The 144,179-nt window shown below is 35.7% G+C and overlaps 5 protein-coding genes and 1 long non-coding RNA gene across 9 annotated transcripts; 2 read left to right on the plus strand and 4 right to left on the minus strand.

The window, feature by feature from the left end:
• Positions 1-18,441: 18,441 nt before the first annotated feature.
• LOC117322192 lies at positions 18,442-20,134 on the minus strand. The gene is made up of 2 exons (XM_033876962.1): positions 19,923-20,134; positions 18,442-19,572 (listed from the first exon to the last, which is right to left on the minus strand). Exons 1-2 carry the CDS (start codon positions 19,926-19,928, stop codon positions 19,036-19,038), a joined length of 543 nt encoding a protein of 180 aa, XP_033732853.1. The 5' UTR covers positions 19,929-20,134; the 3' UTR covers positions 18,442-19,035.
• Positions 20,135-35,951: 15,817 nt separating this feature from the next.
• LOC117322193 lies at positions 35,952-48,328 on the minus strand. The gene is made up of 3 exons (XM_033876964.1): positions 48,028-48,328; positions 37,926-37,997; positions 35,952-36,547 (listed from the first exon to the last, which is right to left on the minus strand). The coding sequence occupies exons 1-3, from the start codon at positions 48,121-48,123 to the stop codon at positions 36,308-36,310; spliced, it is 408 nt and encodes a 135-aa protein (XP_033732855.1). The 5' UTR covers positions 48,124-48,328; the 3' UTR covers positions 35,952-36,307.
• Positions 48,329-50,263: 1,935 nt separating this feature from the next.
• Positions 50,264-75,921, minus strand: LOC117322195 (E3 ubiquitin-protein ligase CCNB1IP1-like). Its single transcript, XM_033876968.1, has 12 exons — positions 75,861-75,921; positions 73,400-73,479; positions 72,824-72,839; positions 72,199-72,258; positions 71,971-72,041; positions 71,255-71,329; positions 70,939-71,053; positions 54,335-54,355; positions 52,794-52,885; positions 52,327-52,471; positions 51,614-51,682; positions 50,264-50,440 (listed from the first exon to the last, which is right to left on the minus strand). Exons 2-12 carry the CDS (start codon positions 73,460-73,462, stop codon positions 50,334-50,336), a joined length of 834 nt encoding a protein of 277 aa, XP_033732859.1. The 5' UTR covers positions 73,463-73,479; positions 75,861-75,921; the 3' UTR covers positions 50,264-50,333.
• On the plus strand, positions 62,207-96,697 carry LOC117322194 (RAB6-interacting golgin-like). Of its 4 annotated transcripts, XR_004531487.1 has the most exons (8): positions 62,207-62,683; positions 63,364-64,424; positions 78,576-78,719; positions 82,254-82,419; positions 83,962-84,063; positions 85,663-85,803; positions 90,884-93,723; positions 94,102-96,697. XR_004531487.1 is itself a non-coding variant. In XM_033876965.1 (7 exons), exons 2-7 carry the CDS (start codon positions 63,410-63,412, stop codon positions 91,671-91,673), a joined length of 2,358 nt encoding a protein of 785 aa, XP_033732856.1. In that variant the 5' UTR covers positions 62,207-62,683; positions 63,364-63,409; the 3' UTR covers positions 91,674-96,697. The 4 variants fall into 4 exon arrangements, 3 of the variants coding, with proteins under 3 accessions (XP_033732856.1, XP_033732857.1, XP_033732858.1); XM_033876965.1 differs by having other exon boundaries at positions 90,884-96,697; XM_033876966.1 differs by lacking the exons at positions 62,207-62,683; positions 63,364-64,424 and adding an exon at positions 69,556-70,555 and having other exon boundaries at positions 90,884-96,697.
• Positions 96,698-100,799: 4,102 nt separating this feature from the next.
• LOC117322196 (calcium load-activated calcium channel-like) lies at positions 100,800-120,333 on the minus strand. Its single transcript, XM_033876969.1, has 7 exons — positions 120,107-120,333; positions 110,972-111,049; positions 109,645-109,701; positions 109,048-109,094; positions 108,199-108,266; positions 107,631-107,775; positions 100,800-101,816 (listed from the first exon to the last, which is right to left on the minus strand). Exons 1-7 carry the CDS (start codon positions 120,204-120,206, stop codon positions 101,724-101,726), a joined length of 588 nt encoding a protein of 195 aa, XP_033732860.1. The 5' UTR covers positions 120,207-120,333; the 3' UTR covers positions 100,800-101,723.
• Positions 120,334-140,444: 20,111 nt separating this feature from the next.
• LOC117322197 lies at positions 140,445-143,365 on the plus strand. The gene is made up of 2 exons (XR_004531488.1): positions 140,445-140,941; positions 143,241-143,365. It is a non-coding gene; the product is annotated as an uncharacterized LOC117322197 (long non-coding RNA).
• Positions 143,366-144,179: the final 814 nt, after the last annotated feature.

Raw genomic sequence — 144,179 nt, forward strand, 5'->3', positions numbered from 1 at the left:
ATCACTTTAAATGAATTAAAATGAGTCCAACCTATCTGTTATGAACACATCGATGGGAGACAGCATCGAGAAAATTGTTCTCGACACTTAACCTGCATCGATTTTTTTCAAACGTTTTAGTATGCACTTTCATCCTGGTAGAGAAAATCTTAATGTGATTCCTGCACACCGTGTCTAATCCGAAGAGGGCTGGTACGTGCACATGTACAGTTGTGATTGTTATTAGTAGTACAATTGTACATGTTTCACGATCACTCTTGGTCATAACAAAGGGAGCACAGTAGGCATATATGCATGGTTAGCTGCGATCGCAAATAGACGGTTTCTGAAAGATGGTTGTCGTCGGAGAGTAGACAGGTTATGAATATTCGTTCTAGTCAATGGTATACAAGAAGATACAGACACACATATATTCACACCACAATCAAGATATCACCGAAAATAAAACACTTAAAATATAGCTATATAAATAACGTTTTTATTGTCTCTATCATACACCATCTATGTTATTTACACCAAATATGCTACACATGTATTTCAGATCTGGATGGAATATGGTAAATACCACGTTTAAACCTGTTAGTTGTGTTTCAGTGTTTTTGACACTTTTGATTTTCCATTTTTTATTAACATTAAGTTCTTCTGAACATCAATCTACATGTACATTTTGTACCAATATGTCAGCAAGAATTTGTTGTGTTGTTGGCTGTACCAACGGGGTACCAAAGTTAAAGAAATGGAAGGCAGAACACTGTGAACTTCATGGGTGCAAGTTTGGTACAGGATGTTGTGTGTGTGAACCACCTTTGGTGCTGTTCCCATTTCCTACAGTGTTGAAAGACAACCATGCTAGGAACATATGGACAAAAAATGTCAACAGAGGTAGGCTAGGTACCCAAGATGCAATATGGACACCAAAAGCAGACACACGGATATGCTCCAACCATTTTGTTGATGGAATGCCAACGCCAGTACATCCATACCCTACTCTAAGGGAAGGATGCCACCCAAGGAAAGGTCCTTTATAATTAGATCAACAGTATTCACCCCCCAGAAACGCAGGAAAACCGATTGGGAAAAAGAAACAAATGATCAATACCACCATGATACAGATAGAGACCATGACTATTTCAATCATTGTGACAGCTGTATGAACAAAGAAGAAGAAAATTCAGCCCTTAAGGAAAAGATAAAAAAAATGACAGCTGAACTCAAATCATGTAAAGAGAAACTTGCAAGTTCACATAAAAGTAAAAGAGTGAGAGTGAGTGATTTGTGTACAGATGACAAGAAAGTAAAACGTTATACTGGTAGTCCTAGCAAAAGCTGTTGGATGGTGCGTTTGATACTATATAACCATATCTAAAAGATCTTAGGTACTGGAAAGGTCCATCATATCATTGTTCTATTTTACACCTTAAGAAATTTGCTAAAAAAAAGAACAACACGAAAACTAACTGCAAAGGAAGAAATGTTGATGACGTGCATGAAATTAAGATTGGGCCGTTTGGATGAAGATCGTGCAGACAGGTTTGGGGTATCAACATACTATATTTCAAGAATTTTTACAACTTGGGTCAAACTTTTACGGAAAATCACAGGTACTCTAATTGTGAATCATAGCAAAGAGGGAGTTAGAGAGAGCCTCCCTCCTTCTTTCAGGAATGGTAAATATTCAGATGTAAGGCATATCATTGATTGCTCAGAGATTTTCATTGAAAAACCACATAGCATTGCTGCGCAGAATGGTTGCTGGAGTGACTATTGTGACGCTTACAAATGGGTTCGTCACTACCTCTAAGAGATCCTGGTTAGTGACTAGTCTACAGATGCAAATATATACAAATATTACTACTATTTGGTAGCCTTTAACATTTTACGAGAACATACAACAAATAAAATATAAGCTATATATATACAGTGGTCTGTCTGACCGCTGACAACTAATCTTTATACTATATTAGCACTGTTTGCTTACATCTAAAACTAGTACTTGACTATGACTCGGCCCGTACCACTCACAACGGCTAGTTACTGGTCGCCGGTCTGTGTGTGACCGCTGACTATACGGGGAGTCAGTGACTAGCAATATGTTTAATCGAACATGATATGACGCTCTGATTGTTCCTATTTATAATCATCGGCCACCTAACCCCTGGTGTTTGCTGCTGACCACCAACACTACTTATAGTATGGTAGCTGACATGCCCGCCGACTACCTTGTAGTCGCTGACTTGACCGTCGACTACATGCTTGTAGTCGCCAACTACTTTGTAGTCGCTAACCTATCAGCCTCTGCCAAACACTCTGTGTTAAAATGACTAGTTGATGGATCAAGGAGAAGACCGTGGTCACATCTATCTTTCCATAACTATCTACCTTTCTTAGGGTCTCTCCGCTGCTGTCTGCACAGTTTGGATGCCAAAATCAGAGTGTTGTGTTCTGTCAGAGCCGGCTTTTATACCCTCCGATATAGACCATCTGAGTCATTCAAGTGTTTTACATGTAAGGGTAGAATTACATAATCAAGCGTGCGGGAGAATGCACGAGAATAGCTCATGACCCGGATGAACACATGTTAACAATACACAACGATGCCTGATCGGTATGTGTTATCTATTTTCATTACACTATAAACATCACCACACAGCCAAATATCTGGTAAGTATCAATCCATCCATCTGGTACCATCAACTTCCTTTCTGAATGTTGGGGGGGGGGGGGGGGGGGGGGGGAGAGTAAGTGACAAACACATAACTCTACACAGTGGGTTCATGGATGTAGTAGAGCCATATCATGTTATCCTTGCTTATGTAACCCTCGCTAGCTCGGTGATACAACTCGACACGAGTTTATGGTTACTATTTTTTTTATTATCTATATATATGAACCTGCAATAAAAGATACGAAACTATCACTTAATATATATATGTACAGGTGTAGTTTCGGTTTCTATTTATAGCATGGTGTATTTAAAATACATTTATACGGGGCTACTGTTATACAGTTATATGAGTAATATACAGGTACTTACCAGCGACCGGAGAGGAAGGCAATACTGTGAACATATATCTATGCAGGAGCTCCGTCCTGCTTCGCAGCTAAGTGCTAAGTGAATGGGACATACAGGGTAGACAGGGTGGTGATGTGTGCAGGTGGAATCACGTGCAACTCGCTCACGACACACGATATACCCGTGGTGGCACGGGTACATCCAAAACAGCACAAACAAGTGTGACTTAGTGCAATGAGTACACCCAGTTACACTTACAAGGGAACAACCAACCAATTGAAAAAATATATTTTTGAAACAGCCCCTGTGTATAGAACGTTGAGCCAAGGATAAAATGTCTGGCAGCCACTGATTGGCCAGTATGTTATGAAGTGAGAAAATAGATATGTAGCCTGATAGGTAACTATCAATAAGAAATGTTAATATAAATTTCTTAAGTCCGATTGTTTTTTTTCCCGAAAGTTCACGTAATAATAGTAAACAGGTAAACATTTAAGATTTTTGAGAATTTTTACTGCGAAAATCACCTATTTTCAAAATGGCTACCCTGGAGAAAATTTGCGCTGAAGGACCCAATTTTTTTTTTTTGATTAGGTGTTATATCAGACCCTAAACTTTTGTTATAAACCATAATCGTCATATTCAATTCAAGAATTTGAATGAAATAATCCAAAACGTTAACACTAAGGTCTATGGGAAAACAATTGGTTGGTTGGTCTCTACAAGGGTTTCAGTAACTTGCAAGCAGACTTCACTCTAAGAAGAGTTTTCTACAAACTCCACCTGGGAAACTTGGAGTAAGTCAGATGCCAGCAAGTGATGTAATCAAAACCAAAGAAATTGCAAACAGACGCATCTTTGTTGAGCAGGCGATACGCCGAATGAAATATTTCAGAATATTGAAATATGAAGTCTCTGTTACCCTTTGTCAGCATCTAGATGACATCATTGTAACCATTGGAGGGATATGGAATCCATTCCCAAAGTACTGAGTATACATAATGGAAGTCATTTGCTGATTAAGTTTGCACTCAAGATCACTCCATGACAAGTCAATACAGTGGACCCTCGATAATCCGAACACCTCAAATGACCCAATTTTGAAATATATACATGTATTTCAATTCATTATAAAATTATGTAACTGATATAACATTAAGCATCATGGCTAATTGGTTCAAAGTATATATACATACATTATAAACAGTTACATGAACTCTAAACTAAAATCAATACCCACCAGATACACCAATGATGTACATTAGAATTTTCATGTGATATAAAATCAGTGTCATGTGATCACTTTTTTTCCACAATCAATGGTGGAAGTCATTTTTGTCCCCCAGGACAAAAGTGTTAAGATACCTGGCCAGCAACTTATAACTGACATGGACTGGGCAATTTAAAAATCTATTGGATGTATTAGATTTTTATTACCACTTAGGAAATCAACTGGCTGATGATAGGAGTGCTACCTACAAACTCTACAATACTGTTCTGGAAGAAAACTGTTTTGTTACACATGCAATTGATTTTTGATACAAATTCTGCATCAGTTTTAAGTGGCAGAACATGAACTTTGATTTTATTTAAGACAAACAATGTTCGAAATTTGAATCACAATAGTCATAATAAATTCTCACTATTTCATTACACAGTGTGTACACTCTAATGTATGTAGACCAGTTACTTATTAAAGGTATTGTACATAGTAGAAACTGTTGGTCTTGCACCAGAATTCTGATAATTTTTGCAATGTCCACATTTAGGCTATAAAGTATAAAAATTATGTGCACTTGCTGCATTTCCAAAAGCTTGTAGATTTGACAAGAGAATTTGTCATCGAAACACAACGGAAATGATACCACAAGTTACAAACATCACAGGCAATACTCCTGTCTTTCAGAATTTCTACATCCTCTTTTATCTGTTGATTGCAAGTTGGGCAAAAGAAGACTGTATCTAAACTTCCATAGTTGTCAACTTTCATGGGCTCTTTTTCTTCCAGGGTATGGACCTCATCCTGTATTGCCCGTGTTTGAATTTTTGGTTTTATGAAGTTGACAAAGAAATATACCATATTTACAAGTAATTCATTGTAATAAACAGCATCAAAGATTTTTTTTTCATGGAATGATCCATTACATGTGTATACAAAAAAATCACACTATGGTCTATTTGTTAATGCCATTTGACATTGTACCTGAGCATAGTAGCCCTGTTTTTTCAAAGTTGGGGCATTGGTATTTGGTAAGAAAACTAGGTAAACAACATGTACAAAATGAACTACAAATTCCACACTTTTTCACCATGGGACACTTGATCTCCAGCAACCCATCTCCACAAAAAGAGCATGATATTAGTAAATCTGGACTGGCTCCAAGGATGGCATTTGTCTACAAAAATCCCACATTCTGAAGAAGTTACATTTTTATGATGTTTACAGTACAATTTCAAGAAATCTTCCTCGGCAACAGGTTCCATTTGTCTGCCATATTTCAGTGGTTTAATATTAGGATTAGCTGAAGTATACCCCCATGATATTCTTAAGAAGAGGCTCAACATTACAATAAGATTTTGTTTGTGTGAAATAACTTTTTTATGCACTGCATAGAAGTTTGACGCTGTTATTCTGCCTGTCCTCATCTCGGCCCAGTGATGGTTGTCTGACTGACCAACAGTAGCCTCCTGAATTGCCTGAACTTCATTGGATGCCAGCTCCTCTGTTGATGTAGAAATCAATACCTCCATCTTAAATCTACTGATGTCTATCTTTGTTTTTTCTGACACCTTCATGACTCCTTGCTCCTTTTTGGCTGTTGACTTGCCTTTAAAAAGAAAAAAAATGACATTGATCCTAAGTCAAGATAATGGTCACTGTGACCTGATCATAGTATACATCTTTAGATAAAGAATTATCATCAAAATATCTTAAACTTTTCAAGAATTATGCCCAAGATTTTTTTAATTCAAGCAACTTTAGGCTTTGTCAGAAATTGCAGGACTATGTCAGTTGTATATCGTCCTGTATTTATCTCTTGATACAAATTGATTGAATTTATTTGAAAGACTTTTGTATTATATAGTTCATTCATGATTCACAGTTAAATATGTTGTTTATAGTGCTTAGTCAACCAGGTATGACAGACATATTGAGAGTTTAATCTATTAAACCTGACAAGGTTATTTAATTAACCATGTAATTTTAAGTTCAATTATTGTAATATCTTTAATGAATTCATATCCAAATTGATCAAACAGATTTATTTCAAATTATACGTGTGCAATCTAATGACTGTTTTCAATACCAGTATAAAATCTTACAATATGAAACATGACGCATGTATAATTACCAATACATTGTACTTGGTGTATATCTAAAATCATAATTCCTTGTCACTAGATTTTAAGATTATCATGGATACTGGCATGCTGTATCCTGAGGGTCTATCAGTTTTACTTTCCTTTACCCTCTGGATTGAATGTGCCACCTTTTTAAACTTAAATTACCTTGTACCAAGATTCAAGTTGCCAAGAGGCTGATTATAACTTGATATTAGGCACAATCTCCTCCTATAAAATATCAATGTTATATATATTGTATGTATGGTACCTGTGAGGTGATTTGTTATGTATTTACTTTTTGTATCAGATGCTTACAGATAACAATTACAAGTCCTTATATTCAATGTATGCAACATGTACCTTTCAATACACAAGCACTTGGTTAAACCTCTGTAAGCTTTGCCATCATGCTCTGCTGAATGTTTGATGTACTTGCATCACAAGGAATCACATAAAATGATGCCTTCAGATTTCCAACCAGTGGTCTAGAAGCTATGATATTGAAAACATTTTTGACTATCATGTTCTGTAAAGAAGATTTACATTCGACACAAATATTATGTATTATGTATTTGAAAAGCATTCCAAATGAAAAATTATTCAATCAAAAACAAATTTTTCATGGAAATTGATAAGGCCTCTCTAAAATCCATAGATCAACAATGTTGCTTTTAGCTTATGTATAGGTAAAAGTTGAGGAAAGGGCCTGTTTCCAAAATGGCCCCTTCTCTGATTCAAATTTCCTGTTGGTGGTGCATTGCCAATGCCGCTGTGGTCACAAATCTATAAAGTATAAAGATTTAGGTCACTTGGTTTGTTTTTTATGGCTCCTCAAAGTTTTGGAAATATTTATCAAAAGAAATTTATACTATGTTGCGAATTACAATTTCGAGATAACCTTCTTTTATTTACGACCTTATGTCTTTGATGCTCAAAATGACAACTTTATAAAGATACTTTTTCACTGGCATTATGAAATCTGGGTGTCGGAAAGGTGTAAAAGGAAGCACACTTATTTCAAGTCCTGGCACACAATGTACAGCCATTGCACTATTTGCACTCGCATTTTTTTTTTTTTTTTTGCATCAGAATTATTGTCCTCTTATATTGATACTTTTCATATAGATAATATCTCATTTGGTGGAAATAATTTTGTATGAAGATGTTATTGCTGATTTAGGATATTGTCCTAATACTTATCTAGCTCATGACGAACTGCCAGGATATGTACAGGTTGATGATGAAAGATTAGAAACTACTGTCTATCATGATATACTTTTTGGTGTAGTTGGGCAAAATGGTTATGAAGAAGGAGTTGGTGCAGTGTCTGTTTTAGAGGCATTGGATAGTGGATTTCAAATTTCAGACTACTTACTAGCTACTTTTGGACATTTGACCATCGCGTTGGTGCATCAAGGTGATACTTATTTTGTATTTGATTCACACAGTCGTAACTGTATTGATGAAGCCGATGCATTTGGAAGTTCTATTGTGATGCAATTTTCTGATATAGTATCATTAGTTAGTTATATCAATATTGAATATAGAAGAAATGTGTACAATATTTCTCCAGTTGTCATTTACAGATCTACGGACTATGTCAGTGAAAACTAGAACTGTCGACAGGATGGCTGACTAATACCCCCGCAATCTGCACGAGTCAATGGTGAATTGGAACTGTTAATTAGAGGCTAACTAAGATAACCCAGTAATATTGCGACCAGTTGCAATAGCAACCATAATTTTGAAAAAAAGAAAGTGGCATGCACATCTACACATGGTCCTCTATATTTGTGTGAAGTTTCATTGAAATCAGCCCTTCGGTTTAAGAGGAGTTGTCCGGACAAACTTTAAGTTATGGTTCTTATCGGAAAACCTGTTTATAGTGACCAGTTGCCATAGCAACCATAATTTTGTGAAAAATAATGTGGCACCCACATCTACACATGGTCCTCTATATTTTTGTGAAGTTTCATTGAAATCGGCCCTTCGGTTTAGGAGGAGGTGGCCGGACAAACTTAAAGATATGGTTCTTATCAGAACACCTGTTTATAGTGACCAGTTGCCATGGCAACCATAATTTTGAAAAAAAAAGTGGCAGGCACATCTACATATGGTCCTCTATATTTGTGTGAAGCTTAATTGAAATTGGCTTTTCGGTTTAGGAGGAGTTGTCCGGACAAACTTAAAGTAATGGTTCTTATCAGAAAACATGTTTATAGTGACCAGTTGCCATGGCAACCATCATTTTGAAAAAAATTAAGTGGCATGCACATCTACACATGATTATTAATATTTGTGTGAAGTTTCATCGGAATTGGCCCATCTGTTTAGGAGGAGTTGTCCGGACAAAATGTGTCTACAGACGGACGGACGGACGGACGGACGGACGGACAACCTGATTCCAGTATACCCCCCCCCCCCCCCCCCCTAACTTCGTTGCGGGGGTATAATGATAAAGATAAAAAAATATGAACAAATAATTTGTAGAACAGGTAATAGCGATAATTCTACAGATACACATGGAACAGAAAACAAATTATCTTATATAAATGGGATAGAACACAATTTATTTGCATAATGTTCAAATAATATTATGATGGACAGTCCTTTGGTTCAACAATATTTTCAAAATGAAGAAGCATGACATTGTTTAGTAAATAATGTTGAAACCAACACACACATTGACCTTGAAAAAATGTTGCATATGACTCATATAATAAATCATATCTGTATGAACATAGCTACTCTGCCTCCCAGTCGTTTGCAAAAAGAAAAGGGAACTGTGCGAACACACCGAGTAGTAAAAGGACTCATTTTGATATAAATTATTTGCACAACGAACATCATGGAAACATCACCAACAATTTCTTAAGGAATTATCCTTACCATTGTCAAAAATACAGCCCTATCTACAAATATTTCAAATACGTCTTTAATATCCGAAACATTTTTCATAGATATAAAAAAAAATCCAGCATTTGTATGTATGAGCTGTGATCGTTTTTTGTATGAAAACCAAGTATATAGAACTAAAAATAACTTCAGTATATCTGAAGACCTATAAATTACTTTGCAGTAGTATTGTTTGTTCCTTTTGCTGTACCTATATAAAGAAAAATCAGTTACCTCCCACAAACACCATTGGAAACCAGCTTGACCCAGGAAAAATACCTGTTTACATGGCTTGTCAATGATGGAGAAAAGACTAATTTGTAAAATTCAGGTAGTTCTGACTGTTATAGTGCTTCCTGGTGGACAGTTAGCTGAGGAAGGTTTAGCTATTGATTTCCCAATAAACTTTCAAGATCAGATATCCACTCTCCCTCACAGTTTTAAAAATTGTAATGTTATTACCAATGATTACGATAATCAGATTAAACCAACACATGTCGTACGTAAAGACAAAATAGTGCAAGCTTTACTTTGGTTGAAAGCAAACAATTAAGTGTACAAATATATTAACCTTAATTTTGAATCAGTATTTAACAATGTGGATATTGAACAACAGGTCATTGAAGAAGTAGAAGATGATTTTGAAGAATATGGAACAATTCCTATTGACCATGCTACACCTGCCATTGATCTGTCGAAACTTTTGAATAGTGATACACCACATTTAACACTAAAACGCTGTACATCGTCTCATGTTAATGCATATGATGAAGACAGTGGGGAGGAATCTGCATTTCCTCACATTTTTCCTCATGGTATAAATGGATTTAAGGAGTCAAGGAAGCAAATTTTATCAAATCCTAAATATTTCCAACATAAGTTATATTATAAAAATGGGAGGTTCAGAACTGAGATATCCTATGTTCTCCATTCAGTTAATTACTATGAAATATCTCGGCTGTTGAATTCTATTAACATACATATGAGGATGCGAAATAATAAGAAAAATCTTACTCCTGCAGACATTTCTAACATGGATGGAAATCCAGATTTGGTACAGAACTCATACATGTTCATGAATAATATGAAAGGAACAGCAGCTTACTGGGAAAACAACTTACTGAACCTTTTATCAATCTTTAAATCAATTGGCCCTCAAAGTTTATTTGTAACATTGTCATCTAATGACATGCATTTGCCAGATTTAATCATGACGCTGTCTGGATGCAGTTACGATTCTGCATGCAAGATGTCGAATGCCTTGAAATTAGTTAAAAGAGACCCTATATTGACAGCTGTTCATTTCCATATGAGGTTTAAGTCCCTATTAAAACATGTAATATATGGATCTTTACAACCATTTGGTAAAGTGGTTGATTATTTTGGTCGTATAGAATTTCAAAACAGAGGAAGCCCCCATATCCATTTGTTTTTCTGGGGTCGAAAATTTTGCCACTATTTGCAATGAAAACAACTAAATTGATTAGTTACATAGATTAAGTTATTAGCACCGATGCTGGAAACCACCCCTATGAAAAAAAGTTTCAAAAACATCATCATTCAAACTATTGTCTCAGGAAGTCAGGCAGGTGTAGATTTGGTTTCCCACACAGAATGTGAAGAAACCAGATTATTGAGCAATGTTGATTTAGTATCAAATGCTATTAAGGGAAAGTTCTATGAAATTAAGAGGCGAAAAGAAGATTGCTACATTAATGCCTTTAGTCCAACAGTTCTTGAACACTGGCAAGCAAATATGGATATTCAGATAATAGGAAATAGTGAAGCAGCTGCTTACTATGTATGTTCATATCTTTGCAAAGCTGAACCAGATGATTTAAGATTTGCTTTGTCTAGATTAATAAGCAGCATGGACAGTACTGTGCACCAAAGAGATAGAATGATGCGCATTTGAAATTGTGTGTTAAAAACCAGTAAACTTAGTGCACATGAAGCTGCCTTTAGACTATTGTCTGATTTGAATTTCATTTTCAGTTCTAGATCAGTTGTATCATTGTGTACTGAGCCACAGGAAAAACGATACCGTGTGTTAAAGCCTAAAAAAGAGCGTGACGAACTTCATAAAAACAATACAAATATATCTCAAAACAATGTTGTGGATTATTACAAAGCTAGACCAGATTCAATATCGGATATGTGTCTTTATAATTTTACAACATGGTATATTAAATGTAAAGCCGAACAAAGTAGCCAATATGTTTCTGTTACAAGGCAACCTCGTATTAGACTCTCTGTACCATTTGAGAATATTTGCATGCGAAAAAGAACAAAAGCAGTCATTGTAAGGCTTCCTAAGATATCTATTTCATCAAATGATTATTTTTATAGCTTATTGACTAAAGGTGAAATGGAGTCAAAAATGCAAGCATTAACGAATAGTCAAAAGAGGGTTATGAATACAGTGATGGATCACTTTAATTCTAACCAGCCATCACAGTCATTGCACTTATTCATATCTGGTGGAGCTGGCGTAGGAAAAACTTATTTAACAAAATTACTCATAAATTGGTTAAATTGTTGCACTGCATGAAATTCTGGCATATCACCTGTAATTGTTTGTGCACCTACTCGAACAGCAGCTAAAAACATTTTGGGTATCACATTTACACAGCTCTTCATCTTCCTGTCCAACATGGGAAAGGACTATATTTTTTTTTGTCTGGCAAAGTTTTAAAGAGACTTAGATCATCATATTCAACTGTTCATATGCTGATAATTGATGAAATTTCAATGGTTAGTTGTAAAATTCTGGAATATATTCATAGGAGACTTATAACGTTTAAAGATAACCAGAATGTTTTTGGTGGATTAAATGTTTAAATGTTATTGTAGTTGGGGACTTCTTACAACTTAGACCAGTGAATGGCTTGTACGCATTTGAACATCAATACCTTTGGTCATACTTCAAACCAAAGTTTCTTCAAATTGGCTGGTAGCTCTATGCATCTTTATAAAACAGAGCAAGAGTTGGTCAACTTAGTAAGGAAGATATTTCTATATTACAGAGCAGATTAATTCATCCCATACCACACGACATGCATTCGATTATCTAATTTATATGCAACAATTTTTTTTTTAAAGTCGAGAAAAACAATAAAAATATGCAGGAAATGTTATGTAAAAATAGTGTTATAATACCAGCAATGCATTATTTTTCACCAGATGACTTGCAAAAGAAAGATCATGAAGTTGGTATTGATTTAATACCAAAAGATGATAGAGATGCTGGTGGTTTGCCGATGATGTTAACAGTTTCTATTGGAACCCGAATGATGCTGATACGAAACATTTATACTGCAAAGGGTTTAGTGAATGGTGCAATGGGATTCATTGAAAACATTGAGAAGTTTGACGAAAAAGATGAAGTTAAGATGATTTATGATGATCCTGATATTGGAGGCATTTTGAAAAATTGTTCACAAAATGATGAAATAGGTATAGAACCTGTATGCCAGGCGTTTCATTATTGTGGGCGAATAATTATACGTGAGCAATTTCCATTGGTACCAGCTTGGGCTGGTACTGTTTACAAAATGCAAGGAGCTTCTCTAAATATTGCTGCTATTTCTATTGGCAATGATGTTTTTGAAAATGGCATGGCATATGTAGCCCCGAGTCGTGTAAAAACTCTTTCGGTGTTGTTTTTATTGTCATTTAATCATGAAAAAATATGCCCACCACTAAAAGCCCTAAAAGAATATTCACGATTACATTCTTTATGTTAGCATACAAATAAGTTATTTGTGAATAAATTGTTATAATAACATGCTAGTTACATTAGAAAATTTTGGACCAAATGTCGCAGAAACAAAATCACATGTTTTGCAAATTGTTATAATAACATGCTAGTTACATTAGAAAATTTGGGCCAAATTTCACAGAAAAAAATCACATTTGCCGTTTGGTACACAATGTTATGCTATTTCCAAAGAATGTATTCAAATTTCTTTTACATTGTCAAAACAGCATAAGTTTACAAGATGACCAATTGATTTGCAATGTTTGTTAGAAATGTGCGAAATGAAAAAGATGTAGAAGATGTATGCAATATATATGCAATGTGTGTGCAATATGTTTACAGATGTTAACGATAGATGAAGTGAAGCATTTGGACATTGAAAAAGCACCATCAAACCAGTCTGTGAAAGGAGTTGTCCTTCGCCTGAGTGAAATTGAATTGCCAGAAAATGAAAAATTCAAGTCCAAGTTCTATGCAATTATTGCTGACCACACAGGAGCAATATCTGTAACTGTCTATGATGTCAAGCAAAGAGAGAAGTTCATAAAAGGAATGGCAGTAGTTCTTATGAACATACTTCTGAAAGAAAATTACATAGCAGTGACCAGCAAAAGTGATGTTGCTATTGCCAAGGGGTACGACATACCTGATGATATAAAGAAAGCAGCTCCAAAGATGCCAAGTAAAGCTTTAGCATCCCCAGTGAAGACAATAGTTTCCGTAAAGGGCAAAGTGGTTAATGTGAGTATCACTTTCAATTATACCTGTTTATCATGTAACATGTCACATCCATGCTATTCAAACTATATGAGATATTTGATTGCTCTTCCAGCCACCAAATATACTGGTACTAGTCTATATACAATGATTATTGGGAGAACAATATAAAAAAAACAATTGAATATGTAAACTGAGTATCATGATACAAATACAGTAAGTTAATCCTGAAAATTATATATGTGTATGGCTATGTATTCATCTCCTGATTTCCTAGCAATCGTAGCTGAAATAGAAATTAAATGACTAATTCCACATATTCATACATTTCAGCTTTCACCAGCTACAACAAAGTCAGTAGATGGAAATATGGTGGCCTTTCAAGAAATGATCCTCAAGAACAAGGATGACAAAACAACTGTGGCAATATGGGAAGACATGGTAAACACCATAGAAAAGGGCCAAATTTTGCAGTTAACCAAGTGTAAAGTTCGATTGTTTAATGACGAGAAGCGCCTGACTACTACTCGGGGATCACTTGTGAGGTAAAGAATACAAACGCAATAGGTCCCTTTTTTCAACTGGTATGAAATATATTTATTCTGTTTATGTACTTGCAGATATTAATACATAAATTGCCCTGTCTATAAAATTAAATAACAATCAGTTGCGCCATAAATTGATATAAATACCAATAAAGATGGAAGATAACATATAAAACACACAAAGCATGCATAAATGTAATGTTATCCTTTTCTCCACAGAAATACAGCCATGATGGAACCCTGCAGAATAGCTCATCCGAAGATGAATATGGTGATGAGAATCTGAGCAGTTCTGGTGGCAAATTGCAAAACGAATCCCTCTGTGCTGTGTACGATATTGATCCTTATCTTTCTTACCCCTAACCAGGGTGCAACAAGAAGAAACTATCCACTGTAAAATGTGATGACCAATGCAAAATGTTCTGTTGCTCAGGCAAAGTTACATACACAGCCAGTAGCTGCAATCATTATTTACGAGTAACCATGCAGTTTGAATCAGTCCAAGGAGCATCATCTTTCCCAACTGCAACGAAAATCACATTATTCAAACCTGAACTGGACAAGATTGCCAATGGCATTACAATCCAACCAAATTATGAAAAAAAGTGTTGATGGAAACAATTGTTAACATTTTACCAATTGAAATTCGCTGCACCATTATGAACAACACAGTCAAATACATTGTGTGCAAAAGGGTCATTTCCGAATGAATCCACCTAGTTTGGAGATTCATGCATCATCACATATTCAAAATACAAACTCTTTCCTTCTGGGCATTTGATTTAGTGTTGAAGTTAATTCTTCATTAGGTGCCTTAGATTTGTACTTGATGTGAAATATTATAAAAATTACTTATTCATTTAGTTTAGTTTTGTTGAAGTTCATATTTCAGTAGGTTCCTTAGATTAGTACTTGAGATATGTTTTCATATTATAGAAATTACTTAATCATTTATTTAGTTTAGTATTGTATGATTTAGTTTAGTATTGTTGAAGTTTATATCTCAGTAGGTTCCTTAGATTTGTACTTGATGTGAAATGTTTTCATTTATAGAAATAACATTTGTACTTAATCATTCATTTAGTTTAGTATTGTTGAAGTTTATACTTCAGTAGGTTCCTGAGATTTGTAATGGCTGTGAAATGTTTTCATATTACATGTGTAGCGAAACTGGACGGGGTCGATCATCGGCGACCAGGTAGCTCAATCGGTAGAGCATCCGGCTAGTGTTCGGAGGTCCCGGGTTCGAACCCCGGTCTGGCCGTGCATTTTCCCACTCCTATTACATTTGGTGCCTGTGACCAAACCTTGTTTCAAGTGAGGTGAATACTTGACAAGGGGATACCCGAACCTGACATGTGAAGTCTTCGGGGTCGAAGACTTAGAAAAAGGAGGGAGGAGTGTAGCGGAACTGGACCGGGTCGATCATCGGCGACCAGGTAGCACAATCGGTAGAGCATCCGGCTAGTGTTCGGAGGTCCCGGGTTCGAACCCCGGTCTGGCCGTGGATTTTTCCACTCCTATTACACATGTAGAGAAATTACTTAATCATTCTTTTAGTTTAGTATTGCTGAAGTTTATATTTCAGTAGGTTCCTTAGATTTCTACTTGATGTGAAATGTTTTCATATTATAGAAATTACATTTGTACTTAATCATTCATTTAGTTTAGTATTGTTGAAGTTTTTACTTCAGTAGGTTCCTTAGATTTGTACTTGATGGGGAATGTTTTCATATTATAGAAATTACTTAATCATTCATTTAGTTTAGTATTGTTCAAGTTTGTACTTCAACTGGTGTTATAGCTTTGTATCTGATGTAAAATGTTTTCCTCTAGATGCTCAGTATTATACATTTAATATTGTTAAAGAAGTTTTCAATTCAGTTGTAGTCTCTTCTTATTCACTTTATACACATTTGTAGGAATTGTAAAACAACATCAGCTTAAGTGTCATAAATTATACTACCTTTGATAACTCTACTAAAGAAAGACTATAAAATTCATCCTTGGTCTGTGTAGAAATCGGAAGGAGTAGCTAAGCGATGATAAAATTTTCATCTGAAACCAAGGATGTGGAAAACCTATAATTGTCTGCATCAAGTCTTTTAAAGTCTACTGGCAGACTGAACATTTAATTGTATTTTGTACAATAAAGCCCTATGCAATTTCTTTGTTTTTAACGTTGGAAGTAGTGATTGTCTTAACTCGCAAATACATTCTATAACATGTAGTTTTGTTAGAATGGTGACATTACATGTTCTGAATGTCACTTACATCATAACATTTCATACAGCACTGGTAAAACGGGGTAAGAAAAATAAAGTAGCTTTATTATACATCAATGATTTCAGAAAATGTATAATATCTTTTAAGATATAAAGCCAAATTTAAACATCTATCTATTAAACTTTATGAACATCATGCTATCAATATAACTACCTTCATGTATGAAATAACCAATAAACATGTATCTTTTGTATTCAGACAGTGTTATTTATGTATTCCTTCATCTAACAACACTTAGTAAAGAATTATTTTGTACATCATAACAAATTCACTATAATGAAGCTATGCAAAATTTGCCAGTCCACGTATTGTTATCCTTTCTTGAAGGACAGAAACTTGTTATGTTTACATCATCTCATTTTCATCCTGTGTATTGTGAGAGTGACGAAGTACAAATTTTGAATTAATTAGTTTTAAGGCCATATTGTTTTATCTGAAAACAAACCAAACAAGTACAGCTCCAGTATCCTGGCTGGTATGTATCTGTCAACGCTGGGGCCGAGTAAGGGGAGAGTTTAGGTCACTAGAGGTCAATTTAAACAGCCCTGGTGTGATTAAGACCCAGCGTAATCTGGCAGTTGATTAAGTAAATTTTAGATTAATAGGTTTTTAGGTGGCTTGAGAGTGGGAGACAATGATGTTTTGGTGAGCTGGTGTTTCTATTTAAGGTGTACAGAGTCTCTGATTTGGTGACCATATAGTACGAAATTTTGTATGTTTTGATGTTCTGATGTTTTGATTAGGACTTGTTGATGTGCGCACTCCGGTGAATGTGGATATGTACTAAATGTCTGTAAATAGTGTATTAACACTTGTTTGTGGTTTGAACCGGTCACAATACTTTGATGCAAACCTTCATATTTTATATGTTGCCATTTACTAACCATGAATATCTGGTTTCGACAGATTATACGTTACATTCTTGCATGATATCTGTTAATTTGCACATTTAACTGATATTTCCCTTGACAACAATATTGGAGTTAAATAACAATTAAAGATGTACATCTCCTGTTATATTTCACTCACAACTTGTAGTAAACACGTATTATAATACAAATACTGTATACAAATTATACTATGTTATGCTCTAAGTGGGTACAATTATTCTGATACAAATTATATGGAATATTCGTAGTATGGAATTAAATAATGTAATATGTGTTACTGATTATATGTGAACCACATACAGTAAAGGAGTAGGTGCAGTAAGGGCCATTTTTGGCCCCATCTCAGATTTTCATTATTTTGGTACCATGTTTGTACCAACAAATGGGATTAGTAAAAAACATGGTTTAAAATTATTCCTTCTACTGGTTACCTAGCAACAGGCCTTAGCAACCTACTTACCATATCCCTGCTATTCGGCCATTGAAGAGATCTTAATAATTAATCCCTCCAAGGAAAACAAATCCACGGGTCTACTTATTATTTCCTTCAAATATACAAATTGAATATAAAAGTTTCCGTGTTGTATTTTGAGAATAAACTAGTTGCTGTGTTGTAGCAACTGGTTTTTCTCCATAGCAACCGTTCTAGGATTTTTTCAAAGGTAATGATACAGGTCGACTATGCACTGCAAAATGTGATCACTGGTGTAGTTTTCTGAAACATGTCTGCTAAAATGAAAATTATTCGTATCAATCATTTTACCTTAGCAACGGATGTTTCTGTCCTAACTAAAGATGTGTCTCCATAGCAACAGTAATAGTAAGTTCAGTATGAACAATTTTCTCCAACTCCTTTATTCATTTATTACACGATTTTCTAAGGATGCAATTGTATGCCAAAATCAGTCTATTGAATGATAAGCTGAATAATGTTTTCTTTAATTATTTAGTTATTGGTAAGGAATTTGTAAAAAATGACAAAAGTCTGAATTTCATGAATTTCTCATACAATATATTAAATCCAAACAAGCATAATAAAATCAACATGATGAGTAACATTGCCATGCAGCATTATCATTTATCATAACAATTTCATAATTGGGCAACAATATATTCAACAAGAGGAAAAATACATTTGTATATACATTTGTATGCAGATCATACTGCTGGAGCAAAGTACATCAATCCACTGATGGACATTATAGATCATCAAAGTATGCTATTAGCTAACCAATATTTCAATATTAAACCAAAATAATTATGTTCTGAGATTGGCATTTTGTACACTGAACACAATTAACTCTGGACTATGTCCTGTAAACACAGTAATCCTAAACACATCTTGGTGTGACAGGTGATTAAATCAAATCAGCTTATTATACAAAACAATTTGTTACCGATGTGAATTATTTACAGTTTAAATTCAGACCTTCAATAAATCATTAGATGAGACAATTACACTGTACGTCCAATTACTTGTATTTGATGATATAATGGATACATCAAGTTACAATGTTTATGCAATAAATTGGTAACCATCTAAATGAAGGAGAGGTTGGCATATACAGTATATATAATCCACAATTACTCTTTCGGATCACTATCACCCTCGCTAGACACATCCACAATAATTGGAACATTTGCTGCATCCTCCAAATACTCAGACAAATTCCGGACTCCCCTAACCGTACCAACATGGCGGGCATATCCAATATACCATATCACTGCAGCAACATGGGCACAGGTGCCAACAACTCTGGCACCAGCCTTACACTGGCAATACCAGCCATTGATGACTGCGGGGCTATAGTCGATCCACAATAGGTAGGTCTTCGAACTTGTGTGCCGACTTTGGATCCTTGCCCTGAGTAATCCAGCTGTACCGTCATTTACCATGATGACATATTCCCCATCCTCAGCAAGGTGTTCATGTGTGTATGAGCGAGCAAGTTTTAGCTGGTAAACACCAATAGTCAGGTTTCGAAGCTCCTCCTCTGACATTGAAGGGAAGTCGGTTAATTCAATGGAATTCGATGAAAGGGATTTCCATGCAACAGTCCTTCGTTCCAAATTCTCCTCTTTAACTCTTTCCTGGAGAGCATTTCCTTTCAAAGAAAGAACCTGTAAAATATGAGGAATGTTAAAATGTTTTTTGTTAGTGATATTAATAGTGTACTGACAATTAGTATCTCATCTGAATACGGTATGTACAATTATTGTAGTACATCAAGATATACCGGGTAGTATACAAAATGTGTATCAGTAACACACTATATCAATGACTCACCTCATCAAGCATATTTAAGATAGCTAGGTAACTAATTCAACGTTTGTTTCCTTGTACACAATAAAACCATCTCCTAGTATCACTTTGTAGCACTAGTGTGCTTTCTTATAATTTGTTTTGTCATCAAAAGCAAGGAGTGTTAAAAAGGACATACCATAGCAACATTGCTTAATAAATGTATTACCTTCATCTTTGCTGCAACAACTTGGTCGGTATCAATGGTACCACTGCTCAGTGGAGTTAGATATCGGTTACACAGTGCTGCAATGAGACGCACATAATCTCCAATAACAGGTATCTGGCTGTTTGGGATGATGTTCTGTAAGTATTTCCACTGTTTCAGTCTCCCGTTCGCAGATTCCACAACCCAACGTATTTTTTGTTACGAGTCTAGAGGAATTAGCCTGAAACAAAATGCCAACCATTTTTTATTTATAGATTATCACAATAATAATTATTAATGTAACCCAGGGTAATTGTTGTACGTTGTATGTGTCAGGTCCCTGTGCAATATACTCGTGATCTGTACTTATTGTACCTGTGAATCGTATTGTGGTGTTATATCCGTACTTGTTACCTGTTATGAGTTGTACTCATGTATTGTATTGTGATGTTAACTCTGACCTCGGACATGCACGCTTCATCTGACAGATGAGCGTGGACACGACACTCGACGAGCGGCACGACTTTCTCTCTTTACTTTCACTGCGCCTGCGCACTGAGCTTTCTTGCTAAATCTCTTACCTATACTGGTCATTCTATAACTGCTATCCGTGAGGATCAGTTGTAACACCCTGATGGTCAGCAACATTAGAAACATATATATATACCATCCAGCTGAGGGGATCGGGAAGCCTGGTAAGCATAGTGTTGGTGCGAATGGGAGTGAGGGTGTGCTCGATTTGGTGTATATTTGTGTATAGGTACGAAGTAGGAGAGTGTGTGTACGTCAGTTTATATTTGTTAGTAACATGTTTGTTTTGTCTTACAGGTCTTTGTCTCGAATGTTAAATAAAACTATTGAAGGAAGAACTCCCGAGTCTATTATATTTGATCCCCGGATGATAATGGCGCCCAACGTTAATGTGAAGAAAGATACATGTATGAAGACCAGGCCAGCACCGGACCGGTTCCCCGTACGTACGTACATCAGTTAAGGAGGCCTACAAAGGGTATTCACACTTTCCGACGACGGACATGGACAATGGACCATTCCCTGGGGAAGAAGACGAAAAGATCTAGCATGTGATGTCATGACTTTGTTTGTTTGACTTTTCGCGTATTTGTAATTTGTTCATTTGTGTTATTTGTGTGAAAAAGAGTCGGATGGAGGCAGTGGAGCACGCATAAGTAATGTAAGTATGTTAGAGTAAAAAGTGTGCACTTGTTTACCAGGCTTCTATATAGGGCTTTTCTTTAAAAATTTCCGGTAGTGTTATATCATAAAATTTGATTTGAGTAGTATTTCTTCTCAGTTGTATTTCTTCTCAGTTGAATTTCTTCTCAGTTGTATTTTTGTTTCTCATTTGTATTTTCAGTGTATTTTCTAATTCCTTTAAGGATTGTTTTTTCTATATGTGCCAGTTCAATTCTGAAAAACCAGTAATACTGACAATGACAGTTTGACAAGTTTTATGTTGAATTGACTGTATGTTATATATGTTTATATGTTATATGTAGATTGTATGTTTTATATATATGTGTGAATTTGATTTTGAGCTGTATACATTTTCTATTTATCTGCATGTATAGTAAATTAGAAAAATTTGTTGACAAGTCAGTTGAGTGGAATGGAAAGATTACAAGGAAGCCGATAGTGCTTACCAGCAGCAAGGGTTTTTCTTTATTGAAAAATATCGATATTTCAAAATCTATAGGAGTTAATCCTGAATTCATTTGTAAAGCGGGTGCACGTTTTGCAGATTTTTGGCCTTGGGTTTTGGCTAATCTCAAGGTAAAAGTTCAAATATTTGACAAGGTCACATTATATATTTGGCTAGGTACATGTGACTTAACTGTAAAGTCTGGTAAATTTATATCTCTCCGCCACCACTCAAATGGATTTGCCAATGAATATTTGGTTGGTTTTATTGATAGATATGTGAAATTTGTTAACCAGTTCCCTTCGGTAAAGTTGGTGTTTGTTGAGGTTCCACCATATTCTATAGTGACCTGGAATAGGGTGAAGGGACACAGGGATCCCGAGTCATTCACAGAACAAGATAAGGTGTTAAGGGAAAGATTACTGAATCTGAATGACTACATACACCAAGTTAATTCAGTGTTGACGGTTCGATCTCCTTGTCTTAGGGTAGATTTGGTCCGTTATAGGAAGAAAAAGGGACAATCTTTCCGAGTGTCTGTAGATTTCGGATTGTACAAAGATGGTATTCATCCGTCTCACCTGTTGGCGAGGTGTTGGATGAAAAAGTTCACACTTTCTTTCATTGAACATTGTGTATAAAGTTAATATTTAGTGTATATTTCTATTGGTTAGTGTAGCGAAACAGGACCGGGTCAATCAGCGGTAGATCACTCGGCTAGTGTTCAGAGGTCAGGGGTTTGAACTCCGGTTTCGCTGTGCATTTTTTTTCCACTTCTATTATAAGTTATGTTTGTAGTTGGTAGCGGTACATGTGTGCCTTGTGCTTTGTAGGAAGGGGAGGCCCAATCACCTAGCACATTGGATACATTGTATTTGCAAACCACATCTCTGTATATTTATAGTTAGTTTTGTTGAGTTATATTTAGTTTGTATAAAATATTTTGGTAAATTAAGGCAATATGGATGAGTTACTGTCAGAAAATGAGAGGGATATACTGCGTAGATTATCAGAGTCTGGTAGATATGTAGTGATACCGGCGTCAGAGTATCCGGTTGTAGACCAATTGATGACAAACCCAGGTAAGTATAGTAGGGACCCATGGATAGGAGGTAACTACCCAGGGACGCGGCAAGTACCACAATGTAATGTTGGGGCAAGTGTTAGTATAGAGCCGGGAAGTAGAGGGTTTGACACTGTCAATACAGATGGAATGACACAGGCAGCTGCTATGCCAGAAATAGGAGTAGATGATGAGGTATTTCATCAACCCCCAGTAATCCACGGGAGTCAGAGTGTTTCTGGTTTACCGCTAGAGACTCAGTATGGGAACCAGGCAGTGCCAGCCATTGGTAACTTCCATGTGGTTGCTCCTAACCCTAATCAGTACGGTAGATCCCCCATGGAAAATTTTACTCCCCAGTGTCCAAGACAGGTTAGCACTCCAGTAGGTATGCCATATGAAAGAGAGGGTCGAGTAGTTCGATTGTCAGATCCTCCAAAGATTTCCCAGTTTTCTGGTGATGATCCTCCTCAGAAAGGTGATGTTTCATATCGTGAATGGCGTAGTGATGTGGGGGCTATTCAGGGAGATCCTACATATTCGTCCCATTCTTTAGTGTTAGGCATTAGGAAATCATTGAGGGGTACAGCCAGAAAAATTATGACTACCTTAGGCGATAAGGCTAGTGCAAATGAAATCCTAAGGAAATTTGATACATTGTTTGGGGATGTTTCCAATAATGGAATGATTATGCAGGAGTTCTTTAATGCCACTCAGCAGGAGAATGAGTCGGTCACCTCATTTGGGTGTCGATTAGAAGGTATACTACAGGTAGCCATAGAGAATGGGTATTTGGAAGCTAGCGCTAAAAATGAGTTGTTAAGGCACAAATTCTGGACATCTTTGTCATCAGACCGACTTAAGTCTCAAACGAGGCATAAGTATGACTCGCTTAGAAATTATGACGAACTCTTGAGAGAGTTAAGGAGGGTAGAAAAGGAAATCAACATTTCTAGTTCTGTTAAGGAGTCTAAAGGGGTCAGTGATAGTAGTAAGAAGGGACATCAGAAGTCACTTACCACAGATGTAAACGCGTCAGTTGAGCAAAGAATAGATAAGCTAGAACAAAAATTTCAGAGTCAAATGGATAAGATTTTGAATATGCTAAAGAACTCTGGTGACAGTAACAATCAAGGCTCCAAAGGTCAGAACTCCTATGACAATCAAGGTCATAAAGGCAATGGAGGTCAAAGAGGTAGAGGGAATTACCGAGGTCAGGGTTACCGTGGTAATGGTCAAAGTCATGGTCAAAGTCATGGTCAAAGTCATGCTAATGGTCAAGGTCAAACTAAAGGTCAAGGTCAGGGTAAAAAGCAAGGTCAGTACCCAAACTAGACGCGGTCCCCGCTGTTGGTCAAGTAGGGACCGTTGCCTCGAAAGATGACCAAGGTTTATTGGATAGAATGGTTGGCGAGGTGAACGAGAGTAGTGTCATTATACACGATACTGAATTGAAAGCCTTGATTGACAGTGGTTCAATGGTAACTACTATAGCAGAGTCTGCGTGTAGGAATTTGAAGTTTCCTCCAAATATAAAAGGTTTAGAGAACCTAGGGTTAGAGATACATACAGCAGATGGATCTTGTATGACTTATAAAGGATACATAGAGTGTTTGATAAGAGTACCAGTTTTATCTGAGGTTGAGTTACCAGTACCTGTGTTAGTGGTACCAGATACCCCATACAACAAGCAATGTCCAGTGTTAGTAGGGACGAATGTCATTCGGTATTACCGAAACTTAGTTGAGGGTAGTTGTGTGTCAGTTGATATGCCTAGGGAATGGCTTACAGCTTTTGAGGGTATGCAGTGTAGCAAATATCCAGTCAAGTCACTTAGCAAGAAAACAGTTGTAGTTAAGCCGTATGAAATGACAGTTGTTAGTGGTCTTATCAGGAATTTTGACCCTATTATAAGTGAGGTGGTAACAGAAAACTTGGATGACGCAAATTTGACTATAGCTGTTTGCCCTAGAGTAGTGAAGACTCAAGGGGGGTCTAGTGTGGTACGAGTACCAGTTAAAATATGTAATTTGACAGCCAAACCTGTATTAATTGGCCCAAAGGCATGTTTTGGTCAAGTACAGGAAGTAAAGATCGTAGATAACTTGGCATCGGAAATGGGTAAAGCTGTTTTCTACCACAATACCCTGTGTTATTCAACTCTCAGACCATCAGTTAATCATTACAGCCGTTGATTAACAATATGTTTATACCACACGTGGTATAAACTCTGTACGCATTTCGATTGGCCAACACGGTGAACTTTGACCCAAGCTGCAATTGTTATTGACGTCATCAATAATCTAATGACGTCACATCACCGGGTCCCGGACGTCACCGGTACACTTTATTTGCATACGCAAAATTATACTTGGCCACGTTTCCCTTTGATTCAAGCCGATATTATTGTGGTAGAAACAGGTCACACGACTCGAAATTGTTGGATATGGAATTTATTTCACACTCGTAAGTTATTTTTTAAAAGTTGCAAAAAACACTCGCTAAAGCTCGTGTCTTTTGTAACTTTTAAAAAATAACTTACTCGTGTGAAATAAATTCCATATCCAACAACCACTCGTTGTGTAACCTCTATTTATCTCATCCTGAGGAACTAGGTGTTAAGATAGGTAAGGATAATCTGACAAACGAACAGTATGACCAGGTAAAAGGGTTGTTAGGAAGTTGGTCACATATTATCTCTCAAAATCCAACTGACTTAGGGAAAACTTCACTTATCAAACATAAGATTGAACTGTCGGATGACACTCCATTTAAACAAGCATATAGACGTGTACCACCAGCAATGTTCGAGGAAGTACGCCAGCATGTCAAGTCCATGTTGGATGAGGGTGTAATTAGGGAGAGCCAGAGTCCTTTCTCTTCCAATATATGCTTGGTAAGAAAAAAAGACGGTACCCTCCGGTTTTGTATAGACTATAGGCAGTTAAACTCTCGAACCAAGAAGGATGCATATATGCTTCCGAGGTTTGACGATGTAATAAATACCTTAGAGGGGGCAAGATATTTTTCCAAGCTAGACCTCCGATCAGGGTATTGGCAAGTCGAGATGGAAGAGGATGACAAACAGAAGACAGCATTTTCTGTCGGCAATGTAGGTTTTTTCGAGTGTTATCGCATGGGGTTTGGGTTGACGAATGCCCCAGCCACGTTTCAGCGTCTGATGGAAAAGTGTATGGGCGATTTGCTTTTGCGCGAGTGCCTAGTCTTTATTGACGACATATTAATTTTTTCCAAGACGTTTGACGAACATTTGCGACGGCTACAGTCGGTGTTCGAGAAACTTGAGATGCATGGTCTTAAGTTAAAGCCGTCAAAGTGCGAGCTATTTAACACCTCTGTGACGTATCTAGGTCATGTGGTGTCAGAGGATGGTATAAGTACCGATCCTCAAAAAACAGCTGCTGTTACAGACTGGCCAGCCCCTAAAAATATCAAGGACTTAAGACGATTTTTAGGGTTTGTAGGTTATTATAGGCGGTTTGTGGAAAACTATTCCAAAATAGTTGAGCCCCTAAATAGGTTATTGAAAGGTCACGGTGTCAATAACAAAGTAACAAAAACGGAAATAAGTCCCAAGCCCAAAACAGCTCCTGCCAAATGGATTTGGGGAGAAGAACAACAGTTAGCCTTTGATACAATCAAAGAGAAACTTGTTGAACCACCAGTTTTAAGTTATGCTAACTACTCCCTCCCATTTGAGTTACACACTGATGCATCGGGGACAGGCCTTGGCGCAGTGTTGTATCAGGAACATCAGGGTCATAAACGTGTCATAGCTTACGCTAGTCGTGGTCTTCGGACTAGTGAGAAAAACTACCCAGCGCATAAGTTGGAGTTTTTGGCGTTAAAATGGGCAGTGACGGATAAGTTTCATGACTACTTATATGGGTCAACGTTTGCGGTTGTCACAGATAATAACCCTTTGACCTATATACTGTCCAAAGCCAAATTGGATGCCACAAGCCATCGCTGGGTGGCCGCATTAGCAAACTATGACTTTACCATCTCATACCGACCAGGTAAGATGAATAATGATGCAGATGGACTATCCCGTATGTTCTCTGATACAGTGAAGGCCATATGTCATGCGGGCCACGGCGTCAGTGCCATTAGTAGATTCTGTCACGGCAGATGTTCCGCTTTCGGCCGGAGATGGGACAGAAGTCGGTGGTAGATTTAGTACTATAAACTGGGCAGAGGAACAGGGTAAAGATCCAATAATTGCTAGGCTAAGAAAGATCTACAGTAGCGACCTTTTTCCGCGGGGGAAAGAGGTTCAGATCGAGCAACCTGAGGTACGTAAGTATCTAAGAGAGAATAAAAACGCATCCGCTTTGAGGATGGCATTCTCTATAGGGTAGCTACGGTAGATGGTTATGAAGTCAAGCAATTACTGCTCCCAGAGACTTACAGAGTCCATGCACTGAATGGTATTCATGATGACGTCGGCCATCAGGGCAAAGAAAAGACCTTATGGCTAGCAAGACAGAGGTTTTATTGGCCAGGTTTAGAGAAAGACGTTGAATACAAGGTAGAACATTGTGACAGGTGTATCAGGAGGAAGACTCCAGTCAAACCTGCAGCAGGTATGGTACCTATTGAGACCTCTAGGCCGATGCAGTTAGTGTGTATTGACTTTTTAAGCTTGGAAAAGTCAAAAGGTAATTACGAAAACATTCTTGTAATTACAGACCACTTTACACGCTTTGCACATGCGGTTCCCTGTCGAAATCAAACGGCTTATACCACGGCTAAAGCTTTGTATGAACATTTTATTGTTCATTACAGTTTTCCGGAACAGCTACATAGCGATCAAGGCCGAAATTTTGAGAGTGGGGTCATTAGGGATCTATGCAAAATTGCTGGGGTAAGGAAAACTCGAACGACCCCATATCATCCACAAGGTAATGGGTCGGTCGAGAGGTTTAACTAAACCCTCCTGAAAATGTTAGCGACTCTAGACAATGACCAGAAATCAGACTGGAAATCATATGTGTCCCCTATGGTACAAGCGTATAACGCTACTCGGAGTGACGCCACAGGCTATTCCCCACATTTTCTAATGTTTGGGTGGCACCCAAGGTTGTCCGTAGATGCCTTCCTGGGAATTGATCCAGGGAAAGGAAAGACCAACCATGGTGCCTATGTTGAACATTTAAGGAAAACCCTACAATACGCATACCAAGCTGCGGGCAATGAAGCCAGCAAGAGTGCCGAGAAAAACAAGGCCAGGTATGACGGGAAAGTGCGGGAAGCCCGGTTGGAGGTAAAAGATAGGGTTTTAGTACGCAAGGTCGGTTTCCAAGTGAAACATAAACTTGCTGACAAGTGGGATAAAGAACCTTACAGGGTCAAAGATGTACCTGATCCCGACATGCCAGTATACATGGTTGAACGGGAGGATGGTATAGGACCGGTGCGCACGCTACATAGAAATATGTTGTTGCCATTCCATGTCCTACCTGTTGAGGAAACGGTTAAGGCGAGCCGCAAAGCTCTCCCAAAACGACCGACTACCCGTATCTCTCGGGAACCTCGGCAGGTTAATGACAGCTGTACTTCCTCGTATTCAGAGAGTGACAGTAGTTCTGATACTAATCCAACGACTAGGTATGTTGTCCCACAGCGCCGGAGGGTATCTTTCCTCGCTCCAGGTAAACGACCCCCGGTACCGCAATCTTCAGATAGCAAAGTCAGCAAACGTCCATGTACTGTACATCCTCCATCCAATATAGATCAAAGCCCGAGTCTTGTATCTTCTTCAGAGACTGAGTCTGAGGGAAAGTTGGACAATAACTCGGACACGATTTCGGAAAAAACCGTAAGTTTACCAGACAAACACGGACCACGACGGTCTGAGAGGTCCAGGGCCACAGTTAAACGTTATGGGGATTGGTTTTACAATCTCTTGCAGAGAACCCAACCCCCTAAGAAAAGTGAAGTAATCAATGTGTAAATACATGTGCCAGTTTTAGAGAAATATCCTAGATTAGTGGTATTTGATGTTATCATTATTTCCATGGTGACGATATTAAGGTTTATTATACATGTTGGACATAGTTTTAGTTGACATAGTTTTAGGTGTGTCTGGGTGGTTAAAACAAAGCTCTGTACAAGTTGTGAAACAGTACGTGAAACAGCTACTTAATGATCATTAAGTAATTTATAATTTCACCAAACTATGAATGAAACCATCCAAATACTTTGTGTTTCAGGAGCAGAAATTACCTAAGATTTGTTGTAGTGTCAGCTTGTGTAAATATTGATAATGTTGCTTTGTTTCTACATTGTAGCTAGCAGATGATGCAGTAGTGAACGGTCTGCCTGGATTTTATACATTTATATGTATTATGATTATATACTCGTTATTATAAGATGAATTATGTTATTTTGTGTGTCCTAAATTAGTTGGAACTATGATTATTACACACTTCATTCGAAACTGAAATGTGGGACACATTTCTCCTCAAGGGGGGGGAATGTGTAACCCAGGGTAATTGTTGTACGTTGTATGTGTCAGGTCCCTGTGCAATATACTCGTTATCTGTACTTGTTGTACCTGTGAATCGTATTGTGGTGTTATATCCGTACTTGTTACCTGTTATGAGTTGTACTCATGTATTGTATTGTGATGTTAACTCTGACCTCGGACATGCACGCTTCATCTGACAGATGAGCGTGGACACGACACTCGACGAGCGGCACGACTTTCTCTCTTTACTTTCACTGCGCCTGCGCACTGAGCTTTCTTGCTAAATCTCTTACCCTATACTGGTCATTCTATAACTGCTATCCGTGAGGATCAGTTGTAACACCCTGATGGTCAGCAACATTAGCAACATATATATATACCATCCAGCTGAGGGGATCGGGAAGCCTGGTAAGCATAGTGTTGGTGCGAATGGGAGTGAGGGTGTGCTCGATTTGGTGTATATTTGTGTATAGGTACGAAGTCGGAGAGTGTGTGTACGTCAGTTTATATTTGAGTAACATGTTTGTTTTGTCTTACAGGTCTTTGTCTCGAATGTTAAATGAAACTATTGAAGGAAGAACTCCCGAGTCTATTATATTTGATCCCCGGATGACATTAATATAAGAATAGAGATTGCAGGAAAGAGTCCATCTCCATCTGAGCACGACTACATTCAACTGAAATGGAGACACATATCCCACCTAAACTGTAATTTAATGGGATCAAGTATTATTCTTTGTAAATACCTGGCTAGACTGTGACAACTACCTATCTTAACAATGCATTGATTATTGTTATAAACAAATAAAAAGAGCATTTGTATTGAAATAAAGTATGTACACTGTAGTGCATTAAAATTGGAGTCCTCTAAAAAACATACCACATTTATAAGCTGGATAGCAACAGATAAATATCATTTTTTCATTTTTGTTCACCCCTAATTTTACAGCTGTAATATTTACCTCTTCTGTGGTATGCTGCTTTTGACCCTTGTCAAGGTATGCTGGCATTTTTCTCTTTATTCCTAGGCTGTCAAGGAAGTCCAGTGAGTCCCTAAATCCACGATCTACGACAAGGATGTCGTCTTCCTCCAGCCATTCTTTCATACGTTCCATGTTGGACTTTAAGCTGTGCTTTAAGATGTTGGCATCGTTGGTCTTTGCATTGGCATGATACGGTCGTTGTTACAATAACCATCGGCTTCACAAGAGGACGGCTTTTATGCATACTAAATGATTGTCTTTGGAATCTGAAATTGTTGCTTTTTTGTATATAAATATACGTACCATCCACAACTAATATTGCTGCCTTCTCACATATACTGCCAAAAAGTTCCTGTGCCAGTGGCCTGGTATGTTTCTGTATGACATCCTCACGAGTAACATGTTGAAAACCAATATATTTTGGAGTAAAGTTAATTGTAAGGAAATGTCTAGCTGTCACAATTGACCTTCTAATGCTGCTCTTTCCTATATTGAAAATAGTTGACAATAGTCTATTTGACATGCCAGTTCGTAACTTAACAAGGAGGAGAGCAATACAATCGGTTTTTGGTACACCGTATACCAGTATTTGTTACGTGAGAACAAACATCCTCGAAGTTGTCCTTCGTAAGGCCAGTCAGTGTTTGATAATCCAAATCATTTAAAGCATTGTTATTGTCAAAATCAATTCTATATTTTTCATTACGAAGAGCAATAGATCTAACATTGTTAATCAGCGATATAATTTCTGTTCTGTTGAAGTAGGTTGTTTCCTTCAAAAGGTCATCCTTTATCATAGACAAGGCACCATCTTTGAAATATTTGTCTGCGTTGAGATGATTGCAGCAACACCTAGATCCTGACAACAGCAGGTGACCTTTCTCAACAAATAGCCTATACCTACTCTCAGCTGAAACGCTTAAAAGTTTTGGACCTCTTCTCTTACATATACAACACGTTGAGTGACTATTACCAGATGAAATAATTGGTAATAGTATAGTTTGAGGACTCTTCAATTTCGCTTCAGGTCTCAGTTTTTTGGCACATGGAGGAACATAATCTGTATCAGTTTGTGTACACCTACTGGAACTAGAAGTAACTACAACCTTGGGTTCAGATTTCTCTGTTTTCCTTTTATATTTCAAAAAACACTTTTGGCATGTTACATCATTTTCTCCAAAACTATCAAGTCCAAGGTATTTTCCGTAATCCTTGTAACTATCACAATGAACAAATCGTCTTTCTTGGGGGCTTGTCCGTTTACCACAGGCAATGCAATTGTATTGCTTTGGCCCTATTCCAGGCATCCTGCAAAGAAAGATTATCCATATCACATAAAAAAGACCTTGTAAGTTTGAGAAAATGAAAAGTTTAAAAAAAAAAAAAAAAAAAGTATCAAAAAAGTTACAATAATTTAGTAGGTTTATGCAATCATCAAAGTTAATTTTTCAAATGATGTTATTTTTTAAATGTAACCAAGATTTTTTACAAACCTGAAATTCAAACTTGCATGCATATATATATGTAAAACGTATACTTTGTTTGAAAAAATAAACAGACCAATATATATTTTATTCAAATTTATAGAGTGTATTATTTAAAAATGTGCCGTACATATTTAAAAAAAAAATCATATTCTATCTACATTTTTTAATAGTGTCAATCTGTTGGATGATTCTTCTCATTAGATATCATTTCTGTACATGTATTTTGAAATCAAAACCGCACATGGATTTCTCAAAGACCACAGAAATATTTGAAATAATGCCAGCGTAAGAAAAAATTATGATTCAAGATATTAGCCTACATAAGATAATCTGAGAAATTTCGATTAAGTTAAGTTTCAACATTAAAAAAATATTTTATTGATAATGGGCTACCGTTGAATGGTTATTTAAGTTAAAAGCTAAGAATATTGTTGAAATCATATCGATGTACTTTTCACACCTTTTTTATTTAAATATATTCTTAATATATAATGATATATCTGTAACATGTACAGTAGGGTACCCAATGACTGAGTGGGCGAATGGGTTGATTATTAGAGTCGCCTCCCTTGGTTAATATGAAAGTCACTGATTTTTTGCTTTATCTTAAACTTGTCACTGCTTCAAAGTTCTAGAATCAAACCAAAATGTTAGATTTAGACTAAATTTAATAATAATACTAACACTTAGCATATGGAGCGGTGACATTTAAGATAAAACCACCAATTTCGTGTATCACAGGCCATAATGCACCTAGGTTTAATTTTGTCAGTCGGCTCTCGCCAAGTGCTTGTAAAGGTCGGTTGATGTAAATCATTCTAAAACTCAAATATACGTACTGTACATCAAAATATTAAGCTTCACTTGAAAAATATGATATGGGACTACTTGGACATTGGAAACATTTAGTTTAAGCCATAATACATTAGGTGTGGATAGGCTGATATTTTCGGGGAGGGTGCTGGGTTTTGTCGTCTGCCCGGGTGCCGGCAGGATTCGTGTGATTATGCTTCACAACTTCAACACACAATCTCTTTTTACCTGTTGAATATTTTGCATGTCCAGTTCTTATATTGGCGATGTCCAGCAAGGAAAGAGGATGATCATTGTTGTCTATCAGGAGTGAAAGGTGCCGATGTGATTTGTTTACATTTCCGCGATCGCTTGACATGACACTGAATATTTCAGTACGATAACTCGGTTAACGGTCAAATGTTTTTCCGGATTAACAATATTCGATTGTAAATTAATTCAATAAAAAATACATATGTACAATAAAATCACACTGACCAATTTTGTATGATTACGATATCATAGCTTTACTACAGCGCCAGGAGTAACGAGTGTAGAATTGTCTTATCGTAGTCTTTCCGGATAGTTTGTCCCAACACTCGTTTTGAGTATTGCTTCTCCGTAAGTACGTGATGTGGGTATCACTATTTTAACATCGATATTTTCATTTTTTCGACTTGGCCGCATGGATGTTACAAAACGATATTTACACATTAGATATACAATTTTGATGTGTCTTTATGATTGAAAAATGGTTTTGTAACATACGTGCGGCCACCGTCAAAACTTCAGTTTTCTATCTGAAATTACCAAGAAATGGCAAAAATAAGCACACCACGGCGTTTTAGGAGCCGATATTTTTAACCATAACACATCCTTTTAACAAAACAATTGTTATATCTTTAAAATATGGCTCTTCAACTCACTGAAACTATTAACATTTCTGCTGAATGTTAAACATTAGTTTTTGTCATTTCCTGGGGCCGATTATGGCCCTTACCGGACCTACTCCTTTACTATTTAAAACTTCATGTCACATAAATTACAAATTTGCTATATATAACTTTATGTCACATACATTATATAAATTTGCTATATATAACTTTATGTATTTTATTTTCATCAATTCTTCAATAACATCTTTTGATGATATAAAGCAATGCAATTGTATGTACCAAGACAGAGGTATTTGTCCACAAACACATTCAGGACTTGTCCCTTCACTACACTGTAGACCACAGACACACGTGTGTGTTTCCCCTTTAGTGTAAACTACACCTTAGGGAGCAGTGGTTGAAGCCCTGCCTGGACAAAATTAATTGATACTGTCAATAGTCCAGATAACACCAACATACCCAAATTGCACTGAATCTCGGCCCAACGATGCCGCCTAGTGGGAGGTATAGCTCGTATTTCACCGTTGTTACCAAAATTGACATTCAAACTTATTTTTTCTTAAATTAAAAGAATTCCATTTGATATCGAATATTGTGATTGCTATCAACACAGCAACTACATAATACCTATAATCTGGCATCACAACATACAGCCATGAATGCACAGTTAGGCTTAAAATCTGTTTACAAGGTGCAAAGCAGCTAATTTTTCGACCGCTGGCTATAGTTCTAGGGGCTATAAATAGCCCAGAGAACTTAAAAGGATGCTGTTCATATGTCTGTTCAACACAAATTAGAAATGTAGTGAATGCGAATCGATGTTGCATATTGGCCTACACATGTTAATATGACTTCTTGTTTTTAAGTCTACCACAATTTGCTTTTTTAGAGAACAGTTTGTTTAATGGGATATGAAACACTCATAAAAAGGTTTCCAATCGAAGGTCTGACACAAGTATTTTTCCAATATAATTAGGTCGAAACATGTACCAAGTGAAGATTATCTTTCCATCTCGTGACAATTCATCCGGTAAAAAAAGACTTTGAAATTTTTACTACAAATTGCGTGGTAACACTGCTCTCATTTAGGAAAAAGGATTTACAGAATCGCGGATAATCGGGCGACGATTTACAAGAACGACAGGAATTAAGATAGAAAAGGACCGTTATTAGGATAGTTTCCAAGAAATGTTTTGTTTTCACTTAATAAACTGTATAACGACATACTCAAAGGTAAGTTAGGGTTTCTCTTTTTTTCAAGTAATCATCGAATAAGATATAAGTTATATGGACCATTTATTTTCAAACTTATTGTACTCCATCTTATTTCTAAATATTACTTCTTCTATTTTCAGGTAAATATCTTATTCGTTTTTAAAACCATTTATATAAGGAAGACAATTTCTAAGTCTTTGTTTGTAGATATGAAACTTTGCTAATATAAGTAAAGTGTTGAGATATTTTAACTCGTGTTCCTTGGGTAACTTACCCAATATTACATCAACATTTTGTAGTTGTATAGTTGTAGTTGTCTTATTGTATAGCCATACTTTAAATTCGTCCCAGAAGTTTTCAACTATTCTGCATTCCCAAAACATGTGCGTAATTGTTTCAATATGACGGTTGCAGAAAGTGCAGAGAGGTGAGTCTTTTATGTTGATCATATGTAAAAATGTATTTGTACTAATTATTCTATGTATTATTCTGTATTGGAACCATTTAAGTTTACAGTATATGGGGCGTGCAATAAGTTTGAAAATAAATGGTCCATATAACATAGATTTTGTTCTCCAACTGAAAATACACCACTTATTTGTATATATATATGCATTCAACTAATGTGTGAAAGTGAGTGTGAAAGCTGTATTAAATGTTATAAACAATAAGGACAAAAATCCTTTATTTTTTTATTACTCTATTCATTACTTGCCATATATATGTACATGCCATAAATTCAATAACTAACAATAGCTACTTTCAATAGCCTTTTTATATTATATGCAGCTCCAGATAAAGCTATTAATTAAAGGGAGATAATATAAGTCTCAAACAATAATACTCGGGTAGCTTGCATTTCTGTAGTTTCTTAAAAACCAATATTCTATACTATACAATCATGCAACATCGCCAGTTTATGCAAGTGATGGTCAACTATGCATATATGTCATAACTCTTTTTTAACAATTTTATTATATCGTGGTTATTTACTGAAAGTTTTCCCCTGATGCATACTGTTGTATATGGTCACTTGATCTCAGCGAATCAACGAACGTATCTTGATACGTAATTAAAGAATTACTTAATGTTTTTTAAAAAAATAACACACCTTGGCTACTAAGGAGGACACGGCCACTCGATAAAGTGTTAAAGTGTTATTGTACATGTAAAGATATTGATGTAAAACTTAAAATATCACAATTTGGGGTTCATCTTCTAATTATATACGCGACCTGATAGGTACTATAAAGCCTGGCGTAAAAATCATAAATACGATAAATTTGTTTGATCAGGTGTCACATATTGATTTCTAGAGATGGAATAGATATCGTAGACAAAACTAAAGTAGTATCCAACTGACCACAAAAAGGTCTTATTCTGAGCTAGATATTTTGTCCTGCTCTGTATGTGGAGGACAATTGTGCTCTTGCTTAACGAATACACAAAAACACAAGAAAGCAAATTACGATTTTCAGAGTTTATTTACAAAAACAATAATATTATAAACGAGTATAATTAAAACCAATAACAATAGAAGAGATGACACCATGTCACAGGGACGCAGCAGTGCTTTCTATAGAATCATTTCTAATCGTTCTATTTCTAGATTTTCTTTACTTTTCAAGCGATACGTTAATATAATCATATGTTTGATAACATATTAGTATGCGCTTTTTAATTGGCCAGTAGTTTATTTAGCCCATTTTCTCTTCGACATACAATGCATTTCCATGTCTCTGATTTAGTCGACACACCATGAATACATTCAACAAAACAAAACATGATCACAGAATTTAGCCATTAATAATCTCTTTTCATAAGACTGTCGGGATTAAATTCAGAAAATGCAGCAGACGAACAGAAGCGAGAGCAATGAGTACAGCTTTGATGTTTCCAATAACTCTTGGAATTGCGTAGACTTCCCGGAATCTTCCTTCTGGCGTGAGGTCGGCTTGGACAGCATCCATAGTAAATATCACAGATATCCAAGCAATAGTCATAACGAACCACAGAATTAGAAGCAGGCTTGCCCATAACTTCATTTTCCCTGTTGGCTGATAATAGAAAATAGACTAATCTGAACTGTAATAAGAAAGTTAATCATATCATGTGTTACTTAAGAAATAATTAACGATGATTCGTGTATTGTTGCAGGATATACAACGAGGACGAGGATATTTTGCAATTTTAATTAATAACTCAGGCCGTAATTTATTTCTTGAGTATTGCATTATTTTGTTGATAAAATATACATTTCTTTACAGGCTTACAATCAAGAACATCTATCATATGGCATTGATTTTGAAAATTTAAAAAAAAGGATGAAAAAAGCGGCATACGTAGGATTCAACCTCGCGTCGTGATAGTAAGCCGAGTCGACACTATCCCATTTTTTTCATTTTTTTCATATTCAATTATTTAATCGGAAACATTAGTTAATGAATATACCATGCTATTATTAATTCCTAAATATAAACAAAAACTTCAATAATCCATCAGATGATATAGTATTGTATTATAGCTCCTCTGAAACGTTATTTCAATTAACATGAAAAAAACTTCGTCGGTCGACTCATGTATTTTACGTATATAATATCAAATGATATTACATGTCGTATTTGTCATTGCTTAGCCTAGTTAGCCCGTTTAGATGTTGAGACTCGCATATGTGTAAGTTATTTTTATATACATGCAGATTTACTAACGTAAGCGTAATACGCCATGCAAACGCATTTGCTTATACATGAAAAATTCTTACCCATTAGCCCATTCGGCTACAGTAATCGTGTTATCAACGGGGGAATATTAGATACATAACATTGTAACAGCCGTGACTTACGAGCGTGTATTATTGACACGAGAGTGTATTACTGGCAAATAATACACGGTTTTAAACCAATCAATACTGGCGTTGCATAGCAAACGTGGTAGAATTTAAATTCGGATACGAGTCAAGTGTCTGACATCTCATTTCTGTATATATGTCACACTTGATTGTAATTTCGCTGTATTGATCAAATTGTATGAAATAACATTAAATAAACGGTTTTATTTCCAGTGATATATCAAAATATATTCAATCTCTAAACGTGATATTTTCACTAGTGAAAAATATCATTTTTCTGACTGATTTGACTAATCACATCACTGCTTACAAACAACGTAAAATAAAAGGCTTATCCGGTTTGTTTTGCCATAAAAATGTAATATAAATAGAATATCTAACAGTATCTTCAGTTATAGCCACAAGAGTGAAGTACATTTGGTATTACTAAAGACACTGTTATGTATCCTTTATATTTAATATGGCATTGGTGTTTATTGGTAGGACCTACATGTATGTAGATATTTTGACAATCATCTCATCCTCTTAGAAGTGTCTATCTATACGTAAGTGCAAGTGTTGCTTTCTGGAGGCTATATTGAACTTACTTCTGGTAACAGTAGTGGAATATGTTGTCCATATGACGACCGATGTATATAGTTTAACCATAAGCGCCAGCCCTGAAAGAAAAGAGTATTTGCATGTTACCACAAAGATATATGATGGCAAAAGCTTTAACAGCAAAATAAGATGAAATGACTGGTATTTCAATGTTTCGACGTGTTTTGATTTTATTCAGCATTGGAATAAGCGTTATACTAATAATAATGAATTTTAGAAATAGTTTGACAACATATAACAAATGATGTTAATTAATTTTCGGATACCTACAGCGATGACATATATCTTTCTATTTATGGAATACAATATGTGTACTGTGTATTGAAATATATGCATGGTTAAGGTATATCTAGTAATGTCTCCTGCAAGTTTGTTTTTGTTTTTTTGTTGTTTTTTTTTCTTTCTTTCTTACTACAAATTATATATATACTATCCGTGAAATAGACTTGCGGAATTTGGAAATAAGATCCTTATTTATATATATATCTGTAAATGTGTATTCTTTATATTTCAATATTAAGTGTGATAATGTGCATATCAGTTTTTGTAAATGTAATTTATGTATGTGTATTTGACATATTTCTGCTTACATGTTTCTTTGTTCCTGTTGTGTGTGAAGATGAAGGCACGTTGAAAAAAATACATGGTAATTTCCCTTTTTTTGTCTAAGATCGTTAATTTTTAACTTTCAATACAGGTTTTATTAACAACAACTCTAAAAAAAGTAAACTCTAAGTTTTTTTTAAATTATGTCGTAAAACATTAAAATAGCATCTGCAAACTGTAGAGGATTGCTACAAAAAGAGAAAAGGGCTGATTTTTTTAATTTTTTTTAATCATTATAGTGATTATAATATTATCTGTCTACAGGACACCCATTTTATAAAAGACCAAGAAAAAGAAATTACAGAACAATGGGGTTATAAATGTTATTTTAACTCATTTAGAAACAACTTGAGAGGAGTATGTATTCTTTTTAACAATAACTTTGAATTTGAAATTTATAGTTTATGGAGTGATACACAAGGTAATGTAATATTGCTAGATATTAGCATTGAGAAAAATAGATTCACATTAGTTAATATGTTTGGTCCAAATAGAGATGATTCTGATTTTTATGAAAAAGTTTATGAACAAATTAATAGTTGCAGTAATACTAGTTATATTATATGTGGGGAATTCAATTTAGTTATAGACCCTGATATAGATACTAATAATTATTTACATATAAATGATCCTAATGCACGTATACGCCTATTGAAAATGATAGAAGAAAATAATTTGATTGATCCTTTTAGACATTTCTATCCCAGCCACAAGCGATACACATGGAGAAAAAAGAACCCTATTAAACAAGCAAGATTAGATGTCTTCCTCACCACAGAAAACCTATTAAACATTATTGATAAGACTAATATTAATGTCGGCTACAGATCAGACCATTCCATTATATCATTAGAACTTAGATTAAATAACTTTGTAAAAGGCAAAGGCCTATGGAAATTAAACAATAGTCTTCTCTGTGACCATGAATATATTCAAAAAGTTAAAGATACAATACTCAGGATAAAACAACAATATGCTTCACCAGTTTATGATAAAGATATCTCTAATATACCTGATTTAGAGCTTTTATTATGTATTGATGATCAACTTTTTTGGAAACACTGTTAATGGAGATCAGGGGAACAACATTATCACATGCATCATTTAAAAAAAGGGAAAGGAATAATAAAGTTAATATCTGATATAGAAATGCTTGAAAAAAGTAATTCCTGGGTATCTAATTTGGAAACTTATTAGGAGAAAAAGAACGAGCTAGAAGACCTCAGAAAGATTCAGATGAAGGGTCATATGATCAGAGCAGAAGTTATTTGGCTAGAAGAAGGAGAAAACCGTCAAAATATTTTTGTAATTTAGAAACATATAATTACAATTATTGAAATGTATATTTAATATAACTATTACTAAAAAAGAGAAAGATAGTGGTGAAGTAATAACTGGTCAGAAAGAAATTCTAAAGGAAGTACATTTTTTTACCAATCTCTATATGCTGATCACTCTGATTCTATTGAGGACAAACATTTGGTAGATCTTTTAAGTGGTTTTGACTATGCTAAACTAAGTGATATTCAGAAAGCAAAACTAAAGGGGGAATCAGAACTTTTTTATGCGTTAAAAAACATGAAAAATTCCAAGTCTCCTGGTTCAGATGGTTTTACAAGGGAATTTTTTATATTTTTTGGGGGGATAAATTTGAAATTATATTATTGAATTTATTATAAGATCCCTTAATTTTGGCTACATAAAGGGGGAATTATCTATTACACAAAGACAAGGTATCATCACTTGTATACCAAAGGGAGATAAATCTAGACATTTACTAAAAAATTGGAGACCTATAACTTTATTAAATGTTGTATACAAATTAGCATCAGCTTGTATAGCAAATAGACTAAAAACTGTTTTTGATAATATTATTTCTGAAACACAAACAGGTTTTTTTAGCTGGAAGATATATATTGGTGAAAATACAAGACTAATCTATGACATCATGAATTATGCTGATTTGAATAACATACCAGGGCTTTTAATTTTTTTAGACTTTGAAAAAGCCTTCGACTCAGTCTCATGTGAATTTCTAAATAAGGTAATTGACTTTTTAATTTTGGAGATATGTGGAAGTCTCGTATAGATCGATGTGCGTATGTGTGTGGATAGGCCTGTCGACTGGTGTAAGGTGTATGCGAGAACTATGCAATTGTCACTCGATTGTTGTATCTACTGTGGATGTGTATATATGTATATGTAAATACCTTTATTGTTTACGGTCGCTGGGAAGTCTGTAGTCCGTCATGTTGTATGTACGCGAATGTTTCCGTCGAGTGTTAGTTATCGTGTGATTGGTTGGGTGTATCTGAGTTTGTATGTTGTTGGTTCGGCGCCACTGATTGGCCGTTGTAGGGTATTTATATCGGGTGCACGTGTGTTTCGTTAGTCCGTCGGTAGCCGCCAACGTGTTGTCTGGGTGGGGGCTGTAAGGTACGTGTCTGTGTATTATATTATATATTCATTGTCGGGGAAAAGCCGGGAGCTGGCCCCATGTTATATGTCACCATGTAAGTTTGTCCGTAGTATGTGCGTGTTTGTCCCAGCGACTTGTATATTGTTATATTTACTCAGTATATTACTAGAGAATAAACTTTAGAGAAATGTTTATGTGAATTTCGTTATTCTTGAACTGCCGAAAGCCCAAGCCAGAACCTGGGTTAGGTGTGCAATAGGCGATACGCCTACAGATAGCGCCAAAAGATGGATAAAAACTTTATATAAAAATACATTTTCTGCTATAACTCAAAATTGTATTCTGTCAGATTTCTTTAACATACAGAGGGGCTGCCGACAAGGGGACCCGGTCTCTCCATATCTATTCTTGCTTTTCGCTGAAATATTAGCAATTCTTATTAAGAATAATAAAAAATATCAGTGGTATTCAAATAGGACAAAAAGCTCATAAACTGTCAAAGTTTGCAGATGACACATCAATAATATTAGATGGATCTAGAAACTCATTCAATGAAACTTTAAATGTATTAAATTGTTTTGGAAAAATATCTGGTTTAAAAGTCAATTTACTCGGTCTTGACTTTTCTGTTAACTTAGAAGAAATTGTTATGATGAATTATTCTAAAGCTATGAAAAATATAAAGACCAGTATAAGTCAGTGGTCACGTAGAATTCTAACACCTCTTGGTAGGATAGTAGTATTGAAATCAATCATTATACCAAAACTAAACCATTTGTTTATATCTATTCCAACCCCTGACAACACCATTATACAACAATTGGATAATACTTTCTTTAATTTCATTTGGCAATCACCAGTTGACAAAATTAAAAGAGGTACTATATATGTTCAAAATTATGTAAATGGAGGCCTTAAAATGATTGATATATCAAAATTCATTTGCAGTCTAAAGTCTACATGGTTGCAAAGATTACTTAAGAACAGTAACAAATGTTGGATAAATAAAAAAAAAAATTCTTCCCTACAGCAAATATATCAGACCTGGGTACGGACTTTGTTAAACATTTTAGAACTGATAATGATTTTTGGAAAAATGTTTCCAGGCATGGATTAAAATTTCAGAAGTAGCACAAGTACAAACTTCACAAGAATTCTTAAGTCTTCCGATTTGGTATAATCCAAATTTCTGTATTGGCAACAATTCTTTTTTTAACAGGGACTGGTTTAACAAAGGCGTAAGAAATGTTTGCGATTTATTAGATCAAGATAATAAGTTTCTATCTTTCATAAACTTTAAACAGAAATTTGATATAGAATCAGAAAACGTCTTGCTTTATCAGAGTATATGTCAGTCCATCAAACAAAGATGTAAGGATCTGGATCTATTCTTAATGGCAGAAAATATAATAGAAAGACCACTGGTACCAAGTCATATTTACATTTTATTAAAGAATAATAAAGGATGTAAGGACATTTATATACGTTTGATTGAAAAAGATAGATGTTTAATAACAGCTGAACAAAAATGGAAACAGCATGATGCCTTTAAAAATATGGACTGGAAAAAAATATACAATATCCCCTTTCAAACTACCAAAGATACAACCATACAATGGTTTCAATACCGTCTACAACACCGCATTCTTCCTTTAAATAACTATTTAAAAACTATTAAAGTCTCTGAAATTAACATCTGTAATATCTGTAATACAGAAATTGAAACCATAGAACATCTTTTTTGGGGAACGTCCGCAATCCTTTCAACTTTGGCAAAATTTTAAAATGGGAATATTTGATAAAACTAGTAAAGTAACTGATTTTAGATTGGAAACAGTCCTTTTTGTGTCGCCTTTGAAAAAGGAGACATATAGGTATTACTTTTCGGCGTCGGTGTCGGCGTCGGCGTCGTCCGGAAAATGGTTTTCGTGCGATAACTTTAGTAGTTTAGAACGGATTAATTCGAAACTTAATGGGAAGGTTCATTACCATGATAGCTCGGACAAGTTCGATAACCAAAATTATTCGCACCTTTTTAAAAGAGTTATAGCCCTTTAATTTTTTGCGAAAATGGTTTCCACTCAATAACTTGAATAATTATTACAGGATTAATTTGAAACTGCATGGGAAGGTTCGTTACCATAATACTGTGGACAAGTTCGTTAACCAAATTTATTCGGACCTTTTTAAAAGAGTTATAGCCCTTTAATTTTTTTTGCGAAAATAGAATGTTCGTTACCGTAATACTGTCGACAAGTTTGTTATTGTTTTTTTTCATTCAAGTCCTAGTTTTAAAGAGTTATGACCCTTTAATTACTGGAATTAATTCAAAATTTCATGGGAAGTCTTTCGCAAGTTTTTAAAAGAGTTATAACCATTTATTTTTTTCCGAAAACGGTTTCTATATTTTAATGGATTAATTCGAAACTTCATGCTGAGCTAGTATTGCTTGTTTTTTTTTATTCAAGTCCTAATTTTAAAGAGTTATGACCCTTTAATTATTCGCATACACAGGCGACACCTCCACTTCCGTGGAATTCTTGTTTGAGATACCAGCTGCTTTTCATTACCTTTAAATTTCCTTATACTATATGTGAAATTTTACATACACTCTGTGTCAAGAAAGAAACAAAGGCTTAGTCTTGAAGGTTTAAATGAGTTTTTGGCATTCAAATATGAAATAGAAAAAAATGTTGTCAAAAAAAAAAATGTATGTATTGAAAGATTTGATAGAATATGGATCGAATGGAAAGATATGTTCGAAAATTAGGGGTTTATTTTGCTGCGGTTGTAGTGTACAAATGGATAAATAAGTACTGGTAGATGAAATTGTAATAACCGACCTGTATTTTATAATCTAAACAACAATGATCCTCACTGTATGTTAAAATGAATGAGAAACTTGATTTATTCCCAACCTTACCTACATAAGTGGTAGTACTTATCCAATTGACAACATATATAACTTTAATTCTTAATATATTTGATCAAATTTATATATACATTTGAAAAAAAAACCCATTTACTCTGGGGATTTATAAGCTTATTCTCACGTTCATTGGACATATATGCCAACTGGTGTTCATTTGATTTATATACATGAGTCAGCAGTTGTAAAGCTAGTATGTCAATCTTCATGTGATGTATACCTGTTTGTGTGGCTATGGTTGTGATTTGATGTACTATGTTTATATAGTTTTGAGTCCTTGGTGTGAATGTATAATGTGTATAATGTGGTGTTCCTTTGCTGTTTCTGTTCTGTTTCTGTATTAGAATATGTTATTCTCCCTATCATATGCATCTATACTGAACAAGTAGAGTCACATATAAATCCATATATGTACAGTATATACTATACTATTTGATACTTAAAATTTTCTTCTTATGCACCTAAACATTTCGGACTATACCTTCTGAACTTATCTTTTTGAAACTTGATAGACTTTCATGAAAAGAACATCTTGCCAAAAGTTACCTTCCCTTCTACATAATGTCTTCCCTTCTACATAGTTTTAGAACTAAGTTGTGTGCAGTGAGCAAGTCCTCCTGCGTGATGACACAATAGTGTTCAGGGGGTTGATCCCAGGGCTCCCCAACCCTGGCAATCCCTATTAATTATGTATATATATATATATAACAATGACATAGCTTAAGTATATATATACATATATATATATACAGTCAAACCTCGATGATTCGAACTTCGTTGATTCGAATTTCTCGCTGTATCGAACTTTTTGCTTGGTCCCGAATTTCCTCACTATATAACGCTACTAACGAACCTATGTATGATTCAAATTTTTATAAATCGAAGTTTTCGATGTATCGAACTTTTTTCGTGGCCCTTTAGCTATGATAGTATAGGTCATTGACATCTCATGATTCGAACAAAAAGTTTACCTGTACTGACCACAGGACAGGTGTTTGTCGTGACCCCCGCGGCAAGAGTTCACACCCCTCCTACAACTGCCCTGACTGACAATTGGGATAACGATAGCGTGTGTTGTCACTCCCGATCATGGGGTAATTAATAATCAGACTAAATTGATAGATAAATGGTATATTTAGAAGCCATGGCATTCAATAACTCCGGTAAACCATACCGGTAGTCGTCTCTGATAATCTCCGCCGCCATTGAAATCATCGGTTGGCGAGTAAATTTTACGGAACAGTAAAAAAAAAAGCGGATCAATTTTAAACACAAACAATTAGCGATGCCTTCACTCAAGACATCATATTCAAAGTGTCAGGTTTCAAACTTATACATAAATAACCATATAAATCGGTTATTGGTCATTCAAGCATTTATTCTCCAACTGATCGGTATTCCGTATTTTATATCCACATAACGTAAACACATGTGCCTTTAACACTGTTAGCAGAAAAAACGTTAACGTAAGTGTGAATTGTACTTTTGTTTTATCTATAAGCCGGGATATAAGTGCTTTGTAACATATACATAGTTCGTGTAATTAAAAAATGCTAAGGTATAATTGATGAAGAGTATTTTTATTTTGTTGTGTTTGAGGTATAAATTAACTAAACTTTTCGATGTGAGCCTGACAGGCGACGATCAACACGAAGACACCGAGGACATATTACGTTAACAGATATGGCCATTATCAAGAAAACATCGATCTATTGTCAACCATGAATAATTAGAAGTCCCGCTGTTTCGAAGTTTTTCTGTTAGTCCCTTGAACTTCGAAACATCGAAGTTTGACTGTATATATATATATATATATATATATTAATAATGCTGGGGGAATAAAATATTTGAAACTGAAAATAAAAATCCTATTTATTATTTGGTTGGACACACGAAAACTAATATTTTGCATGCCAGATTAAGATGTAGATGGAGTACTCTGAATGAGTTATTTCATGCTCCAACCTTGTCAATGTGGACACTATATAGAAAATGCTTACATTTCTTCTTTAATTTTGACAAGTATGTATATCAGAGAGCAAAATGATATCACGAGTTAATTGAGTTCATTTCTTTTGACCTGCGACTAATATTTCACGGAAGCCCTGATTTAACAAAGGAAGAAAGCGAAAAAAATATGTCTGAACACTCAGCAATATATTCGTGATACAATCAGATTTTGATCTCTGTATCTCCCTCCGCACTATTTCTCTCCCTCTATCACTCCCTCCCTATCAGCTCTTTTTCTCTTCCTTTAATCAAATATGTCCCTTCAATGATATATACATGTATGCATATATAACTAAGGACAGCGTCTTTGATATTTCTCGATTCATATGGCATTTGCGAAACGGATATATCGGAAGGAAAGGAAAGATAACGGTGAAATCAAAACATGGCATGCGATATGATGAACATTGAACAGCTTAAAGTATGGAATAGTTTAATGTCAACAAATGTCAGCTGAATCGAGAAAGACACTCACTGTGTCTAAAAACAATACATAGTTTAAAACTTTCTTGTCAAAAAAAATCTAATTATTCTTCAAAAATTGTAAAATAAATCTATATGATGGAGACTTCTAAATGCTCTCCCTCCATTTCCCTCATATAATCACCCTATCTCTACTTTTCTTAAACTCACATTTTCAAAAATAAAATCACTTTATGTAAATTCTAATGTCATCTTGTGTAAATATTTGTGTTGTACACTGTTTTTGGGAAAGGGCTTTATATAAGTTGGACATGTTTGTTCCTTTGTGTATTTATGATACAAAAATATATCTAACTAAAAACCTACATCGATACTGATAAAGCCAGGAAAAACACAAAAACACTAAAGTGTGTAAAACATGGTGATTTTGGTTAGTGGAGACCTCATCGATATTGGAGGTAATTGTTTTTAATCTGAAAGTACAATAACATATCTTAGAAAATGCTGCACAATGAAACCTTGTATTGAGTTTTGGTTAATGAATGAATGAAGGGATTTTAACCACATTTTATTAAGAGCATAATGTTTGTTTGGTCGATATGTTTTGTAAAGCATTGATACATTAAGGAGACGGACCCAACAGACATACTTTCTTTTAGTCGGAGACTAAGATTCGGATTTAGCTGCAAACAGGCAAACGTGTAACGGGGAACATTAACCTAGTATGACGTGCTTCATACCCAAGTAATGTTATACTAAACACCTAGTATTGTAGAAACATACTCGTATCAAATGTGAATTTTTCAATTACTACTTAATGAAGACAGTTTAATCAAATTTGATCTAGAATTTTTTCATAATCTTACCATATTTCATCAATACCTCCTAAACCGTGCCCGTCTGCCTCTTCCACACAGAAAAGATTAAATGCTTTATCTTTTGGTGAAGAGGGGAACAATAATGAATAAATGTAGGTACGACTTCCTCAGGGACAGAGGGACTGGACCAAAAAGTGAATATTATAGCAAATCTTCCAAATCCTTTTCCTTCCGTGAGTGTGGAAGAATGGGACTTATAATCAATTTTAACTCAATCATACACAGATGACAATGCTATTATAACATGTGATGGGAAAGTGGACTGAGCTAAACACTTACATACTCTTCCGGATGAATGAAGGGATATCACTCATATTTTATGTAGAGAAAACACTGATTATCAAGTTGAGATTAGGGTTCATCAAATCAGAAGTTCTTTTAAAGGGACGTCATACCCCATTTTCAAAAATTAATACATTTATATACATCTTTTGATTGTAAGATATATGATATATAAACCTATGTTGTATATCAAAACGTTTGAAATATTCTCAAACCCAAAGGGATTTATATTGGGAATAGAGGTTCCAAACGCCAATACTTATTGCTTTAAAGTTCAATTATTATTAACAGATGTAATCATTATACAATGTGTAAATATCCTGTATATGTCTATATACCGTGACCACTTGTTAACATTCTAGACCAGTTGTGTAGGTAGAGCTTTAGAGTTGTCGTTCTTTGATCACTATAATCATATGATAAATGTCTACATTTCGATGACAGACAGAACATGTCACTAACATATGAAACGAATGATTCATTTCAATGAACAAGGGTTCTATGTTTCTAATCAACATAAGTTAATAAGTCAAAAAACTTACTTGTGCGAAGTTCAATTCTAGAAACTTATCCAACACGAGTTGTATCAGTTCCGCTTGTACGTTACGGTCCGCCATACCAATTGAGGTAGTGTACATGTATAGTATTGGTATACCTGATATGCGTTATCTGAAGTTGATAAACTGCACTATCAACACAATCGTTGTCTGAGAATGGCTTCAACAATACCAACAGCAACAGCTACATCCACCTCATAACGTATAGTTTAAATATAGAACTTTGGAAATCCCCGAAATAGACCTGAATGAGTTCAATAACATGTGTTAAACGGAAATTCTGAGTGAGATATATATATGATACACTGTATGTGAATATAAATAATAAATCTGTTTGTTTAATTGGCGAAATCACCAACGGAAAATTATGATATTATTAGTCCTTTTGTTTAAATCCACAGAGTGTAAGAGCTTGGCACGCCAATACTCGGCAGTTTTCGACGGTTGAGCGCCCATATTTTTTTCAACAATAGCTAGGTAGACAGGCATTTGTATTCTGTTCCGGTTCTCGCATAGCTATGATTTCACAAAGGGGTTGGCCTAAAGAAATGTTTCTCTTTTACGAAAGGTGATCGGCTGCTTGCTTTGTTAAAATGTGATGATCCATGTGCCAAATTAGCTATATGCAAATACGCAAATAAAGAACCAAATTCAGAATGCATGGTAAAAGATAGACGGATTTTCTTTTCTTCCGTCTCATAACAAATGGAACCATAAACTAAAAGAAATCATCAATTAAGATACTTCATCTACTATTTATATCTTTTGTGAAACCAAAGTGTGCAGTGGCCCATTCCAAATGCCTTCTTCATTCAGTCTATGTGAACTATAATCAGCTATATACATGTATGTATTACCTCAACACCGTCGAGGAATCAAAACTTTACAATTTGTGAAAAGTATTTGCTTCTGGGTTTGAAGTGATCTACCCTCAATGTTTATTTGGATGAAAGCGGACTAAGCAGACACCCTAAGTGTGCGCTGATAAACCACGTCTTCTTTGTTGTTGTTTTTTTTTTTTTTAATTTTTTGGGTTTTTTTTTCCATTTATATTGAAGTTAATTTCCCGGAAGTACTTATGGATAAGTCATCACCATAATCTTTAATCCAAGTAAGCGGTAAGTTTTAAATTATACTAAGCAGACTTGAATGGCCTTGAAAGGCGTGATTGATGCATTACCCGTGTGTGAAGAGTAAACTGCTGAATAGGACATAATGATAAAGCTTTGGTGTTTTTGTTACACCCGGAATGGAACGAATCTCTCTAATCTTCCGTCATTATCCTTTAACAGTATCCTTAGTAAAAACTACAGCTTTCCAGCAACTCGCACTTACTAGCCAAAGTGTTAGACAAAGGCTTGTCCATGCCTTCTCCGTCATTATCGATTAATGTTAATAAAAAATTTAATAACAATTCCAATGCGTCAAAATGTACGTGTAATATAAGATCCAGGTCAAAAGAGGGAAAACAATATTTCAGAATACAAGATGGCATATTTGTCATCCTATTCATGTTATCAATATTTACATACGTACACGTATGTACCAGTATTCTGAATGAAAATCGGATAGATTTCATTTTATAGATGTGCAACATGTGCATACCGTCAAACAGTCATCCCATGCTGATGTAAACAGGTAAGAATGAATTCCAATTGAAATTAAAAAAAATGATAGTCGTTTATTCGGCTGAGTCAGGTCTCCGCCTCGAGAGGTAACGCTCGGTATTCCCTCAGATAAATTGTATACGTGCTATCTTTATGTATTTTGTAACCATCTAATGCTTATTCAATTATTTGAACTGGAGCAATATAACATCATCTCCTTCATCATTGTCATTTTCCAATTTTCCAGTGACCAACCACCATTTAAACTGCTAATAGGCCACTTCAACCGAGTTTTTATAACCCACGACTTTTTGATCGAAATGTTTTACAGATATAAGCTGTTTTTTAACTATAACTTTAAAATGAACCAGGAACCAGAAACCATTATTTGGCTACCAGAATAAGCAAGCTCAATAATACGCTGCTGACTTTATTCATATACATGTACTTACAAATGAGCAATTATTCTATCAACTAACATAATTTTCTTGGTCAGGCATGCCAGTTCAACACAGTATCACATGTTTCAATTAAAGGGTTAGCTTAGTTGGGGAAAGGTTACTTAATTTTCTTCCGTTAAAACGGGGGGTGGGGTGGGGGGTGGGGGGGGGGGGGGGGGGGAATCCTCCACAGTTTGAAGTTCTTTGAGTATGTCTTGTCTAGTTCGTCGAGTCCTTGGGATCATCATCTTGGAGTGTGGAAGGTTAAGCTAAACCTGCTTTGAGCATTTTCCGCATGAGTTGAACGATCAGCAACAGTTGGAGTACTGTTCGGTCGTAACACGAAGTCCCCTGTAAAAAAATAGATTATCAATATCCTAAAATCAACCAATGTGTATCAACAGAACTGGAAACCAAACAATTCCAAGCAATAAATCCTAGAAGAGCAAAAATGAAGAAGAAAAAAGAAACTTTTTCCTATCAATATCAGTCCAAATGAGAGTCTGAAGTTCAAATAAAGTTTCTTAATGTTGTGTGAACACATAAGATATAAGATTTATAGCACAGATCCAGTATATTCTACAGCAAGGCGACTCAACGAATTACAGAACTCTGTTGGATGTGAAGTTATATGCCAAGAATGTAGGGGTAATGCATTTGTGTTGGATCTAATTATACACACCGATCGCCCAACGCATTTGATTGAATTCAGGAAAGTTCAATGAAAGCAAACCCAAGATATGATGACCCATGACCAAAGTAATTTGTTCAAATGACAAGAAGAGTATCAGATCAGGTGAAGAAAAAAATTCTTTGATATTGGTCATTAGTCAATAAAGATCAGAGTGACGTAGTACAGTTCTAATGACAAGTAGTGAAGAAAATAGATCCTAGACAATTTTTTTCTTAGATGCAGATCATAGTGACCTAATTTTGGTACATGACACATCGCCTTACCTAGATGAACCCACCATCCGAACAGTGAAGGAGATAAGACCCGGACAAACTGTCGTTAGTATGGTTCAAATGTGAAAATGTTGGCCAGAGTGATTACTTTTAGCAAATGACACACCGCCTCACTGAGGTGAACTCATGGCACAAGTATGAAGGTACAGTTACAAATAGTATGCCCTTGGAACCGGTGTGGAACCAATACAGTTTTTGGTGAAAACAAACATGATAAAATTAATACCAAAATAATATCGTGCAAAGGTATACGCATATACCAAAGCAAATCAAGCATTTTTCTATTGTGATAGGGACAGTGTTCGCTGTCCAAGCAGCTTTTGCAGTCTACATGATATAAGTATTATACATAAGACATGATCATTGCACCCCTACCGCCCCTCAAACCAGTTCATTAGTGTCTGAAAAATAATGTGATATCAGGATCGAGGAAAGATTTATAAAAAAGGAGAAGAAACAAAATAAAAACACTTTTACCCCAATTCGTTTGGGGACCTTATGAACCACAAAATGCACGGTCATCTAATTCATGCCAACACATTAATGTACATATATTACTTTCTGGTGGCGAGTTAGTGGGTCTGCGTTGTTGAATGTGATGTCCTTGGTTTGGCTGTCTAAGAATATCTGAAATAAAAGAATATTATATTAATATTATATAATATACACACAATAGTATGTTAAATTGTATTATATGGACTGTAACGTACATGATCTGTTATATCGTGAGACTATAACAGCGAATGTGCAGTTCATCGCGCCAAGTGCAATGGAGTTGAACGAGAATAAACATAAACACACGTAGTTAATAGTTATAACATTACCAGACTCAGTTTTTTTCTTGGAAAGGCTATGATGATAAATACCACGTAGTTAGAGCCTTTAAAGTACGTTCTAAATAAATACAAAACATTATTTATGTAAGATATTGTAAAATACAAGTTTGGCCTGTCGACTCGCCCAATAGCTTGGTAAGTAATACTAAAGTTTGTCGGTTATCTTTCACCCGATCTACAGGGACCTGAGAATTAATTAGTTTAGGTTTATTTAGACTTACTCCACTGTTTTGTTGGGCATTTTAGACGTTCATTAGGGCAAGATTAATATTCAATAAAGAAAACATTCTTCAATTGTGCATATATTGAAGCACAAGAATGCAGACAGTTATATAAACTGGACATTATCTAGACCCGTCAACGTCAAAATGTGGGTCTAAAACACCTTGGTCGCTGTAATATCTGGTGTTTCTGTTAGGCTCAATTCACATTTACCATCGCCTGAAGACAGCGGCATAGTAAAACTTTGACCTGTCACTCTCTTTCGGTCTGTTGGTGCCAACGAGGGCGTGGCGTCCCCCGAGTTCCCCTCGAATGACATCGGAGTTATACATTTTCTGCGCATTGCGTCATACAGGGACTACACAAGGAATGAAAAAAAACAATAATTAGTTTCATCGGTTGTTCATTTCACTCGCATACAAGGCAGTACACATTTGTTTAATAGGAATCATTTCCTCATATATGTAATGTGATTGATAAAGTTGATTTTGCTGTTGTGTCACCTGTTCTTTTCTCCCCTCTTTTCTTTTTCTTTAACCAATGTTCCCTATGCCAAGTATGTACAAGTAAAATGCTTTGTGGAGACTAAAGTGATTATCTGTACATAAAAAGATGTTTCCCCAAACAAATTACTGGCCGTTTCAAACTTTTTTTATACAATAGTATAGAAATTAACTTACTTGTAATTTCTGATATTGTCGATTTCTTTCCAGAAGCTTATCCGATATTTCGCTGTGCTTCTTTTTTGTTGTCTCCAACTCTTTTTTTGAAGCTTCAATTATCAGGACAAAATGACAAACATTTTCATTTAGAAGTCAGTAGAAAGTGCTATTCTGTTGCAATACAATTGTATGTTAAATTGTTTTACCTGAAACTGCAATAGCGCTTGCATGTAGTAACAACAATTTACCGACGTTAGAATGAAGAAGCAAGAGCTGGATCAGTTAAAATTTGAAATTTAATTACAGATAACTTTCTGACTTGTATGACGAGCTCTTATGGAATATCCAAAATATACCAAATGTGTTCCATACGAAGTCAATGATCTTATTCTAGCTACTAACAAAGCATGCATATCGATGTTTAATACAACACAGGTATTTCATGAAACATTTTAGTGACAGGTGTCATTGAACTATTGATGTCAAATTAGCCTGAGGCAAGTCTCAAATAGACCAGGTGGACTAGTATGGTAATCCTCTTACGTAACAATAATCATCCATTAACTAATACGAAAGATAGTCTTAAATGAATAATTGATCAAAGTACAGTCAAAGATGTAAAGAAATGGATATGAAAGATTGGCAATCGCTACTTGTCTTGATATCAATAATTAAATAATTAAAATGAAATAAACAATATTAAATACTAATTGTTTCATGTTTGTGACACGTAACTTGAATTACAAAATCTAAAAATAGCATGGTTACGAGTAGCTATAGTCACAAAAAGTCTTTGTGATAACAGTTTCAATATTGGACTAATTCCTCAATAATCCCCTGTTGTTCAGAACAAAATCGGAAATTACCCCCCCCCCCCCCCCCCAAAAAAATGAAAGGAAAAAAATCGGAAATTAACATTTCATTTCAAAATATTTTCTTCAATCAAGCATTTGAATTAATTTACATACAATATTTCATAATAGAGATAGATTTTAGATATAAAAATGGATTGGACAACAGGCTAAGCCTATACAGGTTATCCGTACTTCCGTTATCATAAATATTATAATCTTAGTGGTATAGTTGTATTTCTAATTATGTAACGATATAATAAAATGGAATGCTTATTATCAGTTAATGGAGGAAAAGAAAAATCATAATTGAGAGGAAAGTTTTGCTTTATAATAGAGAAGATAATTTATTGAAGAGAAAGTATGACAGAGAAGAGAAAAGGTCAATAAAAAAATAAGTAAAAAATGAATAGATATGATAATAAATAATAGAGATGCTGAAAAAACAAAACAACAGAGAGAGAGAGAGAGAGAGAGAGAGAGAGAGAGAGAGAGAGAGAGAGAGAGAGAGAGAGATGAAAAAGAAAAAAAGAAACCATCACCTATCTTCATACATACATACATACATACATACATACATACATAACACACACCCACCCACCCACACACACACACACACACACACACACACACACCCCGCCCCCGCCCCCGCCCCCGCAATATATACCATCGTTAACATTGTACAAAAATAAAGTAGGTGGTACTTACCTGATAACTGTGTTTTCAGAGCTAGTATTGTGTTTAGGAGAAATACTAATTGAGATAAAACAATATATCCTGATTACATAAAGCAGAAATTGTAATCGAGATACTAGCAATACACCATTAGTATGTAAAAGAAAGAAAAAAACTTTTCGAAGTGTGGCAAACATCCTTATTACATGAATGTAAAAGGTAAATGGTTATCGAGATAATAGCAATTTACCCCAATAAATGTATATCCTTACTATGTAAAGGAGAAATGTTCATGGGTACATACGCAATATACCCTTGATATGATAACATTGTTCACAGTTATCAACGCAATACAATGGAAAGCTACCTTTCGTGGTTACAATGGCTGTCACATTTCATTATTACAACGGATGGCCAACTTCCGTCATAACAATGGACTTCACATTTTTTTTATTACAATGGATTGCCACCTTTGTCATAACAATGGAATTTTCACATTTCGTTATTACTATGGACAGCCACTTTCCGTTATTCCAATGGATTGCCATCTTTCGTCATAACAATGGACTGTCACATTTCGTCGTTACAATGGACTGTCATATTTCGTTATTACTATGGATAGCCACATTTTGTTATTACAATGGACAGCCACATTCCGTTATTGCAATGGACTGTCACATTTTGTTATTACTATGGACAGTCACATTTTGTTATTACTATGGACAGCCACATTTCGTTATTACAATGGACAGTCACATTTCGTTATTACAATGGAATGTCACATTTCGTTATTACAATGGACAGTCACATTTCGTTATTACTATGGACAGCCACATTTCGTTATTGCAATGGACTGTCACATTTTGTTATTACTATGGACAGCCACATTTCGGTATTGCAATGGACTGTCACATTTCGTTATTACTATGGACTGCCACATTTTGTTATTACTATGGACAGCCACCTTCCGTCATAACAATGGACTTCACATTTCTTTATTACAATGGATTGCCACCTTTGTCATCACAATGGAATTTTCACATTTCGTTATTACTATGGACAGCCACATTCCGTTATTTCAATGGATTGCCATCTTTCGTCATAACAATGAACTGTCACATTTCGTCGTTACAATGGACTGTCATATTTCGTTATTACAATCGATTGCCATCTTTCGTCATTACAATGGACTGTCATATTTCGTTGTTACTATGGACAGCCACATTTTGTTATTACAATGGACAGCCACATTCCGTTATTGCAATGGACTGTCACATTCCGTTATTACATAGACTGTCAAATTTCGATATTACTATGGACAGCAACATTTTGTTATTACTATAGACAGCCGCATTTCGTTATTACAATAGACTGTCACATTTTGTTATTACAATGGATAGCCATATTTTGTTATTGCAATGGACTTTCTCATTTCCTTATTACTATGGACAGCCACATTTCGTTATTACTATGGACAGCCACATTTCGTTATTACTAAAGACAGCCACATTCCGTTATTGCAATGGACAGCCACATTTTGTTATACTATGGACAGCCACATTCCGTTATTACTATGGACTGTCACATTTTGTTATTACTATGGACAGCCATATTTCGTTATTACAATGGACTGCCACATTTCGTTATTACTATGGACTGCCACATTTCGTTATTACTATGGACAGCCACATTTCGTTATTACAATGGACTGCCACATTTCGTTATTACTATGGACTGTCACATTTTGTTATTACTATGGACAGCCACATTTTGTTATTACTATGGACAGCCACATTTCGTTATTACAATGGACTGCCACATTTCGTTATTACAATGGACTGCCACATTTTGTTATTACTATGGACAGCCACATTTCGTTATTACAATGGACTGCCACATTTCGTTATTACTATGGACTGCCACATTTTGTTATAACTATTGACTGCCACATTTTGTTATTACTTTATGGCTTTATTGTCATGGTCACAGCAACATGACCTTTAAACTGCGAGTTATAACACACTGTAATAGGTACGTTATCATTTTGGTTGGCATGTCTCTGTTATCACACTAGTGGCCTTAATGATATTAATTCCTTACAAGAAGTCATCTGGCCGTTATAGTTGTCCAAAATATTGCATATCAGTTGGTATTATACTTTAACTAGCCAAACAAAAACGTGAAAAATGGTGTGTTCTCCATTTCTCCGCCCTCGAAGAACAAAGGCATAGCCAGTAACATAATACCGTTGTATTTTTTTTTACATGTGTTCGTTAACCTGAGCTGCCCTAATTTTTTACCTATGACCAGCAAAACGTGGGGAAACAGATATTTATTATATTTTTACCAGTGAAATGACGAAAATTATTCATTCTATTAATGTGATATTTTTCACTAGTGACCAATTAGAACACTGCTTACAAATGACAATGGGGAAAATTAAGATTTGCGTATAGTTCTCCGTCATGTTATATGACGTCATAATGAAAGATAGAATGCTTTACATCACGATTTTGCATATATTTATGAGCCGTTGACAAGGGATCCCAAAGAATTCTTGGAGAGATTTAGTTGCCTCGGTATATTTTGCTATAATTTAATTTTGTATGAAACACGCATTTTCATTGGCTGAAATAATTTTGTTATACCTCCATAACAAAATTTTTGACGTTGCGAAATGTAACGTCATTTTTGATTGGCTGATGACGTTGCGTAATAATATATCACAGAAAAGAGGTCGCCAAAGAAAGTGAAATATCTTGGTGTGTTTAAGACGAAATTAAATAATAAGAATTAACATTAATTATTTTTTCTGTTATACAGTCATAACATAAAAAACTGGAGTGTACTCTCTTCATAAACCGCTTCGCGGTTTATTTAGAGTACACTCCAGTTTTTTCTGTTATGACTGTATAACAGAAAAAAATAATTGATGTTAATCCTTAAATAAAGTGCAATAAACAAAATATCTAACAGTATCTTCAATGATACCAAATGTTTCACTCGTGTGGCTAATATTTTGATATTTTTCACTGATGCTACGAAAATCAAAATATTAGCCACACTCGTGAAATATATTTGGTATTACCGAAGACACTGTAAAATATCCTCTATATCTTCTTTATGAAATTAAAATAACTACATCAACATCTTTATTTGCAATACAATATTTCATTTATTATCTTCATACATATCAAATAACGTAATACCAATAATGCAAATACTAATAGAGCATTGTACAATATCAAAACGCGTCAGAAGAAGCTAAAAATGTACCTGAGCGTGAACTATAAGCTAATAAACAAACAACGTTAAATATCAATAGTACATGTATCTTGAGTTGGTAGCTGATGCTTTGGTCACAACCACTTCCGATTAGGCTTAGGATGTACTCCCGGCATAATTTTTAGCCATTTTGGCCTGGTCCCCGACCGGACACCAGACATGGTCGGCCGGTGGCCGGGGCTCTCAGGCAGCATCGGGGAGGTGATCGAATAGTTTTAACTCGGAGTTAAAATTTCTCCGGTGTCCCGTAGATTTTCATAATCGGCCACATATCCTTCACACATCGTTTAAGTATCGTCCGATATCCGGCCGGGAATCGAGCGGTAATCACACCGCCCGACATTCGGCCGGGCCTGGTACAAGCATCGTTCGTTGTCCGTAGGATACTCGCGCGATATCCGTACGATGTCCGGTGAATAGGTCGGTTATCGCCCGGACATCATAGGATAATCGGCCGATTAGTATTAAATGTTCGGTCGGTATTCACTGCCTCGCCCCCCCCCCCCCCCCCCCCCCCCCCCAGGGACCTAGACATGCTGCCACTGAAATATTAATGTCATATATTGCCTATAGTTCTAGAAAAGAAGTCGTTAATATCAATATTACCAAATGGACATTTTTGGCCCCGTCCCTCAGGCCCAAGGGCAGTCAGTCCCATCATTTGTAAACGTTTGAATCCAACCAACCTATAGGAATGCTACCACTAAAATATGAATTAAATATGATATATTGCTTAGTTCCAGAGAAGATGTCGTAAATATCAATATTGTTAAATGGACCCATTAATTTGGTCCCGCCCCTGAGACCTCGGGTGAACTAATCATAAAATAGGGCTGCACTATCATTTGTATAAATTTGACTCCCATCGACATAGGGATCCAGATTTACCTCGTCAGTTGTAAGGCCGCAAGGCCGCAAAAGCGGACATAAACCCATCGATTACTACCAAATTCAGTTCGGACGCCACGGTATGACATGAGCTCATGCACCTTAAATTGGACCTACAGTAATTCGGACCAGGTGAGCCATTTAGGCTCCCCTAAATTTAACTCCCAGCCACATAAGGATCCAGATTTCCCTCATCAGCTGAAAGGCCGCAAGGCCGTAATAGTGGACGGAAAACCCGTTACACCCAGATAGCATGACTACGTTGGGCCAACGTTGGCATATGGTTGTACGGTTGGCCAATGGTTGGCGTTGGTCATACAACGTTGGCCCGACGTTGGCCCAACAACAACTTGTTTTACTCGACAGCAAGTGAAGATAAGTTGGGAACACTACGTTGGCCCAACATTGGCCCCATGTTAGTACATTTCAGTGCTGAATTACCTAGGTTGGTCCAACGTTGGTCTTACGTTGACCCGATGTTGTAAGCCCAAGCAGGTTTACAACAAATTCAAACAAAAGTGATTATCTGTAATCAAAGTTGATATATATATAATCAATCATTTTTTAAAAATACACTTTATAAGATTTTTTAATAGTGATTTTTTTTTCAAAATCACTATATAATAAAATGTATTGTTTGCGTGAGAATAACTAATCATAAATTAAAGTCTTTTATACTGTAGTAGAACAGGAACAAGGACATAAATGTTTTGGTAAATATTTTAGTGGCCTTAAGGATACCATTTTCTATGCATGTTTACTGCCCACAAAACTGGATCAGCGCTTCTCACAGCAAGGGTCGGACCAGTTCCCTTGGTAACCGTGACATCTGATACTAGGGATGGTCAAGCTGCCTGCAGATGTTACATTCTTATCAGGGACCTTGTCCGAGCTGTTCAACTGGTTGTACACAGTACACGTGCTATTTCGACTTACACAGAAGATATTTGGATTAATCACGAAGAAGAAAGAGAGCATTTCTTTGACCAAAAGACAATGTAAGTAGGCTATATGATTTGCTTTTTAATTATATGTTTCAATTCCTGAAGTAATTTTAGTATATTAATTAATTCCACAAGACCACCTGCCGTACGTACACTACCGTACGTACACTTTTGCTTGCTAGATATCAGGGTCATAAAGTTTTCAGAATTTATTTTTCATTTCTTACACACACACACACATATATACTAAGTATATTTATCTACAAAATGTGTGTAGCTGTTCCATGTTCAATGTCAGATCGTTTGTAATTCCCTTGTTTCTTGATAAAGGGGCAGATTGCCCCGAAAATACTTGTCTGTACTGTCGTTATTACTACTTGACAAATTTCATATATATTACTTTAATGCCATAACTGCAGAAATGTCCAGGTTAGCGATTCAGGCCATCTGTGCCGCTTGATTTTTACATTCTGTGTAGATTTGATATATTGTTTATTTATTCCAACAGCTACAGTAAGGAAGAACCGCCTGTGTGCGACAGCAACAGATTCGGAAATTGCAGCAATTGCAAAAGATTGGTTCAGATTTGCTTGTGATCGCGATGGTGGCAGGAAAAGGAGATAACAAAAAAGGACACAACAGGCAGCTACTGTAACTATCAATGCTGTGCTTAGTGACAATTCCGAACAGGACTGATCTGGGACAGATAACTAAGATTAACATCTGATAATCATTTATCAGTTTTTACTCTTTATAATGATACATAACATGCTGTACTTAAAACTGCCATCATAAAAAACTAAATTGTAAAGCACTTGCCAATATGACAACTGATTAATTTTTATGTTGCCAGCATTACACATAAGCATCACTTTATCTACTGTTTGTTACGTTGGGCCAATGTTGGGCCTATGAAGGTGAAACCAATAGTTGGAAATACACACTTGAAACCAACGATGGGCCAACGTTGGCTATCTGACATACAGTGTTGGTCCAACGATGGGCCAACATTGGCTATCTGACATACAATGTTGGTCCAACGATGGGCCAACACGTTGGGCCAACGATGGGCCGATGAGCAAAATTACATCGGGCCAACGTAGTTTGCCAACATTGGCCCTACGTAGTCAACATCTGTGGGCCAACGTTGATAATAAATAAACCGTAGGGATGATTCCTACCAAATTCAGTTCGGACGCCACGTTCACGGTTTGGCATGAACTCGTGCACCTTGGTCCTAATTCGGACCAGGTGAGCTAATCATGATGTCATAATTACCCATTATATGACGTCTCACGATTGTACGTATACGTCTCTGTATACGTAATTAAGAGTCGAAATTCGACTGTCTTATAAAGAAATGTATTTGAAAAGTTTTCACTTGCATTCCCAGAAATATTAGTTACCTCACAGGTGCCTGACTCGTTTTTATAAAATAATAACATATAGAGTACATATAAATGAGAAAGGTTCTGAACTCCCCCAGGCTTGAAATCTGATGTATTTATTTCTAAGTACCGTAGCTTCGGTTGTATTGGGTGGATTTTTTCGAAGTAGGACTTGAATTGAAGAGAAATGGTCAATCTTTAAAATAAGCCATAACATGTTGTCGATTTCTCGATATTAGTTTACGAAATCGGGCGTGAAACTTCAAAATCCCCTCGATTTTGTTTAGTCGGACAAGTTGACGTAACGGGGTCACCACACTTTGACTCTATTGGACATAGCTTTAAATACGAAGTCCACGGGTTAATCACGAGGTACGCTTCATCAGATCACCGAATACAACTATTACATACACTTACTTTATGTATACGAGCACCCTATCGACGGCCCCGGGACTTTTTATGCATACTGATAGCAGATTTGCCACTTGAGTAGCCATGTTGTGTCAGCCGCGGTAAATTTGAACAAGCATTCTGATTGGTTCAACACATTTTCTATAACCAATCAGAATGCTTGTTCAAATTTACCGCGGCTGACACAACATGGCTACTCAAGTGGAAAATCTGCTATCAGTATGCATAAAAAGTCCCGGGGCCGTCGATAGGGTGCTCGTATACATAAAGTAAGTGTATGTAATAGTTGTATTCGGTGATCTGATGAAGCGTACCTCGTGATTAACCCGTGGACTTCGTATTTAAAGCTATGTCCAATAGAGTCAAAGTGTGGTGACCCCGTTACGTCAACTTGTCCGACTAAACAAAATCGAGGGGATTTTGAAGTTTCACGCCCGATTTCGTAAACTAATATCGAGAAATCGACAACATGTTATGGCTTATTTTAAAGATTGACCATTTCTCTTCAATTCAAGTCCTACTTCGAAAAAATCCACCCAATACAACCGAAGCTACGGTACTTAGAAATAAATACATCAGATTTCAAGCCTGGGGGAGTTCAGAACCTTTCTCATTTATATGTACTCTATATGTTATTATTTTATAAAAACGAGTCAGGCACCTGTGGTTACCTGATAAAAACAATCCTACACTATTAAATTCGTGGCATATCAAAATAATGAATTCGTTAAATTAATTACATAATTATGTTTATATATGTATGTGAGTACATATTTCTGGGTGCTCATTTTTTTCTTCACATATATTTGTTTATATTATAATCAAAGAGAGCATTATATACGTATGCATGTGATGTCATTGAATGACTTATCACAATGTTTAATTTAAATAGACATGTAGATAAAATACAATTATCGATTTCCTGTAGTGTAATTAGCTTGATGTACACGTAAACACACCGAAGGCAACACGTCCCTGACTCATGGCAGTATGTGTGTATAGCTCTTGTCGAGTAACCGCTGTTCTATTTATAACCATGTGTTGATAGCGACTAACCTGATCACAGTGAACAACAGCTGTCAACTTATCACATTTCCCATCCCTGACAGACCATGTGATTCACCGACCATGTGTGCTATATGAAGAGGCCTCCGACGGGGATAATCACACCTCGGTTAAATCAATCACAAATAGCTCGTGCCATATTATGCACGGGTAATATTTTAAGCATTGCAAATATCGTTTGTATAATTGACCATATCGTCAATAAATATTATAGTGAAAATAAACAAGGTTATTTTTATCTGAACAGTATTAAACCACGTTATGAACGGGCGATGTGTGATAAACCATATCCCCACAATGACCTCTGACCAGGCACACTTTGTGTCGAAGTAAATGCCCAGATGACAACAGAGAAACTAGAAGCGAATATATACCACTGGAGTTCGTGTAGAAATCACAAGGTACGTTTGTGTATTCTTACGTTTCCTTGTGTCTATTCCAACAATAATTGATCTGAAACATATCTCACTAACGAGAAATGTGAAATACGTGATTGTGTGCCTGGCACATCTCGCTGGCTCCATTCGACATACGTGTATCACGTGATAGGCTGAAAACATTCTTGCAAACAGTACTAACGTACGCGTGTTCCATCGCGTGTTACATACTATGATGTTCTTTATTTTATATATTACATTGTTTACATAAAGTACTGTATAATTGTGTATACTGGTGTGTGCATGCAAGCATATAGATGTGTATAGTTTGTTCTATACACTGTACACATGAATGTACATCGGAAATGTAAGTTGGCATGTGTAACAGGCTATATGTGCAATCACATAAACACACCCCAACACACACACCATTTATATTATCCGAGTGTGACAGTAGTAATATGGTAAGGGTACAGCTTTACAATTACGCTTAATGTATACAATATATAAAACATGCAGAAATGAATAGACCCTACATAGGCGACTGATAAAGATAATTAAATAGATCCTTGTGCATATACTACAGATATAAGTATTCCGTAAACTTGACAAATCTGGTTATCTACATTGAAAATATTAATACAATTCAAACGTCTTCAAATCATGCTGTGTACCCACGTATATGAATAATATTTTGTTGACAGGTCGTTTTAGACCTCCATAAAGATACTAGAGGAAAACGCCCGCCAAATGGACGAGCACACAAGTAGAACCCTTAGGAACTTGCTAGAGCAACTGGGTCCGGAATACAGTCGCCGTCTGCAGAACACTAATCCATCAACAATGAATTTGAGCACTGGGACAAATCCTGCCTCGGTAACTCCATCACCCAACAGAAGGATCATCCCCAAAAGTACTGCTCCTCTTGTTTTTCACAGCCCCTCGTCAATGCCATGTGTTATTATGCCGGGCAGTATCACGTCCTCTAGCAGTCGCCTTGGGATCCATGGAAGTACTTCTACCCCTACCAGTCGATTAGAGATACCCAATAGTAATACGCCATCCAATAGTCGTCTTGGAATGTCAGGCAATAGTAGAACCTCAAACAGTCATCTGAATATGCTTCAGAATTCGGTCCCGTCAAGTAGCGGTTTGAATCTGGGGGCAGCGCAACTGTCTCTTTTAGAACATTCAAATGTTCTTGGTGTGTCAGCCATTCAAGACAATGAACGAAATCTCTACATTTGTGAAGATGATTTGGACAATCAAATGTCTAATAATTTAAACTCGATATATGAAAATTCAAATCAAATTTCCCGACAGGCATTTACAATGAGGCGCACAAGAACGAACATTCCTTATTCGGTCAAGTGCCAAATATCAAAAATGGCCGAAGATAGTCCAAGAATCACACAAGGTGAAATTGCACAGATATTTGGAATAGATAGAACCACAGTGTCCAAAATTTTGAAGAAAAGAAAACTTTATACGGACCCAATTTCGCCACATTCCCCAAGTAAAATCAGCCGGTCATCTGAGCATGAGAATCGACACGATCTGGAGGAAACTTTATCTAACTGGTACGCCGGTCTGGGAGAAAAGAAAGCTTCTGTCACCATGGTAATGGTAGGCGACGCGGCCAGGAATTTGGCGGATGCGTATGGAGTCCCAAAATCGACCATCGACACACACTGGGTCAACTCTTTCTGTCAGCGACATGGCATTAGTTGTTGTGGGGAAGACTTCTCCAAAATGGAGTTCTCAGGTAAGAAATATAACGAACAAAAATCATCCTATGTTTTCTTGGGTGATAATGCAAAGTAAAACATATACGTGTATAGGAACATGTTTGCTCGATTTCTCTTTGAACAAAAAAACTGAGAACATTGCTAATATTTTGTGCAATAATAGGAGAGAGCAAAATATCAAGAAGCCATTGAGTTAATTACGACCTACTAGACCTAAACCAGCTACAATAAATGTTGGCTCAGTCGAGGTCGCAATAATATCCCCTATACCTTATAGGAACTTTTTCGCTTTATATAAATTAAACAGCCCAGTTCACATCATTTATGTAGTTAAAGGGACATCACGGTAAACTAATTTTTAATACCTCCGTGAAGTTGATTACTTATTCCTTATTCCATTACTTATTCGATTTCTCTTTACTAATTAACACTTTAAATGCTTCAAAACTAATTAATAAGCATTCCCAATGCACATTCTACCATTCCATTCCTTATCCATACATTATAACTTGTTCAATTCCCCCATTACTTATTCGATTCTCTCTCATTACTTATTCGATTTTCTCATTACTTATTCGATTTCTCTTTACTAATTAACACTTTAAATTGTTCAAAACTAATTAATAAGCATTCCCAATGCACATTCCACCATTTCATTCCTTATCCATACATTATTACTTGTTCAATTCCCCCATTACTTATTCGATTCTCTCTCATTACTTTTTCGATTTTCTCATTACTTATTCGATTTCTCTTTACTAATTAACACTTTAAATGCTTCAAAACTAATTAATAAGCATTCCCAATGCACATTCCACCATTCCATTCCTTATCCATACATTATTACTTGTTCAATTCCCCCATTACTTATTCGAGTATTAATTGTTAATTAGTAAAGAGAAATCGAATAAGTAATGAGAAAATCGAATAAGTAATGAGAGAGAATCGAATAAGTAATGAGAGAGAATTGAATAAGTAATGGGGGAATTGAACAAATAATAATGTATGGATTAGGAATGGAATGGTGGAATGTGCATTGGGAATGCCTATTAATTAGTTTTGAACAATCTTAAGTGTTAATTAGTAAAGAGAAATCGAATAAGTAATGAGAGAGAATCGAATAAGTAATGGGGGAATTGAACAAGTAATTATGTATGGATTAGGAATGGAATGGTGGAATGTGCATTGGGAATGCCTATTAATTAGTTTTGAGCCATCTTAAGTGTTAATTAGTAAAGAGAAATCAAATAAGTAATGAGAAAATCGAATAAGTAATGAGAGAGAATCGAATAAGTAATGGGGGAATTGAACAAGTTATAATGTATGGATTAGGAATGGAATGGTGGAATGTGCATTGGGAATGCCTATTAATTAGTTTTGAACCATCTTAAGTGTTAATTAGTAAAGAGAAATCGAATAAGTAATGAGAGAGAATCGAATAAGTAATGGGGGAATTGAACAAGTAATAATGTATGGATTAGTAATGGAATGGTGGAATGTGCATTGGGAATGCCTATTAATTAGTTTTGAACCATCTTAACCGTTAATTAGTGAAGAGAAATCGAATAAGTAATGGAATAAGGAATAAGGAATAAGTAATCAACTTCACGGAGGTATTTTTAATTAGTATTTTTTCATATTATTGGGAATATCTTTAAGAAAATATAACCTTATGAACAATAACCATTCGAATTTGATGATATATATACATAAAAGACATCAATTATTAATTACAAAAAAGTTTATCACAATTCGTTGATCAACAATCTGGATATGTAAATTTTGTGACATACACGATAAAACGCATGCGCACAACAAACTAAAACACATGAAAACAATAATAGCTTCAAACGTGAATCGACTGCGGTTGAAAACGATAACAGCTTCCACAAAAAAGAGAATAATCGGCAAATGAGTCAAAGACAATCCTAGAATTGCACTGGGGAAGCAGGTACAATCGATTGGAACATGAAAACAATGACTGCAGTAATACAGACGCTGCTCGTATTCTGCTTGATGGCTAGAAAGTAGGCCATTATACAAACTTGGTAATATTTATACAGTCTGTACCAGTACATCGCTACTGTCACTATACTATATGTACAGTGTTTACACTTTTATATGTACAGAACGTGTTATTTACATTTAAACCACTGTATAACATCGTTATCCAACTAACCCAGATGAAATATTTCGACTTGTAAGCTATCGTGTGTTTGTGTTTACAAATGAAAATGTCTCGATTTCAAAACAGTCACGTGATGATTTAAAAATAATTTCCGCGATAAATTTAGAGGGGGATTCTCAACTAAATCGAGTGGTCAAATCTGGACATAGGGATTGACTGTGAATATTGGGATACCACAAAAACATAACTGGAAAGGAACAAAACACGTACATTCAATGAAAATAACAACGTTTTTACCGTGATGTTGTTTCTGCTTTAAAGAGACTACTTTATAATAATTAAAAATTTCGTAAACAATATAAAAATGAAAAACTCAAAACTGAGGTAAATTAAATTCAGATCAAAATTTGAATCTGAATGTTCATTTGAATCTTAATGTTCATGTTATTTTCTAATATTGTCTACTCCGCATCGACAGTGGCAGAACATTTTACAAAAAATACGGTCCAAATGGTAATGCGTATTTGACATTTTTTCTTTTGTAATTCTGTGTTCTTAATAGATAAATGATATTTGAAAATGTTGATAATATTACAAACTAATCAATTAAAGATATATATATCTTGAGCGGCAGAATGTAGCCGCGAAAGTACTAGGGAGACAGCAGATCTGTGTTTGGCTTTTTATCTTATTATTTATATATATATATATATAATACATTTGAATTAACTGGCAATGCATCCGAACAGTGAAACATCGTTATGGTTCTGTCAATATAATAGCTCAAGTTTAAGTTCAATATATCTTGAATGTTTGGAATAAAGCATTGGTATGGTATTTTATCAATATTTGTTCTAACAAACTGCTCCAAGAGCCCGATACATTCTTGTTACAAAATATTGAAACATAATAATAATAATTTAAGGTTCATGACCAGACTTCACGTGAATATTATTTGCTATTGAAATAGTTTGTACAAACACCAGGGTGTTTACGAGATTAGCTATGGTTTTACCGGTTTCTTTTGAAAATGGAACACTCTTGTATTCACAAAGGCCTACCAACTCTTCCTAATAAACCAAATTGTTGGTTCGCTTACAGCGAGAATAAATAGAATCTTTAAAAAAAATCTATCTCAAAACAGGTAACAGGTACAAAATTATACTTTTCTATGTATAACCATATGACATTTACAAAGGTACTCCTATGCTTGAATTCTAAAAATACATTTTAGATTTTAACTTTCAGTGTTGCAAACTCACCTACTCTATGTAACAACAGACCACTTCAGAGGGGTAGGTGCATGTGTGACTGTCAATGATTTTTTGGTATTTATAATCAATACTCGGGTAAAATATTGATAGCAGTACCTTTCCGACAAATGGATAAACAACTTGTTAGCTCACCCCAAAACTTTAAAGTTTTTGGAGTAAGTTTTTGGAAAGCTTGTAAGTCCAAAAGTATACACCTCATGCCCTTCTAAGTTGGTTTATACATTCATTAGAGGTCTAGGAATGATGTTATATGGCAAAATCATGCAGAAACAAAATGTGATTTTGTCGCATTTTACCATTTTGTGGACTTAACTTTTTTGGCACCAAAACCCACTTTAAAGTTTTTGGGGTCATTTTTTTGAAAGTTTGTGAGTCCAAAAGTATACACCTCATGCCCTTCTAAATTGGTTGATACATTCATTAGAGGTCTAGGGGTGATGTTATGGCAAAATCATGCAGAAAAAAAATTGTGATTTTTTTCGCATTTTACCATTTTGTGGACATAACTTTTTTTGCACCAAAACTAACTTTAAAGTTTTGGGGGTAAGTCCAAAAGTATACACCTATCACCCTTCTAATTTGGTTTATACATTCATTAGAGATCCAGGAGTGATGATGTGGCAAATCATGCAGACAAAAATTGGCATTTTCGCATTTTACTATTTAGTGGACTTACTTTTTTTGACACAAAAACTCACTTTAAAGATTTTGGGGTTAGTTTTGAAAAGCTTGTAAGTCCACAACCCTTTTTATTTGGTTTATACATCCATTAGAGGTCTAGGAGCGATATTATGTGACATACAATTTCAAAATGACATGCTTATACATACATAAAAAATAAATGCAAAGTGTGATTGCTGCCGCCGGTGAGCTTTCGCAATCATTGATTGCACTTTTATTTGTATGATGATGCTAGTTCCAGAAATGGCTCTTGATTTTTTTGAAAGGAAATAATTTTTGCCATTTGATTTGCTAATATTGGGCAATGTATAGGTGAAATACACAGAGTGTATGTCCTTGAATTGTAAAAGTGCAAGGTAACCTGAGTCCACTGCGGGTACATTATACATTTTCAATGTCATTTTACATAACGTGTTTCAGTTTCGTTAAATACCAAATGCAGTACCTCACCAGCAAAACCTGTTTGGAAGCCAGTGAGGTGTCTGCGTCAGTTACAATAGGATCCAATGAGAGTGTAGTCTGAATAGCCATGGGCATATACGGTCAGGTGTGATAACCGTACGTAGTTGCTTCGTAAGAAGCCCTGGGTTTACAGGTAAAATAAGCCTGAACGGAGATTTTATGTCAGAAGTGTGGACATGTACCTCAAATGTATTTGAATTGTATTTAAAATCTTCAACAAATATTACAAATCAAATTAAAGCTTCTCTAAAAAAATAAATGTAACAAAACAGTATTTTTCAAGTACACAGAGGAAGATATTAAATAGCGTGACGTAGGCCTACAGCGTTTAATGTGAACTCAATACAAGTAAACGCGCCATTGATTTTCTCTGGGGCACTTTGGCTATAGCTACACACTTACACAACCACCGGATCAAAGTACAGGGAATCTCTGTTACAGTGAAGGTTTGTTACACACAGGCGCTCTAAAAATAGACCCGTCTTACGGCCAACAAACAAATGGGAACGTGTGTTGGTAGTTCAGACAAAGGGTTCAGAAATATTTGTCTTACAAGGAGTTTAGAGGAGCTTTTGAAGAACGTTTTATGGTACATCTAGAGAAGATTATGCATGTACTAACTGTAATGTATTGTTCGAAAACTTGAGCAGTGAGCATACGATTTGACCGATATATCAAAGTCGTGTATAGTAAATTTATACCGAAGTAGTGGCGGTGAGTAATACAGAGCTGTATAAGAACGGCACTTTTTTTTTTACAATACGGACAGAAATATATTGCTAGGGAAATTATTTAGTAAAATAGAAACAAACCATGGATAGCGATTCAAAAGTAAAATCTATGGTCGATGTGTTAGACCGAGGCAAAATATCTGGAGGTCAGATGAGTCCAGAGCAGACGTCGTTACAGTTAACTGATCATGACGACTTCGATGTCGAAATGTTATGTCTTGCTGCTTCAACACCAAGAAAACGGACAGTTCTGAGTTTAGGAACCAAGTTGGAAATAATCCAAGCAGTGGAAAGGAAAGATAAGCTTAAAACAGAAATTGCCAAAGATTTCGGCATAACAGGAAGCACACTTACGGGAATTGTAAAACAAAAAGAGCAAATAATGGAAGCGTGCGATTCAGGGACTTTTTCACCTGCCAGAAAACGCATGAGGCATGGCGATTTTATTTCAGTTGAAGACGCCCTTTACAATTGGGTACGAAAAATGGAAGGAAGTAATATAAACTTTAGAGAAGTGGTTTCAGGCCCTGTATTAAGACAGAAGGCAAACGAGATAGCCAAAAAATTAGGAGTCACTGGATTTGCCAGTTCACCAGGCTTTATTGAAAGGTTTAAGAAAAGAAAGGGCATACAGGTACGGTCGACCGGTGTTGAATATAGAAGCAGACTGCCAGGAAGTATGAATAGGTCTGCAGATAGGGCGTCAGATAGTCAAAATACTGATATGAACCTCAAATCAGACTTGGGAACAAAAGAAGGAACACCATTCATGATGGAGGAGGAAGCACAATCTCAAGAAGACGACAACTTTCAGATCGAGTTTGTGTTTCATGAAGAATATTGCACTAGTACTGGTGGTTATATCAGAGAAGGTAAACTGCCAAACATGTTGCATTATTATCAAAAGAAAATTTTGTATTAAATCAACTATAAAATAAGGTGTTAATTACTAATCGTTACTAATAAACTCGATTTGTTGTATTTCCCTAATTATAACAAGATATGTAATTATGAAAAACAACAGGTCCTATGAAATGTTTTGCATAAATCATCGAAGTATTCACCTATCATGTTAAATATATCATGGCCTTCAAAGACTAAATTGTTGGATTATTTACCTTCATGTGTATTTCATGATGAATTAACGTATTTTGCGATATAGAAACTGCTGTTGTACATACATATCTTAAAATCCTATTAGAAATAGCACTTGTGAAAAAAAAGTAAATTATAAATGGTTGTAAATGAAGGATACATGTCAATTCTGTCTGGGTGTGGGATACTATTTGTTCATAGTATTGCTCCAGTTGGACAGCTCTTTCTTTGGCTTTGGAAGCCACATATTCTTGGTAAGTCCTCTCTTGGTGAGCCTATATAATAGCACTAAATGTAGTCTTCAGGAATCACATGTTCAATATATTTGCATTGATGGGGGGCTCTGAAAGACTGACCATGTTCACTTGTCACCTGTATTATTGAAAGGTCAAAGAAATTATGGAATTAAGATGGAGAATTTATGTGTAATCTTTAAAAGGTGATGGATTTAGGTCTTGTATTTAAGTATCCTTTACCTGGTATGCCCAGAAAGACAAGGCCCTGGTACAGATTTCCATAATGGTTTCTGGTTTTTGTCCTGCCAATACCATCTTTAAAATAGAAGCAGCATTTACATTTTCTACATCAAACTATGTTTTACCAAATGAAAAACATGTACATCATGAAAGTGACAAGTCAGCATTAACTCTTCAACTATTCAATAACTGTCCTTGACCACATGGTCCGGTTCCAAATCATGTTATTTTTTTTCTAATCTTGGTCAATTCAACCACATGGTTTTCAGTTTTTGTTAGTCCTTGGTATTTTCTGGTAGGTATGTGACCCCTACCAAAAGCAGTTTGTATTTCTCATGGAAGCATCTTTTGTGCAGCACTAGTGCAGTACTGCTGTTGTACTTTCACAAGACCCTTTACTCAAATCACTTTAGATAGAAATGATGAGTTTTTTGCAAATAAGTTAGTAAGGTAGCCACCAGCTATTGCAGTTTTGTACATGGAGACTAGGGTATACACAACAAGATAAATCCAGCAAACACTTAAACAGGAGTTCTGTTCTTTGTAATCATTAATTAGAACTGACAAGGTATCGTTTCAGTACTGGAAACAAAAGCCTTGTAGGCCATGTTCATTAAATATTGATCAGCTTCAACAAAACTGGGAGATGTATTTTATAAGTAATTGGAATGTTTCAGATTATTTCTGATTTATAGTCTATATAAATTAACACTTACTGATTTATACTGCTCATTTGGCTGAAGATCTATCCTTATGATGTCAAATTTACCAGATAAAGTATTTTCACCTGAAAAAAATAATTTGTACACTGTAATTACTTTACTGTAAGATCAGGGCTTTTTCTGGGGGCTTTCTGGTGCCGTTAATGGGCCCCATTACCAACTAGAATTATTTCATTTTAAAGCCAAATTCCCAAAATTTGCAGTTTACTACTGTATACTTACAAGCTGGACAGGTGTATGATTTGTTGAACTCCCTTGTACCATCTTCATCGCAGAAAATATCTTATTTGGGAAATATGTCAAGGATTTGATTTTCTAAATATTACATTTTGTAACCTAATATCTTTTCCATTAATCAACAACATGTTTATTCTTTTTTGAGGGGAAAACCATTACCATATTTGGTAAGTCACTATTTCGGTCTATTTGATGTTAACTGATGTCTTTGCAAAGTAATCTTGGGAATAATTAATGTAATTCATTGTTAATCAATGTTGTCACTATACAACATTGAACTAATTAACTACTTTTCCATTCCTATGGAAGCAATTAAGATTTTAGAGTTGCATTATACAAAATTTAAAAGGCACAATTCATATGATAATTTAGGGAAGACTTCCTCACTCAGAATCAGGAAAGATTTTTTGAGAAACACAGGTACGTCGAATAAATTAAAAATCAGTAGAAAATATTTAGTTTAATAATTTCTTAAGTTCTAAATTACCAAACTTCATTACTATCTGCAAGTACAAAAAAGTGTAGTATTGTTTATTAGTAAACAAATTCAAGAACAATATATGCCTATAACAATGATTTTATCTGTCATCAGCATTTCATCAAAGGATACGGGAACAAGATGTCACCTGCAACAAAGTTGGATTGATATTTAATTTTATAATTCATGATTTACATTCTAGGAGCTGACTATTGTAATTGATAATAAAAAACCCTCTCCTGTTGTGGAAAAAAATCAGACAATGCAATTATGGGGGAGAGCAAATACTGTGCATACATAAATTCTCATCAATCTTGATTTTGTTAGTCTTTATCACTAACTTTATCAACTGACCATGATCTTTCTTATGTTTTGGCTAAAAAAAAAACTACACTTGTTAATCTCTCTTGTGATATGTGATATGATAGACACACTAATAATGCCCCTTGCCCACTGTCCAAATATTCCGTTTTCCTAAGTACAAATAGCCAGACAGAAAATGCCATACCATAATACTCCAATCAAATTTGACAGTCATATGAAAAAAAAGAAATTATGCTTAAATATATCAATGTTGAAATACATGACAAGCCTCAATCTCTTAAATATATTTGTGAAGTGGCTTACTTTTCATTGATAACTGCTCCTTGCCAAATTTTAAGATAGAAATGGATAAAAAATGGACTGGAATTGATGTACCTTACTTACCCAAGCAAATGAGTTTAGCCTCTTTCTGCACTTCTTATAGTTACAAATTAGTTCTCCATCCATTTTTAAACTTTTGATTACTGAAATTTTCAAGTGTTATTGTATTTAATGACAAAGTTAAATCAAAATCTGTTGAACACATCAAAAATGTTTGCAACAATATATATTTTTTTTTCTCCTTTTTTTTTGCACTCAGAACTGAGAATATATATTTGTTGCAGAAATTATATTTTTCCATTAAACATGTTTTTCTCTCTTTTACACTCATTTAAATGGACACACATTCGCATATAACAAAAAACTCATCTTACACACTGTATAATACATGTACACCTCGCTTTTACAAGGACAACAAATTGATATACATTATTTAGACGGAGACAAGAACACGAAACCAAACCACCATACCAAACACATTCTATTTATACTTTAACTTATAATGACAAAACCCGACTCTCTGGCTTAAAACATTGCACACATGCAGACAAAACAAAAACAAAAAAAACTTGTACAAACATATTTTGAGCAATCTTCGATATATGTATAAACAATACAAATGAAAGAAGGATAACACAAATAGTTGAAACAAACTATAGACATAATGTAAAAAATGTAAACATTGTAGACCAAATGCCGAGCACAGTGACTGATATTCTCTATATAGTACACATTCTTACAATCATACTGACAACTTGGAATAAACCAATTTCACTTTTTTAGTCATATCATAATAAATTGTTTTAAGTTCTGCATTAGCTGATGTCTTCATTCTCTTTTTGTTCTCATCATTGTGCTTGATATTTTTATTCTTCTTCTTTTTTTTATTCATATTAATCAATTCATTATGTTTTATATCATACAACAATTTCCATATTTGATACATGAACATGTCTGATATTTCATTTACTTCACTAAAATACTGTTTTACACAAAATTGTGTAACAATGACATTTTTTGGTAATACTTAAGATAAAGCAACAATATTTTAGTAAATGTGTTAATGAACAGAGTGCTGAGAGATTTTTTTTTAAATTTAATTTCCTCCAACTTATGTGGTTAGTTTGTAAATCTTACGTAAGATATTTAGTTTCAGGAAATCTATCCATGATTGGAGTCAGAGTAATTGATAGAGCAAAGTTGAAAATACAAATAACTTAAGTGATCAACTCAATTATATAATGTCGCACTACTGAATATGATATGCATCATTCAATCATTTCATTCTTATTTTTCCTATTGGTAAGCTGTAGGAATGTTTCTAGATAATTCAATAATTTCTAAGTTTTGCATGTCTGTGATCATCTCAGGTACCAGGGTAATATGAAATATCACCCTTTTTTGACTGCATGTGGCAAGATCAGAAAAAATAAACAAAAACAAAAAACGGATTAGGTCCTAGTACGAATTAATGAAATCAGGGATTTACATACTGGGTAAAGGGATTGGAAACTCTATCTGTTAGTAATAGCATAGTGAGATGACATTAAGTCAACTACTATACCTTATTGTGTACCACTTTTCTCCAAAACTTCTTGTCCAATTGTTTCAATTTTTGAATCTGTGAAAAGCTGAATAAATTCCTCATGAACTGAGCAATTTTTTAGCCAATGATTTTGAGCAAACTGCGGAAATTTTGCACATATTATCACTGATATTACGTAATGGTTGCTTACTGTCCATAGTAAATACTTCATTTTCGTAACAAATATTACCGAAATATACTACCTTATTGTCACCACTTATCTCCAAAAATACTCCTCCAATCTTTTTCATTATTAGATTAATTAACTGCTGAATATTGCTTGTGATCAAGTTTGAAAGCAATCGATTTTGAAAAAGTTAAGTTAAAATTACATCAATTAGCAGACCTTTGATAAAATTATCCAATTTCTATCCAATTTTACCTGATGTCTGCTGGTATAGTAGTAGTGATATAGTGGTATACTATATAGTCACTCCTTCATGGCTCAGTGCTCAAATACAAAAGCAAATGCTAACGTCAGTCTCTAAACTAGTAGAGTCTCTAATCCCTCTATGTATGTCCCTGATGAAATGATTTGGCATCATCCATTATTATTAAAAAAATGATCTTCTCAGAAAGTATACCTCCTTGACTGGTATGATGGTCATACCAGTTGAGGGGATATGTGGCTATGCCTATATTATTGGTGCGTAGCTTCATTTAAGATAACTATTGTATGTTGTGCTGTAGGCCTAGCGGAAAATCATTTGAAAAGTAGTGATCTACTGTAAGGTCCACTCAATAGCACTTTCCGCTACAAGTACAACACTTGGTAGTTAGAATTCTACAGTAGGCCTACTGTACTGTAGAACTACAATATTATGATATTAATTAAAGTGTAAATTATAGGCCTTTTCTGCGTAAAATTGGCAAAATATGTATAAGCTTATGCCAGATTGTAACGAAGAAATGGTAAAATCAAGGTAAATGCGTACTTACAATAAATATAAAGTTTTTTGCTTTTATCATTTGAAATTTCACCGCCAAGTTGATTTTGCGTCTGCTGTCATAATGAAATCATAGTTATGTAAATGCTTGATTCTATAATGAATTCAAACTTGTTACCAAACTTATCCGTGATCATGATTGTTGGTATATTTTCGTGGCAACATGGCGGGTGGCTGGACAGGGTTCTCCGATGAAGATCTTCGTCGGTTAAAAGGCCGGGAATCCGACAGATCATCATTGGATTTGAAAGGTTAACATGTCTACAATATTCTTCTATTTGGTCAACACCCACAAAGCAAATTATTTTACATAATGTCAATCCACACTCGAACAATGAATGGAATTCTGCAGCTGTCTCTGTACGATTCTGTTGATCTGCATCTTTCTGTAGCTCACAAGTGATCCCTGCCACGTGAAGTTATTCAATTGAAATTAGCTCAATAATCTTTATATTCGAATTCACAAATAAATGTTGATATTGCAATGTAGCATCGCCGGTAGCAGTAACACTTGGAAAGCTGTCACATACATGTCAACAGGAGTTGTCTAGTCTTATATTAAAAGATAGCGTTTAATGTAAGATTAGACATGCCCCTGTGATCTAACGAAGGATTAAATATATCATAATCACTGTAATCCATGTAAGTGTAAAAGTTCTGGCTTCAGACACCAGTGTATCCTCGTATAGTGATTTAAGTTCGTGAACTCTGTGGTTCTATCTCGACTTTTATGGTTGGCTACAGATCAATGAAATGACAACACAGCTTATAAAGTTCAACGTTTTATTATATTGAGAATGTAGTAGTGTCAGATGAGAAGGTAAAACATGATGACAGAATATATACACAATGCTAACGTAACCCAATGTGCGTCAGGCCCGTATCTCATATGAAAAATATCCACCCCTTCCATCCCTTGGGATAAATGTACACAAAAAGACCACGGTTATAACATGCCTACAATGGGAACAGACCACCCAAAATAACTACGGAATAACCAACTATATATATATACCATGCCTATAATTGAGTCTTATTTTAGAGAAATACATATGTATCACCCAACCAGGGATAATTTAGAGGTCTAAGTCCAAAATATACTACATACCTGACTATGAAAGAGAAAGACGAGCCAGCCAGCTACATGTTAGCCTCTGCCAGACTGTCGTATAATACTAAAATTCTCAGATATATAGCTAAATCTAATTGTATGCCTCGAAATACACGTGCAATTTTGTCCTAAGACTCTAGATAGACCGATACCTGAGCATAGAGTAATGTACAGGTAAGGTGATTATAAATAAACACATACCAGAAACATTAGCCAATCAGAAACTTCAACAAATATAATCGGAAGGGATTCCCTAACAGGAATTCCCCGGATAATCAATATGGACCGATGATCACAACAACACGCATCCTGGTTTACTGGATGTAAATATGGAATTATAAACAACATGTAAGTGTTCAAAACCAAAATGTTTTATGTAGGAATACCCCCTTAATCTAAAAAAAAATTGGCCGGGTAAATATATATTCTTATTAATATAACGTCAAACTCCTGTGCTATGTATACATATAACTGACCTACTTGTATATATTACTTCTCCATCATTGTATATAATGTCAACATCCCTGAAGCACAAAGCACTTGCTAGCTTAGCATCTTCTTGTGTTCTTTCAGTGACACTTCTTGTGTTATTTCAGTGACACTAGTACAACCACATACAGTGAGTTTATGTAATAATATAAATAGGGAGATGATAAAATCAACAACATGTAAACTATTAAACAGTTAACTCTCCTATATTTGTTCAGAATTTAGTGGTATTATTTGATATAATATGTATAAATTATTTATATACTTTTACCATCAGCATCTGTACACCTCCTAATATGTTTTCTAATTGATTATGATAGGCTCTCGACGAATTAATTATAGACCGAGGGGATCGTTTTCACAACATAACGATATTTATATATATAGTATTGTTTAAACCCACTATATTTGTGTTACTGTTCTATGTCTATATGTGATTGTTTGTAATTTACCAGGGCTCAAAGTGGCGCCTATTTTAGTGGCCATGGCGCTTTAAATTCACAATTGGCGACCAGTTATTCACGTATAAGGCGTCTGCATGGCCACTAAAAAAATTGTGTAAATTTGCAATTTGGTTAATCTTTCAAAGGTTGTAGTTATAATGCTAAAATGACATTCACAATCAAAAAAAATTACAAAGAGATGTTATACTCATCTGAAGAATTAAAAGACAACTAGGCAGGCGACCAACTTTTCCAATTGGCGCCTAGATTTACATGACTTGGTAGCCAAATAGGCCACCTGGTAAAGATATCCACTTTAATTTGAGCCCTGTTTACTTGTGTCTTGATAAGGGGCAGATTGACTCGAAAATTTGACAATTTACTTGTCTGTACTGCTGTTATTACCACTTGACAAATTATATATACAAAAATTGTATAATCAATCTCCTATGAGCATGCATACATATCAATTACAACAAAGGTTCCACTGATGAAATGCTGTTTGATGAAAACATTATATGTTGCACAAAGACGAGTTCTACGCCTTCAGATATTGGAATTTTCAGTTATTTATATTCTCATTCATTCATTTTTGTATGTTGTCAGAAGCAGTAATTTCTTACCATTTTTTGATAAAAAGGATTTTTATTTTGTTTTCTTTCAGCGCCAAAGCAGAGATATAAGACTCAAACCCCAGAAAGACGAATGCCACTCTCTGCAGCAAGAGGTAGTGCCTCAGAATCACAAGCAGCAAGGCAGAATCTCTCACAACCAAAACCAACCTCTCAACCAATACCCAATCAATCATGTAAGTGTGCATTCAAATGGAAGGAAACATATAACATTAGATCTGGTTTCATTAATGCTGCTTTGACATGGCTCAGATACTTGCCAATAATATTTAAAATCTGATACTGTATAGCCAGTTATTTTGAAATAAAAGAATCAAATGTTATTGAAATACATTTCACTATCTGGTTATAGAAGGATATCTAATTTTCATTAATGAATAATATAAGTTGATACTTATTCTGTTTTACTGTGTATTTTTACAGTATATTCACCTATGTTACCGTAAAGACTCATGTAATTTGTACTGAAATAAATTAAAGTTAAAGTTGGGGGTGCACAAATTATACAGGTAGAGACATTTTCAAGGTTTTTTTACAGAAAAAAGATCGTCGATTCTCAATGTCCGCCATCTTGGAAAAAGACGGAAATTCCTGTTAGGAACTTGAAGATTAATAAACATACACACAGCAATTAATTCTTGTTAAATATGTCAGATAATGAAGTGATGTATAGCTACCTACTATATATATATGTGTTGATACTTGAGATAATTAGGGATTCATCACAATTAAATAAAAACGTAACTCAAGAATGATGTAACAGCGCCATACTCAGGTCTTCAAAGTTAATATTTATTTTCACAAACTCCTTATAAAAAGGAGGAATATATTCATGCATTGTTATCATAAATAGATTGATAAAACAACTAGCCTATTAATTGTATTGTTTAAAAGTCCGTCATGATATGTCAGATATGATGGGTTTACCGATCTTTGAAAACCCGGACTCCACTGGAGCTAGGCCAATTATAAACTGAATTCTTTTTTTTGATTGAGAAATCATCGCCTCTTATCTGTTACTGGCTGTAATCTAATTAGGGTAGTAAGCCTGTTTAACACTATGAGTGAGTCTTATCTCTATTTACCCGGTTACATTTTTGCCAATATGTTGTGTAGTTAAAAATACCACTTTCTGCTGATTTTATTATTTATTATCAATTCAAAACTGCTTATATAAAGTCTTATATGTATTTATTTAAGATTATTTGACAATAAAACTGGCTGTACCTTGCATATATTACGCTAAATCTATCCAATTGTAGGATGATCACATGCAGTTACTTTGGTAACTGGGACCCGGCCGTTTTAAGGAGCAAAAATCATATCAACATGACCAGTACCCATATTAAGAACAATCAATGATGATATAATGAGTATACCAGCCACACGCCACAATGTCAGTCAGAAATTTTATTCGTGGGGGGGGGGGGGGGGGGGGTTCTTAAACAAAGGATTTCATTAAAACTTTAACAAATCACACTTCAACAACATCTAGTTTGATCTCATCGTGTGCACACCCAAAGCTCTGGTGACACGAAAATTTTTGGTGTCTTATGAGTGCTGATGTTCTAAAATTTAAGCATCCGTTTTTTTCTGAAAATGGATTTGTTTTTGATGCCAAAACACAAATTTAACATTGCATACCGCCAGCATCAGTTCTAATAAGCCATTTGAATGTTTCCGTCCATTTTTCCTGAAACGCATGCTTACGTTTTTTTGGCTGTTTTTTTTGTCAGACTCCTCATCGGAACTTGGTTCGCTATCTCCGTTATCTTTCTCTGTGTTACTGCTAGAGTTGTTGCTGTTAGTTTCATTGCAATTGTTCAAGAAAAAGGCATCTATTCTCTTCTGTTTATTCGTGGCTACCATGTGTGGTCGATGCCTACAATGCTGAAAATGATCTGCGTCATGTCGCGCTTAACTGTTCTAAAGCACACGTGACAATCAAACGTTCTACCGACTGAGACGGTAGATAGTAATTTTAAAGCCGGAATCGGGAAAGTCGGTATGCGGGATCCGGCTCGCGCCACATTATTATGAGGGGGGCTTTGCATATGTTTTGCGGGGAATCCCATGTTCCCGCATCCTAGAGAAAACACTGGTCAGTTACACTATTTCATAGTTTTATAGCTACAGTAGCAGTTCTGAGCTGAAACGTAACACCCACATCCAAGGGGACATTATTTCTGTCGCCAATTACCGCATTAAACTTTATTGGGCTAAATAACTAGATTAATTAGACATACTTGTGACGATATAAGCAAAAGTGATTACTTAATTTGACTTTTCTTTGAAAGTGTGTATAAGTTTGAGGTGATAAATGTTCATAATGCCGTGCACATGGTGGTTACCGTAGCTCTTACAGTCGATTTAAAGAAAATAAACAAGACACATTTTCGCTATTACCTTATTACAAATACAAAATAATCAGATTATTTTAATCAAGTATTTAGTAGAATTATTTTAAGTAGGGCTGGGTATTGCGGACCAAAACCGTATTGCAATATATTGCAATATTCAACAGAAACTTGCAATACGTATTGCAATATTATTGACCTTAGTACCATCAATGTAAAATGCTTATTGTATAAGACGTCGTCCGCCATTTTTCGTTTCTAGTAAACAATCATAATCTCGAAAGTGCTTGATTTTAACGTAGATGTCCCATACGGCCAAGCGCTTTAGAGACAACGAAACAAGCGCCCCACCAATACGACATAATGACGTTCTCGTGTGTTTCTTTCACGTTTACATAAGTAATTTACGCTATTGGTGCCAACACATAATGTTAAATCAGTGATTAATATGCCTTTTTGTTAACCATCGCGATATACCGGTTTCCAGGGTTTGTGTACCGGTATATCGTATCGACCTGCCAAATTCGCGGTATACCGGTATTTCGATATTATCGCGCACCTCTAATTTTAAGCAAAGCTAATCTGTGTAATAGTGTCATTTTCATACATTGTTTTCGGGACCTCAAGGACATCGTTTTGGTAAAAAAAAATTCATGCGCAAATTATACAGATAGAAGCATTTTCAGCCCCAAAAAGTACCTGCACAAATTACACTGGTGCGCAAATTACCCGTTTTTTTTACCGTATATTGAACACCAGTGTATAATTAAATGAGGTTTATAATGATTTATGCGTATCAGTGCAAGTATTGTGTATAACCATACTATTTTTGTTATGGCATGTAAATCATCTGTCAGCATATAATATAATCTGATCTGAACAATTATATTTATCCAAATTACCTCGGATGTTTGGAGACAGCCAAGTGCAAGCCGGCTATTGATGGTACAACATAACTAGAGTCTTTCCCACAGTCTTATCTTAGTTTATTTTGCAGTTGATATTTACAAATGTCTTCATAATTCATGAATCAAATTTTTGTGACCTCATCAAGGACATGTGAATATAATGAAAATATCGGGAAAATAACCAACTTTACAGTATATCACCCGATGATTGATTGTTTATCTCAAAAATGTATCATAGCACAATTCAATAGGGGCTCCTGCAACTCTCAATGTACATTATAACTAAGTACAATAAAAAGAGCACAATGAGATTCATCTATATTTATTCATATTGATGAATTTGACCTTGACACAGTTAAAGGTCAAATGCATTTTAAAGTTGTATTAGAATTAACTGTATATAAATTGTAATTTATGATATAAAATTTATCTTGATTCAACACAGGTAATAAGATTTCACGTGACTGCAGCAAGTTTCCAACAAGTGGCGCAATACCAGGTCTTAGTGGGACAGAGTCTACAGATGTTACAATGGCTGATCAGGTACAGGGGAAAGTTGTCGTGAAGGAGGAGCCAGAATTCGAAGAACTTGGTCCAGAGGAAGCCTTGAAGTATGTACTGTCTTGTACAATATGCATGTTTACATTGTTTCTAATATTACCCAGTATATGTAAACAGCTTTAGGAATTCATGATGTCAGTTAAGTAACGTTACAGTGAGTGGACTAGAAAAATAACTTCTACCTTGTTATACAAACTAGTCCACCCTATGATTTAGGTTCAGGTCTGTACAGCATGTAACTTTTGTAAAAGGATAAGTGCTTATTATCTTAAAACACCAATGTTTATCAAGCTTTATATGTTTGTCCTACTATTGAATTTTTAGGTCATCTGACCATAAAGGGTCAGAAGGACCTATAGCCATCGTGCTTCATCCGTCGTCGTCCGCCGTTTGCCGTCCGTAAACTTTTCACATTTCAAGCTTCTTCTCAAGTTCCACCTGTGGGATTGAGCTGAAACTTGCCAGAAATGATCCTTATATGGTTCTGACCAAGTGTTGTTATTTTTTGGGTCGGTCCGAAATCCAAGATTGCCGCCATAGCTGCAATCTTGAAAAACACATTTTAAACTTCTCAAGTTCCACCAGCGGTATTGAGCTGAAACTTGCCTGAAATGATCCCAACCAAGTGTTGTTATTTTTCGGATCAGTCTGAAATCCAAGGTGGCCGCCATAGCGGAAATTTTGAAAAACACATTTTAAACTTCTTCTCAAGTTCCACCAATGCTATTGAGCTAAATCTTGCCAGAAATGATCCCGAGATGGTCTTGACCAAGTGTTGTTATTTTTTTCGGATCGGTCTGAAATCCAAGATGGCTCCCATCTTGAAAAACACATTCAAACTTTTTCTCAAGTTCCACTGGTGCAATTAAACTGGAAATTGGTGAGGACGTTAAGGAAGCGGAGCTAACAAAGTGTTGTTAATTTTCGGCCTCGTAAAATCTTTGACATGGCGGCCGTTTTGTAACATGATTGCACAATCATGGTTTTCCTGAACAACACCTGTCTCAAACTTTTTCTCAAGTTCTAACAGTGGGATTCAGCACTAAATTACCTGAGATGGTCCTGACCAAGTGTTGTTATGTTATTTTTCGGATAAGTCTGAAATGCAAGATGGCGGCCATCTTGAAAAACAAATTTTAAATTTCTTCTCAAATTCCACTTATGCAATTGAACTGGAAATTGGTGAGGATGTTAAGGAAGGGGAGCTTACAAAGTGTTGTTATTTTTCCACCTCATAAAATCTTTGACATGGAAGCCACGGTGGCCATTTTGTAACATGATTGCGCAATCATGGTTTTCCCGAACAACACCTATTTCTAACTTCTTCTCAAGTTCCACCTGTGGAATTCAGCAATAACTTACCTGAAATGACCCTGAGATGGTCCTGACCAAGTGTTGTTTATTTTCTGCTCAGTCCTAAATCCATAATGGCCGCCATGGTCGACTGTGCCACTATACTTGCTACTGAGGATGTATCATACAACAGTACATGGGTCTTTTAGAGTCTGATGACCGTTAAGGCCCTTGGGCTTCTTGTTTATAGTTTTACAAAAATTTAGTATTAATGATAGCGTTTGTTTGGGGTTTTGCAGTCGTGACCTTGGCACTTTAGAAAAATTCAGAGAACAGCAAAAAGAAATTGAAGAGGCTAACAAACATAAAAAGGCCCTGTTAGCCAAGACTTTGTCTGAAAGGTAAGTGGTCGTAGTCAAGGCTTTTTCTGAATGGTAAGTTAGTGAAGTCAACAAGACATATTTTTTGTCTTAAAGGTAAGTAGGTGTACAAATTACTTTTTAGCATGGAATAATATAGCTAGGAGGTCTAATAATATTAATGCAAGAGGCCCTTTATGTCCCTAACATGATAATGAATGGACATTTGAGCATGTGATCACTCCTATACATGTGTGTCTTAAAGATTTACCATACTTATCTGACAGAATGTGACTGCCATGCCAAGTACCAGTAATAATAATCACCAACACTCATGCATCACAACAGGTTTTTTATTGTTGGAGAATGCAATTGTTGTTTTTATAAAGACAGAAAAATTCTTAATTGGCATATCCAGTGTTCTTTGCAGTAAATTGTATAATCCTCCTATAAATAAACATGTTTGAGTGAATGTCTTTATTTGAGTATTTTTAGGTCATCTGACCCAAAGGCGACGTCCGCCATGCGTAAGACTTTTGATTTCAAAACGCTACTCCTCCTTAACCCTTGGGTGGATTACAAGCAAATTTGTTGTAAAACTTCTTTGGGGGAGGGCAGTCATATCTTATATAAATGAGGGTAGTGTGACCATTGGGGCCCGAGGGGCAGGCCCAAAAGGGGAACTTTGGTGAATTTTTGCTTAAAAACTTGACTCCATCTTAACCCTTGGAGGGATTACAACCAAATTCGTTGTGAAACATCATTGGGGGAAAGCGATCATATTTCATATAAATGAGGCTGGTATGACCCTTACGGTGGTGCCCTAAAAGGAAAACTTTGGTGAATTTTTATTTTAAAATCCTACTTCTCCTCAACCCTTTGGTGGATTTCATCCAAATTTTGTGAGAAAAATCATTTGGGGGAGATCAATCATATTTTATATAAATGAGGAAGGTCCAACCCCTAGTGACCGAGGGGCGGGGCCAAAAGGGGAAACTTTGGTGAATTATTGCTTTAAAACCCTATTCCTTTTTAACCCTTGGGTGTCGAATTGCATTCAAATTTGGTTTGAAGCATTATAAGGGGATGTCAATTTATATAAATGAGGCTTGTGGGGCCCTTGGGGACAGAGGAGGGAGGCCCCAAAAAGAGAACTTAGCAAAACTTTTAACTTTAAAATCGTACTCCTTCTTAATGCCTTTATTGAATCAAATTTGGTTTGAAACATCTTAAGGGAACAGTAATCATAATTTATATAAATGAGACAGGTCTGAATCCTGGGGAAAGAAGGGTGGGGAGCCCAAAAGGAGCATTGCTTTAAAATGCTACTCCTCATTAATGCCTTAATTGATTACAACAACTTAGTAAGAAACATCATTGGGGAAATCCCTAATTGATATAAATGAGGCTTGTCCGACCCATGGGGATAGAGGGGCATGCCCCAAAAATGGGAACTTGACTGAAATTGTGCTTTAAGATGCTGCTCCTCCTTTAAGCCAAAATGGATAAAAACCAGATTTGATCTGAAACATAACTGGCTGGGTATAGATAATTTATGGTAATGATGAGGGGTGTGTCCCTGCTGTAATCATTTGTCAGATGACCGTTAAGGCCCATGGGCCTCTTGTTGTATATTTACAGACAAAAGAAAGCAAGAATGGAAGCAGAGAAACTGACACACATTCAAAAAGAGTTGATGATACTTGACAACTTACTAAGTGCTGATGTAACTGTGGTGCGAAATAGGATTGAGGCGGCTAGTCGAGATTACATGGAGGCCACGTATGTTGGAATCATCATCAGCCATTGATTAATAGGACTTTTTAGGTCATCTGACCAAAAGGGTCAGGATGACATATAGCCATCGTGCTTTGTCCGTCGTCGTCCACCGTGCGACATCCATAAACTTTTCACATTGCAAATTTCTTCTCAAGTTCCACCAGTGGGATTGAGCTGAAACTTGCCAGAAATGATACTGAGATGGTCCTGACCAAGTGTTGTTTATTTTTCGGGTCCATCCGAAATCCAAGATGGCCACCATAACCGCCATCTTGAAAATACATTTTAAACTTCTTAAGTTCCACCTGTGCTATTCCTTCGTTCAAATGCCAGATATGTGTTGTACATTAATTTAGATTTATGAATAATAGTAGCTTACATTCATATTTATGATTGTGTTGGAATAAATTTCATATTTGTACAGAAAATCCACAAAACTCTGCATCCGAACTGGAATATTCAGCCGACACTTTATCACTAGCCTTCCATCTCTGGGTTGCGAGTTCGAATTCTACGTGGGGCAGTTGCCAGGTACTGACCGTAGACCGTTGGTTTTTCTCCATGTGCTCTGGCTTTCCTTCATGTCCAAAACCTGGCATGTCCTTAAATGACTCTGGCTGTTAATATGACATTAAACAAAGTAAACCGATCGCTGAAAATTACACCAGTTCGGTAAAAAACACATGTCATAGTATAGCGAGTGATGGAGGTGTATTGTTTTTGTTGTGATTATAAACCCAGTCTGTGTACATGAATGTAAATGAAGGAAATGGCTAAAGATAAGACAAATACACATTATACTTTTAAAATCGTTTATTGTGGTTCGATGAAGTAATATTTTGTTGTTATAGTGTCTGATTTGTCAGCATGGTAACAAGTGTAATTTTTTGTTCACTTTATTAGCTCACCTGGTCCGAAGGATCCCTATGGGATGTGGACTCAAAATTGTACAAATGGTGGGGCTGACTCCCCAGGGGTCTATGGGGTGGGGCCGAAAGGGGTCCATTTGGCTCTATTAATATAAACGACATCTTCTCTGAAACCATGCAAAGGATATTGCTCATATTTGCCTGGTAGCATCACTATGGGTTGGGGATTCAAAATGTGTCCAACTTCAATTGGGCTATATTGATATAAATGACTTCTTCTCTGAAACTGAGCAATGGATATTGCTCATATTTGCCTGGTACCATCACTATTGGGTGGGGATTCAAAATTGTACAAATGATTGGAGTGACCCCCCCCAGGGGCATGATGGGCGGGGCCAAATGTGGTCAATTGGGCTATATTGATATAAACGACTTCTTCTCTGAAACCGAGCAATGGATATTGCTCACTCATATTTGCCTGGTAGCATCACTATTGGTTGGGGATTCAAAATTGTACAAATGGTGAGGCTGACCCCACGGGGGCCTGAGGGGCGGGGCCAAGAGGGGTCAATTTGGCTAAATTGATATGGACAAATTCTCTTCTGAAACCAAGCAATAGATATTAATCATATTTGACTGTGAGCATACCTTTGGGGTCGGGATTCAAAATTGTACAAATAGTGGGGCCGACCTCCCTTGTGGCTGAGAGGCGGGGCCAAAAGTGGTCATTTTGGCAGATTTGACATAAACAACTTTTTCTCTGAAACCAAGCAATGGTTATCTCTAATATTTGACTGGTAGCATTCCCTTTGGTTAAGGATTCAAAATTGAACAAATGACGGGGCCAACCCCCTTGGGGCTGAGGGGCGGGGCCAAAAGGGGTCAATTTGGTTAAATTGATATAAACAACTTCTCTGAAACTAATCAATGGCTATCACTCACATTTGTATGGTAGCATGGTCATGGGGTGGGGATTCAAAATTGTACAAATTTTAGGGTTGACCCCACCAGGGGGCTGAGGGGTGGGGCCAAAAGGGGTCAATTTGGCTAAATTGATATGAACAACTTCTTCTCTGAAACAGCTCATATTTGACAGGTAGCATTCTTTGGGGTAAGGATTCAAAATTTTATAAGGAAGGAACTGACCCCCCGGGTGCAGAGGGCGGGGTCAAAAGGGGTCAATGGGTTTAAACAACTTCTTTTCTGAAACTAAGCAATGGATATCACTCACATTTTTGTGGTAGCATCCCTAAGGGGTTGTGCCAAAAGTCATTTTTTGGCATAAAAACCTGACGTACCCATATAAAATGCCTATGATATATTGACATAGCAATACCAGTGACAAATATACTTAATCATCATTCTTGTTTCATATATCATGAAATCCAGGTGAGCGATACAGGCCCTCTGGGCCTCTTGTTTATTTTTACAACAATTACAAAACAAGTTATATTAACTTATATTAATCACGCTTGTTGGTCCAGATAGAAGCGCGCGAGGGGTCTTACTGTGGGAGGAAACCGGAATACCCGGGGAATTACCACATGGTTGGACTGGTGACCCCATACCATGCATCAGGCGTCCGTCCATCCGTCTGTCCGGCCGTCCGTACGTCAACACAATCGACTTCTTCTTCTGAACCGCTGATCAGAATTTAACCAAATTTGGTAGGAAGCATCCTGGAGGGATTCAAATTATACATATGATGGGGCTGACCCCCCAGGGGCCCAAGGGGCGGGGCCAAACGTGGTCCATTTGGTAATATTGATTTTAACGACTTCTTCTCTGGACCTAAGCAATGTATGACATTGATATTTCAGCAGTAACATCCCTAGGTGGGTGGGATTCAAATTTATACAAATGATGGGGCTGACCCCCTAGGGGCCTGAGGGGCAGGGCCAAAAGTGGTCCATTTCGCAATATTGATATTAATGACTTCTTCTCTGGACCTAAGCAATGTATGACATTGATATTTCACTGGTAGCATCCCTAGGTTGGTGGGATTCAAATTTATACATGTGATAGAGCTGATCCACAGGGGCCTTGGGGGCTGGGCCAAAAGGGGTCCATTTGGCAATATTGATATTAACGATTTCTTCTCTGGACCTAAGCAATGCATGACATTGATATTTCACTGGTAGCATCCATAGGTGGCTGGGAATATAGATCTAGATGAAAAGAGTAAACTTGATCAAGTTTCAATTCAATTGGATGTCAAGATAAATATAAGCTTTGTCAAAACTTTTTAACACAAAAATGCATTACCAGAATGTGGTATTATAAAATACATTCCTGACTTTTTCACTACGTGTTCTGATTGATGATAATAGTCAGCTTGACGAAGTTTCAGTTTACTTTCAGTTCAGTCGAATATGTGTCAGAAGTGGACATCAACACACAGTTAACTTTGGTTAACACAGTGTGAGACAAATGGGACAAACACTTAATTAACTTGTTATTATCGTGGGCATATTAAATGATTATTTCATCCCATTGCCAAAAAAAACCAAATGTATTTTTTCATGTTTTGATGTAGTCGCTGTAATTTAAATACTTCATTTACGTACTCTTAGTTTACAAATGCAGGAATGATGCGATTTAAGGAGAACGCTAACTTTTGAAACGGACAAAAATATATCCAGATTTGTCAGAACAGTCATCTTGAAAAACGGGACCTAGGTGAGCTTATGCAATACTGTGGCGTCTGTCGTCTGTCTGTCAAGAATCAACTTCTTCTTCATAACCACTCAACAGAATTTGACAAAATAAAAATGGGGGGCTTAGGGACGGGGCCAAAAGGGGTCAACTTAGTCTATACTGATGTAAACGACTTCTCCTCTGAAACTTAACAATGGATATCGCTCATATTTGATTGGTAGCATCTTTATAGGGTAGGGATTCAAAATTGTACAAATGGTGGGGCTGACCCCCGTGGGGGCCTGAGGGGCGGACGCAGAAGGTGTCAATTTGGCAAATTGATATATAAACAACTTCTTAACTGAAACTAAGCAATGGATGTCACTCATAGTTTTCTGGTAACATCGTTTTGGGGTAGGCATTCAAAATTGCACAAATGAAGGCCCTTGGGGGGCCTGAGGGGCAGGGCAAAATTGGGTCAATTTGGCTTAATTGATATAAACAACTTCTTCACTGAAACTAAGCAATAGATATCACTCTTATTTGACTGGTAGCATCTTTATGGAGTAGGGATTCAAAATTGTACAAATGGTGGGGCTGACCTCCTGAGGGCCTAAGGGACGGGGCCAAAAGAGGTCCATTTGGCAATATTGATATTAATGATTTCTTTTCTGGAACTAAGCAATGTACAATGTATTACATTGATTTTTCTGTGGTAACATCCTAAGTAGGCTGGGATTCAAATTTTTACAAAAACTGGGGCTGACAAGGTAAGCATACATCAACAAATAAAGCTATTAGCAATTGGAACATAAACATTATTTTGATGTTTGCTCAAATAAACCAGGTGAGCGATACAGGCCCTCTGGGCCTCTTGTATTTCCTGTCCAAATCGCAAGCGGTATATCAGACAAACTACTTATCAAAAAATTGGATTGGCTAAAGTCTGCCCTTATTTTACAAAAACAAAAAAACAAAAAAAAACCATCCGGTAAACCTCCGATTAATTCGAACACGTGGATAGTTCGAACATACATTTTTTCTAGAAAAACAGTAATTTTTTAGCTAGTAATAGTTCGAACTCTGGCTTTTTATAACTGACACCATTTCGGATAGTTCGAACTTGTCAAATGATTGAACTGCTTTTATATTTATGAACAGCTGCAGCAGTCCAGTCAGGACTCAATTAAAATAAAAACAAAGAGACTATTCTAAATTGTTTTGAAGAATTCATCTTTGTTTAAAATCTCCTAGACTAAGTCTTGTTTTATTAAAACCTCAACACAACTAGTTTATATTTAATAACTGAACAGTTCTGTATAAGGTTCTACCCCTGATTATCTTATCGCTACTATAATGATAATGATACTTCAGCTGAGATACATTGTGTAAGGGATATAATTGGTCAGAACTTGTCCCTGTTGAGATGATATAAGTGGTATAATTGGTCAGAACAGGTCACCTTTGAGGTAATATAAAGTGTATGATTGGTCAGAACTTTTGAGATAAATAAGATTTATGCAAGATATTTTATGATGCTTGTTCTAGCAAACTATAAGGATCAATGTCTGTTGCAGGAGGCGCTACGACAGGGCAGAAAAGGAATTCATTGAAGCTAAGTTGGATTTGCAAAAGAAATCTGAGCTAAAAGAACAGCTGACAGAACATTTGTACACAATTATACACCAAAATGAAATTCGGAAAGCCAAAAAGTTGTCTGATCTCATGACTGAGCTGGATATGGAGACAAAGGGAGAGCAATTGTGTATAGGCAACTTACCTCCCTTGTCTGCATTCTCCAGTATGGGTATGGTGAAGGTAGCTTCTCCCACATCTCCAAAAAGTCCTGTGAGTGATGATAGTGGCAAAACTGGAAATTCAGGACAGGGAATCATTTCAACAGTGACATCCGCAGATAACAACACTACAAGTTCTATAAACACATATAATTCAACCAGTGCTGATCAAATTGAAACTAATCTGGCTAATGTTGTTGTTGACTTATCCAGTGAAAATTCAACGCTGCCAGATGAAAGTTCTTGTCTTCCAAGCAGTTCATCCAATGACATTTATGATGCACATTCAGAACAAAACAAATTTCAAGGAATTTCACAAAATTGTACAGAGGAACATTCAGGTAGTATATCTGGTACAGAAGACTTTGCAGTGAATGCTAACATGGAACAACCATCAAATTCGTCTTGTACAGATGATTCTTTGAGCTACAATAGTGCATTGTCCTCTAATCCAGGAGGAGAAAACTCCTCCCTGTCACCAAAACATTCAGAAATTAAAGATACAGTAGAGGCAATGCCAGGCTCATGGACATTAGACTCGGTTAACATCAAAGAAGAACCTGTGACTTGAAGTTGATGAATTAAGTGGGATATATTTGTCTGCTTTAAAAGTGATATTCACTGCCAAAAGGAATTTGCTATTTTAAGCTTTTCTGAAAATGATAGATTTACTTATGTCAGAAAATTCATCTTAATTAAATGCATATAGTTTTTTTTAGGGTCATCATGCTTTGTCCGTCGTTCACCAACAGCTGTGCGTAAACTTTTCACATTTCAAACATCTCCTCAAATTCCAACATTGGGATTGAGCTGAAACTAAGCTGAAATGATCCCGAGATGGTCCTGACCAAGTTTTATTATTTTTCAGGTCGGTCCAAAATTTCCAAGATGGTCACCATCTTGAAAAATACATTTTAAACTTCATCTCCAGTTCCACTTGTGCCATTGAGCTGGAAACTGGTGAGGATGTTAAGGAAGGGGATCCGGAGCCAACAAAGCGTTGTTATTTTTCAGCCTCGTAAAAACTTTGACATTGCAGCCACGGTGGCCATTTCGTAACATGATTACACTATCATGGTTTTCATGAACAGCACCTATTTCATTCAAATTCTTCTCGAGAAGTGGGATTCACCTGAAACTTACTTAAAATGATCCAGAGATGGTCCCGATCAAGTGTTGTTATACTTGCTACAGAGTATGTATGCTAAACTAGTAGAATGGTCTCTAGAGTCAGATGACCGTTAAGGCCCATGGACCTCTTGTGATTATTTCAAGTCATGTTAGTCATATGTATTTGTTAGTTTCTGATGGGCATCTGCAACTGCAAAATCCAAGGGTTCTGCTCTCTATATGTACAGATCAGTCTAGTGATAGAGCTGGTTATTTTGTCCAGAGACATTAATACACAGATCCTTTCAAAAACATATCGGTAGATTTTGAAGATTTATGGAGATATGTCATTATGTGCACGCAAATGAGTGGCAAAAGGGGGTTGGGGCCCCCCCTCCAAAAAAAAATTGCTTCCTGAAAGGCCGTAGATAGCCTATAACAAATTATAGCATAATATATCCATAATGTGTGAAAATTGGTTTGATTTTTTTCCAATTGAAATGTTTCTTTTAATCCTAAATTCAGGATAAAACTTTGAACGGAAAAACATGCAAACATAATCTGCTGTCTCCTTTGTTATTTGCATGATGGCATCATTCACAGGCAGGCGTGTAAAGTGGCTATTAATGTCCTCATCAAATAATGATTCTGCTGCTTTCAATGATAAGATTCATCTTAAGATACAATTACATGCAGTGTATGCAATATATTTTAAACTTAATCTAATGCGAAATCATTTTTCTGCCTTTTTGACTGCCAAAAGATTGTTTATTATTAAGTCCGCGATTGGTCAACTCAAAATGAGTCTTTTCTCTGGTTCTCCGTAAGCACGTTGACGTTGTCTCCACATGGTTACACGTGGCTGCTGTCGGTCCAATGCTGATAGAAATTGTCCATCTAATTCCTTGTTTCCTGGTCTAGTTTCACACTTTCCTTAGGTTCCTGGGTGACAAGGAGACTTCTAACTTTTCATTGATCTCCCGGAACAGAGCATTGACTGCATCAATGAAATTGTCCAATTTTGCATCTATCGACGTCTGAACACTTCCTTCATGCTGAGTGTACAAGTAGAGAAAAGCATAATCTGATACGCTATCAGTTTACGTGTAGATGACGTATCGGATCAAATTATTTGGGTCATGTGACTACTTACAACATCGTCTTTGTTTATTTTGATGTCTCCTTGTATGTGCAGGAGTGCGAACGCTCACAGGTGTTCCCCCCTGCCATAGTTGTCCTCAATTATGTATTAGAGGTGTTCTCATGAATTGCAAAATGGCACAATAACATATAATGCATCTTTTTTTTAATTTGGCATGCATGTTTTTACTCTATATCTCAGATGTTCGAGGTACTGTATGTGATAAAAAATGTCCTTAATTTCACTTGATTTTTTTGTAGACATAAAAATTCAACTTTCCTCACCTTGGCTAGCCAAAATTAAAACATGTGAGACTCATGTCGTACTCTGGGACTGGTATGATAGAACAGACACACATAAATGCCGACAGGTAAATATATAACCATACCATGTTATACTACATACAAAGTGGGGATGTCATTATGGAATATCAACCTTCAAGTTGACCCCCATGACAACATTTAGTTCTATAATAGCTTTGTGTTTAACCGTAGAAATGCAAATATGTATACCTTCAATTCTTCTTAAATGACATAATGTCAGTATTTTATCAGAGAGAGAGAGACTTGAATCAATGGTATATGTGATTCAAAATATATACACTAAAATTATATAGGTCGCTCATAAATTACAGGCCTATATATTGCCAATAACTTGATAAATTTAGAATAAAAGTAGCCATTTGACCCAGTGCCTGGGAGTTGACCAGCAAGTCAATCTCTTGTAATGAAAACCGCCCTATTTATAGGTATTTTTCTTGGGAAGGTGGATGAGGGTTGGTGAGACTGAGTTAAGGAACATGCCGGAACTATAAAAAAAGGTAAAACAACGTAATATGGAATATCAGTGATTTAAAATATATGTCATTATGATAATTTAATAAGTTTCAATCTTGGTCTTTAGTGTCTGATCGTCTTAACATTGTTTTTAGATGTTTGAATTTTTAGTCCATCCTTTTTCTCTCTTTTTTTTTTTAAGAATTGATGTGCACACAACTGCGTTTTTGCATCAATGGTAGCTCCGCCACTGCAAAAGGGGGCGGGTCCATTATTAAATTTTCAATATTCATTACAGAAAATTACTGAGAATCCTGGAAAGATTATAATTGTACCAGTATATAATGTGCAGGATAGAAACATCTACCTGGTATCATAGTATACTGTAGTTCAGCTTTGCATCACAATTGTAGACATTTTTACCTTTATATGTTAGATAATAATATATTTATCATGGGAAGGAGTTTTCACAACACTAACCATTTCCTGTAGGTAGAGCACATTGATATTGACAGTTGTAAATTGTGTTAACCCAATGTAAACAGGTATATTATAAAGTTTTAGCTCAATGTACCAGCTGTGAAGACCATACCAGATTCTTGAAATTGGTAGTTTTTAATCCTGCCTAACACTCTGCATTCATTAGGTCTATTTGACAGTACACTTCAGTGAGTTCGCACTATACCAGCATCGGTACTGTCACAAAGAAGGAGATACAAATTTACTATAGCCCCTCGCTCAGGACACATGGAGAGGCAGTCTTTATGTGACACTCGCTGTTGTAACGATGTTAAACAAAATAAAATAAAAACCAAACTAAAGGTGCCTCAAAGGTTGAGCAATTAAATAGCAATTGAAAATAATTGAAAAATGTCATGAAATAATTTCTTTTATTGAAGATAATAGAGATGTGTAACTTGATTAAACAGTCTATTTCAATTTTCTTCCTTTGATAAGTTTGATTGTTGTTTAAAGCGATCATGAGTAGTCTTTACATACAATATATTTACATTCTGTGTTGCATTTGCCTATATGTCGTTAGTTAACCAAATTGTATTCATGAGACTGTATACTACAAGTTACAGTGATTCGGTCTGTATAGGAATACAGCTTCAGGTGTTGTAGGTTAAAACAATGGTCCCCAGTTACATTCGGCCTAGAGAGCTTTCGAATGCTAGTATTTATCTACATAAACCAGTAAAAACCACCACAAAGAAATAAAACAAGTTATGAGGGTAAAATTTAATAATAGAAAAAATGAAGTCGACCGACTCGACACAAATTCATTTTAACTTCTATTCCTGATCTATAGGAAGTAATCAAATTCTCAATGTCGTCACACAGGGGCTCGTTGTCAAATTGTCAGAAATGCTAGACACAACAACATTGAAAGTCCAGCATTTAGAAAAAAAAATCTTATGCATACTGAATTATAGTTATGTGGTCATCACTGATGTCAAAGGCCTACCTTACTCCAAAATCGAGCCCCTGTGAAGTTGAACATCGTCTGCTAAGTTAGCGACACTGATGTGACCAGTTAGACTGGATTCTGTTTCGAACGAAATATCCTTGGAATCGTTTTCACATACTGTCAAGACGACTTTCGTTTAGAATTTAAGAGATGATATTCCTCTGAAACTAACGTAAATCCAGTCTATAGAAGCATCTAAAATTAATCTATAAATACCCCTATAGATGTAGATGAATATTTACATATTTGTATATCAAATGTCTGACCATATCAATAATTCCAACAATCAAACTGCAGCTGGTCTTAAAAACTGGTAAGGAAAGGGAGAGGAATTTTGATAATCCTTCTCTTATTTCATACCACATGGGCTTGGCACAAATCCTTAATCTCTGGTCTGTATAAAAGATACTAAAAATTAATTTAATATGGACTGTGGGTTAGGAATTCATTTCAATTAAGTCCCTCAAGTATGTTTTATTCTATAAATTTCTAGTTTCATGTTTTGTCATGTTGATGTCCAATCCAGTAAAGGTCTAATGATTTATGTCTTAATGTTAGAATTTATATATTTTTTTGAACCAAAAAAAAAAAATCTTTAGTCATGAACATGAGTATTACATACAATAAGCTGGTATTAAATGCTTAAAGTAACTTGTAGTTTAGTTTCTTCTCCATATAGCGGCAATTGATGAGACTCTAGTGTACTATTTAAGTGTGATGTCAATTTCATATGATGTCACAATATGTTCCTATGACAACAAGGCTTATTCGCATAATTATGGTAAGTGTGCCGTATGTAGTTCTTTTTTATTGAACGGCAATTAGTATATTATTGTTGTACAGATTGGGGATTTAGCCAAAGGTAGATACAACATACTCTGTAGGTGGGCATTGTGGAGAGAGTGAGAGAGATAGTAACATTAGGGGGTAGGCTACATAGTGCTGGTGCCATTGTTCTTTCCTTTAATTACGAGGTACAAATGTTCATTTACAAAAAGTATGATTAGGTGATATATATTTTTGCTGAAAATTTGATGTTTATTGTTTAAATTACATATTAGTGATACAATTAAAAAATTGTTTTATATAAATTTAAATCTTGTTTGATGTTGATTATTTGAGAAGAATAGAACAAAGGATGTTAGTATGTGTACTGATTACCTTTTAATGGTGGAAGATATATATTTGCTCTAATCAGGGTTTTGGATGTATAAAAACAACATCCTAACACAACATATGCTCTTAAGGTGAATTTGTAGTGTCATCTGTAGTGATCTTGAAAATTAAATTTGTCTTAATTTCAAGACCAACTATGAACTATGCCTTGCTCATGGTTGGAGATCCAGTCTGTTTTCACATCCATTCAACAGAATATGCATGAGTGTCAAGAACTTTTGACCAATATAAAAAGATTTTCCAATATTTCCAGATCATCTCGCTCAAAAAGACAAAAAGAAAAAGTAATTGTGTTTCGTCCATTGTTTGCTTTTCACATTTTAAACTTCTCAATTTTACCAGTTGCTTAAGATCAACTTGAAACTTGCCGGAATGATTCCGAGATAGTGCTACCAAGTGTTGTTATTTTCTGTATTAGTTCAAAATTTAGTCATACACCACTGTGGCCAATTTTAAATACACTTTTCAAATTTCTCAAGATCTACTAGTGCGAGCTTTTTGCTTGAATGTGGTGGAAATGTGTTCAAGGACTCAAATTGTTAATTTTCTGCACAATTCATTGTTTGAGATGGAAGTCATGGCAGCCGTTTTGATCAACACCGATATGCTTGTGAATTAACTTCAACCCTGAATGATACCCTTGTCTTTTTAATTAGTAGCTATTAAATATAACCACAGGATGTTGATATTCAAGAACAATATTTTCGGCTAACCTGATCCAAAGAACATACCTGATCAGAACATACCTGATCCAAAGAACATACCTGATCCAAAGAACATACCTGATCAGAACATACCTGATCAGAACATACCTGATCCAAAGAACATACCTGATCAGAACATACCTGATCAGAACATACCTGATCCAAAGAACATACCTGATCCAAAGAACATGTGAGCTTATGCCACTACACATAGTCTGCTACATCACGTACTCGTCATCCATCATCTTTTCCATAGAATCAATAGTCATGAACAACAGAATTTTTTTTTCCAGATCTGATCTGCAGCATGCTTGATTGAAGGAGAACCAATTGCATATAAACCACAGGTCTGGCCCAATAGTGGAAATATAGCAAATTCAATAGGAATAGAAGAATTTGGAAGAGTATAATGAATACTACATGTGGGTGTGGTATAAAAAGAACTTGTCAACATCATATTCATTGTTCATGTATATGCTGTATCGCATTCTGATACATATGTACATATGGCATACATGTATCAGTTCAAATGCTTCAGGTGAACAATAATTACTAAAAAGTGTTTTCCTTTGACATAGAGGTCAGAATCACGGCGATATATATAACTAAACAATAAGATAGCCTAGGCCAACCTCGTTAAATGACACATGGGGTACATATGTATATTTAAAAATTCACCAAGATATACGTGAACCATAAATGTGACAACCCAGAACACCAATGTCTCCTGTCAAAGACTCAACATAACTTAAATCTTAAGATTTGTATGACATGTGATTTGTATAATCCAGTTACTTAAATGAAATTAATTATTAACAATTATTGCCCAAATTACTATCAGAATATTCTCTTTATAGATATTTAAATAGGTGGCCAGGAAGCTTATCAGAAGTTTATATACATATATTGCTGTTACTTCTGCTATTAATTTCCCAGATCAATATTTTGAAAACAAACACTCATTTCATATCTCGATTTTTAGGTCACCTGAGACAAAGTCTCAAGTGACCTATTCTAATCCCCATTTGTCCAGCGTCATCCGTCGTGCGTCCGTAAACAATTTACATTTTCGACTTCTTCTCCAAAACCCCTAAACCAAATTCAATGTTATTTGGCAGGAAGCTTCTGTGGATAAAGGTCAACAAAAATTGTAAATTATATGGTCCCCATCCAGGGGTGGGGCTAAAAATGGTCAAATTGACTAAAACTTCAAAAATCTTCTCTACTCTCAGATATGGTGGAATCAAACACTCTTCATAGATGGAAGGGTCATAAGGTGCGTTACCAAAATTGTGAATTTCATGACTCTAGGGTCACAAGTTTGCCCCTAGGGAGGGGGTAAATTTTACTTTAGTTTATATAGGGAAATCACATTTTCGACTAGGATTTGTTTGATTTCTATTGGAATTCATTCCAACTTTGTTAACATTATCAGCATTGGATGACAGCTTAATGGTAGACACATGTTGGCCCTAACTGCCCCCTAGCGGCTGATGGGTGGGGCCAAAAAGGGTAAATTAAATTAACTGAAATATTTCAAATCTCAGGTGACCGTTAAGGCCCATGTTGCCTCTTTGTTTGATAAAATATTATCCTAATGAGAGTTGTCTCCCTTGAAAAATGTGGAGCCGTATAAATTTTCTAATGTGAGCATTTTCACATTGTTTTTTTTTTCAGTTTCACTCAAAGAAGGAATAGTGTTACTCCAGAGGGATCGACTCTTTTACCAAATATCAGCACCCTAGTACAATTATAAAGTGATGTGTTCATAAAAAAATTAAAAAATCAGTTTTTTACCCTTAAAAAAATCTTTGTTTAACTCTGGCAAGGGATAGTTTAACCCCCACAGGGATCCTAATACCATGTATTACTATGCCTTTTAACACTCCCAACATAAAGTTAATGGCAAAATGATCTAAGTCCAAATATTAGAAAAGAAAAAATATATATATATATCTAAAAAGAAAACAAGAGGCCAAAGGGCCTTAACAGTCATCCGACTCTAAAGACCCTTGTACTATTGTAGTATACATACCCGGGTACTCCTGGCACTGTTCGCCATGTCGGCCATTGTGGATTTTGGACCGAGCAGAAAATAAACAACACTTGGTAAGGACCATCTTCAGGGTCATTTCAGGTAAGTAAGAGCTGAATTCCACTGGTGGAACTTCAGAAGAAGTCTGAAATAGGTGTTGTTCAGGAAAACCATGATTGCACAAACATGTTACAAAATGGCCACCATGGCTGCCATGTCAAAGTTTTTATGAGGCCGAAAAATAACAACACTTTGTTGGCTTACCTTCCTTAACATCCTCACCAATTTCCAGTTCAATGGGGCTGCAGAAGAAGTTTAAAATGTGTTTTTCAAGATGGCGGCTATCTTGCATTTCAAACTGATCCAAAATGTAACAACTCTTGATCTGGATCATCTCAGGATTATATCTGACAAGTTCCAGCTCAATAGCAATGGTGGAATTTGAGGAGAAGTTTAAAATGTTGTTTTTTTGCAAGATGGCGTCTATAGGGGCCATTTTGGATTGTGGATCAACACGAAATTTAACAACACTTGGTCCGGATCATATTGATATCATTTCAGGCAAATTTCAGCTCAATAGTACAGGTGGAACTTGAGAAGAAGATTAAAATGTGTTTTGAAGATGGTGGCTATGGTGGCCATCTTAGATTTCGGATGGACCCGAAAAATATCACTGGGTCAGGACCATCTCAGGATCATTTCTGGCAAGTTTCAGCTCAATCCCACTGGTGAAACTTCAGAAGAAGCTTGAAATGTGAAAAGTTTATGGACAGAGGACGGTGCACGACAGACAACAGACGGCGATGGACGAAGCACGATGGCTATAGGTCATCCTTACCCTTTGGGTAGTCTTACTCTAGTGGGACTCTATTGCCAATTATCAGCACCCTCGTACAATTATACCTTATACCTTATTACCTTTCAACACTTGCACCAAAAACTTAATGCAAACATTTTCTAAGTCCAAAAAATTTCAAAAATCTTTTTTTTCTCTCCCAAAACAGCCTTTAGTTTAACTCTGGCAGGGGAAAGTCTAACCCCCATAGGGACATTATTACCATAAATTACTATGCCTTTCAACACCAAAAACTAAACATTTGAAAAACCAACATCGACACCGGAGTGACAACATAAGCTCTCCCTCTTCTCCGAAAAGACCAGCTAAAAATGAATGCAAGCAACATTTGTACATGTCAGTTTTTAATCACATCCTAACACCACCCAATCAAAACAGTAAATTTATTGAAATACATTTATAGATATAAAGTACAAATTGATAATAAATTTTGAACATTCAAAATATTGTTTGTCTTTATTTCAATTGCAAGATATTTGACCTTTTTGGACAATAACAAGGGGAGGTCAACCAGATTTTTTACCAGCATTTTTTTGCACATCCCGTCAATATGGCTTTTTATCATGAATCGCATGACACTATTTTATCCAATCAGAAAATTTGAAAAAGAATATCCTTTGATAATACAAATGTTTATTGTACATGTATATTAATAATAATTAATATATATATATGTATAGAAAAAACGACACAAAAATGTCAATACATTGTACAATATAATTTTATCCAATATTCTTTATCTTGACAACACACCAATACATCCATCTGACCACACCACAATACATCCACTTATATAATAGACTTATGTACTGTCCCTCGTATTACAATCCTTCTTGTTCTGTATTTTATATTATATGGTATGCTGTTTGTTCACAAAATAAAGGTGATGAACACTTTTAAGTATCTTTACAAATAGATGCATGTTTCTGTAGAATCAGTGATACATAAGTGATGACATTCAATAACATGGATCTCATAATGTAATACACACCAAAGTATAATTGTTGGTGAAAAAAGGACTTTTATAGAATAACAGCAGAAACTTTCAGATTTTGGTCAGTTCAAACATACAAACACAAATCTCTGATTATCATCTTTTAAACATAATATCATACATGGGATGTTATTAACTCTGTAAGTTAACTTTATACTCCTATAGAAATGTACATATCACATTCCACACTTACTTGATAACAAACATATCTTTATAGAATGTATTAAATAATGTTCAGATAAAGTGTGCTTTCTTGATACTGAGATTTAACAGGTATAAAATACCATTTAAATGTTCACTAGTCTTAAACAGAGATGGTGTATTGTCTGCTAGTGACATCGGATATGCTTTATCTGTATTACTTTGAGAGTTGAGGGGGAGGACCAAACAGCCCTCCAGCCTGCTTACTAGCTGCACGAGATGGAGCCAGTCCAAGGACCTTCTGGATGTTCTGAAGAATAAAACAAACATGTGTTTGAAAATTCATAGGATGATAATCACATATCAATTGTTTCTGAAATAATAACACTGACAATGTACCAAAGATAGGATTTACTTTTATTAATTATAAAACTTATGAGAAACAATATGAGAAACAAGTATAGCCTGGATTCTTATGAATTACAATTTATCTAAAACAAGAGGCCCATGGGCCTTAACGGTCACCTGAGATTTGAAATATTTCAGTTAATTTAATTGACCATTTTTGGCCCCGCCCATAAGCCCCTAGGGGTCAGTCAGGGCCAACATGTGCATATTATCAAACTTTCATCCTATACTGAAAATGTTAACCAAGTTAGAATGAATTCCAATAGAAATCAAACAAATCAGTCAAAAATGTGATTTCCCTATATAAACTATAGTAAAATTTACCCCTCCCCAGGGGTAAATGTGTGACCCCAGGGTCATGAAATTCACAATTTTAGTAAAGCACCTTAAGATCCCTCCATCTATAAACAGTATTTGATTCTATCTTATTTCAGTCTGAAAAGAAGATTTTTGAAATTTCAGTCAATTTGACCCTTTTTAGCCCAGCCCGTCAGCCCCTAGGGGTCAGTCAGGGCCAACATGTGCATACCCTCAAACTGCCATCCCAAGCAGATAATGTTAACCAAATTAGAATGAATTCCAATGTTAACCAAATTAGAATGAATTCCAATAGAAATCAAACATATTGTAGTCAAAAATGTGATTTCCCTTTATAAACTATAGTAAAGTATACCCCCTCCCCAGGGGCAAACTTGAGACCCCAGGGTCATGAAATTCAAAATTTTAGTAAAGCACTTTAAGATGCTTCCAACTATAAACAGTATTTGATTCCACCTTATTTCCGTCTTGAGAAGAAGATTTGTTAAATTTCAGTCAATTTGGCCCTTTTTAACCCCGCCCATTAGCCCCTGGGGGTCAGTCAGGGCCAACATGTGTATACCATCAAACTGCCTTCACAAGGTGATAATGTTAACTAAGTTAGAATGAATTCCAATAGAATTCAAACATATTATAGTAAAAAATGTGATTTCCCTATATAAACTATAGTAAAGTTTACCCCCTCCCAAGGGGCAAACTTGAGACCCCAGGGTCATGAAATTCACAATTTTAGTAAAGCACCTTAAGACCCTTATAACTATAAAGAGTATTTGATTCCACAATATCTGAGAGTAGAGAAGAAGATTTTTGAAGTTTTAGTCAATTCAACCCTTTTTAGCCCCACCCCTCAGGCCCCTGGGGGGTGGGGACCATATAATTTACAATTTTAGTTGACCTTTAGCCATAGAAGCTTCCTGCCAAATTTCATGGAATTTGGTTTAGGGGTTTTGGAGAAGAAGTCGAAAATGTAAATTGTTTACGGACGCACGACGGACGACGCACGACGGACGACGCACGACGCACGACGACGGACAAAAGAGGATTAGAATAGGTCACTTGAGACTTTGTCTCAGGTGACCTAAAAAGTTGTACCATAGCCCATGCCGGTATAAATATAGAAAATGTAAACATTGCAAACAAAGCAAAATATGAGCAAAGTCTGACCTAGATCAGTATTTTCTTGTTTATATTTAAAGTACCAGGTACACCATGTCATGGTGACATAATATGCTTAAAATACTTAAACTAAAAAATGTCTGTAAGACATAAATGTCCCAATGCCAGGTGACCTTTGCATAAAGTTTGACCAAATGTTTTGAAGGTATTAAGTTGCTAAACTTGAATCAATTGAGGATTTTCTATATATAGCAAGTGTGACCTTGACCTTGACACTTTAAAACACATGTCCGAAGTATACTCATATATTTGACTTTTGTCTCAAGTCTGACCAAAAACTGTCAAATAATGAAGTAACTACCTTGGTAGGTGTTAAAATTGAATCAGGATTGGACGGTGTCTATGAAGTTACTTTGACCTTAGAACCCCGAAGCACAAAAACTAACTGTATTTTATTAACTTCTGTCAAAATATATAAAAAAAGAAATATATTGTAATATAGCTATCATGATGACATTGAATTGGTTAATGATTTTTTTAAATTTAGCAACAGTAACCTTACCCTTGAAACCCTGAATCGCAACGATGTCAGAAGTATACTCATACAACAATGTCAGAAGTATACTCGTACAACAATGTCAGAAGTATACTCGTACAACAATGTCAGAAGTATACTGATACAACAATGTCAGAAGTATACTCATACAACAATGTCAGAAGTATACTCATACAACAATGTCAGAAGTATACTCATACAACAATGTCAGAAGTATACTCGTACAACAATGTCAGAAGTATACTCATACAACAATGTCAGAAGTATACTCGTACAACAATGTCAGAAGTATACTCGTACAACAATGTCAGAAGTATACTCATACAACAATGTCAGAAGTATACTGATACAACAATGTCAGAAGTATACTCGTACAACAATGTCAGAAGTATACTCGTACAACAATGTCAGAAGTATACTCGTACAACAATGTCAGAAGTATACTCGTACAACAATGTCAGAAGTATACTCGTACAACAATGTCAGAAGTATACTCGTACAACAATGTCAGAAGTATACTCGTACAACAATGTCAGAAGTATACTCGTACAACAATGTCAGAAGTATACTCGTACAACAATGTCAGAAGTATACTCGTACAACAATGTCAGAAGTATACTCATACAACAATATCAGAAGTATACTTATACAACAATGTCAGAAGTATACTCATACAACAATGTCAGAAGTATACTCATACAACAATGTCAGAAGTATACTTATACAACAATGTCAGAAGTATACTTATACAACAATGTCAGAAGTATACTCATACAACAATGTCAGAAGTATACTCATACAACAATGTCAGAAGTATACTCATACAACAATGTCAGAAGTATACTTATACAACAATGTCAGAAGTATACTTATACAACAATGTCAGAAGTATACTTATACAACAATGTCAGAAGTATACTCATACAACAATGTCAGAAGTATACTCATACAACAATGTCAGAAGTATACTCGTACAACAATGTCAGAAGTATACTCATACAACAATGTCAGAAGTATACTTATACAACAATGTCAGAAGTATACTCATACAACAATGTCAGAAGTATACTCGTACAACAATGTCAGAAGTATACTCGTACAACAATGTCAGAAGTATACTTATACAACAATGTCAGAAGTATACTCATACAACAATGTCAGAAGTATACTCATACAACAATGTCAGAAGTATACTTATACAACAATGTCAGAAGTATACTCATACAACAATGTCAGAAGTATACTCATACAACAATGTCAGAAGTATACTCATACAACAATGTCAGAAGTATACTTCGTACAACAATGTCAGAAGTATACTCATACAACAATGTCAGAAGTATACTCATACAACAATATCAGAAGTATACTTATACAACAATGTCAGAAGTATACTTATACAACAATGTCAGAAGTATACTCGTACAACAATGTCAGAAGTATACTCGTACAACAATGTCAGAAGTATACTCATACAACAATGTCAGAAGTATACTCATACAACAATGTCAGAAGTATACTTATACAACAATATCAGAAGTATACTCATACAACAATGTCAGAAGTATACTCATACAACAATGTCAGAAGTATACTCATACAACAATGTCAGAAGTATATTCGTACAACAATGTCAGAAGTATACTCATACAACAATGTCAGAAGTATACTCATACAACAATATCAGAAGTATACTTATACAACAATGTCAGAAGTATACTTATACAACAATGTCAGAAGTATACTCGTACAACAATGTCAGAAGTATACTCATACAACAATGTCAGAAGTATACTCGTACAACAATGTCAGAAGTATACTCGTACAACAATGTCAGAAGTATACTCATACAACAACGTCAGAAGTATACTCATACAACAATGTCAGAAGTATACTTGTACAACAATGTCAGAAGTATACTTATACAACAATGTCAGAAGTATACTTATACAACAATGTCAGAAGTATACTTATACAACAATGTCAGAAGTATACTCATACAACAATGTCAGAAGTATACTCTTACAACAATGTCAGAAGTATACTTATACAACAATGTCAGAAGTATACTTATACAACAATGTCAGAAGTATACTCATACAACAATGTCAGAAGTATACTCGTACAACAATGTCAGAAGTATACTCGTACAACAATGTCAGAAGTATACTCATACAACAATGTCAGAAGTATACTCATACAACAATGTCAGAAGTATACTCGTACAACAATGTCAGAAGTATACTTATACAACAATGTCAGAAGTATACTCGTACAACAATGTCAGAAGTATACTTATACAACAATGTCAGAAGTATACTTGTACAACAATGTCAGAAGTATACTTATACAACAATGTCAGAAGTATACTTATACAACAATGTCAGAAGTATACTTATACAACAATGTCAGAAGTATACTCGTACAACAATGTCAGAAGTATACTTATACAACAATGTCAGAAGTATACTTATACAACAATGTCAGAAGTATACTCAAACAATGTCAGAAGTATACTTATACAACAATGTCAGAAGTATACTTGTACAACAATGTCAGAAGTATACTCGTACAACAATGTCAGAAGTATACTCGTACAACAATGTCAGAAGTATACTCGTACAACAATGTCAGAAGTATACTCATACAACAATGTCAGAAGTATACTTATACAACAATGTCAGAAGTATACTCAAACAACAATGTCAGAAGTATACTTATACAACAATGTCAGAAGTATACTTGTACAACAATGTCAGAAGTATACTCGTACAACAATGTCAGAAGTATACTCGTACAACAATGTCAGAAGTATACTTATACAACAATGTCAGAAGTATACTCGTACAACAATGTCAGAAGTATACTCGTACAACAATGTCAGAAGTATACTCGTACAACAATGTCAGAAGTATACTCGTACAACAATGTCAGAAGTATACTCATACAACAATGTCAGAAGTATACTCATACAACAATGTCAGAAGTATACTCATACAACAATGTCAGAAGTATACTCATACAACAATGTCAGAAGTATACTCATACAACAATGTCAGAAGTATACTCATACAACAATGTCAGAAGTATACTTATACAACAATGTCAGAAGTATACTTATACAACAATGTCAGAAGTATACTTATACAACAATGTCAGAAGTATACTCATACAACAATGTCAGAAGTATACTCATACAACAATGTCAGAAGTATACTCGTACAACAATGTCAGAAGTATACTCGTACAACAATGTCAGAAGTATACTCGTACAACAATGTCAGAAGTATACTTATACAACAATGTCAGAAGTATACTCTTAATCAACCTTTGTATAACGTTTGATGAAAAATCATATTTTTATTTTGGTAGAATGTAGTTGCTAGGTGTTAAAACTGAAAGAGCTAGTTGATGATTCTTTTTATATTTAGCAAGGGTAACCTTGGCCTTGACCTTGGAATCCTGAAAAACAACAATGTCAAAAGTAAACTCATGCATGATCTTTGCATAAAGTTAGAAGAAAATCTGTCAAGAATGAAGTTGTTAAGTGTTTAAATTAAAGCGAGACAGGACAGGACAATGCAACGGGACGGGAAAACCATAGGCAACACAATATGCCCACTCCTCATTTTATGGCAGAGACATAAAAAAGTCAAACTCATGGTGTGTCTCACAGACATCATGGTCCACAGAATACAGAAATGTATCACCTGTCAGTATACCTACCTGTCTCACAGACATGGTACATAGAATGTATAGGAAGATGAATGAACAGTGTGTGTAGTCATCTCCGCCGAGGTTCCGGTGAGATATTCCCTGCAAAAGGGAGATGGGTGTGAAAGGCAGCTTGGCTACCACTCTGCCATCGAATCTGAAAACACACCAACAAAATATTCTGAAGTTAAATCTGCATGGGAATATGGATAATCAATCAAACATTACATTGGCATTAATTACTGAAAAGGCCAAACAGTAATTGTTCTCATATATCAATAATCATTAGCTAAAAATTTAATTCTCATTGTAATTTTTAAAAATATTTCCATGAAAATAAAACAAATACAGACCAGAATGGACAAAGGAATGTATGTACTAGGAATATCATGAATTTGTGCTGAAATGCACCAGCTTGGAACAGTTTCTATTTTAAAATTGTGCAGTTCAAATACAAAATAACACATATGGATTTCTCACAAATAAACCGCTAAGAAACAGAGTGATGGATTTCTAAATCCAGACTTATAAAATGAATATGGATCTTGATGGCTCTACATAACATGAAATCAGTACTTACATGGAATTGAACATACTAAGTAAAGCTGTGAATGCAAAACCTATTGCAAACATGGACTTCATTTTCACCTAAATTAGACAGAGAAAAGTAAACAGTGAAACCAAAAGGTATGCATACATCTGTTACAGACAGGCATGTAGTTTATTTTTGTCTGTTCAATATATTTCTGTGCTATTTAAGTTCCACTCAAATCTATTTATTATGAGAATATGCCAGTCATATTGGAATGTAAATCATGCTGTAGTCCCCAAATATTAGTGCTGGGATGATACACCGGTGCACAGGTGGATCGCGATCACTTTCACTACGATACCTATATCGAACCAAATGCAATTTTACGATACCTGTATTGATCCTGTGTCTTGCTCTTGTTGTTTGTTAAATGCATTTTCTTCAGAAATACTTAATTCAAATAAAATAACAATTGTAGAAAACGAAAGTGTTATCAATTTCCGGTAAACAGGAGTGCTACTCTGAAAGTGAAAGCAGTTAAATGAGTGGTTGAGGCCAGCTGCAGTAGGCCAATCAGAAAGCGTTTGACAATTCTTGTTTACAACAAACCAAACATCATGGCGGACAACTGGGTAGCTTTGAAATCGCCTTTCGGATCCAAATCTGATGTATGGAAAACATTTGGCCTTTATTGAAACAAATAATGTATAATGTTTGAATATAGTTTATCTATGTATCCCGATATGTATGTGATCGTAGCTCTAGTATCGTGATACGTTTTGGATCGGGGCATCACTGTATTGTCCCAGCCCTACCAAATATGCCGTAATACTCTTAAAATTTTTGTACCAGAAAACTTCATATTGAGATTTTCCTTTTTAAAGCAACAGAACTCACAAAAGATAAATCTCTGTTGTTGTTCTTAAGCTTTTCTTCTTGTCTCTCTGTAAATGACAAAAAAAAAAGAGAATATCATATCTCAATCAAATTCATATATACATTTTAAAGTTTTACCTCAATATATCAGTACAATTATATGTAAATAAATTTCACCTGATTTGTGTTAATTAGTAACTTAGTTTAAACATCTCTTTAATATCTGCTGATAATTATGAAAGTTACTAATGATAGCCAGATGTGAGTGCATTGAATCAGTACTTTTATAACAAGTGCAATCAATGATTGCGAAAGCTCATCGGTGGCAGCAATCACAATATGCATTAATTTTTTATATATGTATATTTAAGCATGTCATTTTGAAATTGTACATCACATAATATCGTTCCTAGACCCCTAATGGATGTATTAACCAAATTAGAAGGGTGTGAGGTGTATACTTTTGGACTTATAATTACAAGCTTTCCAAAAAATTATCTCAAAAACTTTAAAGTGGGGTTGGACGTCGACGCTGACACCGACGCCGGGGGTACAGCATTAGCTCACGGTTACTCGTAACCGGCGAGCTAAAAACACAAGACAAGAAACATTACAAACCTAATTTTTTTTTTTGGCTGCGATCTGTTGCATCACCAACTTCTTTTTTCTTCTCCACTAAAAAAGATTCAAGTACGTTACCAAACAAATTGTCTTAGTTCCAAAATCTGGACAAACGCATGAGCCCATTTTATGTTAATCTGTTCATGTATCAGAGGTAACAGTATCAATATGTGGACATTCAATAAGAGGAAAGTTTTTATAGCTATACCCCTGTTCCCTTGTGTACAAAGTTTATTGTAATAATGTTTCTAAAATGGTATCATTAATTTGTGTTCATATGTAAGATTATAAGTAAAATTTTACAAACATCATGACCTTAAAATTCTCTAAAGTTTTGAGAAAAAGAATATAGTACTCTCCTCCCCATCAAAGACTACTAAGGAAAAATATCTAAGTGTTCTCGCTAACCCTAACAACCCTGAATTTTTGCACAACCTTGAAGTTTTTTTTCTTTCTTTTTTTTGGGGGGGGGGGGGGGGGGGGGGGGGGCTATTTTAAAGAAAGGACTATCAAAGTCAAGATTACTCCTCCATCTTTCCTGTCTATCTAGCTAGTAAACAAGAGCTGTTGGAGAACAGCATAGCTCGTCTCACAAATGTTTGTCAATAAATAATTAAAATATATTAATTGGTATGCATGGTTTCGCAAATTGCATTAATAATATTTATATTGTTTACTTGATCAGATTATGTTTTGTGAATTCATGCAATTTTCAAAACCATACCAATTTATATATATATAAATTATTTATTGACAAACATTTGGGAGACAAGCTATATCTGTTGTAGATTGAATGAATATATGAAATACAAATGATATTGCTTTTGGACCTATTTCTTCAATTTTTGATAAAATATATTATCCTTATGAGAGTTGTCTCCCTTGAAAAATGTGGACCGGTATAAATTGTATACCTTTCAACACTTGCATCAAAAACTTAACGCAGAAATATTCATCAAAAACTTAACGCAGAAATATTCCAAGTCAAAAAAATTTGAAAAATGTGTTTTTTTTCCCCAAAAAATCTTTTAGTTTAACTCTGGCAGGGGATAGTTTAACCCCCACAGGGACCATATTACCATATATAATTACTATGCCTTTCAACACTTACACCAAAAACTTGACATTTGAAAAACCAACGCCTGGAATGACAACTTAAGCTCTCACTGTTCTTCGAAGAGATGAGCTAAACACTTTTTAAAACAACTTAAAAGATTTCCCCACCGACCTAACTTATTGTTTTCTGGCATGTTTACAGCAATACACGGTATATACGGTATGTATTATCTTTAGGCAAAAATAAACAGTAAATATAAATACTTACATTTCTTGCTCTGCTTCTCCACCTCCGCCTTGAGCTTTTTGTATTTGTCTGTTCTGTACACTAGCAGCCATGTTAATCCTGAAACGGATGTATAACAATCTTTTTTTTTTTTTCTCTTTAGTCTTACTTTCCATTTTATACCTCTAGGACCTGCTCTGACCTCTTCTATATCCTTTCTAAACAATGCTTATATATAATGAACATCATTTAGGTTTGTAATAGGAAGGAGTAATGAAAAATACCCCGCCGCGCTGGGGCTGGAACTACAGTGACATCTCGCTCTCAAGGCAAACCACTAGGCTAAAGGGAAATTCTCCACCAGTCTGAGTTAGTAAGGTGAGCTTATACTAGGGATTAGAAAAGTGGAAATTTCCTCGCCAAAGTGGAAGTTTCTGAGACTTTCTGCTAAACATACCACAGGTTTTTAACGTCAGGATGCCTTTGGCACCTGTCGTTATAGTCGTGGTGGGTAAATTTTGTTAGTCACACTTTTGTTTCCGGCTAACAACTTCTCTTTTTCTGTAATACAAATAATATACATCCGCAGCCTAATATAGTCCCTATTTTAACAGCAATTATTGACACAATTTAACTGATGGTTCCCATGTTTACTGCAATTATTTAAAATGAAATATGAATGTTTGGTGTTCTAAACTATTTTAGATTATAATATACTGAAACGAAAAAGAAACGCAACATGGAAAATTGTGATTAATTTTGTATTAAATATACATATCTGTATAAAAATCGCGGAAATAAACATGCACCCTGCCTAACACCCATACCAATCTTCAAAATCACCCAAGTGTGACTAGAGACCTATGCACTTCCGGCGCGGTAAAAACATCAAAAACCGTGCCTGTACAAACATATGCGTTCTTTTTTCATTCAAACCAGTATCAATTCATCACTAACATTGAGCCACATCATCGCCAATACTTTTGCAAACAATAATTCCTTTTACAATTATGCCACGGTTATCAAAGGTTGATAGAGGACGTGCTATAGCGATGCTTCTGGCAGGGAACACGCAACTTCACGTCGCTCGACAATTCAGAGTTCACAAATCGACTATTAGTCGATTAGTTTCACGTCTTAACGCAACAGGAAGAGTCGATGACCAGCCGAGATCAGGACGTCCACGCGTAACGTCGCGACGTCAAGACCGGGTTCTTAGGTTGGCACACCTGCGTAACAGGAGATTAACGGCCGCTGAAACGGCAAGGAATACGATTGGTAATCATAACCGTCGAATTCATCCCCAAACAGTGATCAACAGACTGCGTGAGGCTAATTTGCGTGCAAGGCGACAGTACGTTGGTTTACCACTAACACCGCAACGTCGAGCACGTCGTATGCAATGGGCAACGGCACATATGCCCAGACGTTTTCCTATGAGACGTTGGAGGTCTATGCTCTTCACCGATGAATCTCGATTCACGTTATTTCGAGCAGATGGCCGTCAACGTGTGTACCGGCGTCGAGGCGAACGTTTTGCTGACGCCTGTGTTTTGGAACACGACCGATTTGGGGGTGGATCAGTTATGGTTTGGGCGGGAATCTCCCATGGTTTGAAGACGCCTTTGGTGATAGTCAATGGGAATTTAACGGCCGTACGCTATCGGGATGAGATCCTTAGGCCCCATGTTGTGCCGTTTGTTAGGCAGCATCATCTAACCTTTCAGCAAGATAACGCGAGACCACACGTTGCAAGAGTCTGTAGAGACTTTCTTGCGACACAGAACATTGTTCCTATAGATTGGCCTCCATATAGCCCCGACCTGTCCCCAATCGAGCATTTGTGGGATGAATTAGACAGAAGAATTCGAAATCGCCGTAACCCCCCAAATACCCTCCCTCAGTTAGCAAATGCACTCGTCCAAGAATGGAATAACATTCCAATACGGAAAGTCAATGCCCTGATGAACTCAATGCAACAAAGAATTAGAGATGTGATAACTGTTCGAGGAGGACACACACGATATTAGGGCACGGTTTCAAAACTGCTGCCATTTCAACTTGGATTCACGTAGGGTACTACCAATCATGACCTTCTAGCAAAGTGACCTGTTCTTAAAAATCTCTAAACATTTAAAGGATGTTACATCAATATTCAATATTAACTATTACATATGAAATTTAAACATAATGCTCACAAGTATTATTTTATTAAACCTACAATTTGAAGTTGCGTTTCTTTTTCGTTTCAGTATATAAACATTTTCCTCATCAGTATATTGCACTTTTGTTCGCCTAGGATTACGTAATTCTGTCTCGATCCTGCCTTGAAAACGAAAGTAAAAAATTCAGTTTGATCGTCATGGAAATTTACATGCGTCCACAAAGAAACTATCCACATGTCTTAGACTCATATGTTCATTCTGAGCTCATGCAGGAACATTTCATATAAGCGTGAAAAACCAACCGTTTTTCGTAGTCAAATGTTTACAATTCTATAAATAGCTTTGCAGCCAAACATTCCACGGGATAAGTTCAGGTGTCATGTGACTAATCACCTGATCATCACTAATCGACAAAAATGGCGGTAATGTCTAATGTTTATTTGTATGTCGCTAGATTATGCAAGAAATATCAACAGGAATTGAAGGCAAGTTGTAACAAACTACATTGCCGTTTTTCATGAGGATTTTATTAAATAAGATTATCATTTGTGTATTTGAAAAGAATCTAATGACTATGATCGGATCCGTGACTGATGTACTGGCATCTCCTTTGTCAAAACAGTTAGGCCTATAATTGTCTCGTCGGACAGCGTGACTGCAGTTTTCTATTGGAGGTAAAATATTTGCATTTTCGATGTTACTAGGGGTCATAAAATAGATGTTTGCTAGGCCTAATTAAATGTACATCTTATTTAGTATAAATAAAAAAATCATCTTGTGTACATCCTCGATTTAATAGACCGAGTTGTCGTTCAATTGATTTTTTTTTTTTAAAAGAATACAAGCAGCTTTACTGATTCAGAAGTATATCAATAATCTTCCACAAGCATTAAAGAATTAGGGAAATAACTATACTCAGCTATTGGAAAGTTGTCGGCAGATAAATATGTTATACATGTTTTCTTGAATGTATATAGAATAGGAACAAGGGCCCCATGGGGCCTGTATCTCTCACCTGGTTGGGTTATACCAAATGTGAAAATAATGTTCATGTTCAATTAGTTTTATTTGTAAATCTCAATGCTACATTGTATATATGGTTATAGTGTGGGGATCCCAACTGCTTCAAAGAAATAATAAAGTCTAGACTCTCTAAGGTCTGAAAGACCTCAAGAATTGAATGCATTCATCACTTTATGACTAGTACAGATTTAGATGAATTACGTTTATTTCCCCTATTGGGCGCCGCCCATTTGGCCCCTCAAGGGTCAGAGTCACCATTTATGCAAAATCTGTTCCCCTTCCCCCAAGGATGTTTCTGACCAAATTGGGTTCAAATCCATTCATAACTTTATGACTAGTAGCGATTTAAAGAAATACCTCTATTTCCCCTATTGGGCCCTGCCCATTTGGCCCCTCGGGGGTCAGAGTCACCATTTAAACAAAATCTGTTCCCCTTCCCCCAAGGATGTTTCTGACCAAATTGGGTTCAAATCCATTCATAACTTTATGACTAGTAGCGATTTAAAGGAATTACCTCTATTTCCCCTATTGGGCCCCGCCCCTCCGGCCCCCTGGGGGTCAGAGTCACCATTTATGCAAAATCTGATCCCCTTCCGCCAAGGATGTTTCTGATTAAATTTAGTAAATATCCAATAAGAACTTTTTGACTAGTAGCGATTTGAAGCAAATGTTGACGGAAGACGGACGGACAACGGACACCGCGCCATTACATAAGCTCACCGGACCTTCGGTCAAGGTGATCAGCTAATAACCAGATTAAGACATTTCATCTGATACAAATGTAACTGTCTGACTATAAAATCCAATTTTAAATTTCTTATTATATGACCTCAGACCCTGACGTTTCTCAGGGCCTTTGGCCCTATGATTATATATTAAATTATATTTTACTGAAGTGGAACGGGACAGGGCTGAGCATTGGTTTGGACTTGTACCTCAACCGTACATGTTAAGAGCATCAATATATATCTCTCTGGAACATTTGGTGTCAACTAAACTATGGTTGAAGGAGGGAGATGCGGAGCAATGTACCAGATGGCCGAGCTCAAGAGACTAGAGCCTTTGCAAAAGGGGTGTTGGGTTTGAGTCCCACTGTGGTTGTTGTATTTTTCTTCTGTTAGTACACAGGTGCCGGACTCGTTTTATAAAATAATAACATAGAAGAGTACATATAAATGAGTCTCATATATATTATTATATAAAACGAAACTAACCTGTGGTTAGTGATAGCACATATACCCCCCACCCCCCCCCCCCCCCCCCCCCCACCCCCCCCCCCCCCCCCCCCACCCCTCCCTAGGGGTTTGGTTTGGTTTGTTTTTGTTTAACGTCCTATTAACAGCCAGGGTAGGGAGGACTAGCCTAATATAGTCTACTATAAATATTATAAGTAACATATATACTGGCTACCCACAACAGTGAACATTCTTATCGTACATACCCAGTACTCCCACCACGTATACACACAATACTGTACCTACAATGTACATCACTACAGTACACTAGTACATGTAGATTCCACAGGCGCTTGCATAAAAAGTGAGAATTAAAAACAAGAGGCCCATGGGCCTTAACGGTCACCTGAGTTATGATACATTTTAGCATATTTGACCCCTGTGACCTTGAATGAAGGTAAAGGTCATCCATTTGAACAAACTTGATAGCCCTACATCTCAGCATGCTACAGACCTAATATTGGGTTTCTGGGCCTTTTGGTTATCAAGAAGAAGTTGTTTAAAGATATTAGCATATTTGACCCCTGTGACTTTAAATGAAGGTTGAGGTCATCCATTTGAACAAACTTGGCAGCCCTTCATCCCAACATGCTACAGACTTAATATTGAGTCTCTGGGCCTTTTGGTTAACAAGAAGAAGTTGTTTAAAGATTTAAGCAAATCTGACCCCTGTGACCTTGAATGAAGGTCATCCACGTGAACAAACTTTGTAGCCCTTCATCCCAGCATGTTACACAACCAATATCAGGTCTCTGGGCCGGTTGGTTATTGAGAAGAAGTTGAAAATGTAAATTGTTTACGACGGACGATGCTGGACAAAAGATATCGCAATAGGTCAACTGAGACTTGACCTAAAAATGATATCAGTAGTATGTGCATTGTGTAAAAGTGAAGGGCAGAAACTCTGTCACGAGCGAAACGCCACCCTATCTCACTTTGATTTGACTAAAAAACACATTTATTCAAACTGACACGGTGCACGCTATATGAGACCGTCATCAGGAAACATTCATCTTTAACCTACCGTGTGGTAAATTAGACAAAACCTTACAACGAGCCAAAGTGTTTTTCTGGACAAAATGCATGCGGAAATGACCCCAAAAAGTGCACGACAGATGATTTTATAAACGCATGACCTTTCAACCCCGTGGTGTTTTGTTGAAGAAATTTGGCGATGTTTTCACGGATTATTGTTTTGGATGTAACAATTTGTATTGAGTGACACGGTAGGTTAGAGATGGATGTTTCTAGATGACAGTAGCATATACAGTGCCTGGCCATTATATAGTACGCAAAATACTTGTTGTGAAAATGAAATTAATTCAGCTCTTCAATAAACAAGAGGCCCATGGGGCCTGTATCGCTCACCTGGTTGGATTAGACCAAATGTCAAAATAATGTTCATATTCAATTTGTTTTATTTGTAAATCTCCAACAATGCTATATATGGTTATAGTGTGGGAATCCAAACTGCTTTAAAGATTAATGAAGTCCAGACTCTCTAAGGTCTGAAAGACCTCAAGAATTGTTTTTAGAACATACATTCATAACTTTATGACTAGTAGCGATTTAAAGGAATTACCTCTATTTCCCCTATTGGGCCCTGCCTCTTTGGCCCCTTGGGGGTCAGAGTCACCATTTATGCAAAATCTGTTCCCCTTCCCCCATGGATGTTTCTGACCAAATTGGGTTCAAATCCATTCATAACTTTATGACTAGTAGCGATTTAAAGGAATTACCTCTATTTCCCCTATTGGGCCCCACCACTTTGGCCCCTTTGGGGTCAGTCACCATTTATGCAAAATCTGTTCCCCTTCCCCCAAGCATGTTTCTGACCAAATTGGGTTCAAATCCATTCATAACTTTATGACTAGTAGCAATTTAAAAGAATTACCTCTATTTCCCCTATTGGGCCCCGCCCCTTTGGCCCCTCCGGGGTCAGAGCCACCATTTATGCAAAATCTGTTCCCCTTCCCTCAAAGATGTTTCTGACCAAATTGGGTTTAAATCCATTCATAACTTTATGACTAGTAGCGATTCAAATGAATTACCTCCATTTCCCCTATTGGGCCCCGCCCCTTTGGCCCTTCGGGGGTCAGAGTCACCATTTATGCAAAATCTGTTCCCCTTCTGCCAAGGATGTTTCTGGCCAAATTTGGTCAAAATCCAATCAGAACTTTATGACTAGTAGCGATCTGAAGCAAATGTTGACGGACGACGGACGGACGGACGGACGGTCGACAGACGCTGCGCCATGACATAAGCTCACCGGACCTTCGGTCCAGGTGAGCTAAAAATGTATTGTGAGAAAACGGGTTGACCAAGTGCGATACAATTATGTGTACAGTTTTCTTCATGTACCAGTTCAACTCCAGACAGGTAGGGTTTTTGAATGTTACTATTTATAGCAGTAATCGTGACGTCATCAAAGATGGCGCCTTGAGGTAGTGATTTGGAAGCCGAGCAGAAGCAGACGATCATTAAGATGGTTGAAAATGGAGTACTTTGCCAGCTTGTGAGGAAGAACAGATGACAGTCTTTAGCGGCTTTAATTTGACTGCATCTTTTAATGAAAGTGTTCCTCATCAATTGCCACAGAGGTCAGTAAGATGAAGATTGTCGTAAAATAATTACAGGAGATGCTCAGTAGCCAAAACAATAACGATTAATAAATTTCATCGGGAAAACAGAGTGCGGTGGTGTGGAGCAAAACTTGCATGGAATGTGGATAATAATTGGTCACAGGTGATTTTTAGTGATGAAATGAAAGTTGTTTTAAATAAGGACAGAAAACCCTCCGAGAAATTACGTGCAGACAGCTTGGGAACGTATAACAGTCACTACCCATGTTCTGGGGATATCGGCAATTTTTTTCTGGGGGGGGGGGGGGGGGTTGTCCATAAATGGGGTAGGTACACAAACTGAAGTTAATGGAAATGTGCTTGAGGATTCTTTATGGTCAGTTGTCACTAAAGATTTCCCCAACAGGTTGTGGATCTTTCAAGAGGATAACTGCCCCGTACACCAGTCTATTATGACCCGTACATGGAAGGAGGAAAATGAAATTCAGACTAGCCTGACCAAGTCAGTCTCCAGATATCAATATCATGGGAAATGTTTGGAGACTAATAAAAATTAAACTTCAAGGGAGATTAGCAGACATAACAAATCGTGCAAGTCTGATCCAGATTGTTAAAGAAATATGGACATCTATTCCATCTGACCACATACAATCTTTAGATGGAACAATACCAAAGAGGTTACGGGCAGTAATCAAGGCTTAGGGATGTTTTACAAAATACTAAAAGGTAAGTTTAAATTAAATGACTTAATTTTTCAAAAATCACGTTTCAAATACACCATATAATAGAAACGTCTGAAGCAACGACGTCGCCATTTTGTGGCCAGGCACTTTAACAGTATGCGCCGTGTCAGTTTGAACAAATGTGTTTTTTAGTCGATTGAAGTATGGTGATGTGCCGTTTCGCTCGTGGTGGAGTTGCCAACCTTGTACTTTACAGGATACATATACCACTAACATATCAAAAAAAAAAAGAAAATCACATTTTCTATGCAAGATTCTAGAGCAATGGAGGGTATTATCGTCAGGCGGTAGTTATCGTCAGTTTTTACAAAAGTTTTGAATATTTCATTAAATGTTGAAGTCAAATTGCTGTAGTTTTCAATGAACAAATATATAATTTTTTAGAACGTTTCTGGCCTGATTTTCATTCAGACAAAGTTTCCAAACAGATAATATTTACGTTTAAATATTTTAATAATCTTCACGTCATAATTTTCTGATGTTCTTACGTCACTTAATAAGGTAAGTGCATCATCTTTCTCCTTTCAATATTCAAATCGGGAAGCAAACATTGGAATGTTTGTGATATATGTGAAGTTCCGCCGCGTCTGCTAAGTTGACCCGCGTAGTATGTACATCCGGGCTTCTTCGATGCCGTTAATCGGCGTGACGATATATAACTGCCACAATTTGGTACACTGGAGGCAGTTATCGTCAGTTTTGCATAATCGAAATAAATAACCTAGTCTTTTAGAAGACCCAATTGTTTGTTCTAAATTTAAGATTTAATTTTAAAAGATCAGTATTTGATCTGTGTCTTCCAAGTTTCATCTGATATTTATTGATATCGTAATATTGTATTATCAGACATAAAATCGATGCTGAATGTAATGTTCACTGTTGCAAAGTGCTTGAAAGCTCGGGCAGCACGTGCAGAAACCCAAAACATTTCCGACAATGATATTTGCCCGGTTGCATATTTGTTTAACGGTTTAAATGCATTTTTTGTTGATCAATGCATGTTCTTTAAATGTAGACATGATATTTTTTGTGTTTATAACAAGAAACATTTCAAAACGCATGAAAATATTGACGGTGACGATAACTGCCTCCACCTGACGATAACTGCCTCTGTTCGGCCGGAAATACAAATAAAGTATGTTCCCTCGTATAAGTGATAAACGCTCAACAAGTCAGACTCAGGTAAACACAACACTAGCCTAAACTTAACCTACAACAGTTATTTTATTTTTATGAACAGTATTCACTGGTAATGAAGCAGTCATACTTAACCTGACGATAATACCCTCCATTGCTCTACCTGTAGCCGTTACTGTAAGCATAACCAGTACAGTATATTTTATTTCTGTCGTATCGCTTCTATAAATGAGTACATCCTTTACGTACATCATATTACGAACGCCTTGAAAATAAACGAAAAAGAAATTACCCTCTCCAAGAGATGCTGTACAGAGTGATATGAAAACGATTAAAAGACAATCAGCCAACATGATTCTGCTTTCTTCCACGGCACCGGTCTTCCAACTCATGAATAGGCCATACTAAATTCAGAAGTCACGTTACCAGTTTTAGCTGTACTCACTCCGTACTTAGAAGAGTCATCCCGTAAAGTTTTTCGGATTTGCAAATATTAATACTGAACAAGGAATGTTTAAAATATTCTTTTCAACTTGGCATTTATATGGTATAAAGCATTAATTAATATTTACAATATCGAAACCTCTTTCACGTTTCTGGTTTCTCGACATCTGGTTTTAGCCGTGCCAATCTTGAACCGGAAATCCTTTTGGGATTCTTTCGCGTAATAGTCTGGTTAAATCGGTTTAAACAGGTTAAGTTGAAACGAAAACAAACAGCCACTCGCCATTCGCATGGTGAGTTGCAAATCAGAAAAGACATAAAATATGCCACTTGAGTTGTTATTTATATGTTTATCTGTTCAAATCGCCTTTTCGTTGTTCGTTGTAGTGAGTTCACGGACCTGATAGGATCACAGTGTTTTAGTATCTCCCTCACTGGCGAATATATTATATACAGCCCGGTACTGCCCGGTCTACCCGGCACCGCCCGGTACTGCCCGGTGCTGCCCGGGGAATATATATTGACCGCCCGGGCTTTTATTTATATCCAAACACTATTTAAACTATTATATATGGATAGATGGTAGCTTCATTAATAATATGGCAAAAAATGGTGAAAATACATTAATATTTGACAGAGTTAACGTTATAGCTTTGTGAAATTAGCGATCTCGCAACCTAGCGCTCGGGATGAGCCATAATCTTGTTATTTGCATTTATACGACCGCCCGGGCTTATATTTATATCCAGACACTATTAAAACTATAATATATGGATAGATAATAGCTTTATCAATAATATGATCAAAAATGGTGAAAAAATATAAATATTTGGCAGAGCTATGGCTACGTGAAATTAGCGATCTCGCAACCTAGCGCTCGGTATGAGCAACAATCTTGTTATTTGCATTGATACGACCGCCCGGGCTTTTATTTATATTAATACATTATCAAAACTATTGCATATGGACAGATAGAAGTTTAATCCATAAATATGATCAAAAGTGGTGAAAAAAATATCAATATTTGACGGAGTTATGGCTACGATCTCGCACTATTAAAACGACCGGGACCAGTTATTCACTGTCCGGGCATTTATTATCACTCATACATCATTAAAACTATAATATTAGAAGATTTGCATTAATTCAATTAAGATTCAATTAATTAGTAATACGGTCAAACAATGGTGAAAAATATGAAGTATTGACAGTGTTATGGCAAAACGAAATTATCGAAATTGATATGAAGTGTAATCATGTTATCTATAAATATAAAATCTTTCGAGTTTAATGCAAAGGTTTTTATCATTTACAGGAAGTTTATGGTAATTTTATGTTGTTATTTTTACGAGCGATGTCGATATATGAAGTCGGCTATATCCCCCAAAAAACCTGCACGCTAAAGACTTATTATATGTATTGTGGACCGCCCGGGGAACACTTATTCACCAAAGGGAATCACCGGTCTACCTACCCATACGTATAGCACTTAGATATTAAAAGGGTAACAACCTAATTTTTATTTGGGCAGCATAGCCTTTATTCAAACACTCATCGCTCAAAAACTATATGGCTCATATCCACGTAGATCGGGAATCGACGCGTGTTGAAAACATCACTTTCAAAATTAAATATACATGTATACCTTTAGTTCCTGGGATCACGCATACAGAAATAATCAAACTTTGAACCACGAAAAACAGGTTCAACAATCTTGATGTAGATAAGCGTGACTTCACACAAACGGCATAAGGAACTGGCGGTTAATAAATATGCGATATATTATCAAGGATTACAAAAATGCACCATGGGTTAGGAGTTCGTTCCGAAATTTTGGGATCGGAAGCACTCCGGATGTCAGAGGTAAAATGATTAATCGCATAGCTTATACTGATTAACATAATCACCAGCAAGAAATTGATCGCGATAAAACAATTACTAATAGAGCTGTGATAGATCGCTAAAACTCTTCATCAAAGGCGTTGGAACTTGTACTAGCAAAGGGGAATTAAGGCTATCTTTTTACATTTCCACTTTCTTTTCAACTGATGTGTTGATGTTAGGGACGTAAGTCAACAATCAGCAAGTATTGTTGTCCAGCTGTAGCCACGAGGAGGCCTCCCTTAATGTAGAGCCATGACAGATTTCGCACCATTACTTTCATATCAATTGTAGGGGGTTGTTTTATTATCATTATTATAATTACGAATAATGCCATATCCGAAATATTCATAATTTTACTCTGTCTGTCTGTCTGCCTGCCTGCCTGCCTGTCTGTCTGTCTGTCTGTCTGTCTGCCTGCCTGCCTGCCTGTCTGTCTGTCTGTCTGTCTGGTTGGTTGGTTGGGTTGGTTGGTTGGTTGGTTATACATGTACATGTCTCTCAGCCAGTCCGTCCATTCTTCCTTAAAATAAAACATGTGTTGATTAGTAATATCATTGCACAGTCCTCAAAATATATGTATATCAAATCAAACCTGTTGAATATAGCATCCATGATATAGCGACCTTGACAACATTACACAACTTACTGCTTTGAACATTGATTCTGGAAGATTGATGGGTTTTAAAAGGTTTCAATGCTTTTAAGTTCTTTATTTAACCAAAATCCCTAAGGCTTATGACAGATATATCTCAACATTGAACATTTACACAAAACAGTTTACATGACAGTGTCGTTACATGCATCGAAATTGGTCTAATATTACGCATAACATTACATATTATAATAATAGCATACCAACAACATAACATTAGTGATACAAATAATACCCGGTGTGATCGATTATTGCTTATTAGTAGTTTGAATATTTACGTGTATTGGTAGCTAAGTATAAATATTTGCCTAAATTTGACAATTTTCTGACATAATTCACAGCCAAAAGTTGTATTAATCAAATGGCAGTAATGATTTTTTAGTGGTTGTATGCAGCGAGTATACAACTCGGACGTTGACGGCAGGACACAACTTCTTTGCACATTAATTCTCGAACATAAATGGTCGGTATGATGTTTAGTGTATGGATACAGCGAGTATGCAACTCGGACCTTGACGGCAGGACACAACTGCTTTGCCCGTTAATCTTTCAAACTAGTGAATTTTAAGAAAAGTACGGAGAAGATTAAGAGATAGTGAATAAAGACAATGGTGAAAATAATGGAGAAATAGAAAGAAAAGATTGCTACATAGATATCAGTGGCAATGCCTTGTGTTAACCATGTGCCACAGGACAAGAAGAGGATACGTAGGTGGATAGGTAGGTAACGAGTATACAACTCGGACCTTGAAGACAGGACACAGGCACATTCCTTGCCCAAATATTTTTTTTTTTATACTATTTGGCAAATGTCACCGTCTTTGCTGTTTTCACTCGTTTCCGTTGACCTGGCTTCTTCGCAGTGAGTGGGGTTCTCGGAATGGTAAGTTTTCCATCTGTGGAGGTAACCGTCTTCGGTTTGGCAGGAACACCCTGAAGAAGCTTCCTCAAAAGTATGTTTCTCTGCTCTGGAGTCTTATCTTCTAAGCATTGTTGAGATACACGTAGATGTTTCATCCAAGGAGCCAGCTCGTAATGTCCTTGTCCGTGTAGGGCTCGTTTAACCTCTGCGTATTGGAACTTTACGATCTTGTGGAGTCTGTCAATCAAATCGGGTATTTTCAGTGTTTTCCAATTTGTTGAAAGCTTTAGAAGATGGTTCATTGATTCGCACGCGTTGTTCTTCCAATCAAGTGGGATGTTTTTGTTGCTATGGTGTGGAAGGAACACATGATTGTGGATAGTTGCACTTAAATTCCTAAAATATTCCACGAAAGCTGGCAGGCTCTCTTCAAATTCTTCCAGCATCTCTATAACCCGAAGATCGAAATCTGTCTCGTCTGTTGCTTGGAGAAGTCCGCGATTACCAAACATCTTCTCTGTAATTTCACGCTACTGTTTGCTGTTGACTCCAATCTTGCCTGTAAGTTGTCTCTTTACATTTCCTCAAGGTGTCTTGTACAGAGAACATGGTCAGCTGCAGGGAAAATATTGCGAACAGCTTTTAATATGGCCTTTTCCTCGTCCGATCCAATGACTAGAGAATCGCCACTTATCTCTGTTCCGTTGACTTCGGTGTCCAGTAATGATTTGACGTGGGCGAAAAACTTGAAATATGATAGGAAGGACCCGTTCCAATGTAGATAAACTGGACCAAGCATGATTGGATGTGTCTGAGTTGATGAACGAATAACATTCGTGTTTCTATATACCAAAATAGTCACATAACACGCAGAAAGGTTGAATGTTCTATCAATACAAAGTACACTCTGGTGCAGTGATTTCGTTGTGCACATGTTTCGGATGTCGTCAATTTGCTGAGGTATATAAAGAATAATTTCCGGTGCCTGTCCTTTCGAATGATTGATCTGCTGCACAAAAGGATGATGATGTAGCTCGTTGATGATACACAGACGTTGTCTGCTGTGTTTTTACGGTTATCCGATGGTTTTCTGTTGGAATTTCAAATTCTGGACCTGCTTCAGATCGCGCGGGACATCCCTGATACACCTCTCGTGATGTCTGTCGTGATATTGTCTCGGACGGTATTCTTCATCTTTTCCGTAGATCTTGTATACTCCCTCTCCGCCATCTTAGAGTTCCCGTGGTGCGATACGTTTTCGGGCGCCTTTCCAATATACCCGACCAAATATGCATGTCCTGATTCTTTCCAGGAAAATCGCTTTCTGTAGTCTCCTGACCTTTTCAGCTTCGTGTAGTATCTTCTAAGTTGGATCAACTCCGATTCCGATGGTTGTTGATTGAGAAATTCTCGGGTTTTGGATCGCAGTATGAAAAATTGTCCATCTTACTTCTCAATGTAAACGAGTTTCCCGTCTTTTTACAAATAATAGTGTCTTTTCGCTGATCCTTGCTTCCATACGCCACAGTCGTCGGTGAAGTGTGCTTTCTTACCTGTATTTCGATGTTGGTTATTATCTTCATTGTCCATGACAAAGAATACGTCTTCTTTCTTTCCTCTGGGTATATCTTCTAGATGTGAGGTGGAGTTTTTCATGAGGTCAACAACATCATCGACATCAAGGAAACGCCCATGTTTAAGTTTTCCACTTGTTTGGTGCTGTCGGAGGTGTCCATTATCGATTTTCGGCTTGATCTTCCTGTTGAATACTGGCGATGTCGATATGTCAGGGATGGATTGCAAAGAGTCGTCCTCTCTAACATTTTGATAGGCATCTTTTCTTCTCGTTAATTCGAACGACGATGAATTATTTTGATCTGTTGTCGTGTCGTCTTCAAATGATGGGGCCGCGGTGGCCGAACGGTGAAGGTGTCCCTACACTTTATCTCTAGCCCTCCACCTCAGGGTTGCGAGTTCGAAACCTACGTGGGGCAGTTGCCAGGTACTAACCGTAGGTCGGTGGTTTTTCTCCGGGTACTCCGGCTTTCCTCCACCTCCAAAACCTGGCACGTCCTTAAGGGGGTTGGAGCTAGTGAGGCTAAAAAATTCCTGACATTCAATTTTTCTGAAATTTTGGTTATTTGCTCAGGAGATAATTATGTATCACTGCCTAAATGAAGAAAAACTATGTGTGGTTGAAATTTTTTTTAGACCCCCCTTTAGACCCCCTATAATTATACACCTCTGGTCCTCTTTGTGGACAAAACCCAAATGCACCTAATGCATTTAAAATGGCAACAAGTTCAATGTTTTTACTTTTGAATATAAAATAAATGCTTCTGTATATTGATTAACCTCTAGTGAATGTATATATCACATTTTATTATGTATTGGATGCTTATTATAAAAATAATAGCATGTGAAGCCGCATATTTCGTTATCATGATTCTATTTTATATGGTCATTTTTATGATTATTTCTGATTTCAAAAATTTTTGTAAAATAATTGTGTCATTTAATATTCTCAAAAAACTAACAGGATATGTCATCAATACTGCATAGCCATGATTTTTTACGGAAACTTTCTATGGTCAGTTTTTGAAATATGTGACATTTTCTTACCCCACCGCCCTAAATACTTCACTCCAATTTTGGTACATCTGTCTATTCTATGACGTCATATACTGGAAACATCAGTACACAGGGATCATTTTGGTTGATCAAATTGATGGGCCATTAAATTTAGCTGATTTTCAAGAAAACTAATATCATGTGTGGGTCATTACATAAGAAAATTTAAAGATTTTTCCTAATCATGTGGGCCATTCAGTAAATTTGATGGCCAATGGCCCCATATGGCCCCCTCCAAAATGAGCCCCGAGTACATAATTTGTATGCACACATTAATACCAAAATATAGGGTACAGTTGTTGCGGCAGTAGCGGATCACTTTGCATACAATCGCTGCACACGATTTTACGTGTTGTTTTTTTGACAGGTATTGTATATCTCCAGAAAGCAAATTTAATTACCTTTCTTGTGATACCAAAAGATCTGAATAAAATTGAACATACGAAATGAAACAAGCAAAACAAGACCTACCGAATTGTCGGTTATAGCGGATCAGTACGTCTATAACGGATCACGTCCCCTTGCGGGCCCCTGGTGACGAGTCAAGTTTGCTGGGATGTCTCAAAACGCAATTTTCGGATGCCAATAGACCCCGTCTAATATTAAATCGAAGCTTTTGTTCTGAATATACTAAACAGTAGGTGCATAACAACTCAAAAAGATGGCTCTTTACAACTAACAACTTAAACGTCATTTCCCAGGACGATTTAGCGTTATTCAACTTTATGTCGACGACGTCACCGATGTTAACGTTAGATATATTTTATGGGGAATACCATTTTATAACTAGTAGATCTATCTTTACGATATCGGTAATGTGTATTCCATCTCAACAAGTCAAAATTGTAAGCAGGAAACACTGATTGTATCTTTCATCCAAATTAAATACATGGAAATTGAGTGTCATCCGTGGAAAAAATACCGAGCCGTACATGACGGATAGTCTAGTCGTTAGACTGTTCTATTATCAATGTTCTTATGTTTTTTTTCTGTTTAACTCTGCGAATGAAAACAAAGTGATATAATAATTGCAAATCGGCATAGCTTTTCTTTCACATTTTAGAATAGAAATTAAAATTTAGTTCACATGAAACTAAGAATTTTATAGGCCTGTTTTTTTTTATACTCAAACATGTATGTTTATGGTTTGAAATAACCTGAAACATGTTTAAGCTATTAAACATAAACATGTTCAATGGTTTTAAAAAACGCATTGGTTGAACAAAAACTTAACTAGCTACAATATTTGCATATATAAATTTCTGTAACTAATATCAAGAGATATTGCATGTTTAAGATTTTTAAAAATTAGCAATGAAATCATTAAGTAAGAATATTTTAAAGAGCATTTATTAACTTCACATTTCGGGCAACATGCTTATATTTATCTATTTTTGGAAAATGAAGTAGCGGAAAAGTATGTAAAAAAAATCAGGTGAATGAGCTAACAATTGTCTAGTCTACTAGTGTATGGAATTTCAAGAAAATACATTTAAAAACGAAGTCATAAAAATTCATTGAAATTTTTTCAAAATGCGTGAAATATAAAGTAAAGATATGACGTGACCGAATACTTTTGGCACATTACTGTAACTTGAACATATACTGTCTGAAAAATGAGATGTACAAAGAGAACAACAGCATTTTTCAGAAATGTTTTAATATAATGAAATCATGCCGAAGTGATACTCCATATCAACTTCATTTAAATGCTGTTACTGTCATCGTTGCAAACAAACCCTGGAGAACATGAAGGTCCTATCAGACCAAAGGGTTATTATGAAGAAATCAGCAATCTTTAGTCTTTGTCCGACTTTCAGTCTCACTTTCGTTTAGAGAAATCAACATTTGAAAGTCTCCTCCCTCGCCTGTCAGCTCTACAGCTTGCAGCAGCACTTGTTCCACCATCTTGAATCGATCTCAAACATGCTTTTAATCGCGGTTGAGGAACTCTTTAACCATTTAACCGAGTGGTTAAAACCAAGCCATAAAAACGCTTAACCATAAAAGTGTTTTAAACCTTAAAACATGTTAGGAGTATAAAAAAAAACAGCCCTTATATATTTTCATTCCAGTTTGAATTCTATACCTTTAATTTTTTTTATTGCTGTTCATTTTCATCAGAGACAGCATTGTTATATAGGCCTCTCTTTTCAATAAACTACTACAGTATCTTTAAAATAAAAAAATAATAAAGAGCAAAACACGTTGAATTGAAATATCCACCGAATACATTTGTATAATGTATTGTTTACGACACTAGTGAGAGTAATAATTTATAAACTAAATTTAGGCATTGTAGATATTTTCATTATTATTTAATACAGAGCTGCATACACTCTCCTGTCATCTCTGGAAAAAAATGTTGCAAAACGTGTATGTATTATTATACCTTGTTTAAATGTTATGGACTTTGGCACATGTTTTTATTGATTAGTCCATTTAACCTAGTCAGTTTCATTTGGATTTTTAGCGGACAGAGGTGTCTAACGTTTAAAAAACCTAATTATAATAGTTTTTCTTCGTTTAAACTTTAAAAGTTTAACACGACTCCCTAAACAATTATTGCACTGACTGGAACAATTTTGAGACGACCCCTGGATCAGCTGCGTCACAGCTCTACGTCACCTCAGACTGACTTGGTTCAGTGTGACAGTGACAGCTAATGGGGCATGGCGATTGATGGTACTTTATTAGTTTTGGTCTACATAGAGTCTAGTGTAATTAGCTTGGATGAACACCACTTGGAATTTCTTATTCAGCATGCAATATTGGACCGCTAACACAGTAATCGGCGAGTGATCACATTGCAAATGACTATATCCGTGAGAGCGTCTGCTCTGTCAGCAGAACGACATGATGAAGCTGATACAATAAGTACCTATACCAAGTTATGCATCTGATTTTGCAAGTGAATAAATAATTAATTCAACGACCATTTGGGATTGTAATTGACCAGACTGGACGATTCAAGGAAGGCTACGGTAGACTCTTCTCATTCGAAAGTGGCCTATGTTTACAAACTATTTTTAGTGTCAACACATGGCATCAGCTAGGGGCGACATAAGGGGAAATTAGTACAGAGTAAAAGTATTACTTGATCAATTGTACTGCTCCTCTTCTTAAGTTGTTTATCTGATTATGGTGACCATTCGAAATTCGAAATAGCGAATGCACGTGTACGAGTAGTATGCGAATACATACGCGTGCGCAAATAAAACAGTGATCCGATATAGCCGATAAATTACACTTTAAGCAATGCATGATTACGGTTGTAAAAACAATCCAAGATTACGAAATAATGAATTGTTATCAAATAATACACCATAAGTCATCATTCAATTGCATTTTTATGTGTTTGACAGTGTGTTGTATCTTAGAAACCATTTCCCAATCGGGACTGTCCGTTATCCAAGAATGGGAGATGGCGGCCATATCTTGTTTAGCGGATTGAGGAATTAACAAATTCTTGAATTCTGTACGTAATTTGCTCCTGTATATCAAGTTTTTGTTGTAGACACTAAAAAAAGATTTACTAACAAATGTGTACAACAAACACCCTCCTGGGAGTCGTACTTTTTCCATAATCAGCTTGAGTTTTTCGAGTGATCCGCTACTGCCGTAACAACTGTGTTGGGTGTTATGAAAAAAACCAACAACATCATTCAAATATAATTCAGTTATTTAATGAATAAACTTAAAATAGCATCAATAATTGAGATTACTTTAAAATGCGCCCCCCTTTTAGATCTTTGGGAAGTCTTACCCCCATGGCCAACAGCAAACAGACCTCTATCCTTCCGGGAAGAATCCACGTTGTCGTCTGCGTCTGACAGCTGCATCATCCGGATGGCTGTATGTTATTGTCTACGTTATAAATACGCTTGACATCGAAGCGAATTTAAGCGTTTAGATGACCCCACAAAAGAAATAATCTAGAGGAGTTCCGAATGTAAAGAGTTATCGTTCCTGATTCTCGGATACTAGCTCCAACCCCCTTAAATGACCCTGGCTGTTAATAGGACGTTAAACAAAAACAAACCAAACAAACCAAAGTCTTCAAATGTTGAGAAAGGCCTCCAAATTTTCGGTTTCTTGCATGAGGTCGGTTTCAGCTGACTAACACCATGCTGTCTGTTAAGTTTCCTTCCTTCACTAGAATTACATGTTGCGGTATCACTGTCATGTTTTTCCGATGATATAGGCTCGCGATTCACGTGGTGGTCGGTCCAAAAATGGGAAAGGGTGTGTTTTGGTCCTAAACTTGGTGTCTTGCTCACATGCGGTAACGACTTCGGGATTGATGTACGTATGGGTCCGTGGCGTACTTGAGGCGATGAATGTCCTGTTAATAAGCTCGTGTCCGGCGTTTTATCTTCCCTTAAGTTATCCGTTGTCGGAATTTGTGGACTTCGTTTCGTGGACTGGTTGAGTGTGCATGTTTGCTTAGCCTCTGCTGGGGACGTTGATTTTGTGATATCTGTCTGTCTGTTCTCTATACTTACCTCCGACGTTCCTCCTGGAGAAACAGTTTCGGCATATGTCATCTTCTTAGGGGGACTAGTTTGGGTAGCGAATCATCCAAGACGACCTCCTCTGTTGCACGAAAAAAAGGTATCAAGGGAACAAAAAAATGGTCTGGTGTCCAGGTCTTTCTGCTAATTGGGTGGTTTATTGATGTCCACATTATCAGTATCGGTTGTTTCTTGCAGCTGGTCGTACCGATTGGATAGAAGGTCTGATTCATAATTTCTACACAGATGTCTGATAATCCATTGACGGGAGGATAAACGGATCGGATCGGTCTATCCAGTACGTTAGCTGCCGACTGAAATGTCCATAAACATGCGTATCCCGCGTTGACCGCAGCGCTCAAACAGACAGCGTCATAATCAGGAGAAACTAGCTTGATTTGAGTATTGGATGAAGCTCTATTGTTGTCACGTTTCCTGCTGACCAGGTCGATGGTAATTCTGACTCTGAATTATTTGGATAAAGCGTTGTGTCCTATCAATCGTTGCGAAAGCGCGTGGTAAAAGCAATTACCATCCATCCTTGTTGCCGCTGGATAATGGTCATTTCCAAGCCCATGATCTTGAAGAATCTTAGATGCAATTCTGTCTCTGTGTTGATGTGTGTCTACGTCACATTCTGGTTCCGGTACAGGAGTATCTCCGGTAAGTATTGACTCCAACATAACTGCACTCACCAGTTTACCATATCCTTGCTCTGCTGCTTTGCTTAAACGGTTAAGACTAGCATTAAAATCAAACGGTCCGTTTGGGCGCGAACATTTTCTACATACGTAATCGGCTGATATGTCTGCTAACTGGGTCATACTTACCTGCGACAAACCTTGGCAGTTTCAATGAAACCATGACTTACACATTCCACAAAGGATTGAATTCAAGTCGCACTTCCTCTTGCATGTTCCGCAGGGCCAACGAGGCAGGTCATCGTCAAATCTAAAGCAAACAAATACCAATTATAACAATTATAAAAAGCCGGATTTTCTAAATCGCCGTAACTCAAACAATTTTACAGATATTTTCATAATTCTTTTTGATTTCACTTCCTTGACCTTATACACTACAAGTTCTGTCCACCGGTGGGGATATTCAACCATGCATGAAAGCCCGGGCAGTAAGATGTACGGCCGGGCGGTAGCCAAATACCAATTATAACAATTATAAAAAGCCGGATTTTCTAAATTTTTCTATCGGATAAATGTTGTTATTGTATAGGTTTAATGGCATATTAGAGCACACGGGTACTCGAAAGACAGTAACCCTGACATTGACAGAACACTGGGGAACCCCCACCTGGGGAATTCCCGCCTTTTTACACCTCGAATCCTACGCCATTCTATTTTCAGTAGGAGTGTATATTTTTGATTTTCCAAACCTCTAGACCCTACACTTTATTCTCGTATATAGAAAGTACCCATTCCATCTGTTATTTACTCAGGAAAACAGCTACAAACCTAAGAAACACATTTTCCTCAAGGACTTGGTTCGAGTGAAACACCAGCTGATTGGCTGATTTAGTTGTATGAGTCCTAAACACACTTGCGGAAAATCCGGAACCAACTTATTAATTTTTGTTTTAACAAATGTGAAGCCTGTATGTACTTCTTCATACTGAATATACCAATTATAGTGTACATTTATTTTTTCATTTTTTATGCATATCATAAAACAGGAGTTATTTGCTCAACAAAAAAATTACCCATGGCCAGGCTGTCCTACTGTAGTGTGCTACCTACAAATATATGCTTAAATGATGAAGTTTTTGAAGAAAAATTGAACAAATATAGAAACAATTAATGAAAATTTGCCTATGAACTACATTCGTGTACAACGACACGGAAGTGAAATTTTGAACTTAATCCGCCACTGTTGTCTCTACATTTTTATCATGTATATATATGTAATCGTTTTGGTTTCCACAAAAAAATATCACAGTTACAGTTATTTTCAAGTCGAATTAACTTTTTTTTTCTTTTCTATTATTTTAGATTGTTGTACAATGTGCTTTGGAACTGAACGCATATGCTTTTAAAATTATATTATTAGTTTGTGTTAGATACACGAACAACATAATAAATTGTGAATGATACAGAACATTGAATGTGAAATTAAATCATATAGCCACGATCTATGTAATAACTCAAAATGTTAAGTGCAAAAATGCTATATATGCATGTATATAAGGCTAATTTTGTCCAAGTTATAAAGTGTATATCAAAGTGGTAATTAAAGTATGGCCTGTGACCTGCTGTTATGCTTTGTTGAATATAGAAATTAAATTATTTCTATTTGAATTAATTAATCTCTATTTCATATTGAAAAAGATACATCTAGATATCAAAAACTGCATACAAATATCTCTTAAATACGGATATGGATCAAATATGAAAAAAAACGCATTTCTATTTAAATAAAACAGATCTATATATTAAATTGTTATATAGAATATAGAAAGTATATTGAAAGCTGTGTGTGTATGCTAGTTTGTGTGCAATCATAAAATGTACCATTTTCCTTTAATTCATCGATATACCTTGATCTCTCCTACCTTCACTCTCCTTCTTTCCGCTTTTCTCATTAAATAATATTGTAAATACTTATCAATATTTAAGTCATCTTTTGATGTATATACATGTACAATGTATATGTCTAATACTATTATTAGGAAAGGGCGTCTATATTGTTCATGTAAGTTGTGCCAAATCCATTTGCTTTTCATGGCAACTATGCCAATATGATATATTTAACCTAAATTTAACAGGTCTATAGAATAATTTTTTTAAATAATATCAATGATACTTTTTTCAGTTTAAGTCGAAACAACCAATAGCGAACGGGATTTAGCGCGATGTGACCAAAAAAATGATACATGATGTACCTGAGAATGTAACTGAGAATTTTGGAATGTTTACAATAAGAAAACCATCCTTCTGCATTTCTGACACATAGACTTATTTTTCATATAAATACACAAACACACGAAGAGTATAACACACATATGATAACTCAGTCCGAAGAACAACTCATCGCAACTTCCAAAATTGTTTTGACGTATATTGATGATAAACATTTTTTGTTTGTTTTTGTTTTTGTTTTTGTTTTTAAGTTTCGGAAGTTCTACAAATTAATTCAAGACGTTGATTCAGAAAGAAATACATGTATATATCACATATATATGTATATCACTTAATATTGAGTCACCAGACGATTTATGCAAAGCGATGACAGTCATAATACCTATATCATGTCCACAATATTTTGAATGCAAAATATATGTATAAATACAAATTTCATTTTTTCTTAAAAAAGCCCTAACTCTGATTAAAACCATTGACATCACGTTTCAAACAAAGGTAGTTACCATGATATATACAATGGTGTATATATCTATAATAAAATAAAAAGTCAAACACAGATCTGCTGTCTCCCTAGTACTTTCGCGGCTACATTCTGCCGCTCTTCAGGGGATGTAGCCGCGAAAGTACTAGGGAGACAGCAGATCTGTGTTTGACTTTTTATTTTATTATTATTTGCCGTCACATGGACATTTCAACTTAATTCTCTCTATATATATATATAGATATATATTGTTGACTAAAAGGTGTGATGTAAAGTTAAATGTACATACCTTGACATCTTCCAAATCACAAAAAAATCTTAGCTTAAGAACTTCTGAAGCTTGAGTTTCTTAACAGTGAAATGTATATAATATAAATTACAGAAAACTGATTCAAGTTCGAATTATAATGTTTGGAACAGGCAAAAAAAATATATGTATATATCAGAGCGATCTTAGAGGTAAGAAGTTTTGTGATAACGGCTATCCTGGAGTAGGTATTGACAGTGAATCTTCGTTTGAGTAAAGATGCTGTCAATGGTGATGGCCAGTATAGCTAATTGATGATCAATTAGATAGCAAGTCCGCTGAATTCTACTGCTATGCAAAATTACCACGTGATACACTTGCCCAATCGTTTTCGAGGCACGAATGTCACGTGTTATAAATGATGCATGTATATTTCCCAATTACAGAAAACATACCACCCAGACAAGGTGACGCCTCTTTGCATTATGCCGGCTGGTGACAATTATTGCTTTAAAACAACAATTCATAATATTATGTTCGCTAATAACAACCGATTTCTCTGCTAACTAACACGTCAAACAAGACACTTTCAATTTAGTTAAGACACAATATATATGTCAAATAAAAAACGTAAATCATATGTCTAGGTTTGCATCAGGGTATAAACACTGCCAAATTTATGATTTACAGTCTGACATGTTGATAAAATAGATGAAAACATGAAACGAAGCGTGTATGCAGGTGGAAAAATTTGTCGTTATAAATTATAATGAAATGAATATACGAATACTCTGCAAATATGGGACGGCACTCATAATTTTGTGAATAGGATAAATATTGTTTTAAATGATTTTGTGTGGCATGACTAATTAAACAAATGAATTAATCAATTACAGAGTCCCCCTCAAAACTCAAGATTTTAACAAAAATGATAAAGAGAGATATAGGAAAAGTATTTCGAAAGATATTGGACAGTTACATACGTTTTGTTTACATTGTATACTTACTCTATTGAATTATCATTTACATCAAAATTGACGATTTGTGGATAGTGCTTACATGAATAAAGTCTGAAGTTCCTTCGAAAAGCCGCAAATGTGAACTTCAAAGATGATGATTAAGTATATGTCCATGAAATAAGATTTATGATATAATTTCTCTATAAATACTTATATTGTGTACATAGCCCCTCCCGGACATAACCCCCGCGAGTGTAGGACAAAAGCCCCTCTGGACATTAGCCCCCCCCCCCCCCCGGACATTAGCCCCTAGGACAAAAGCCCCTCCGGACGAAAGCCCCTCCCACCCCCCACCCACCCCCCGGACATAAGCCCCCCCCCCCCCCCCCCCCCCCCGGACAAAAGCCCCTTCTTTATAAATTTAGCTGGTATACTTTATATAAATCTGTACTTTTGAAAAACAGTAACTATATATATATATATTGTTGTTTTTATCTCTGAAATTTGGAGAATAATTGTGTGGAAAATGAAGGTCCTTGGTTCAATGTCAAATTGTTACTGATTACACATAATTTTTGACTTCCTAATATACTGCAAATATTGATAATCAAAGAAATGTCTAGAAAAGCAATAAACATTTGATCCCTATTTGCAGTGTCTCAAATTATAATATAATAAGTACATAATAAAGAAATAATAATCAATGAAAAACCTACCAAACACCTGTGAAACAGCTTATTGTTTATGTAACAGCTCAAGTAGTTGTTGTTGGAACCTGTTGTTTACATTGCAGAAGCCACTGGTGACTGAAGTCACTTATACATATATGTAGCACTTGATTGAACTTAATGTTATATTGCTAAAAATATATATTGAATTTTTTTTTTAGATCAATATAAACAAAAATAAATAAATATTTTTTAATGAAGGGGCTTTTGTCCACTTTTTGATTAGTGTGAAGGGGCTTTTGTCCTAGGGGCTAATGTCCGGGGGGGGGGGGGGGGGGCTTATGTCCGGGGGGGCTTTTGTCCATACCTCAACCCCCCCCCCCCTTTCCCGGACAATAGCCCCCCCCCCCCCCCCCCCCCCCCCCTGACATTATCCCCCTCCCAGACAATAACCTCTGGGACAAAAGCCCCTTCTCACTAATAAACAAAAAGCCCTTAATAAACAAAATATTTATCTTTCTCTTTATCTGTTTCCTTTTCTAATTTCAATTGAAGTTTTCAGCAATGGTTATATTAAAAATTAAGTACTACATACTCATGTATAATAACATAAAGTTTGAAAGAATAAATTATGATGTTTAACCACAGACATATAATGCTACACTGACATTGAACTAAGGACCTTCATTTTCCACACAATTATTCTCCAAATTTCAGAGATAAAAACAACAATATATATATTTAGTTTCTGTTTTTCAAAAGTACAGATTCATATAAAGTATACCAGCTAAATTCATAAAGAAGGGGCTTTTGTCCAGGGGGGCTAATGTCCGGGGGGGGGGGGGGGGGCTTTCGTCCGGAGGGGCTTTTGTCCTAGGGGCTAATGTCCGGGGGGGTTAATGTCCGGGGGGGCTTTTGTCCTACACTCATACATGTAGGTGAATTCAGTAACCTAGCTTATGCAATCTAAACAGCCGGTTCGGGGTTAATGTCCAGCACTCAGCATTGCATATTACAGTGTATTTGAAGAGGTACACTCGTATTTGAATTTATATAGAAGTGGTTTTTGTCTAAGGGCTAGTGTACATACGTGCTCTTATTTACTCCGATTTAATAAACATATACATTGTAGTTACACGTATATGTATATATTTATATGACGAGTAAATTGTAGAAATTTCGAGGCAATCTGCCCCTTTATCAAGACACAGGTAAGTTACACACATATAGACATAGAACATGGAACAGTTACACAAATATAGTAGGTATAAACAACAATAGATATCGTTATGTTGTGAAAAACGATTCCCTCGGCCGATAATTAATTCGCCGAGGGCCTATTACGATTAATTAGAAAACATCCTGGGTGGTGTACAGATGGTAAAAGTAAATAAATAATATAACTAAAAGGTTTAACAAAATAACATCGCGAGTTGAGTCGATGTGATGGCAGCGTGTGCTCTGTAGTGAATGTTTTTAACATGTCAAAACCTATGTATGATTTTCATCAAGTTTTTAATTGAAGTCTAATGCCAGAAAACATAATGGAAATTTTCTGCCATAAATATTTATATCACTGTTGAAACATTTATATTGTGAAACTATTTTCTGCTGTTTATAGAATACTTTATTACATTTTATTCAAAATATGGCATTTTCACTATATACAAAGCACAGTTTCTTTGTAGATTATTTTTGTGTCTAATTATTTTTTTTATTAATAGCAATAAATATTATTTAAGCTAAAGTCTGTCCATCTCGTACGAATTTTGATGGGTGACTAATAAAGACCATAAGACTGCACTGCTCCATACATGCTGCATGACGTATATGACCTTGATTTGTGACGTCATCACGAAAGAAAGGCAAACTGTGCAATCAAAAATGAATGTTGAAAAATGAGCTGAAAAAACACAGAAAAACTATTTCCGATGTAGTGATAATTAACTTAAATGTAATTTCAAAGTTGACACAAAAAATACATTCTTTTCAACTACGTTTTCATGAGTACAGCATTTTTCATCAAAAATACAATATGATTCAAATCCCATAAATATGATTTATAAACAAGAATAGAAAAGCGCTCTTCTTGGACCCTTAAATAGATCACAATTTAAAAGAAATTTTCTTTTAGTTGTTGCATCAATAATTTAATATTTGTTACCTTTCCCTCCGAATTAAACAAGTTTCATATGAAATCATACAGAAATAAATATCAGAAAAAATATTTACTCAATTATGATTTTTATTCGCATATATTTACATCTCTCCCTTCTTCAGCTTAATAAATTCTGGCTGTGCTAAAATTACCATGAAGCAATGGAAAAGCGCGGGAATCGGTAACATAATCATGACCTCGTCTCTTTTGTTTAAATAATATTTATTCATTAATCAAAATAGTCAATGCATATACATATTTTTATGGGATGGGAAAACATGTTTACAGTATATTAATTCCTTTCCCATTTACATACAAAGGCAAATATAAATCTTCGAACTGGAACACCTTACATCAATATGAAATGAAATTATAATATTGATTGGTTACAATTAAAACCAATAGACATATATATTGTGAATAGAATTAAAAGCAGAAATAAACAACAGTGACACCTGTAAATAAGATTACCTTATAGAGCTACATATAAATGTATATCATTATACATTCGATAGATGACATAATGGGTTCAAAAGTATTAGCTTAAACGTTTACTTAGCTTAATATAATTTTGTACTGTTAAGAATATTTATCATTTTTTGTGTTTTGAATAAGTATCCTTTCCCCATAGCAAACTTTTTTCAGTGAGTATTATATCTAACTGAAATAAGGTCTTTTGTCTAATAATGTTGTAATTGTCATACGATAGTAAAAAATGGTAAGTACTTTCTACTAATCCACAAGAACATAATGGACTTTCCTCTAAATTTCTTATGCATAAATGTTGTTTAACATTACTACATTTGAGCCTTAATCTTGTATGTAAGGTTATCAGATTTCTCTTTTTAATGCTAAGATAATTGGGGATTATCAGTTTTTCCTTTTGTAAAAAGCCTTTAATTATACTGACAGACGGTTTGTCTCGAATGTCAATTAGTAATGCATTCCATAACTGTATTGAGGCATTTAAGAATGAGGTTTTGTAAAACTGAGTTCTGCAATTAATTGACAGTAAATGATTTGAATTTCGTGTATTATGCCTATGACTATCTGATACTTTACCTGGAATAAGATCTGACAGATAAAATGGAGTTTTCTTGTGATACATTTTATGAAACTGTACAATTTTGTGATTTTCCCGTCTTTTAAATAATTTTTCTCAGCCCACATCTTTATACAATAGATTTCCACTAGACAATTTTGTCTCTTTGTGACGTTACCGGAACGTCAACTAGACGGTGCCATTTTCAAAGGACTGATCAATGCAATTTTAACGTTTACCCTGCTACCGATGATCTCTGTACAAAAAGCTGATGTCAAGTGAGTATTTTGTCAAAAACTAAACTGAAGATGGCGGAAATGAGCCACGAGGTAAGCTAACTACAAATGGCTGAAGCGTACAGTTCCTATATCTGTGTCAATAGCTCCTGTGTTTAACAATCATAGTTAATTCGAGACCGAAATTGTGATGTGTATATATATTAATTGATTGAGAAAGTAAAATGAATTAAATAAGAATGTTGAGTTGTTTCTTTTAATTTTGTTAACATTACGTGTCTTTTTACGTAGATTCACCGGAACTATGTTATCTTAGCAGCCACGACTGCCATAGTTACCAAACATGTATGACATTGTTGTAACTGTCTGTGTTTATCAAGAATAAAATTTGGCAAAAAAACAACAAAACAAAACAAATAAAAAAAAACGAAAATGAAAAAAAAAAAAAAAAACACGCACAGAAAAAAAAAGAAAAAAAGAAAGAAAAAAAATGTAGCAGCACATCGCGACTTTTATTTTCTTTGTAAAGTATTTCAACTACATTTTGTATTTGTTTGATTTAAATATATGAATTTAATAGTTTCTTTATTTCGTTTACGGTGGTATGAACGCAATGGGATACAGACATATTCTATTGTAACGGGCTATATAGAATATGTCTGTATCCCATTGCGTTCATACCAAAAAAAATATATAGAACAATGCCGAGGTGGGGTACACTGTGAAATATTCATATCATTTTTTTCTTTTTATGCCCTAACTATATTGTGCATAGAGATACTCTTATAAATTCTCTACATAAGCAGGAATATTTTCATATTGACATACTCCTAAATGGTTCTGACAGTTACAGTGATGATGATGGGGGGGGGGGGGGGGGGGGGGGGGGGGGGGGGTCAGGTGTGTATTCAGCCATGAGTGGATGACTACTGTGTGTGTGTGTGTGTGTGTGTGTGTGTGAGGGTGTGTGCGTGTGTGTGTGTGCTCTCAGAATTACGGAGTTGTGGACACATAAGCGGTGTATAGACCAACGTTGTGGACACATTTTACATTGTGGACACCATAATTTGGTGTCCACAGTGTACACACATCTAGTGGCCTACTATAACCCTACTTAATATATTTAAGGGAAAACTGTATAACAGCGTTGTGAACCACCCTGATACACACCGTGTGTATAGGGCTGGAAAAATATGTTGAGTAGACTGTGTGAAGTCACCTCACATACACACCTAGCGAATTACGTTATCTATATGGGTCACCTGCAGCTGATCCTGCTGCAGTGGCTAGCGCAGGTCAGTTTCTTACTGTCTATGAGAGGCACCAATGGGGTATATAACGTGATTGCATTAGTAAATCTATATAAAAAACACTATTCTATCCTACTGAGCACCCCGTAGTTTTCCCGCAAAAATGTCAAGAAAACCAAGGCACCAGTAAACCTAGTTTAGTTGCCGATACTACACCTGGACATTGGTGAGTTGATGTTATTCTATTATTACTTTCTTAATGATGATACAAGATAAATGTTTTGTATATTACTTTGTTGTATATCTGTATATATAATATATAAAACTGAATATGGAGGGTGTAAATATAAGTTATATGTAATTACTAAAGTAGAATATATGCATACCCATATTATAAACAGGGTCTAAATCTAACGGGATTTAATATGGCTAAGAAAAAAAAGAGCATTTACGGAATATTTTGTGGTAAATGATGTACATAAAAGTTTATCAGCTGAAACATGATATTCTGTTTGATTGTTTTATAACATTGGCATTATATAACTATATGCGGAAGCATTGTAAATTTTATATTTTTGATGAATTTCGACCATTTTGTTGTTTGTCAAATGATTATGTTCTGGCTGGACACATGTTTGTTTGGAAATCTAACAGGAAAAAATGGGAAATATATTGTAGTTTTTCATACATATACTTACTACTAGTGATGTACGTCATTGTTAACCTTTTTTTAGCATATATAGTTCAATATAAAGATGTTTGACTTAGCAATACATATTAGATTTTTGATTATTACTCTCTAACAATGAAACAAAACATGCCGCGCATTGTATTTAATGAGATTATCGGAGGATACAGAACATACGTCGCAATTCTAAACATGTTTGTGTATTTAAAACAAGTAACAAATTCCACATAATATACAAATGTAATGCAATAATGCTATAAAAATATTTAGCGTGACTATATTTAAGGATTTAGCAATGTTTGATATGTCAATAAACACAAGTTTATCTTATTCAGATTAATATAATGTTTTTATGGCGATTTCATGTAATTTGGAAATACTATATTAAATTGTTACAACGAAAATACATTCGTTAAGTTTTTAAGCATTTGTAGAATATAATGAAAAAAGTGATGTCGGTGGTCTATTAATTGGAAAGTACTGAGATATATTATATTTGTCAAATTTTACACCTGAAAGGTGGATATCACACCAAGACGGAGAAAGCGTTATAAACCAGAGGATAATGCAAAAACCTTTATCCTTAAAAATAAAATAAAAAACCCTTCAAAATTTTCTTTGACAGTACTATTTATGAACTAGTTTCTTTTTTTTTTCCAATTTGATGTTGAATCACATATATCACCAAACAAATGATGGTGTTCTGGAAATGCAAAAAGCTGTTTGAATTTTCATATACCATGCAAAATAAGTATTGTTTTTCATTTAAATAAGTATCATGATAGTATAATATTCAAATTTGATACGCTTGTCTCAGGTAAAGGAGTATTCGTCCTCAGATTGTTTACTAATTTCTTCTTGAGTATGCCGGGAAACTCATTAAAGGAAAGGCCACTAAGTATGTTCCAGATACCAACTTTATAAAGCAGATATAGTAGTCCCATATCGGGAGCCTGAAGTTAGTTCCGAGTTCCGTGTAAGTAAAACGGAACTAGGGACCAGTTCCGAGTTCCGTTTAAGATAAACGGAGTTCCGAGTTCCGTTTAAGAAAAACTGAAATATTATGTATTAGCTTAATTGGTTTTACATATAGCTTATACATAGTTGTTCCGTTTTCTTAAATGGAACTCGGAACTGGTTAAACGGCACTCGGAACTGGAACGGAACTCTGGTTCCGAGTTCCGTTTACTAGTTTTGATTTTCTTCACCGGAACTGAAAACTAGGACCCAGTCCCGTAAAATTCATACGTGACTCATAAATGACTTTGCATCCATTTGACACATGTAGTTTTTCTTCTTCAGATTCGGGTCTCATATTTAGATAAAGTACATAGAATATCGTTCCTAGTTCCGTTTGTTCCGAGTTCCGTTTCTCTTAAACGGAACTCGGAACTGGGACCAAAACCAATAAAGCTAATACATAGTATTTCAGTTTTTCTTAAACGGAACTCGGAACTTTGACCAAAACTAATAAAGCTAATACATAGTATTTCAGTTTTTCTTAAACGGAACTCGGAACTCGGAACCAACTTCGGGCTATGGTATACATTGTAGGATTGTACAAAAGGCACACACGATATTAAACAGCATTTAAATAAGATTGCACAATTCAGATGTTTGTCCTTCAATGACTCAACAGTGATGATATGAACAAAAAAATGTAGATACTGAAAGGCAGCTAAAACATCAACTTGAAATAGATCAAACACAATTACAAAAATATTAATAGAAACGAGCACCCATGATTCAAGTAAATATGTAAATTGTGATTCCGACTTTGATATTTTATTGGCAATATCTAACATTAATCTTGAATTTTTTTGTTTTGTTTTTTAAGGATCGATGCCACGGAGGAACTCTAACTGACCACATGAGAAAGTCTTCGTCGCCTTGTCAATCATGCTAAACGTGGTGTAGCAAACGCAACGATAAAACTGGTCGATTAAAATGGATAGCCACGTCTTTGCCTTTTCAGCCTCAGTTTTGATTTACCCAAACCATGTAGACATTATAAGATATATTTATGTGACCAACTTTCACAGCTTTTGACATTGTTTTCAAAACATTTTTTTTTTAAACTGGTTTCGTTTGAATTCTAAAGATAAACTTAACTGACCGTGAAACGAGTGTCACCGATTTACCGAATAGCTACTCAAAATGGCATATTCATTTTACATAAGATTTTATTCCTTTCTTTTAAAAAATAATATTGATATTTTACAAAAAGGAAGGCTAAGAAATGACTACGGTATCGATGACTTACCCGGGGAGGAAAATACTAATTGAGCGAGTTATATAACCAACAGTATTCTGGCCTTGAAATTGTTTGTTAAATTAAGCTTGGTAATTGCGACTTACCCGTTAAAAGTGACAAATTGTTTCGTTTGCTTAGTTCCATACGTGACATAACATCCAATTTCATGTCATTCAATAACAACTAGTAACTGATTTATATTTGTTTTCTTATGAGTACATAGTTAGCAGAATGGCCACAAAGACAAAAGGAACAATAAACAATAACATAAATTCAAACTGTGCAAAAATGTATATTTTGCAACAGTTGAATGTTACCTTATCAAACCACATATTAATATTAGTATAGTGTTCACATAACAACAAACAAAATACAGATCAAAGTAATTTTTCGATTGCACATTTGTATGTTGCATCTTGTTTTGATGTGTGTGGCATCATTGTAGACACGTTGTCAACAAGTGTAACATGTGTAAAATGTCAAAGCATTTTTTTATATGAAAATTTACAATCAAACAACCAC

The sequence above is a fragment of the Pecten maximus genome, chromosome 2 (assembly GCF_902652985.1).
Source record: "Pecten maximus chromosome 2, xPecMax1.1, whole genome shotgun sequence".
Lineage (NCBI taxonomy): Eukaryota > Metazoa > Mollusca > Bivalvia > Pectinida > Pectinidae > Pecten > Pecten maximus.

Bases quoted from the DNA above. Each gene is read 5' to 3' on its own strand.
- LOC117322196 (XM_033876969.1), bottom strand. From the start codon at position 120,206: ATGAGTTGGAAGACCGGTGCCGTGGAAGAAAGCAGAATCATGTTGGCT. The intron at 111,050-120,106 runs GTAATTTCTTTT...CATCCGTTTCAG, and splicing joins TACAGCATCTCTTGGAGAGG to GATTAACATGGCTGCTAGTG. The intron at 101,817-107,630 runs GTAGGTATACTG...TTTATTCTTCAG, and splicing joins GTACCATGTCTGTGAGACAG to AACATCCAGAAGGTCCTTGG.
- LOC117322195 (XM_033876968.1), bottom strand. From the start codon at position 73,462: ATGGATGGAGAACTAATTTGTAACTATAAGAAGTGCAGAAAGAGGCTA. The intron at 71,054-71,254 runs GTAAAGGATACT...GCTATTATATAG, and splicing joins TGTCTTTCTGGGCATACCAG to GCTCACCAAGAGAGGACTTA. The intron at 51,683-52,326 runs GTAAATGTGAAT...CTTTTATTTCAG, and splicing joins GCCGCTGTCTTCAGGCGATG to ATATTCTTAGACAGCCAAAC.
- LOC117322194 (XM_033876965.1), top strand. From the start codon at position 63,410: ATGGACGAGCACACAAGTAGAACCCTTAGGAACTTGCTAGAGCAACTG. The intron at 78,720-82,253 runs GTAAGTGTGCAT...GATTCAACACAG, and splicing joins ACCAATACCCAATCAATCAT to GTAATAAGATTTCACGTGAC. The intron at 84,064-85,662 runs GTAAGTGGTCGT...GTATATTTACAG, and splicing joins GCCAAGACTTTGTCTGAAAG to ACAAAAGAAAGCAAGAATGG.
- LOC117322193 (XM_033876964.1), bottom strand. From the start codon at position 48,123: ATGTACACTACCTCAATTGGTATGGCGGACCGTAACGTACAAGCGGAA. The intron at 37,998-48,027 runs GTAAGTTTTTTG...CTTTTCTTTCAG, and splicing joins TAGAATTGAACTTCGCACAA to GGCTGGCGCTTATGGTTAAA. The intron at 36,548-37,925 runs GTAAGTTCAATA...TTCTATTATCAG, and splicing joins TTCCACTACTGTTACCAGAA to CCAACAGGGAAAATGAAGTT.